The 144,179-nt window shown below is 38.4% G+C and overlaps 1 protein-coding gene across 2 annotated transcripts; it reads right to left on the minus strand.

Annotated features, from left to right (window-relative positions):
* Positions 1–12,751: 12,751 nt before the first annotated feature.
* On the minus strand, positions 12,752–118,441 carry LOC138400288 (cytosolic beta-glucosidase). 2 transcript variants are annotated; one of them, XM_069495328.1, is made up of 5 exons: positions 118,001–118,441; positions 82,096–82,323; positions 69,397–70,193; positions 68,527–68,650; positions 12,752–13,006 (listed from the first exon to the last, which is right to left on the minus strand). In XM_069495328.1, the coding sequence occupies exons 1-5, from the start codon at positions 118,056–118,058 to the stop codon at positions 12,804–12,806; spliced, it is 1,410 nt and encodes a 469-aa protein (XP_069351429.1). In that variant the 5' UTR covers positions 118,059–118,441; the 3' UTR covers positions 12,752–12,803. The 2 variants fall into 2 exon arrangements, with proteins under 2 accessions (XP_069351429.1, XP_069351427.1); XM_069495326.1 differs by lacking the exon at positions 118,001–118,441 and adding an exon at positions 98,080–98,141.
* Positions 118,442–144,179: the final 25,738 nt, after the last annotated feature.

The following is a 144,179-nucleotide window of genomic DNA, read 5'->3' on the forward strand; positions in this document are numbered from 1 at the left end:
AAATGGGATAGTTCTCTTGATTTCTTTTCCAGATAGGTATTTGTGAATAAAAATGCTACTGACTTTTGTATGTTGATTTTGTATCCTGTAACTTTGCAGAATTCATTTATTAGTTCCAACAGTTTTTTGTGGAATATTCAGGGTTTTCTTTTATCTATAGAATCATGTCATCTACAAACAGAGGTAATTTTACATCTTCCTTTCTGATTTGGATGCCTTTTATTTCTTTTTCTTGTCTGATTGATTTTTAACACAGTTGACCCTTGAACAACACAGGTTTAAAATGCACAGATCCACTCAAATGTGGATTTTCTTCTGCCTTTGCTACCCCTGAGAGAGCAAGACCTACCCCTCTTCCTCCTCCTCCTCCTCAGCTTACTCAATGTGAAGATGATGAGGATGAAGACCTTTATGATTATCCACTTCCACTTAAAAAATAGTAAATACATTTTCTTATAATTTTCTTAACAACATTTTCTGTTCTCTAGCTTACTTTATTATAAGAATACAGTATATAATACATATAACATATAAAAGATGTGTCAATTGACTATGTTATCTATAAGGCTTCTGGTCAACAGCAGGCCATTAGTAGTAGAGTTTTGGGAGGGAAAAAAGTTACATGCAGATTTACAACTGAGCAGAATCAGCAGCCCAACCCTGCCCTTGTTCAAGAGTCAACTGTACTCCCAGTACTATGTTGAATAGAAATGGTGGGAGTGGGCATCCTTGCCTTGTACCAGATCCTAGCGGGAAAACTTTTAGTTTTTCCCCATTGATTATAATGTTTGCTGTGGATTTTTCATACATGGCCTTTATTATGTTGAGGAACTTACCTTCTATAACTAAACAGTTGTGAATTTTTATCAAGAAAGGATGTTGGACTTTGTTAAGTGCTTTTTCCCATATTAATTGAGATAATCATGCGTTTCCTTAATCTTCAATTCTGTTAGTGTGATGCATCACATTGATTTATTTGCATATATTATTAAACCAGCCTTGCATGCCAGGAGTGAATCCCGTTTGGTCATGATGTATAATTTTTTGATGTGCTGTTACATTTGGTTTGCTAATATTTTATTGAGGATTTTTATACCAATGTTCATCAGAGAAATTGGCCTGTAGTTTTCTTGCCATGTCTTTTTCTGTCCTAGGTATCACCATGATTCTAGTCTTATAAAATGTGTTTGGAAGGCTTTTCTCTAGCTCTGTTTTTCAGCAGAGTTTAAGAAGTATTGGTATTAATTCTTCTTTAACTATTTGGTAGAATTCGGCTGAGCAACCATCTGGTCCTGGGACTTGAGGCATAGGTTCACTCTCTAAGACACAAGTAGATGCAGTTCTCCCACTAAGGTGGGGTCTGTTGCTCTAAGCACACTCCAGCTGCTTGTGCCCAGGGGGCTGGGATGTAGCTATGGTTCTGCCCCTGCGGGCAGGGCACAACACTGGCATGGCTCCTGGGAAAAAGGGGTGCATCAGAGTCTTGGGCCATTGGGAGCAGGGCACAGCTGAAATTCTAGTCCTAAAACCAACAGGGCACAGAAGAAGCTCAGCCTCCAGGGGACGAAGTACCCTGCAGTGGTGACTCTGGACCTTGGGATAATGGAATAAGGCAATAGCTCAGCTTCTGTAAGGCCAGGTGCAACAGCAGCAAGGATCCAGGAATAGCATGATGTCACTGTGGCTTAAGCCCTGGGGGCAGGGAGAGGCAGATGTCTCGGCAGCTCAGACTGCAGGGGGCTAATCTAGTTCTAGGTAGGCAGGGTACTGTGGCTGTTGGGCCTGGAGGGTACGATGGCACATCTGGCCAAGGCTCTGATTCCCTAGAACTTCAGGCACCACATCCACTCAGCCCCAAAAAGTGCTGTTCCATGGGTCAGTGGAGCCTCTGGGTCCCTGGACATGGAGTGTCACATCAGCTGTAGTGCTGGGAGATGCAACTGCTTTGATGTGCCAGGAATTCAGAACCCCTGGGGGACAGGGAGCTGCCTCAGCTCTGATGCAGGGGAGCACAACTGCCTCAGTGTGTAGGAGACCTGAAGTCCACAGGTGCAAAGTGCTAGTTTGGCTGTGGCACCAGGGGCACAATTGCTCAAATAGTTTGAGGTTCTGGATCTCCAGAGTCATGGCACCACTTTAGCTCAGATCTAAGGGGAAGGTGCCCCAGTGGCTGGGATGGGGGTGGTGGAGAGGCTCTGTGGTAGGAGCTTGGCCCCGTGGGGTGGAGTGTAGCAGCAGCTCTGCTCAGAAATGGTATGCTACAGGGGGTGTGGTATAGCAGCAGCTGAATGAGCCTCAGGGTTGGAGGGATGCAATGACTACTAGCCCCTGAGCAGGACATACTCTAGCAGTGGCTCCAGCTCCAAGATGGTGCAGCAAGTAGCAGCACTGGACTGGGGGTGGGACACAGCATTGGCTCCCTCTCTGGGGGTAGCACAGTGTGTGCACTCCAGGGAGCCTGTGAGGGCGCACTTGTCTTCAGTAGCAAAGGTTGCCCTTATCCATGGAGGAGATAGGGGGTGCTGGGGTCCTCTCCGTTACCTTTGTTCTTAGGGAGACATACCTCTTGGTTCCTGGCTGATCTTGACTGGGGACATAGTGGGGGTAGAGGTGAGGTTTTCCTCTTCTTTATGTAGTCATCCTGGGTTTCTGTGCTCTACATGATTCTTGCTGCTTCTTTGCAGTTCTTCAGTGCTCTCCTTTAATTATTTTGGTTGAAAAGTAGCTATTTATTCATTGTTTGGGGTTTTTTTTGGCAGGGTCAGTGCTAGGAGCTTTTAGTCATCCACCTTGCTGACGTCCTGAAACTTAAACTTTTAATAGTAGGAGGAGGGTGGCTCCTCCTTTGCTGGTACCCTAAGCATGGACTCGTCTTCCTGTTGGGTAATCAGTCCAGCACTGTCTCCACATGAACTGTAGTTCCATGAGGACCAAAGCTCTGCCTGTCTTGGTCACAGTGCAGTCCCAAGCAACAGCACAATGCCTGAGCTCAGGTGCATTCCTCATAAATGTCTGATGTAAGAGTAAGAAAGAGTGAGTGGGTGGATGGAGAGAGAGAGAAAGAAAATGAGGAAAAGAAGATAAAATAATAGGGAGGAAAGGAGGAGAGAAGAAAAAGAGGGGAGACAGGAAGGGCAGATGAAAATAAAACCAATTGATTGCGATCTTAGTGTTGCGATACGTTAGGAGAGAGCTGTACTGGTTCTAAACTCCCTGGTCCACTGCTAGAGCTTAAAGAATCATCTGTTTCATTGCTGATTAATTCTGGAATAAATATTGTCATCCTCCTTTTATAGAATTATGAACTGTGTCTTTATTTACTTACATGGCACAATTTTCAAATACATGACAGCCCATTGCTCATGTTGTCTTTGTCATGGAATTAGGGAAATGTAGCATAAGCTTTTAAACTTGCAGCTGCTGTCCCATGAATGAGGAGGGCCCTTCTTGCAAGTAGGGCTGTGATATGTGACATTAGCTATTCAACAGTTACAGTCCTTGGGACTTCTGAATTCTGTCACCCTAGAAAATGAACATCAGTTATGCTGACAGCTTTTTTTCCCTATTCACCCCTTTCTAATGAATCTATTCTAAACCAAGGTACACATTTAAATAAATCTTACACCCCATATCAAAACAGCAGTATTAACAAGACTTGTGGCCACAAAATCCCATGCAAATTACAGGGTACTTACACATTCAATATATTTAGTTACAATGGAGCTTTTAGATGACATTAATATTATGAAATGTCAATACCTGACAATGATGCAGACCTTATTTTCTACTTCTTTGATAAGAAACAATAGTATGCTTTGGCACAGCATTCAAATTCATCAAATAAGCAGCCAAGAACAGATTTATTGCACAGGCTAAAATAAAGAAAAGAGGGCCCATATGCTTTGAAAAAAGAAAAAAACCTCCTGTATCTTTAGGTCCCCAGATCCTAATGTGACAAGGATATTATTATCCACCAGAGTCATAAAGCCTTTTATAGAGATATTTTCCCCCTTAGCCCTGTTATTTTAATTTGTGCACAGATTTTAACACAGGCAATTTCCCCCTGCAAGGGCTTTTCACTAATAGAATTATACCGTCTTAGCTCAAAATGGCCTTTGGTTCTTAGTCCACTGGGCTCAAAAGATTATTTTCTTGTGGTGGAGAGCTCTCTACACCTCCCAGGAGCCCACCATTATCTGCACTGAGCACCCCGATCCTCTATATCCTTCAAGAGGCTACACAGCTGGGCCCAGCATGAAAATGACAAGCATCAGAAAGCTCCAAGAGTTTATTTTCCTCTGGCTGGGCAGCTTGTCTTCTGGATTCCTGTCAATGCCATCACAATGCATGCTTTTCAATAAGAAGTGATCCTAACAGGATTAAATGTAATTTAGAGTCAATAAAGAGAAGTTTGCCACCGGGCAGAATTATAATAGACAGTATGATCAGAAGGTAGAGAATCTGGAAGGTTTTCAGGGATGCATTCTACTGTAAAAAACGAAGCACACAGAGAGAAAAAAATGTTTATTCTCAGCCAAACCTTTCACTAGTTTCATCTTGCACGCAAATCCATTCACAGTTTATTAAAGTAATAAAAACCGTATATTGTAGTTACAGAGAGGCAGAGAGAGGGAGAGAGAGATACATATGCAGGAGAATGGAAAACACAGTGTGTTTTCTCCGCCAGTCTTCTTCATTGCTATCCAAGTGCTAAATAAAATGTTATTGGTTCTGCTTGAAATGGAACCTGAACCTACAAAAGGCACAAGGAGCTCACTATAGAGTCATACTTGATGCAGGACCACTCTTAAATCATCACTCAGCAGGCAGTAGCTTTGGGAGGTGGTCTCTCTTCTGGAAGGCAATCTTGCATCCCCCGGGGCAGTGTGGATCTGGAAAAGTAACAGAAGAATTGAGGAGCTCTAGTCCAGGGCAGAATAAGCCTCCACTGCAAGAAGAATGAACTGCTTTCTTGGAGTTACCAGTGGATGCCCTGGACCAAAATCAATTTCTTTAGTGCAGATGGAAGGAATAAGGGAGTAAGGGGAGCATGTAGCAAGAATTGATTGTCCAAAATTATCTCCTGAATTTTATAATCTTTACACTAAAGTTAATAGAAAATAATGATAGCCACTTTGATGACTATTATAGTTCCCACTTAGTGGACAATGTTCTAAGTTTCTAACATGCAGCATCTCATTTAATTCTCACTGCAGTCCTATAAAGTAAGTAGTTTTATTTTAATTTTCACCTTATAGGTGGGGAAAATAAAAACCAAAGATATGGGTAATTTGCTTGAGGTCACATGTTCTGTAAAATGTGGAGCTGTAATCAAACTCTGGGTTATGGACACCATCACATGCTTAACCAACACATCTGTTCAACTGGGGACTGGAAATGTAAAACTTTAATCATGGGAATAATTTTGGCTTGGTCAAAGTCATTGGTAGAAAGAGTAACAAGTTTATCAGAAGACAGGATTCAAAAACAAAATGGCCTAGGTGAGTGTAGAAGCAAAGAAAATAATATTTGGCATGAACAATTGTAGAGTGAGGAAAAAAAGAAACTACACATCTCCTACTCTATGAAATGACTTGCTGTGAGTTATGGAAAACAGGCTAAAGTTTTAGAGACACAGAGCATCTTATGCTGAAAGGCTGTGGTGTGGGTGAGTTGTGTGTCAGAGTATACCACTGACACTAACCAGTAGTCAGAAGCCCTGGTGCTGGGGCTGATTCTGCACAACCACGTGGGGAAAGAACATGAAGCAGCATATGGGTGTTTGCAAATAGACCATACGGGTGTCAATACTGGCTCCACCACTTACCTGCTCTATCTCCTCTCTGCCTCAATTTACTCATCTGTAAAATAGGAAAAATAATTGTAGAATTTACCTTACAGGGTTTTTGTGAGGATTCAATGAGTCAATCCACATCTTAAATTTTCATTGCAAATAAGAATTTGACTACTTAATATCTATTGCATCAATAATTGAATATGTATTTATAAATTACTTAGATATGCCTGATATCATGTTAGGTCCTAGAGATATAAGGATGAATACAACCTCAAGTTGTTCACCATTTGGAAGGGCAAAACAAAGCAGAAGACATTAAAAACGTTATATGTGTATAATCTTACACCTGTTAGAACAGCTATTATCAAAAAACAAAAGGTAACAAGCTCTGGTGAAGATGTGGAGAAAAGGGAACCCTTGCACACTGATGGTGGGAATGTATGTGAGCATGATTATTATGGAAAATGGTATGGAGGTTAGTCAAAAATTACAACTAGAACTATCATACAATCCAGCAATCCCACCACTGGCCATATACCCAAAGGATATGAAATCAGTCGGCCAAAGAGACATCCACACTCCCCTGGTCCTTGAAGCATTATTCACAGTAGCCAAGATATGGAATCAACCTAAGTGTCTATCACCAGATGAATGAATAACGAAAATGTGGTATGGACACACAGTGAAATATAATTCAGCAATTAAAAAAAAAAAATTCTGTCTTTTGGGACAACATGGATGAGCCTGGAGGACATTAGGTTAAATGAAATACGCCAGGCACAGAAAGACAAATATCACATGATTTCACTTATATGTAGAATCTAAACAAGTTGAATTTATAAAGTAGTGAGTAAAATTGTGGTTACCAGGGGCTGGAAGCTCGGGGTGGGAAGGGGTTGGGAACATGTTGGTCAAAACAAAACAAAAAAAAGTTATGTGTGACAGAGATATAAATTATTGACTGTAGGCTACAGGAAACAATTTTTAAATATCTTGAAACTGTAATAAGTACATAAAAAATATTTGCTCTCATTATACACACTTGGATGGAGCAATGTGTATACTGGCCAATTTCTACCATTGTACCACTGTTCCTTTACAGGCCATTCTATCTTCACTATCCCAACATCCAATGAATTACCTTGGTTGCCGAAGATTTCTTTAAAGGTATTTTTCTAATAATAAAAGAAAACAGAAACTAATGTGGAAAACATGGAACAAATTATAAAGAAGAAAAAAATTAGCTACAACACTACAACCCAGAGTTATCTCTTTCCTATCTTTTATGTTTGTGTGTGTGTGTATATATATCTATATATTATATATAATGTATTGTATGGCTATATTATTAACTCTTCCATGTATATTTTTTATCTTTTTATCTTAGAATAATTTTAAATTTACAGAAGAGGTGTAATAGAGTACACAGAGTTTCATATATTCTGCACTCAGCTTCCTCTAATAGTAATATGTTTATCAAAACTAAGTAGTTAACATTGATGAAGTACTATTAATCAAACTATAGGCTTTATTTGGTTTGCCCAGTTTCTCCGCTAATACTCTTTCTTCCGTTCCATACTCTGATCCAGAAGACCATGTTGTACTTAAGTTCCCATGTACTTTTGGTACATTAATTATAATTATAAATTAACTTACCATATACACACTTCCCACCCCAAATAAGACCCTTCACACACAAACTATATTCTGCTATATTCTTATCTTTCTATTTGGTTCCTAATACCCCACTTCCTTGGCTATATCTCAAAATGTTACTTTTACATCATCACCATTTTGCTCGGAAACCTTCAACCTTGCTCTAGGAGGAAACCAGAACTTTGAAGAACATCAGAGACTCTCCACATTCTAGTCCCAGCCTGCTCACTCACTTCTGTAAGGCGAACTGGCCTGGACACTGTCCCTTGCTGCCTACAGGCTTTATGCTTTCTACTTCGATATTTTTTTCTATACTATTTTAATTATATTATCACTTATATTAATATTATTTTTATATTGTATTATTTTTCCTTGCCCATAAAGCCATTCCCCACCCACCCCAGCTAGCACAGAACTCTCCCTCCTCTGCATTATGTACAGTCCTGTGGCCCTTAACAGCAGGAATACATTCCGAGAAATGCATCCTTAGGCAATTTCGTCACTGTGTGAACATCACAGAGTGTACTTACACAAACCTAGATGGTGTAGCCTACTACACACCTAGGCTGTATGGTACAGCCTATTGCTCCTAGGCTACAAACTTGTACAGCATGTCACTGTACTGAATACTACAGGCAATTGTAACACAGTGGCAAGTATTTGTATATATAAATGTATCTAAGTATAGACCAGGTACAGTAAAAATATGGTATAAAAAATAAAAAATGGTACACCTGTATAGGACACTTACCATGAATGGAGCTTGCAGGACTGAAGTTGCTCTGGGTGAGTCAGTGACCGAGTGGCAAGTGAACGTGAAGGTCCAAGACATTACTGTACACTACTGTAGACTTTATAAACACTGTACACTTCAGCTAGACCAAATTTATTTAAAAAATTCTTTCTCCAAGAAAGCTTATCTTACTTTCATATTTTTATTTCATAAACTTTTGACTTTTCTTAAACGTTTTGACTCTTGTAGTAACACTTAGTTTAAAACACAAACACATTGTACAGCTGTACAAATTTTTTTCTTTATGTCCTTATTCTGTAAGTTTTTTTCTATTTTTAATTTTTTTTTACTTTTTAACCATTTTTGTTAAAAACTACTACACAAACACACACACTAGCCTAGACCTACCCAGGATCAGGATCATCAGTATCACTGTCTTCCGCCTCCACATCTTGTCCCACTGGAAGGTCTTCAGGGCAATAACACTCATGGAGCTGTCATCTCCTGTGATAGCAATGCCTTCTTCTGGAACCCCTCCTGAAGGACCTGCTTGTGGCTGTCTCACAAGTAAGTCTTTTTATATAAGTAGAGAAAGCACACTCTAAAGCAATGGCAAAAAGTATAGTATAAGTACATGTACCAGTAAAATAACCATTTTATCATTACCAAGTACATTATGCACTGTACATCACTGTATGTGCTAGACTTCTAAACTACTGGTAGCACGGTAGGTCTAGTTACACCTGCATCATCACAAATGCGTAGGTAATGTGTTGTGCTACCATGTTATGACGGCTACAGTGTTTCTAGGCAATAGGTAATTTTAGCTCTATTATAATCTTACGGGACCACCATAAATTTGAGAGTTAAAAATAATGGCTCAGGTCAACTGTGCCTTTACCATGCTTCAGAAACTTCTCTTAACATGTTATATCTATCGGCTTATTTAGTTAACTCTCCCAACAGCCTGTGAGGAAGGCTATCCCATTTTACAGATGGGGAAACTGAGGCACAGAGAACTTCACTAAGTTACTTAATGTCACTTGGCTGGGAAACATCAGAGCCAGGATTTTAATCTAAGTGGAAGTGGCTCCAGAGCCCACACTCAATAATGATGACACTATACTTGCCTGATACGGGATACCAACAGCCACTCAGGTGCGATCACCTAAGCCAGTCATCAGTCAGGTAACACATTCAGACACTGGCAAAGCCTGGGACAACAGGCCCTGTCTATTCTCTTCCCCATGACCCTAACCTGGCACTACGACCCCAGCGCACTGCGACCCCGCCTCCCCATCTCACCTACTGCCTCAGTGAACAAGGTTTACTTTCCCTTCGCATCATCATAACCCATATTTTTAAAGGCCACTATAAAGTATCTATGTCAATTTTTTTTTTAAATGTCATTCTTTAAGGCTTATTGTGCATTGTGTTCTGTACTATATTCCTCCAGGACAACTAGAGCCTAAAATATTGTGATCAGTGATGAATATGCGCTCTCTAGGTGAGCTGTATTGCTGGTAATTAAACAGTATTATTTCCATCAGCTTTGATTATACTCTGCTCTCTCTCTCAGTAATAAAGTTCAGTATTCTATTTTCATTCTGCCTAGCATTGAGTAATAGAATTGGTGTTTAGGAATTATCATATAAATCTACTTTTTGGTCAGTCAGTGTTGGGGTATTTTTTAATATATTACAAATGTATTCATTATTCCCTAGTTCATAAAGATAATTAAAAGCTACAGGCCAAACACAAATTCCCAGAACGTGAAAACCTAACTAGCACTCTGCTGCCAAATACCAAGGTTGCCAGCTTCTTAGTTTACGGGTTTCTTAATGAGAATTGGTACCTTCTCATCCAATAAAGGGCGTAGTTGGACAATTCCTCCTGGAATTCCTAGTATAACTTCTAGTATGACTTCTGGTTATAAATCTAAATCCCTACACATTCAAAAAAGAAACAGGACTAGTGTTATTTTATGTATGTTTTTAGCAATTCAGAAATGACTTGCCCTAAAATAAAAACTATCAAAAAATAAAAAAAAAATACAATTCTTTTAAAAGTGATTCCCAGGGTATAAATAACATGTGTTCATACTCTCCTTACAAAAGAAAAAAAAAAAAAAAAAAGGAAGGACGTAATAGAGAAAGAAATACAAGTAGATCCAATCCATCATTGTGATATACCAGTTTCCCTTTAGATAACATAGACATAAAACATGTGCTTTACAATCCTCAGATGACCTTCAAGACATCTAAGTACAGTATCTATGGAGTTTTAAGTATAATTGACAACTCTTATTTTTCCATTTTAAGAATTCAAGTTCTGTTTCCTTGACATTCAAAAGCCAATCAATCTTGTTCTCAAATGCTAATACAAGCAATTAAAAATAACATTAATTGAAATACAGCAAGAGCTGTTAGGTTTTTGGTTGGCGAGGTTTTTTTTTTTTTTTTCCTTCACCTTAACCTCATGGCAATACTAATTTACAGGACTAATTAGGGAAGCACCCTTTGTATGATCCATCACTGGGACAAAGAGCTGGTCTTTAAAACCCAGCAAAAAAACTGCAAAAGTCCACAGCGCTGTGAGGAAGCACGGGTGCTTCCTGAGCTGGAATGTTTATTTCACCTGGTAGACCAAACGTGACAGATAGTTTTATTTACCACGTGAATATTAATTTTCTGGTTTTGGTAACGAAAATACAGTGCTCATTTGTATTGTTGTAAAACTTATAAATATGCCCTGTAGGATAAATAATATTCAAAGCAACATCCTAATTAAAAGGAAAACTCAGTTGTCTTGCAAGATAATATAAGAAGGCACATAAATTGTAAATAAGATACATGGTAAAAATGAAAAAGACAGGCTGGATAGGAGAGAAATGAAATAAGATTTGGAAATGTGCTTCTTAAATGAACACAAATTGTGAGATAATGTCTCATTGAACAATAAAAATAACAAACCAGTGGCAAAGATGTAATAGAATTTCCTCTGTATACCATTTTAATCTTAATATAATTTTCCCCAGTGTAGCCACGTTTATTGAACTACTACAACCATTTCTTTCTCACTCCGTCCAAAGTTACTGAGAGTGTGTTCTTTGCTGTAAATAATTCTCTGATTATGAACATGAAAACGATCCAGAAATTGACCACAGTTTATAAAAGAAAAAATGACATAGCGTCTGCTCAGGCCCAAAAGCCTTACAAGAATGCCAAAACTATGTGCAGTTTCCTCAGAGAAGCAGAGTGAGAATACAGAAAACCTCTTTCCCTGCTTCCTCCTGCACAAGGCAATTCCACATCTTTATTTCTTTTTTCCTCTCCGAAAAATGCCGAGAAGACTTCCATGGCACCTCGACCTGTGATATGCTACGGTGTGAGATTAAGACTAATGCAAGGAACTGCCAGATCCAGTTAATAAATCCTAATATGACTTGAAAAGATGCACATCAGTATGGACTCAGTTTCCCAGTCTGCAAAATGCAGATAATAATACTTACCTCTTAGCTTCAAGGCTGATACACAAATCACTGTTTAGGACATACTACGAAATATGGATGTGAGCAAACTCCACATGTGTTAAAGATTTGCCGGAGGGGAGACACAGAGTTCAGAGGGAGCCCTGAATCTGTTCCTGACCTCAACTGAGGAAGCTCAGTAACATTTCCAATGCCAGTCAACCCCACAACATATCTCAGACATTTCAACTACTAATGTAATGAAGGTACACCCCACCTTTGCTTACACTTAGGTTGTCATTCAATTCATGCATTTTTTTCCATGACATTCTTAGGGATTTAAAATTTAAAGAGCTACCCAAAGGTAGAGACCATGTCTTGCTTATAACTGGCTTTTAATTTGGTGTCACTCTGCAGGAAGAACTTGTCTTTTTTTTCCTGAATATCAACACATAAATGCTTTCTATGCCATACAAATCTAATTTATTCAATTATTTTATTATTTTTCAAAAGTTCATTATGTAAGAGAAAGATATACTTGTTCAAGCATACATAAAATATAAGCCAAATATATTAACAAATACATTATATCAAATAGGTTACCATTTATCTCTTTTATTGAAAAATGCTTAAGTATATAACATCACTAACTTTTAACTTTGATTTTTTTATGCTAGATTAGGTAGTAGAAAAATTATGGATCACACAACAGTGGATCTACTAAGCAAAAGTAGCTTATGTAACCAAAATAAGTACATTAACTAACAATTATGCTTATAACAAGTGATTTGTTACATTTGCAAATCGTGAGCATATTATCTTTATAAATTTTGCATTGTTTTTGTCGAGGAAAATTTCTAAGGATTTAAATTTGTTTCTAAGTCCAATTTTTTAATACAAAAATCAATTTTAGTGGTTTTTCTCTTCTACTTTTTTTAAAAGTTCATTGATCCAAATACAAATAAAGACCATTATTAAATACATCACCAGGCATTACATATTCAGACTTCATAATCACAGATCCATTGGTACAAGCTGTTGATTACAGAAGCAACTGCGTTTTCCTGGAGATCATTACCAAAGCAGATTTCCTCCCCCCCCCCAAAGCAGAGGCCTCTTCTCCAGATAGTATTTCTTTGCCATCTTTTCTATGGATGCCCTTCTAGGCCGTTGTTTTTGATGATCTTGGCATACTCCTTGGCTGACGTATAAGGGACTCGGGGTCTTGCTGGGTTTTCAAAATCAATGTGGAAGAGACCAAACCGGCTGCTGTATCCTTGGTTCCACTCAAAGTTATCCAGAAGAGACCATGCACAATACACTTGAAGATTGACTTTATCAAGTTGGATAGCTGAAATTTTAAAAACAGAAAAATTACCATTTCTCCAAAGGTTTTATGAGAACACAGACAAAATCACTGATGAGCAGTCTGGGTTTCTTTCTCCTGCTCTGCAGGGGAGCACAGTGGGAACAGACCAGGAAAAATGGTAAGTATGTGAGGCAATGCATACGTTAATTAGCTTGATTTAGCCATGCCACATGTGTGCATATATCAAAGCATCATATTACACATCATAAATACAATTTTTATTTATTTGCCCAATTTTTAAAAATTCCCTTTCCCAGTTTTCTGCTTGAACCAAGCAGGAACTTCATTTAATAAGCTAAGTTACATATTATTCCAATTATTTGGTCATTCATTCATTTTGACATTTGTTTTATTCATTCATTTACTCAATACACATTTTTTCAAAACCTACCACTTTTTAGGCACAAAGACACACATACACACACACACAACACACACACACACATACACATGAGTTCCTCTCTGGTACCTGGAAGTGTATTCAGTAAAGACACTGTCCAGCTTCTAGGCACAGCCTCTAGATATTCCAGAAAGTCCACTAGCAAGTTGGAAGAGACGACAATAGCATGCCTGAGGAAGCCCCAGAGCTTACCTGTGTCACCATGGCCAAACTGAGACATGTCTTATAATTCTGGAGACAGAACCTCCAAAATAAAAAGAGTCAGCACCCAGCTCTGACCATGCCTATGGCCTAGGCTGAGTGAGCACAAAAATGCTACAATATCCTTTCTTAGTTCGATCAGGTAGCTATAACAGCACATTACATACTGGGTGCCTTATAAACAGCAGAAATTTATTTCTGATAATTCTGGAGGCTGGGAAGCCCAAAATCAAGGTGACGGCAGATTTGATGTCTTGTGAGGAACTGCATCCTAATTCATAGCTGACTGTAACACAGCAGGACAGCATCCTGCTGTGTCTTTGTATGGCAGAAGGGGCAAGGGGGTTCTCTCATGTCTCTTCTTACAAGGGCACTAATCCCATTCATGAGAGCTTCACCCTCATGACCTAGTCACCTCCAAAGTCCCCACCTCCTGAAAACATCACATAAGGGGCTAGGATAGCAACATGAATTTGGGTGGGACACAACTTTCAGTCTGTAGCACATTCCCTTTGCCCCACCTCTGAATTCAGAGTGGTGCTAGAGCCCTTTAAGAGGCAAAGCAATGGATCACCTTCCCACAAAATGTACATATGCACAAATATTCTATGTAATTTTATTTGTGGATGCCCTTAAGCCCATCCATGAACCCTATGGTTAAGACATCAAAGTGTGAAAAATTCTCTAAATGGCTTTACACTGATTTCTATCACTTTAGTCATGGAATTAAGCTCACTTTTTATTAGTATTTTAAGTTTGTCAAAATTCTGAGGTCATGTGAGTCTTTGCATTGGGCATTTTCTTTTTTAACTCCAGAATAAATAAATCCAATATATGGAATGCACTAATATTCATTTCTCAGTGCAGAAATTAAATGAAAAAGCAGGTTTTCTTTACAAGATGAATATATTTCTGGGTGAAAATGAACGTTCATATAATAAATCATATTTTAATTGTGTTGGCGATTGCTTTCAACCAAAAAGACTCCTCTAGCTAAACATTCAGCAAAGCAAGATCTGCCTTTTAATGTTTTCTTTGGTGTCAATCCATATTTTTCAGGTCTCTTAAAAACACTACACTCATACTCTATTACACATGTGTTGGTCTTCAAATATTCTTGGAATTTTTCTGACTATGGATACTACATAGAGAAAAGCTCTCTGACAGGTTAATTGACACATGACCCCTCCACATTTGTGCATGGAGGCACGCAAGGCACTTTGCTTAGAGAGTGCCTTATAAATGGCCTTGAGGCGGGAATTAAGCCAAGCTGGTTTGGCTCTTTGTAAACACAGTATTGCTGGAAAATAAAAAATCTAGCATTCAAGCACATTAAGCTGTGCAGGAATAAAAACATTTACTAGATACTCCTTCTTCTCCTACCTGTCCACATTTGCCACAGGTCTCTCCTTCCCTCTCTGTCAGTTATAATCTGGAAAATATCAGGTTTTTAATAATTTATTTAAAAAATTAAGTACTGAATGGCATATCTCTAGGAGAGCAAAATGACCAAAGCCAAATACCAAGCCAAAAAAACATCAATCTCTTTTGCCTTGTAATTCCATCTGGGGACATGTAAGAATCTGCATATTTTCTTTCTCATTTGCAGAACTACTGCCCAACAAGAAAGCCTGCCAGGTATAAAGCTACACCTGGTCCCACTGATCACGTATAAAAGGATTGATTCATGTGCTAAACCAGGGGATAAAAATGATGCCTGCCTGCTTGGAAGGGAACAAAAAGGAAATTTTGACAATTTCATCGTTAACTGCCAGGAGTTCCGCAGCAGGCGCTAAACTGCCCGAGTGACACTGGTGGATATCTGTGCGTTTTCATTGCAGGGACATTCAAGTAGAGAATTACCTAGTTAGGGCTGAGGAACTAGCCTGCTGGAATCCTTCTCACTGTGCCACCACTGGGAAAAATTACAAAACCACACTGGAACCTGCACACCTCTACTCTTCCGATCTCCTCGAGAACGGAAAGAGACCATTATCCCATTTCTTGTCACCATGATTTATGAGGTCCCAAATCTTGGCAGGGAAAAAACACTTCTATGAGTTCACTTTCTTTCTTTAACCGGTGTTGGAGGAAAAGTAAACTCAGACAGACAGGAACTCTGGGTAGGTACAAAGCACACTAGGATAAAAATTATACCCATCAAAAAGCCAGTGTTTGTCTTGGAGTACGAGGCCAGTGGAAAGGATCTCCTCGTCAGCAGGTTGGAGGTCAAAATGCAAGAAGAAAAATACCCAAGCCTTGCTAACATGTTACAGCTTTGGTCAGCCTGTTCTGATTATAAGAACCCCATACTAGCATTGTGCTATATATGTACACACAAATATACACACACACTCACACACACACATGCACAGATATACAAACTGAAAAGGTTCAGGGCACAACCTCAACCATAAGACTTCCCTCACTTCTGACACCAACTGCAAGTTCCAGGGGCTCCCAAAACCATCCTCAGTTTTGGCAATTTGTTAGAAGGTCTCACAGGACTCACTGAAAGCTGTTATACTCAGTTATAATTTATTACAGAAAACAATAGAGATTAGCATCAGCTGAAGAAAGAGATACATAGGGCAGGATCTGAGGGATTCCAAACATGAAGTTTCCATTATCCTCTCCTGTAGGAATCAGGACACATTGCCCTCTTGGTACCAACGTAAACAATACATACAGATTATTGCCAACCAGGGAAGCACTCCTGAGCTTCAGTGTCCAGAGTTTTTATTGGGGGCTTTATTACAAAGGTGTGGTTGATTTATTGAATGCTTATGGGGCTGAACTCAGTTTCCTGGGCAACTAAAATCAGGTGACTCAAAACCCCCACCCAAAATCACATTGTTGGTCTTTCTGGCATGAACAGCCCCCACCCTAAACAAAAACTGTTTTATCAAGTATGGCATATATTACCTCCTAGAAGCTAATAACAAGTACCAAACACATGTGTGTAGTAAATAAAAATTAAATTCTTTACCACATACATGTGTGTACACTCACACACACACACACACGCTCATACACTTATTTTAGAAACTATTTTATGGTACTGGGTAGAACCTTCTCAAGTTACTGGTTTAAGAAACATCATAATTATGCCAGCATTTGTTACATTACAAGAGTCTAAAAATAGCTCAGGATTGATAGGATTTATTTTCCCACATTTATAAACAGAGATAGAGATAGCTTTTGTTTTCAGGATGGCCTAGTACTTATATAAGAGACCCATGGATGTCACAAAACTATCATACTATCAAACAAACAACTAATCCACAGATCCAAGAAGTTTCTGGACAGTGAAAAAGTCAGGAGCCTCACAGAAGAGAAAATGAGAGCAATAAAGCCCCAGGAATGAGTGGAAAGGAAAAACATAGCCCTCTAGAGTTCAAGTAATGGCAAGCTACATCATCCAAGTAAATTCTCCTAATGAAAACAAGTAAGAATTGCTAAATACAATTTTTACATAAATCTTCAAAACAATGGAAAACTGACAATTTAGTATTGAATTTCAAGGTGGAAATTGAGATTGTTAGACATGCCACCTACCTTTGCCTGGTATAATTTTCCAATCTTAGGATAGCTAAACCTTTTTCTGTCTTCTGGAAGGAGGGTAGATGTCAAAACCCAGAGTCACACCAGGTGGGAAATCTAGTATGAGAAAACTAAGAACCTCATTGAGAAAAGTAAGAACCCAAAAGACTACACCTTCAGGGCAATGGTAAGAGTGTGCCAGAAACAAACTGGTCATTGGGACATCTTGAGTCACCCAGCAGTTTAGCAAATGTCAAGTCTGGAGCTTGGATTGAGGTGATGCCAGCCTGGTAGTACCCCAGGTGCCTGGCAGATATACATTCAAATTCTTTTTCAAGGGAGTTACCTATATTCTAAACCTCCATTTTTAAGTATAATCATTAGCATATAATCAAATATAACCAGACATAGAAAAATGATGACATAAAAAACAGAAATCACCAGAATCCACAGATAATAGAAACAAACTCATAAAGCATTCAGTTATTAGAATTGTCATACAGACTATATAATACCATATTCACTATGTTTTAAAGCAAAGTGACAAACTTGAAATATCTTTAAGGTTTAGGAACTTATAAAAATGAATGCAGCATATTTGGAAAAGAAACCTCTATGGTCTTGGGTTTTAATCCTGCATGCATCTGTTCCTAGCTGAAAGGAGCCTCTCATTTCTCATGAGTACAATGAAGGCACTAATGTTTAATTCTGGTGATGTTGTAAAGATTAAATGGAATAACATGAACCCCAGCACAACAACCAGCCCATGGGTTTCTGTTGCTTTTCTTTCTGGCCACTTCTTGGGAGTGAAAATATTCTTAGAAGAAGAGAGAGGAAAGCACCAGGAAGGCTCATGGACAGAGGAAAGGCCATGTGAAGACACAGAGAGAAGGTGGCCATCTGCAAACCAAAGAGAGAGGCCGCTGGAGAAGCCAAACCAGCCACCACCTTGATCTTGGGCTTCCAGCTTCCAGAAATGTGAGAAAATAAATTTGTGTTGTTTAAGACACTCAGTCTATGGCATTTTGTTATGGCAGCTTTAGCAAACTAATACAGACAGGTTGGGACCTGAGAATGATCTTGATTCCTAATCAAGTTTGAGACTCATAAGCCTAGGATAATCTCTGACAGCCAACTGTGATTTTTTTAATATCACTTCTAACCCCAGAGGAATCTCTCTTGAGGCTTATAAATGTTGGAGAATCTCCATCGGCCCCTCTCCCTAACAGTCAGAGCCAGAGGAGCTCTGTGCTGAGAGATGCAGCCATGCCTGGCTGGGTTACAGCTCTTTTCAGAAACGGATGACCGCTGAGAGAAGACCAAAGATGCTGTGGACTCAGGAGTGACAAATGCCTCTTTGTCCCACTGCTTGGTTGAAATCTAGCATCATCCCCAGTGGATCAGGAGGAATTTTCTCAATTTGTCATGCATAGTGGGTTAAATGCTCTCCCCGCCAAAGGATATGTCCATCCAAACTGTGAGTGTGACCTCATTTGTAAAAGGGGTCTTTGTAATTGTAATTCAACTAAAGATCCCGAGATAAGATCATCCTGGATAATGGTGAGCCCTAAATCCAATGACGAGTGTCCTTAGAAGAGAAGAAAAAGGGAGAAGACACACAGGCACGACGGCCATGTGAAAACAGAGGCAGAGATTGGAGTGAGATGTCTACAAGCCAAGGAACATCAAGGATTGCCGGCAGCCACCAGAAGCCGGCAGAGAGGCATGGAATAAATTCTCCCTCAGAGCCTCCAGAAAGAACCAATCCTGCTGACACCTTAATTTCGGACTTCTGGCCTCCACAACTGTGGGAGAATAAATTTCTGTTGTTTTAAGCCACAAGGTTTGTGGTAATTTCTTACAGCAGCCCCAGGAAACTAATGTACCGTGCTCTTTTAGAGTGGTTGCCAACTGGGCTTTGAGTCCCAAACCACCCACCTGATCTTGCTGGGGGCTTATGGGAATATCTCTCAAGGCCTGTCAAAGCTGGAGAGAGAAAGCCTTCTGGGGACCCAGTTTGAAGCCAATTTTCTGGCAATTAGACCCTACACTAACTTTGAAAATGTGTTTGTCTGAGTTTGGTAGAACTGCACAAGAGCATTACAATTGGAGGATGCCTTTAGCTGGATAACAGTTTTTGCAAGAAAACTGGCACGCCAGCTCTTTCCCCCTTTCTTTGGAAAAATAAAATAAAACGAAATCAGGAAGATCTAAACATAGAAAATGCACAATAAGCCCCCCTAACTCCAGCTGAATATCAGTGGCTGGACAACATCTGTGAAAATGCCCAAATAATCCCAATGCAGGAGGCCCCACCTGCAGATGGGAACTGTTGGTAGCAAAAACTATGACTCTCTGAAAAGAGAGCCTTTGAAAACCAAAACCTAATTGTTAAATATTTTATAGGAAAATGCCAATTAACCAGAAATGAACTGCACAGATTTCTTAATTATCTATATTATTCCTGCTACTTACATTAGACTTTGGGAGAGAAAAGCTGCAAATAGCAAGCAGTTGAAAGGGATCACATAAAAATGCCTAAATAGTAAAGGTGATCTGAGGATAGGTACGCATTCGGTGTCATCTTCTGTAAGTTCTCCATCAATATTACTTTTATAGTTTCTTCCTCTCTAGTAGAGACGCTCCTTTTATGGGCACCAAAGTTCTCAGTAAGAGAAGCTCTCTTCCTCCAGAATAGCTGCCTTCCTTCCCCCTTTCCCTCACTTTCTCTCTAGCTTTCTTCCTTTCTTTCCTTTTCTCTGGGACTTATTTTCCCCTTCTGTAAAAGGGGAGTAATAGTATCTTCTTCGCAGGATTGTTTTGAGTATTAAACAAATTAATACATACAAAGTTCTATGAATAATGCCTAGCATAAACACTGGATACATACTACTTTGTTGTTGCTATTGTTGCATTTATTTTTCTCAGTGTCTGGGAGGGCAATGAATGAAATCTGTTTTATCTCTTCCTCCCATCTGGCTTCAAGCAGCTTTCAGAGGGTATAGAGTCAGCACAAAATGCTTGGTGCTGAGAACCAGAGAAATCAGAGCATCGAGGGAAAGCTGGACATCTGGGACAGGGTTTGTGCTCCAGGGTCAGTGGTGGGTCATGAAAAATAATCAGTACAAGCAAGGAGCTTAGGGGATGCTGCCAGGAATACTGGGTGCTGCTGAAGTTCCCCCGTGGCGGCGTGCTGGGAGGTGGGGATGGCTTCACTCAAGGTTTCTGGGATCCCACAGCAACACCCATCCTGCATCTTTTAAATAAATATAAGCCATGCTAGGAATTGGGAATATAATGATGAACACAATAAGCAGCCCCTTTTTAATAGAAATTACAGCCTATGTAGAAGGCATATCTTAATCAAATTATTGTCTTACAAGTATTTAATTATAGTCTATGAAAAGAAAAAAATGGGAAGGGTGAGAAAGAACAACATATTAGCTAACATTTATGGTGCATTTGGATACCACTTTTAGGATTTCATGTACGCATTTATCCATTTAGTCTTTACAATCGACCTATGAGTTAGTTGGTTATTACTATCATCCTCATTTTACAGGTAAGGGAATAGATGCGCAGAGAGGTTAGGTAACTTTTGCAAAATTCATACATCAAGTAAGTAGGTGAGTTGAGATAGGAACCCGAGGCAAGGTGACAACAGCCGGTGCAGGCCGAGCTACTATGTGATATTGAGTCTTGATAGCACATTACCACGGAACATCTGTCCTACGCAAGGGTTGGAGAACAGAGCTAAAGGAGCAGTTTCCTGTAATGAACTAGAGCTGAAAACCCAAAGATGAGTTGGAGTTCCCTAATGCCATCAGCCAGGGTTCTTTCCTAGTTGTAAGTAGCAGAAGCTGACCTTGGCTGATGAAGCAGAAAAGGGGTTAGACTGGAGAAATAGGCTCAGACGAAGTTTTCTGGAACAATGCTCAGAAGCACAACACAGAACCAGCTGGTTTAAGAAACTCCCTCAATTGCTAATGACCCAATGAGCAGGTGGTCCTGCACTTGTGATTGCCAAAATCCAACTTCCTCGCAAACTCAGCAGCCACCAGCATCTTGGCTACTTCTGCACCAGAAACTGGACCTTATAACCATAGTCATTCTCAAAAGCTGGATGTCTCTTCTGACATCCTCACCAGCACAGTAAGTTCTGCCTTCGTCAAGCTGTTCACTTTCAAATTAAATTTACACATGGATGGGTCTGATTGGTGAATCACATGTCTGTGCCCTTGCTCCACAGAAACCTAGGCAATCTCATCCACTACCTTGGCTAGACAAACTCGTAAGGCTGGACATCCCTCAAATGTAACAAGTGCATTCAGCAAGCACTGGGCAGCCTGAAAACATGACAGATGTCCACGGCACTAGATGAAGAAGGACCAGAGCAATCCAAGCAAAAAGAACAGGATAAGTGAAAGCTCAGATTATGGGAAGAGTTCACAGCATGTGTAAGGAACAGAAAGAAGATATTAATAGTTCAGCAGGATCATAAAGAATTATGGGGAGAAAGTCACAAGGTAGCACCTAAGAAGACATGCAGGTCCTTATAAATGTTTTACGAATTTTGATCTTTACTGCAACAGCAATAAAAAAAATCACAGAAAGATTTTAAGCAGGGGAGTATCGTTAGCAAATTTACATTTTTAAGAGATTACTGTGACTTCTGTGGAGAATAGATTTGAGTGTGGCAAGAATGGAATCAGAGAGAGCATTTAGGAGAGACTGCAGTAAATCACAAGGGAGATGATGGCAGTTTGGTCTAGGGTAGCCTCAGTGAAGATGGAGAGAACCAGATGGATTAAACAGATTAATGAAAGCCAACAAGATTTAAGAATTCACTAGCTATCAGTACAGGAAATAAAAAAAAGCAAAGTTAGCACAATTTAATGAATTACATTGTCAATCTCTGAGTTAGGGAATGCTGGACACAGATAAGTTTTGGAAGAGTGGCAGGGAAGATGATGAATCAAGCTTTGGTTATGATGACCCTAAGTTCAAGCTGGGGTGGGGAACCTGTGGCCTTATGGATCCTTGAGTGCAGTTTTTCGACTGATTCCATGTTTCACAGAACAAATCCTTTTATTTAATGATTTAAAAGATTTACTTAAAAGATTTAAAATATTTTATTGAAAGGATTTGTTCTGTGAAGTTTGGATTCAGTCAAATCCAATCATAATAGAGCTCCAGCAGAAAACATCAACATCATATGATTTTCTTTTTCATTTATGGGTCAGTTTTAATTGACTTTTTTCTCTTCATTATGGATTGTATGTTTCTTCTTATTTGCATGGCTGGTAATTTTTTTTTATGTCAGAGTATGATCTTATCCCTAGGCTTGAGCTATACAATTTGAAATAGCTATCACTTTAGTCCATAAGAATATTGATCTATTTGTATATAGAAATAGCTCATTTCTATCAACTACAGCCAACTAAGAATTGCCCTCAAAGACAGTAGTAGCTGAAACCCCAGACAGAAATATCAGAGTAACATTTTCTACACTCAGGCAAAAGTCTAAGTTCTGGGTTCTATGGCTCTAGAAATGGAAAACTAGGTATCATGAGTGAATAAAAAATGACAGCAATGAACGTGGGGGTAAAAGAAAAATATGTAGTTTTACTGTAGAACTGATTTTAGGCTTTCAAATTATAATTTGTCAAAGTGTATCCTGAATATATGGACTAATCTTAATGCTTCCTTCTTAGCTTCTTTCTTTCATTCCTCTCTTACCACCACAAATATTTTATTAAATATGGCTATGGTTTGAATGTGTCCTCCAAAAAGCATGTGTTGGAAACTTAATCCTCGATGCAACCATGTTGGGAGGGCTCCACCCTCATGAATGGATTAATGCTGGTTATAAAAGGGCTTGAATTCTCTCTTGTTCTGTCTTGCTCTCTCTCTCTCCCCCCAACCATTTGATGCCTTGAATCATGTTATGACACAGCAAGAAAGCCATGGCCGGATGCAGGCCCTTGATCTTGTACTTCCCATCCACTAGAACTATAAGAAATAAATATCTATTCTTTATACATTATCCAGCCTCAGGTATTCTGTTATAGCAGCAGAAAATGTGCTAAGATAACCATCTAGGACTATATACAAGTTATTGTTTTAGACAGAGTGATTCTTATACAAGGAAAAATAATCTGACACTGATCTTGCCCTTAAGCTTCAAATAGGTAAGTAGAAGTGCAAAACCACACATAGGTCTCCCTGGTATGTGCATTCACTCAATAGCCTTAACTTCCTTTTTGTAATATGTGTAAGACATGTAATTCATTGACTATTTGTTCAATGTCTGTTTTCTGCTCCAGACTCTAAGCTCCAGCAGGGTAAGAAGCATGTGGATCTTGCATTTCCAAGTCTTAGTAGTGGCTGGTAAAGGACAGGTGCTTAATAAATATTGCTTAAATGAATGAATGGCTACTGATAGATGTAATAAAATATTGAACATATTATCAGCTACGTAAGAATAAAGAAAATATAGTTGATAAGAAGGCAAGATTTTTTTGGGTCCAAGCTGCCAGAATTCAACTCCAAGCTCAACTTTTCCAAATAAAGAGCAAGAGATATGAGACATAATCTTCTTCCAATCTGATCAATTCATTGCCCATTTTGTATGCTAGGAATTGGAATATTTTCTTGTGATCACTTAACTCCAAAACCAAGTCTCTTGGCTAGTATGTCTATACATATACAATAAATGCTGAATAAATTCTATTAAATGCCCCTTAAAAAGCCATTCTCAGAGGAGTCAATGACACTTTCTGTTCATGACAAAGGGACAGCAAGCATTAGCATTATTCTCACCACAACACCACAAAAGCACTTCAAGGGCTTAGGTACAGCGGCCACTGTAATTGTCTAGAGTTGAGAGAAAGAGGAAAGTGAGGAACAAAGAGTTGAGAAGAAAGAACAATGACACCTCTTTAAAATGCTACCATGTAAGTTTTCATATTGCTGGCACCAAGTTCAAACCCAGGTGGGCACACCTCACCCAGACTGCCCGTCCTGACCTAATGTGCAAGTCTCGCTAGTCTACTTTTTAAGGACAAAGAAGGACACTGCTTGGTGATATGGCCACAAGCTGTTCGGGGAAGAGACTTTGCTCAGCACATTTCAGCTACTGAGCAAGGCTGGGCTCATTTCAGAGAGCCACATAAAATAAATAATCATGCAAAAGCAGATTCGTTCTGATAGGGCTCTGACAGCTGCTCCGAGAGGTGGGTCCTCGCAAGCCCATCTTTCAACAATGAACTGACCCAAAGATCCAGGAAAGCTCCAGACAGGACCATATGGCCTGGAATAAAAACGTATTTCAAACTCTGTTTATTATGCATATCTTTCAAAGGTTCACTACTCTGTGATGAAACATTGCACCTGCAAGGCTTTAATAAGCTTCCCAAGCAAGTACAATTATAAAATTGCAGGCACCTGAAGAATTTGTCTTTTCTTATACTTAGCCATGCACTGCCCACCAATGACTGGTCTCATTATTTTTAATTATATGGGTTTGCAGTATTTTGTAAGCCGCAATCAATACTTATTCAGAAAATAAAACTCCTTATAGACCTCAGAGTGGGGGCCATGAAATATCTCTCCTCCTAAACTTTGGGGACTCCATTGTTGCATGCAAACCCTCCAGTCTTCCTGAAAAGAACAGAATTAATGCAACCATGCAACTCTGCAAAGACAGAAGAGCATTTGACATGAAGTTAGGCTGGACATCAGTCATTGGCAATGTCAGGGAAGAGAGGGTATGAACAGCTTTCCTTCGCAGGTAAGCCCTGGGACTCCACATCTGGTCGAAATACTTGGAAAACACAGCTTGTTCATTATTCACTCAACAACCATCCATTGAGAAATTACTACGTGCTAGACTCCAGGCTTTTAAGTGTGGCGATTTAGAGATAAAGAGCACACAGTTTCTGCCCTCCGAAGTCAATGATCTCATGGGGAAGAAAGACCCAGAATGAACTGGCCTGGGAACCCAGAGGGACATGAGCTATACAGGACACTGGAGGAACAAAGGAGAGGATGACTTAACCCTCCTGGGAAGTTCAGGGTTAGCTTTCCAGAGGAAAACGTATTTGAATAGAAACCTTAAAGGTAAATAAGCTCACAAGCTAGTCATGAAAAGGGAAGATATAAGCCACACTGGGGTTGGGACTATGTTGATGTGTCATTTTCCCCACCTCTCCCAAGGCCCCGAGTTGTGCGATACACGTTGAGGCCCCAAGCCCCGTTTCCATCTCTGCCTCTAATTAGCGTAAGCAAGAACAAGGCACCTGTGTTGGAGATTGTTCATAAGCTCATTATAAGTCCATTGGCACTAGAATCTTGTAGGGTTCTTCTCAAACCAAGAGTCTCCATAAAATTTGAAACCCTTCTATTTATCTACCCCAAAACAATGCACAGTGGTACCCCTTAGGATTTTATGAATGGATTTCACATAAGATTGTTTAGCCTAAATAATCATTATGCAGAATGACAGAGTGGTTGGGTCTTGCCTGCTAAGACTCTTGTCTCATTCCCCTTGAAGCTCTGGTTCAACATCAAAAGAGCCTTTGAATTGTATCATAGAAGGATTACATCATACTTGACCTTCAAAATGAAGAACGTAGAACTAATACCAATAGATGAAAATGAAGATTTTTTAACTACAAAATTGTATGGTAGAACTGGAGACACATGAAAAAAGTAACTGTATCTTCCCAGAGCTACTGAGGATGCCATCAGTAATATGAAAGAAGATGAGCTTCTTTGTCTAGGGGCTATTACTTGGCAAGTTCTTTGAGGGCATGGAAGGAAGGAAAGAACACAGGGAGGGAGAGGGAAAAGGAAAAGAGAAACAGTCACTTGCAGAATTAACAGTATCTCTAAACTGTTTTTATCTCTCAGCTCTCAACAAATATAAGCCATGGCATTATCTTTCAAGCCTTTTCAGATTCAGGAACAGCAGAGAATTACCAAAAATGGTGCTTGATACTTTACTTGAACATAGAAAAAAGAACAGCTATTGTTTATTGCTACAAACCATATTGTTCACAGCAACCCTTAAAGACTGATGCTGTTATGTCCATTATATGGACACAGTAAATGCAGCTCAAAGAAAGTCAATGTGTTCAAAGTGATTAAGAAAAAAGGTGATAGAGAAAGGATTGAAATCCAGCTGTCTGCCCCCAGAGTCCAGGCTCTTTCTCAGACCCCATTGTGCCCTTTTGCTGATTAATCTTCATCAGAGTTCACACTCCTGCTTAAGAGGTAGAGAGTAACTATTATTTTCTCTATTTTACTTATGCTTTGAAAGACTGTTGATCACAGCACGGTAGGTGGCCACAGCAAATGAGGTGACATGGGAAGTCTGGACAGGTGCCTTGCACTGAACGTGTGACTGACAGTGGCATGCCAACCAGTGTCTCTCCTTATGTGACCTCACTGTCTTTCATATATCAGTTATTCTTTTCTGGCTTTGCATATTAAAAAGACAAAAAATGTTACAAAAATGCATCAGCAGAAAGGAAGAAAGATTCAAGAATGTGCACGGGAATTGAATACCTTCTATTTTACTGTGAACTGCAGGGCAGAGAAAACCAATAGACAAAAGGAGAAGGGAATGAACAGAATTTTGTTTTGCTCTGGCTCATACCAGGACCCTATAAGTCTTTGAACTCCATTGTTTTACCTTATAAATATTTTCTTTGTTTGAATTTTAATAAATTCATTTTATGAAGAGCTACTTTCTTGTAGTCATGGAAACCCACAGACCACCTCTTACCAACCTTTCCTTTATCAACTCCAATAGAAACTTTCTTAAATCAAAGATGGGATGAATCTACTCCCATTTTGGAGCTAATAAGATGTGCTAAATGTGATGTAGAAACTCACATTTACTGGATGATTACAGGATTCTAAGCACTGTTTTAAAAGTTGTATATGCATATTTTATTTGCTCTTTCCAACAATCCTATAAGGTAAATACTATTATTATTCCCATTTTACAAAATGAGAAAACTGAGGCCTCCAAATGAGGCCATTCATTTGGTAATAAATCTTAAGTATGGTCTCCTCTTGTAAAGAGGAGTGAATTACCAATTCGGAGATAGTTCTCAAAGGACAACTACATCATCTTATTTTCATTAAGGATAATATTTATTCTTCCATCCTATCAACATTTACTGTTTTTGTTCCAGGCTACTGAGAATACAGCAGTAAGTAGGACGAGATTCTAATCCTCAAGTTCTCCTGCATAAAGAAACAGATACAGAAAGAAGCAGCTATGACATGTGATCAGAGCAAATGCTAGATGTCACAGGAGTAAAGAGGAGGGATTTTTAACTCAGTGAGGGTTTTGGGAGGGGATGTCAGAGAAGGCTTCTTTAGGGCAGGTGCTAGATGTAAGATGCTAGTGTACTCCTGAAGGGTAGGTCGAAGAGAATGAGCAGGAAAAGGTCAGGAAGAACAAGAAAGATACAAGGATACTTATTAGCCAGGGTTCCCCAGAGAGATAGAACCAATAGAAGATGTATATAAAAGAGACAGCAAGCGAGAGATTGATTCTAAGGAATTGGCTCATGTGATTATAGAGGCTGAGAAATTCCACGATCTGTGGTTGGCAAGCTGCACACCCAGTGGAGCCAATGGTATCATTCCAATCCAAATCCAAAGGCAGGAGAAGATGGATGTTCCCACTGAAAGATAGGAAGAGGGAGCAAATTTTTCTTTACTCTGCCATTTTGTTCTGTTCATGCCTTCAACAGACTGGAAGATGCCCACCCCCACTGGAGAGGCCATCTGCTTTACTCAGGCCATCATCAAAGGTGAATCTCATTCAGAAACACCCTCACAGGCACACCCAGAATAACGTTTAGCCAATATCTGGACACCCCATGGCTTAGTCAAGTTGATACCTTAAATTAACCATCACAGATACATTCTGGAAAGCAAGGCTAATTTGGTGTGACACAAGGCATTGATAAAGGCAAAAGGATGAGAGTGACCCTAGGGAAGTGTGTAAAAGCCATGTCATGGAAGTCCTTGCTTGCATGCTAAGAAATTGGAATTTTATGCTGAAGGCAGTCAGAAGCCACTAGGGAATTTCAGGGAGGGAATGAGAACATTGAATTTGTCCTTTAGAACAATCACCCTGCTAGCAGACTGGAGGCTAGAGGCAGGAGGCCAATTAGGAGGCTGCTAAAGCCTTATATTAAGGAAGTTGTAATGAGATAGGAGGAAGGGGCCAGATGCTAGAGACATCAACAAATCTTAAGGGCCAACTCATTGGAAAGAAGAGCTTAAGACAACTCCTAGTTTTACTGCTGTGTCAATGGGTTAATGTGAACATGAAGGACCAGGTTTGGGGAATTAATGATGACAATGAACATGAGGCTTTAAGGCTTACAGATGAAAGCGGCAGATCTTAATTATTTTGTTATTTCTTTAAACAACCCTATGAGGTTGGTGTTTTCCTCATCTGGAACGAGAACACAGCCAAGAGAGTTAGTGACTTGCCCAAGCTCCCAGAAATAGCAGAGGGAAGAACCGGAACTTGAACTCTTTCCAAATCCCCTTGCTTTTGACTACGAATCACATACAAATAATACTAGCCACAAAATAATAATGTTGATGGCTAACATTTGTTGAATGCTGACTATGGCCTGGCCACTCTTCTAAGTACTTTATTTATATCAACTCATTTAATAGCCACAACAATCCTAGGAGGTAGGTGTTATTGTTAACCCCATTTTCTAGCTGGAACAAATGGGGCACAGAGAAGTGCCGACAGTAAGCTGTGTCCATTGGGGCAAATAATCTACATCTTGCAGTTTCCCCTGTGGGGAGGAGCTAGGGTCACGAGAAGCAGAACAAGAGAGTAGAAAGTCTCAGTAACTTGACCCATCTCCCAGGAGGCCATGCTTTTCTCAAAGCCTGTGGATTGAGGAAAAAAAACCAGACACTGACCCTTATCACTTTAACCCATTTGTAAAAGGTGAAAACTATCTTCCCCATGCCATCCCCAACTTAAATGCTTACATCCAACCACACCCAGAACCTCCTTGCTGGTCTCCTAGTATTGCTTTCTGAAAGCTAGAGCCGAGCTCTGTTCATCCAGTTTAGTTTTAAATAGGGAATCATTTTCCAGCAGCATTAATGTGCTGGACTATGTGAACCTAGAGCGGAATAAACAACCACAGGCTTGACTGCCCAATACGTCAGGCTGTGGAAACAGCTCTCCAGAGGACACTACTCACCCCAAGCCTATTAGCCAATTACTCAGAGCCCGTTTAGTAAATGAGCTCTCTCGGTGTACTAATTGGAGCCCTGTAAAAGTAAACTTGCAGAGAGAAGCTAGCTGGCTGTGGCCAGATTTCCCTTTCTGGCACACCCTGCAGGATCAGGCATACAGGACAGGCTGGATGGTGCAGTGGGTGCAGACCACAAATTCTAAGTCTGGGCTGCCCAGGTTCAAATCCCACTCTGCTACTTACCAGCTGCATTGCCTTCAGAAAGTCATTCTGGCCTCTGTTTCCTCATCTATGTAATAGGGATAATTTTATGGGATTTGGGGATCTCAAATGAGATAATAGATCTGTCTCCCACATATAGGAACCATCCAATAAATATTAGCTGGTAGTATTTACTGACCTTGCTTTATTATTAGTTTGTATTATTATGTAGCTAAGAAACATTTAACATATTTAAGCATTAGGTAAGTATTGTATATAATTATCTCTTCAATTTAATTTTATTTTCTTTGAAGACAAGTTCCATGTATACCTTCGTGACCTGGCCCCTGGTAACAGCCAAACATTCCATAGATATCTGGTTTTTGATTGATATTCTTGAGTAAATTTCTGTCACTCCTGATAAAATCAATTGGACTGAATATTGGTGAGTTAGCTTTACTAGCCATGAATACCTAACTCTTCAAGATTGAACAATTCCAACCATTTTAAGTTCTAGTGGCATTTTGGTGTCAAATTAGACATATGTACAGCTATACCCTGTCTTAGTCTCTTTGTTCTGATATTAAAAAATATCAGAGACTGGGTAATTTACAAAGAATAGAAATTCATTTCTTATAGTTCTGGATGGAGGTGCCAGCATTTGGGGTCTGGTGAGGGCCTTCTTTCTGTGTCCTCACATGGTAGAAGAATGGAAGGGCAAATAAAAGACCTAGTTAGTTCCCTCCAGCCCTTTTATAAGGTGTTAACCCCATTCATAAGGGTGGACCCTCATGAATTAATCACCTCCTAATGGCCTCACCTCTTAATACAATCACATTGGGTCTTAGATTCTAACAAACATTCGTTGGGGATGAATGGAGGGACACATACATTCAAATCATAACAGACTCAGAAAAAAATAGCAGTAAAATAAGCCAAGCCAAGAGCCTAAACTACTCCTGAGCCACTGGTAGTTTATTGTTTTATGAGAACGTCATAACAAAATTAAAGTATATAATTACTAAAGCCTTCATGGTCTTAACTCCACTGGAGTTGGGCAACAGTTAGCCTAAGAAGTAGAACAGACTCTAAAGAGTACTTGAAATTCTGCCTGAATTAACTGTAATTGTCATTGAAGCTGGGCAAACTTGATCAAATAATTTTATTATCTACAAAAATTTAAATCCATTTTACTATACACAAATACTACACATTTAGTATTACTGAAACAACATCACCCCTGTAACCATTTTATGGATTTGTATACTTGACCATCATTAATTAAAAATTATATTTGTCAAGTTAAATATTGAAAATAATAACTTTATAACGTGGTAAAAGCCAATTATTACTATTTAATCTCTTTTAGAAGACTAAAAATAGGTTGACTTATTTAAAGGAAAAATAAAAAATCATGTCACATCTTTTGTGTAACATATGTAGTAATTGAATAGAAAAGTCAGAACGAGATTCCTTCAGGCCTGTCATTCAAACAGACGTAGGGAGAAAGTTAAGTTACTACTCATTATCAAGTTTCTATGGAAATATTTTTGTACTTTAAAAAAGATAAGAAAACCTTGAAATAGCTTCTCTTCTTTAGTTTGGTCATTTTCCTGATTCCACAAGCAGAAGCAAATACAATATGACTAGCTAATTCCCAGTCGTGCAAAGATTGAAATCCATGTCTGAACACTGAACAATCAAATTATGTAGTAGCACAGTAGCCAGAAATAAACCCAATACATAAATGCAGTTTATTCAACATTATTAACACAAATAAAATTTACACTTATAGTCCTGTGTATTAGAAATAACTTCTCCCACAGCAACATTTTGTTCTGCCAATCAAATTAAACCACCAGAAAGATATGGAAAGAAATCAATTCTATAAAAAACTGTTGAAAAGTATGGTATTTATCATGTTCAAGACAGGTTAATTCTAATTCTAATTAAACTTTCTCCTTTCTTCCTAGTTAGGGCTTTTCTTTTTTCTTTTTTTTTTTTCTTTTTTTTTTATTGAGATGCTATTCACCCCACACATTCTGTCACTCTAGCCGTAAAATCCTTTTTCTCTCACCCTACATGAATTGAAAGAAAACCAAACAAAAACAAACCAAAACACACACACACACACACACACACACACACACACACTCCTAGTAGACCCAAACAAATTTAACTGTATAGATTTTAGGCAAAAATGGGACTAAAATCCTATTCCAGGAAGGAGAGTGTGAAAATTCTGGTGAGAAATATGTATAGAAAAAATCCTGCCCTCCTGTTTCCTATCAACAACTTCAGAGACTAATTGCAAAATCACCTCAGCAAATCTCCTTGACTAAAGGGAGAGAAACCATTTTTAATGGCCTTTGGAGCCCTAAACTCCACACAGCTCTACAGAGGAAAACTGATAGCCTCAAGTAGAGCCTTAGTCTGAACAATAAGTGCATCATCTGCACTACTTGAATCATATTCCTAAATTAGCAGCCTCTACAGCCACCATTAACTCACATTTGAAAGACATAGTCAAGATCAGTCTTCCAAATCATATCCCACAATAGCCTCATCTGCAAGTTATGAGCAGGTGAACAATACAGATGAGGCAAAAAGGAATAATGTCTGCACTAAAGGCACACATACTGGAATGGGAGAAAAAAGAAATGCAAAGGGTATATATTTTAGAGCAAAAAGAGACCTTACCAGTTACCTAGTCTGGTCTTGTAGCTTCCATCACATGAGAGTGTGGGAGTAAATCTGTGGAATGCAAAAACAGCCCCAGTGGCAAAAAAGAAATGAATGCATGATGCCAAATGCCCACAGGGCTTCTCAGCATTTGTGCAGATCCCTGGTAATTCCTTACAAAAATGGAAACAGTCAAAACTATTGTGTCAAAATTAAGAGAGGAGTTGACTTTTCTGCTGGGGATTTGAAATTTGCATTTAGTTAAAACCAGTCAACTGAAACTTGGAAATCAGTTTCTTTGTTTCGTCTCAATTTTACCATATCCATTCTTAATTCACTCATCTGTCATTCACTTATTAAGTCAATAAATGTTTACCAAGAGCTACCAAGTGTCAGGCACTGCCCTGGCTGCAGGGGCATAGCAATGAACCAAGCAGGGAAAGTCCCTGGGAGGGAACTGTCAATAAACAAGTACAGACACGTATATATCAAGTGGTGAGAGGTGAAGTAAAGAAAAAGAAATCAGGTTAGGGTTTAGATTGTCAGACAATGCTATTTTATATAGAATGGTCAAGGAAGGCCTCACTGATGAAGTATCATTTGAAATGAGAGTTATAAAAGAAAAGGAGAAAATAACATTCCAGGCAGAAGGAACAGCAAGTGCAAAGACTCTCAGCTGAAAGCATTTTTGACATGTACAGGAAACAACAAGAAAGCCAGGCTAGATTTTAATGAGCAGAGGAAGAATGGTGGAGCAGGTGGGAGAAAGGAAGTGGAGACTAGATCAGCCAAGGGTCTTGTAGACCACAGCAAGGACTTTGGATCTAATTCTGAGTGTGATGGAAAGCCATTAGAGGACAGGGCTGCCATGTGAAGACTGGACCGCCGGGGAGCATGTACAGCAGTCAGATTACTTAGGAGGCTATTAGAATAGTCCAAACAGAGATGATGGTGAAGTGGACTTAAGTGTAGTGGTAATGGAGATAGTAGGGAATCTGGATGTAATTCAGAGGAATTGATGTGAAAGTCTGATAGAAAGTAAAGAGTTAATGATCACTCCAAATTTCTTAGCCTGAGCAACTGGAAGTGTCACTTATTGGGGCTTTGAAGACTGTGAGACAATTCTTCAAATTCCTTGAGAACATATTAAAATTTTAGATGTCTATTGGAACTCCAAGTGGAGGTGTTGGATAGGCAGTTGAATGTACAATACTAGAGTTCAGGGAAGAGTTTTCAGTGGAGTGATACAAACGAGAATCACCAGCTTGTAGAGAGCTATCTAAAGCCATGGGACTGGATGAGATCACCTTGGGAGTAAGCACGGATAAAGAACAGTTATGGAGACTGAGTCCTGTATTTCAGTGTTCAGAGGTCAAGAAGATGATGAAGATACTTACAAAGAAGTTTAGAAGAATCTGCCAGTGAAGGAGGAAGAGAACTAAGAGAGAATGAATCATGCCTTGGAGTCCAAAAGAAGAAACTTTATCAAGGAAAAAGGGAGCAACTGTATCAATTGCTGCCTAAAGGTAAAGTAAGATGAGGCCTCAGGAATTACAATTTTATTGGGCAATTAGAGGTTATTGGTATGTTCTTGCAAGAGCTGCTTCATGGAAGTGGTGGAAGCAAAGGCCACATGGAATCTATTCAAGAGAGAATGGGGCAGGATTATGAATATCTTAGTGTCTTGAAGTAACTTCGCACACCACAACAATTACCCCAGAAGTGATAAACTCGTAGGCACACATTGCGTTGCTTGTTTCAAAAGAGGTCCAAAAGGACACACACACACACACACACACACACATGAAAACTAAGCAGAGAGAAGTGGTTGCAGCAACTGTGGTGGCCATATGGGAATTCTCAGGGTATGGGCTGGAATGCCCAGAACCTGAGTCCAAAATGCTAACAGTTAAGACCATAGAAATAAAGAGTCAGAATTCGAGCAGCAGAAGGAAAAAATGGCAGTAAGCCAGGCTAACCAATGGGGTTATCCTGAGACTGGAATCTTAAAGTTCCACAATGACCCTTGAAAAAGCAACAAGAAAAGGAAGTTGAGTCTGAGACTGCATTGTGAGAAAAAACTCTGGTTGTTTCAGGAACACGGGACCCCTCAACTGCAAGCAGAAGCATAGCCTTCTCTGTCCAGGTGCTGACACACCAGCCAAGTCCTTTATCACTGATCATGATCTTGCGTATGCTCCTACTTCAAGTCACTTCTGTTTTCACACCAAGTGAATGACGGAGTGCACCACTGAAGCTCTGCCAGTTGGAAGGATTGCCCCTTCTCCCCATTATATGTTCTAGGGCTACCCCTAATTGGGGCTGTAGGGAAGCAGCAGTCCATTTTCAGCTTGCATCTCCACACCCAGCCTATCCATCACATGTGCTCAATCCCTTTTTCAGATCCTGCATCTAGGACACCAAAGGGAGGATAAGCTCTCCTATTTGAGACCTTCTCTAGGAAACTACCCTTGGTAACTAACTGGCATCTCTTGGCCTTTCATTTCCTCTGTAAACCACTTCCATGATCACAATAGCACAGTTGGGCTTATGTCATTGCTGATTGGGTATTTGCTAATACATTCACTAGACAGTGAGCCCCTTGAAGGCAAGAGGTGTGTCTTTCTTTCTTTTTTTTAAGAAATGTTATAATAAATATAGTGGACACAGGTTCTGACTCCTAAATTTATTGGATGTAAAACTTTCAGGAAGTTATTAAACTTCTCTATGCTTCCATTTCCACATCATTAAAATGTAAAAATAATACCCATCTTGCAATAATTATTAGCAATAATATGCACATAACACTGGTACAGGCGTGGTTAAAAAAAAACAACAACAAAAAAAAAACAAACACACACTACACGACCCCTATGGCTGCTGTTTTTATTTGAATCCCCAGAACCTAGCCTAGCACGTAGCACACAAGTTATAGACACGATTTGATATTTACTGCATTAAATCAAAAGAAGAAGTGTCACTTAAAATACCACGTGTGGGGGAAGATTGACAAATGGGTGAGAATCTGAAGGCGAATCTTGGCAAGGAAGGGGGAAAAGTCTTCAGTTTATTTGACAAAACTGTCATGGCCTTAAGAGAGTTTATCCCTGCTACTTCATCCTGTGCAAAGCTTGTGTGGCTGGATGGGGCTTGGTGCAAGGTGGAATCCTATTTTTGCAGCGATCATAGTTAAGACCAAAAAGGAACTGACGACCCCACCAGCTAAGTTTGGAGAACTGTCAGTAGTGAAAAGCAGCCACTTGCCCACAGAGCTTGCTTCATTCAAGACTTTGGTTCATTGATCACCACCACAACCTCTACCCTACTCAGCAGATCCGACTAGAATCCAGAGGGAGGAGCAGCCCCCTTATCATAGTTCTGGGGAGCAGGAAGCATCCTTTCCTCTTAGACTTCACCACCCCCTTCTATAATATAGAGGAGACCCAAATGTTCCCTCTGCCCCTGCTAAGTCAGGAACTGCTGATCATCTTTTTTCTGAAGGGCTGAGCAATGAGATTTTCAGAGTTCTCTATGCTGCAGAGATGTGGGACAAGGGGCAGAAGCAAGGCAGGCGGTAGCATGGGGACAGCCAGCACTCCCACAATATATCACGGCAAGGATCTGGGGGTTGCCTACAGGTCGACTAGGTGTCGGTGGATAGATGGATTTAAGCCCTCACAAAAGGGCCACTCGGTAAGTGAGGGGACCCTACAGCAAAGGGCCACGGGGTGGTGGCTTGCCGGCTGTGGGCTGAAGTCGGAAGGCAGAGGTCAGGACTGAGCCAGGCGTCCTGGGCCAGCACGATATGCTGGGCAGGTGTGAAGAGGGCTGTGCCGTGAGCACCCACCACACAGAAGAGTGACAGCCAGCCGGTGAAGGGAAGCAGGCTACAGGGCTCTGAGGAAGCCTGCAAGAAGCCCCTGACCCTAAAACTATCCCTTTTTATGTGATAATAATGTAGTTCTAGTGAAAGCTCATTGAGGAATTTGCAAATATGGTTTTCCATACAGGCAGCCTGAATTGTGAAAACAACTTGGTGAAAATTTTCTACATTACAAACACCATCACGGGAGACTCTGAGTAAATAGAGGTAATATATATTCTCCTTTTATAGAATTAAATTCAAAACAATTCAACAGAAAATTTTCACAGACAGTTCTCATATACATATGTGTGTATGTAGGTGTATGTGTATTAATATATATACGTATATAAATATAAATATATATATATAAAGAGAGAGAAAGAATAAGAGTATTCACTTGCTCCTGGGTTTATTTCAAATTTTATGAACTTTTGAAATTAAGCAAAAATATGACTTTCAAAAACTGACAACTTATTTTTAAATCATATATGATTAACCTAAGAAATATCTTTGCCTGTTGGAAGAGAATTAGAATGGTATTAACCCATCTCTACTTTTTTAACTGTGATTCAATGGACATGTCACTTTTTTTTTTTCTGAGATTATATCCTTATGAAAGAGTTGGAATGTAGACAGTGCTTCTAATTTATAGATTTATAGTCCCTTGGGGATGGTCCCTCCTAATGTCTCCTCCTTCCCATTCTGTTACTGCCTCAAGGTATCCTGGAATCCACCTGTGAACTTCTCATGGACATCCCGATGGATGCCCAAGTTGTCTACGTGGCCTCTCTCTCCCACCAACCATTCCAATTTTTCTGGAAAAACCGTACTGCCCGCACATGGTGCACATGGTTTGGATGGAACTTGCTCCCTCCCCTGAGTCCAGCTGTAGATGCAAGACCCCTTTCTGGTCAGTCGTTATTTTCCAAAACTAAAGTCACAGTGATTGGTCCAAAGTTGGATGCCTGACTCAAGTTGTCTAATGAGAGCTGAGCCAAGCAGTGGCCAGAGAAGGGAGAGAAAGTTGTTCCATTTCCTCTTGTTTTGCACCTAGAGGATGCAAGCCTGGATCTGCTAGCGTCCAGAAGGACAGAGCCTGGGAGTGGAAGAAAAGTCTTAGAAAAGCACAGCCAAGAGATGGAAAATAACTAGAACCTTTGGAGCCTCTGAGGCCTTCTAATTTGAAGAACTATCCTTAGACCTTTCAGTAAATAAATTTCTTTGTTTCTTAAGCTATTTTCTGATAATTTTTTTGTAACTGAAAGAGGTTGAATAATTACTGAATAATAAAAGGTTGGATTATAGGCTGAATTATTGAATAAATAGGTTGAATAATTATTCAGTCTAATACAAAGTGTCCAAATAATTTGCTAATATATATAGATAATGTAGTAAATAAAATATAAATTGGAGTAAAATTTTTATAAGTGTTTTTACTGGGATTTTCTCAATCAACATAGAGTAAAAGTATAACTAGAAAATTTCATCAGTCCCTTCAAATTCTAAAGCTCTATGATGTTTAAGAGCTTTTTGCATCACATAAGTCAAGGTATAAACCTGTGCATAAAATGATGGTACAGAGGACATTTGTCCTTAGAGATTAATAAATCAGCAGCTGTGTTTCTTTGTCTGATATTGTGACATGTGATAACTTTGAGACAATGGTGTTACGTTTGGGGTTTTGCAGATTAGAGACATGGAAATCAGGTTGTGAATTCGGCATAAGACCAAAAAAATTAAAAATCCAAAGGATGTCTTTTTTTTTTTTTTTTGATCCTTCCTTTGGTACTAATGGAGATTTCACACTGGGTAATATAAATCACCAATGTGCTAATTAAGCTATCCTTTTCACTTTAAAGGCTTTTTGTGCTTCCCTCAAAGAGATAACAAATGGAACATCATCATTTTCCTGAGATCTGAGATCAAAACGTCCACAAGCAATATACAGTTGTAGTGATACAATAGCCAGCAATAAATAAATAAATAAATAAAGCTTTAAATATCACCTACCACAAAACTTGGAATATAAAATGTGAAATTTGTGGAGGCATGACTAATGGGGTGATTTCTATTTTTTCAGCAACTGAACGCCCAGTCCATGAACCAAGCACATATAATACTTAGAAAACAGTCTTAGAGAAAACTGACAGATATATAGGGTATTTTATCTTGCATTATGTGATTTGTAGAAGTAATCTCAACTGGAAGTACTTCAAAGGAAGGCATTAAACAAGTGTAAAATAACTAATCTGCAAGTATTTATTAAGCGTTTGCTATGTAGCCAGCCAAATCCAAGGTGATTGAGGAGGAAATAATAAAGTGAAACTGAAGGACCCTGTTGAGAGTAACCTGCTGACTGTGTCCCCTCTTTCAGCCTCTGCCCCTTCAAACCACCACACACGTGGCTCCCGGGATGATTGGTTGAAAGCACAGTCTGATTCCCTTCACTCTCCAGTTCCAGCATCTGCAGTGGCTCCTTGCTGCCCACTACACACATTCTGGATCTCTCTCCATCAGCGTAACATAGTCCCAGCCTAGCCTGCCAGCCTCCTCTCCCAGTACCCCCCTTGGAGTGACAATAGATGCAGGTTAGCATTTTTATTCTAGAATGGCTATGACAGTGATGACAACAGCAGCAGTGGAGAAGGGGGAACGAGAAGGAAGCAGAGGACACTAACATTCCTTGATTGGTTGCCACTTGCTAAGTATTAGCCACTTGCTGAGTATTTAACAACCAGAAGTCTCAATATAACCCTATGAGGTGAGTACTATTATCATTCTCATTTTTTTCCTATTGAAGTGAGATTCATCGAACATAAAACATAACCATTTGAAAGTGAACAAGCATTTAGTGTATTTACAATGTTGTACAGCCACCACCTCTATCTAGTTCCCAAATGATTTGTCACCCCAGAAGGAAATCCCATATCCATTAAGCAGTTCTTGCCCAATTTCTTCTTGACCCAGTCCCTAGCAACCACAAATCTACCAATCTGCATTCTGTTTCTACATCATCCCCATTTTTAAAATGAGGATACAAGCCTAAAAGGGGTTAAGCTACTTAGCCAAAGTCTCACTGCTAGGAATAGTGGATCCTGGGTTCTGTCTTCCTCCTCAAAACAACTAAGCAATGAGGCTTTGAAAACACAGTTACCTGAAGAATGAGATTACCATGAATACAGGGGTTACAGAGAGGTTGAATGATACATTTTGGGGACCTACTAACTATAAAATAGGTCAGATCCTCTACCTACCCCAAAGAGAAAGGCTGCAATGGGCTACAGAGGCTTCAGTGACAGCTGTCATTACCCTGAGGGTCCCTAGAGCTTCCTTTCTAACCAGCCTTGGTTCTCACCAGATACGTATTTATGAAATATGCATGGAACACCTACTATGAGCCCAGTGTGTGGTTCCAGTCAGCTAAAATCATAGACGGCTGAATATTTTGTGCCTTTAAAACTTCAAAGAAGGGACCAAGCTCAAGACAAAATATAAGCCTATACATGCTACACTCAGAAAAATAGGCCATTTTGTTTCTCTCATGGGGGTTCTCAGTTCTTTTAAAGAATACAGTATGAATATTACAAAATATCTTTTATAGCAGATGTAAATAACTGAAACTATAATATAGTATGCATACTGCAGTATTATCATTACATAATATAGCATTACATTTTATAGTCATTTAATAAAAATCTAGATATAATGTCATTATACACAAGTGGTCATACAAATTAACTATGAGAGTGTGATGTTCTGAGACATCTCACCTGACCTTGGTCTCAATGAACCACTACAATAGCTGTCCAACTTACGCCCCAACTCCCACCATTGCTACCCCTATTAGTCAGGGCTCTCCAGAGAAACAGAACCTGTAGGGTGTAGGAGAAAGCTGAGAATGAGAATGAGGAAGAGAGAGTCCGAGGGAGAGAGAGAGGAGTTGATTTATTTTAAGGAATTAGCTCATGTGATTGCAGGGACTAAGAAGTCCAAAACATTCAGGGAAGATTGATGATGGAGCTCACGTCCAGCGCCAGTCTGGAGGCACAATTCCTTCTCCCTTCTGAGATCACAGTATTTTTCTCTTAAGATGTTCAACTGATTGGAAGAGTCCCATCCACATTATGGAGAGTAATCTGTTTTACTCAAAGTTTACTCATTTAAATGTCAGTCACATCTGAAAAATACCTTCACAGCAACATCTAGACTGGTATTTGCTCAAACATCTGGACATCATAGCCAAGTTGACAAATAAAATTAAATGTTGTGCTACCTCTTATGGACCATATTGTGTGTGCCCAAAATTGATATGTTGAAGCCCTAACCTGCAATGTGACTGTATCTGGGGCCTTTAAAGAGACAATTAAGGTTAGATGAGATCATAAGAGTGGGCTCTAATCCAATAGGACTGCTGTCCTTACAAGAAAAGAAAGGGACACCAGGATGCTTATGCACAGAGGAAAGGCCATGTGAGGACACAGTGAGAAGGTGCCGTTCCCAAGCCAAGGAGAGAGCTCTAACCAGAAGCCAATCCTATTGGCTCCTTGATCTTGGATGTCCAGCTTCCGGAACTATGAGAAAATAAATTGCTGTTGTTTAAGCCACCCAGACTCTGGTGTTTTGTAACAGCATGCCTAGAAAACGAACACACTCCCCAAATCTCTTCCCAGTGGGACATCTGGAGATCCGCTTAGAACATTCATCTGATTCTGTCCTTCCCTGGGGTGCTCACCTCACTGCTCTCACCTGCACTGTTCCCCTCGCCCGTGCCACTCCAGCCACAGTGGCCACTTTGCTGTCCCTGAGCCTTGCCAGGGCAGACCCCAAATCAAAGATTTTGTTCTGATGCTACCCTCTGCCTGGAAGCTTTCCCCCAGATGTCTGCGCTGTTTCCACGCTCAGCCCCTCCAAGTCCTCAAAAGACCCTACTAGATGAGACAGGGGAGGAACCAGCCCTTTACCTTCACCCCTTCTCTCTCTGTTCCCAGCATCGCTGGTCCCCTGTCCCTGCTCTTCCTCATTAATCCCCTTGAGTAAGTGCCATTATTATCCCCATTTTACAAATGAGGAAACAGAGGGACAGGTGGTTTAATTACCTTGCCCTTGCTCACTAAGGCCAAAAGTGGAAGGACCATGAGTTGAACCCAGGCTGCCTTACTCTAAGACCACCCCTTACACTTAACTGCCCCTTAGACTGTCTCCATGTGTTTTGGGGGAGAGAAGGAAATGCCACTTTCTGAGTAAACGCAATGCATCAGGCATAGCCCATGCCCTGCACCTTTTGTACACTGTTCTTTTTATTTAAATTAACAAATGAAACATTGGTCTATGTATGGCATACAGCATGATATTTTGTTGTATGTATACATTATGGAATGGCTACATCAAGCTAATTAACATATGTATTTTCTCACATACTTAGAACGCTTAAAATCTACCCCCTTAGTGATTTTCAAGAGTACAATGCATTGTACTCTGGAACTTACCCCTCCTATCTAACTGAAGTTTTGTATCCTTTCACCAACATTTCCCCACCCCAACCCCCAGCCTCTAATAACCACAATTCTACTCTTTTAATATTGTATCAAGAGATTGGTCTATTCACTGATTGCCAATCGTGGCACCTGGGAAGTGTACAGGGAATGTTAGTCTGAGCAGCGGTATTGCAGGGGGTGGGGCGGGGGGCACATTTTGCCTCCTGCAGTGGGTAGTTGGTGGAGCTGGCAAATGCAACGGCCAAGTGCCCGAGGTCACCCGTGAGCATCAGAAGTTACGAGATACAGCAAGGGGAGGAAGGCAGAAAACTGTAGTAAAGAGAAAGAGATTTTGCCTATTTGACAATTTTGCCTTGTCTATGAGGCATGAGCCATAGGACGGGCAGGCTAAAAAATGAGAAGAGACAGACTCTGCAAAAACAAGCATGCATTACAGCAATCCTCAGATGGGATGAGCCTCCTGAGAATTTTGTTATGTTCTAGTTAATTAGCTAAACAGATAATTCATTTTACTCTTGAGAATCCAGTTTTCCCTGAGGGGGAAAAATATTCAAGGTCTGCAAAAAGAGAGTCCCAGACTACTGCAAGTGTTAACTAAACACCAGACTTCTATCCTTCAGGGCTTGAGCCCAGCAAGGACAAAGCAAAGATAAATTATCTGGCCTTGGGAGTAGCCACTCCCCTCAGACTTCCCTTCAAGCCCTTCCATCTAATTTCCCTGTCCCCTCCCCCAGCATTTAGGCCCGGGGGTAACTCATGCTGCCAGAATGCAGATCCTGCAGAGAATTCCTTTTGTGGCTGCCAAAATATACAGTAGGGAGAATCAGGCAGTATGATGTGGGCGGAACAGGGGGAGAACAAAAGGCATGCCCAGAAACCAGCGAACTAGAAAAGCATCACCCGTGTAAAAATGGGTGAGGGCAGACCACTGCAGAAATCCTCTTGAACAGTACTTTTGCCAGTACAGGTCTTGACTGACCAGAGCCCAGATGAAGGTGTGGCCACACCCACAGACAGAATGTAGTAAGAAAGAGGAGACATTCAGCCAGGAAAACAGGAAATTGGGCAATTTGCCAATGTGTATCCAGCACATCCAGGGACTGATGCCCTGGGCATTTAGAACAATATTTTGTCCTCCCAAGTAGAGATAACCACATATTAGAGATGAGTGCGTCAGGCTACGAGATTTCAGTGCTGTTAGTCCTAGCCCTGCCATGACTATCTGGCCACTTTTTAAGCTTTACTTTTGTTTCCTGTGTAGACTTCTTCCCGAAAGAGACTATATGTTGCCTAATTGACATAAATATCCTATGTCCTGGATAGTTTTATTTTAAATCATAAACTAATAAGTTGACTTTTTTAATGATAATGACTTACATGTTGCTAGATATGAGTTCATTTCATGAGAAACTGATATACCCTAAGAATGCTGACAGCACCTTAGTTTCCGAACAAGGCTGAGAAGCATGGCCTCAGCCACGGAACTGTTCTCCAAGGGGCACTGCCTGGCTGGACTCTCTAGGGATCATCCCTCTTGTTCATGCCTTTCAACCTATAATAGCAGTGCAAGTCAGGGAGTCCATTTCATTGCAAAGGATCAGCCTCCATTCTTGTCAGAAGCATAGGCGAGTCTTTTGTATTTGAAATATTATGACTTCTTCATTCAAAGTAGCCAAAAGTCAAAACACCATACAGAATCTAAGAGCTCTAGTGATCCCACATTTCACAAGTGATGACAAATTGTCCAAAATGACTTGTTTATGGCTATGTCTTTTTGTCAAAAGCGGAACCCAGGATTCTTGATTTAAGTCTAAGCTTTTTTTTTTTTTTTCTGAATGACAATGGTCCCCTAAAACCATTAAAATTATCATCATATCCACAAAAAGCCATGTCTCTAATATTTCTCGAATGCAATTATTCTTTGTTTGTAGAGATAGGGTCTCACTATGCTGCCCAGGCCAGACTCAAACTCCTGGCCTCGAGCAATCCTCCCACTTCTGCCTCCCAAAGCTCTGATATCACAGGAGTGAGTCACTGCACCCAGCCCACACATTCAGTTACTCTAAGTGCATTAAATTTCCAAACAAAATCAATCCCCATCCATATCCTCCCTCTGCCAAATATTGAACAAATTTTTAGTGCATTTCAAAGATAAAATGCTCAGACTAGTTTCTAACCAAACTACAATTGCCCTTATGGGTTCTCCATTTCCTTACAATAGTAATCATAAGATTTATATAAACATTTCAATGTAGATCAAGTGAAATCTTAATAAGTTGCAAACTCAGTGTGAGTTCTCATTTTTACATGACACACAGTAAGTTACTGAAAATGCCATGGACAGTCAAGTGCTATTTTTATTTATTTTTTTGGTATCAGGAAATTATACTGTTATTCCCATTGAAGAACTGGCATACATTCTCCTATTGGTTGAAGAAAGTTAGGCAGCCCATAGTATTTTTCTGTTTATTGTGGCTGATGGGTGACTCGGAAGTAAAGACAAAGCTCAGTCACAGAAATCGTGCTTGACTAGGGTTGAGGTACATTCACACATTCTCTCTGGGCCAGACACGCTGGGCTCAAGCCAGGTTCAGACAGACCTGCCTGAGAAGACACATGCAGGGGTCAGGTGGAGTGGGGAGTCTGGTAACGGGTCAACCCTGCCACATCTGGAATGAGATAACTAACTAGAATCTTAGTAAGATGGAAAGTCAGGAGATTAAAATAAATAGTGTGTCAGACTGGAGAGAGAAGGTACCAACAATACAATAGCAGTGAAAAACATGTAGGCTAGCAACAGTAAAATCTAGAGAAGAAGAAAGGAGTTAGTCAGGACAGCAATCCTGTGACCTCAACACAAGCACTTTGCCATCTTGCTTGTTAGTATATTGATCGATTTCCCAGACCGGCTGAGATTCCTCAACAATTATGTTCCCTTAGTTTTGCATGTTTGTTACTAATCTCCCTGGTTTTATATATTAGTTTTAAGTCCCATCCACTGCCATATGAAAGCAAGTAGGACAGAGTATAAAATACCCATTCAAAAACACATAATGATTTGCAGGAGGTAACATGTTTAAACTATATGTGGATGGGCTAACCTAGATTTCTTTTCTTTTTTTTTTTTTTTTTTTTTTGCGACAGAGTCTCGCTCTGTTGCCTGGGCTAGAGTGAGTGCCGTGGCGTCAGCCTAGCTCACAGCAACCTCAAACTCCTGGGCTTAAGCGATCCTCCTGTCTCAGCCTCCCGAGTAGCTGGGACTACAGGTACGCGCCACCATGCCCGGCTAATTTTTTTTCTATATATAGTTTTTAGTTGGCCAGATACTTTCTTTCTATTTTTAGTAGAGACGGGGTCTCGCTCTTGCTCAGGCTGGTCTGGAACTCCTGACCTCGAGCTATCCACCTGCCTTGGCCTCCCAGAGTGCTAGGATTACAGGCGTGAGCCACCACGCCCAGCCCAGATTTCTTTAAAAACCTGACTCTACTCCTCACTCAGGGCAGTCATATGCCTGAAGTGTTGAGGAAGAACATCAAGAAGGAAAGCGTGGCTGGAGTGGAGTGAGGGAGACAGCAACAGGAGATGAAGTGCAAGAGTTTGAATAAGAAGGAGTCTATGTAGGGCCATGTTAGTGAGTTAAGAGTTTTGACTGTTACTCTAAGTGAGATGGATAGCCTTTGAAGAGTTCTAAGCAGAACATTTATAAGGTATGACACGTTTAATAGGATAACTCTGGCTGCTGTAAAATGGATAAATAGGTGACCAGTTAAGAGCCTATTCCGTGAATCCAGGAAAAGATGCTGCTGGCTTGAACCTAGGTGTTTTGCAAATTAATTGTCTGACAGTGTACAAAATAAAAACAAGAGACAAGAATGACTCTGAGATTTTGAGATCGAGTAATTGGAAACTTGGAGCTGCCATTGGATGAGATGCTGTGCCACGGCACTGGGAATCCAGAGACCAACAAGACACGTGGCACCGAGAACTCACAGTCTAGAAAGGGAGATGACCAAGTAAAAGAATGTCAGTAAAAGCAATGGCAATTTCTTGGACACTTATTTTGTGCCAGGAACTGAACTAAGTAGTCTACAAACATGACATAATTCAATTTTCATAATGATTTAATGCGGTGGATATGATCAGCCCTATTTTACTGAGGAGAAAACTGAAGCTTGGCAGCATGAAATGCCTTCTCCAAGATCTAAGTGCTGAAAGATAGAGGATTAGATTGGTTTGCAGACATATCTGTCTAACTTCAAACTTGTGCTCTTAACTATTATGCTTTAGTCCAACTCTGGCTAAACTTAATCTGAGGAAATAAGGTAGGCAGGATATATGAAGCAGGCCCATATAACTGAGTACAAGGAGCAGTTTACCTGTGACAGAATGATTGCATGATCACTTTTAACCCATAAAACAAGAAGGATGGACTCAATGATTTCCATGGCTCCTTTCAGCTCTAAAAGCCTATCATTTTAAAACATGGTGCTGCTTCTCTTCACTAAAGTGAAAATCATTTTTATCCCTTAAGATTGAACGGTATACAACACAATTCTCTTATTTATACAAAGCTATTCCTAGCCAGGTTGAATGGTGCATTACAGGTAAAAGTACAACAGTGAACACAGAAGGGTCAATGAGGAAAATGAGAGGGCACATCGAGGAAATGAAGGCATGATCATAAAGTAAGCAAATGGAAATAAAAATGAGGTTCAAAATGCTATCGTTTTCCGGAGAACTAAAGAATTTTTACATCTTTTATACTGAAATACCTTGATTGTTGACTAAAATGTTCAGTGACAACTGAAAACATAACTTGCCTATTAACATAAACTTTAATTTTCATAGTTTTTCTTGCTCCAGATCCTAGTGTAGAATATCACACCTTCAATTTATAATTGCAAAATCATATGAACATATTTTCCCCCAGAGAGATCATAAATCATGTTCCTCGAGAAAAAGATAATACAATGTATTCATGTTTGCCATATCTCTTTGGGATATGTCTGTAAGATTAAAGTAAAATTTGTCTTAAATCTAAGGAATCATAAAAACAACTTTGATTTTAATTAGGATGCAACAAGCAGTGTGTTTCTCGTCATTGTCATCACTAAATTTACAATGGCTGTCCATATATATAAGTCTCTGTAGCAGGAGGCAGCTATGGGGATATGCCACTTGATTTGCTAATGCTGAAGGCAAATGAAGTTACGGTGAAAAGATACCAAAGTGTTTGATTAGCATGAACAGAAAAGGAAAGTTCTAAACTCCCCTTCTTAAATTGTACCTCATGAAACTCTGAGTGTCACAGTCCAGAGGGCAGAACTGAGAGCTCCTTTCTTTCACTTTACCCTCCTTTGGATGCCTTCATATACTGTCATTTATATAATGACATTGCAAAATCATGTTTTAAACTTTAAAAAGTATGTGAAACTGAGGCCAAGATCATACTGAATGGATTCAACATTTTAAATAAAAATAAAATGGAAGATTTGATCTATCTAATAATACCATCATTGCCTCCAAATAATGTCCTAGTGATTGCTAGGAGAAATGGTGTTTATTTATTATAATGGCTATTGTTTTCTTAAAATACATATCAAACACAAAACCACAATAGAAGGTGCAAAGGGCATGAACAGACACCACACAGAAGAAATTCAAGTAACTAATGAATAAATGAAAGATTTAGCTTTCTCTGTAATTAAATGTAAATGAAAATAACAAAAATATACATGCAAATATATGCATCATATCAAATTATCAAAGTGTATGTTGTGTGCATGTGTGTATTTTAAAGAGAACACTCAGTGTTGATGAAGATGTGGCAAAATGAGTATCTTAACAAATGTTAAAAAATTAATTTCTAGAAATCAACTTGAAAATATAAGTATCTAAATGCTTTTGAAAGTGCATACTCTGACGCAGCAATTTTCCATCTAGGACTATATCCTAAGAATATAAATAGAAGCTGGGTCAAAAAAAATATTCTCCTAAGATTTATCATGATTTCAGATAATCTGTTAGTGTGAGCACAAACATCTAATTCTCCCCATTTCCATATTCTTGTGGAACGTTTCAAAAAATATACAATAAGTAAAACCTACATTAACTCTGGAAACCATAAAGGATTTGCTCCATTTGCCAAAAAATGTAAAGTTTCTGGTTTGCCTGCTTGAGAGAGAGGGCAGATGGCACCAGGTTGAAGGAAGAACAGAGGACGGATGGTGAGGACAGGAAGTAGAGAACACCCACGTGGAAGGTGGAAACCAACAGCAGGAAGACCACAGCCTGGACTCCTTCCCGTGAAGAGAAAAACAATTAGGCCCTTGAAAAGATACTGTCTCTCATAAGAAGAGAACTACTGCTAAAAATTATAGAAAATGCTTCACTCTAAAAGAGACTTATTGCAAGAAAAGCATACATATTTAGAAAATTTTTGGCTTTTTGTCTCAAAAATATGTGAACACTCACTGTATTCATGAAACTAAAGTAAGTAGTCATAAAATTAGGAAAGAACACATGGAGAAAATAAATTGCCGAATTAAAAATCACCATGGTGGTAGAGATCAGAAAACTGGCCATAGCTGAAAATCAGATTAGTAAAGTGGACAAAACTGTTGGAAATCTGTCCAGATCTCACAGAATGGTAAAAGGATTTAAATATAAGAGAAAAATAAAAGATTCAGAAAAATCCAATAATCTATATGTAAAATTAGCTCTCAGTTTCAGGTCATGGTACAAATGAGGCAGATCTAATTATTAAAGATATAATAGCATGTGTTTTTCCTGAGATTACAAAAAACCTGAAACTATTTTTGCAAAATGGCTTACTGACAGGCTACATTAATGAAAAGACACCAATCATCTGTGTGTATTCCAAGGATAAACAAATATTCTTATGAGCATTTATATAGATGCTTGATCATCAACAAAGAAACAAAAATCAGTCTGTCTACAGACTTCTCTTCCACAACACTAATGTTCAGAATAAAATGGAGCAAACTCTTAATTAGAAAAAGAAAGAGGAGGATGAGGGGGAGTAGAAGAAGAATTTCAGACACACACAAGTTCCTATTTACGTGCAAAGGCAACAGAACTGTATTCTCAAACAATACATTTCAGGCATGTTCTGAAAACATTACCCCTGTAAAAAACTCTTCCTGAAGTCTTTTTCAAAAAGGTTATCTACGACTTCACGGCCCAACATAAATGAAAACACCAGGGGCATGTTCTGAAAACATTACCCCTGTAAAAAACTTTTCCTGAAGTCTTTTTCAGAAAGGTTATCTACGACTTCACGGCCCAACATAAATGAAAACACCAGGTTGAAGAACCTCTCACAAACTGAGTCTTTTTCACCTCTCAGACCCACAGGCAGTCTAAGTGCCATGAAAACAATGCTCCACAGATAATAACACAGAAATTTTTAGATTTCTCTTTATTATGAGAAGACCAAAGCCCTCAAATGAGTGATTCTCAGTGTTATGTGCACATTAGAATTTCCTGAGGAACTTTTAAAATCCCCAATGCCCAGGTTATACCCCTAGACATTTAAGACATTTAAATTATTAACAGAATAGCTGGGGATAGAACCCAGGTTTCAATATTTTTTAAATTTCCCTGGGTGATTCCAATGTGTAGCCAAGACTGAGAAGTGGCTCTTTGCTCTACAAAGAGTAGAAAATAAATTATAAAAATGGAGCAATGTATGGGGTAATATTTTCTCCCTAGTCAGAAGCTGAAATTTTTCATTTTAATATTTTTAATTTGTCAAATTTATTGCTTTTCCAGCTAAGATCCTTTTTAAATACTTGCATGCCATACTAAATGGACACTGAGCTTGACTGGCTGATCACCCTTTGCGACTCCAAAGCAATGGTTTGGGAAAGTTGTTTCCATCAAAGACCTCCTCTGCACTATATTTCTTCCCCGGAACAGAATAATCTGAACGATATTTGAAGAGCATAATTTTAAACTGGATTAATTTCTGGGTCAACAAATGAAAAGTCGACATACACAAAGAAACTTCAGCCAATAGAGGAAATAGCTAAATCCCCAGACTACATAGCAAAGGAATATTTTTAAAGACTGTGAAAGTAGTTTATATGTTTATTAATACAATAATGAAAGAAAACATTAGTTATCTGGGGTTGTAGTCTACTCCAGGTCAAAGTGGCTTCCAGTGTTATGTTAAGTAGACTAGGAAGGAACCTCAGTCCTTCAGCTAACTGTGGTAGCATCTGGGTCAGTGAGCTGAAGGAGGCATTACCTGTATTAGTGGGATTCTAACATGCTTGTCTCTGAAGTATGTGAAAGAAAGACAGAGAGGCCATATCCATAAAGCAGCCAATGTCATGTCTTTATCAATGTTCTCTACCATACTGAAGGAGATTTTCAAGTCAAACACTCTGTGATTGATTGGAGTAGACTTGACTTTAAAGAATTAAGTGTGTTTACCTATAATTCCATGAAGTCTCCATTTCATAATTCATGCTTTTGTCATCAATGGTAATTACAGAGATTCAATTCTAGTGCAAAAATATTTGTCTCGACAGTTTAACCAAATAAAACCAACACATGTCATCTTGAACTCAGAAGTTATATTAACTTTCAACACCAGAAGAGAAGTGAACCAAAGATAAGCAACTAACTTTTTATATGCTGTAATCTTTCATGTCACAAAAGCCAAGTCAGAACTTAAATCTGGAGACAAAAGTAGTATGTAGATAGAAGTGGTGTTCTGCACCATATTCTTCCTGCTGGGCATAAAGTTAAGTATTATCAGTAGGTTGGCAGCATTGTGACTTCAGACTTCTCTAATGTGGAATTTCTGAGAATTTCATCTGGGCTTTGGCTAAAACTCTCAGAATTTGGGATTGGAAGGTGATCACATCCAGACAGCAGCTGTGCCTTCTATATTTCTGTATCCTTCCCCCACCCCGCCCCAACCAAAGCAAGTGCACCATGAGTACTCAATAAATAGTGGATGATTTCACACACTTGTGGAATGACCCTCCCACCTGCGGCAGACATCCTCCTAGCAGCGTCCTTGACAGATGGGAGTCTAGCATCTGCTTCTCTGCCATCTAGTGACAAGTCTCTAATGATCTCCTGAGGACACTCATTCCTTTCCCGAGCCCCTCTAATTGTTAGAAAGTTCTGTCTTATGTTCCACTAAAAACTGCTTTCATGTAATGGGCCCCCACTGGCCTCTACAACACAAACTGAATCTTTTTAGTCTTTTACCTAATAGTTCTGAAAAAATTTAACAAAAACTAATAGGCTTCTCCATATATGAGATCATCTTAGACCCTGTCTTCTGGGTATGATTTAGACTGTGAATATTAATGTTAATGTTCAGTAATGCCCAGGATGGAAGATAATATTTCAGATATAAACTAAGAGTGATATTATCACATCTTAATGTAGGCAAATTTTTAACAACTATAACACAAATGATTGCTTCCATGAAGCATATTCAAAAATTTCTACCAGGCGTCTAGTCTTGAATACTCCTAAACTTCATTTCTAAACCAAGAATCTGATTATGTCACCTCTTTGCCCAATATTCTTCAGTAATTCCCACAACTTTCATTAAACCAACAAAAACGGTGTTCCAGGAACTATTCTATGTCCTGGGGTACTAAGAAGGGGAGCAAGATCCTGATCCCTTTTGTCACAGAGTTTATCATTTATGGAGGTACATCGGGGAACCAGTAAACACGTAAGGTATACAATTTCAAATAAAGAAAAAAGTTTTAGACATTCATTGGAAATGGAGGCCATAGGTAGATTCCTGGAAAGGCCTCTGTGAGAAGATGAAATTCAAGCTAAATCTCTTTGATGAAAATGAACAAACCACAGTCAAAGCAGCAGCAAGCATGTTTTAGCTTTCTCCTAATAAGCTTTTTGACATCTGCAAATTTCATCACCTGCAAACTTGAAATTCATCCCCTCAACTCTTCACCCGAATCATTGATTAAAACGTTGCGTGGGACAGAGTCAAGAAGAAAGAAACTTGAAGCACCTAGAGAGTTCTTACTAGACTGTCTTATGCAACATCTAATTACAAGGACTTTGCAGAGCAAATAATATTCTTTCAAGATTTCCAAAGCAGAACAGAATTTTTCCCCTACTAAGCTTCCGCAAAGAATCCAGAAGACATTGCACTGCCTGCTATGGGATTGTTTCCCTCCCAGGCAAAGCCACCTAGTGAGGAACAAAGGAAGTTGGGTGGACCTGAAGACATTTCAATGTATTAGGACTTGTGGCACCAGTCTTTGTGGAAGGCGTACAGCTTGCTCTCTCAGCTGGATACAATTTAAACTTCCGTCCCAGAGCAAGAGCATTTTCATCTTCCCCCAGGCAACTTACCTACCTCGAAAGCATAGTGTTGTGTTAACATGTGAAGTCTGGTAGAAGCTTGCCCGGTATACTTGTCTACATAGAAGGGGCTTGAGGGCTATATTCTGGAAAGGGCAAAACTGATGGATAAGGCCCCCCTACAGCATCACTCAGCCCTTCCACTGGTCCTGTAACTTGGGAAAAATCAAAAGTCTTATGCCCCCTCCTTGTGCTCTCCATTTGCAACACATGATCTCTGAAGAAGATAAAATTTCCCAGCCCCTTCCTTTGGTTAGAAAAACCTCATGTAAAGACTAAACAAAAATCTTTTATTTAGATTAGTCTCTAACCTAGAAAGCACACTAATTGACCCAAACTCCTTATATCCTACAGTTTTTTACACTATAGCATCCCCTACCTACAGGACTACTATTTCTGATTATATAGAAATCTGAGTGCACAACTCTAGATATAAAGCCATTGTAGATTTGTGTAGTCTTTGCAACCATTTTCTAGAAAATGTAGTGTTTTGAGGAAGGGTACAAAGACATCATGTGGGCCAGCAACAGTGCTGCTTCATAAACTCCCACATAGGAAATGCCTTTTAAACGTGGAGCTACCTAAGGATATTCAGTGCAACACTGTTTGTAAAAATGAAAAAAAAAAAAAAAAAGGAAAGACCCCAAATATCCACCAGTAGGAGAATGGATAAATGTGGTCTATTCACACATCAGAATACTATAGATCCACTAAAAAGAATGAATTAGAGCTTAAAGTATCAATATGGATAAATCTCACTGAACGTAATGTTGAAAGCAGATGTGTGTAATGTGACAATTTATTCATTTACATAAATAGAACAATGCAGAAAACATATGAATAGGCCATGGGCATTTATATTTGAACCAAATGTGTAGGTAGTGCACAGGTAGATACACTTCAACTTCAAGATTAGAGTTACCCCAAGTGAGGGAGGAAAGAAAGGAGAAATTCAGGAAAAATACAAAGGAGCTTCACCTGGGTCAATAATACCATTTCTTTTTGTAATGTAAAATATATGTGGCAAAATATTAACATTGTTAAATCTGGGCCATAGTTATATGGCTACCTGTATTTTTCTTGTGTTTGAAATAACTCATTTCCTTTTAAAGTTAAAGAGAAAGGAAGTTAAGCTTTATTTCCCCAAAGGAGCTACGATGTATCTTCCCCACCCGCCCATAATGAGATCCCTATTATTCCGTGGTTTTCCAATTTTTCCTTTTTTAGCACCAGAGTCTTTCTTTCAAATGAAAATTTTTATGGATGCCTAATATATACAACCAATAAAAGCTGAGGTGCCCTGAAGCTCTGCTTTTTCACACTCCCTCCATGCAACCTGACAGAGTCCCCAAAGATGCCTCCATGGAACTTAAGGCTCCCGAGAGCACAATTTGAAAATTAATGGTGAATCCCTTTTGACTTGTATGCCAGGTAGCTATGAGCCAGTTTTCAGTCCACTCCTATGGTTAGGACGCTTGCATTCTCCCTTTTCCTTCCCTGCTCCTGGTTTACTAGCTGGTATTTCTTTTTATCAAAAACTTGAATGTAATAAAATGGTCCATCTTCAATAATTGACAAAAATTAATACCTCTCAACAAATTGAAACTGGCATTTCTTAACTGTCCTCCCTTCCATTATTCTGAGTAACAAAGATTTTACAGGAGAGTGGTCTCCTCTTATCTGAGGAAGATACGTGCCAAGACCCCCAGTGAATGCCTAAAACCGTGGAAAGTACCAAACCCTATGTATACTATGCATTATTTTCTTTTTCCTTCTTCACAATTTCACAGATAGAAGATTCATTCTTATCGTAAATCTTAGCACATCGGCATATAGATTTTTTCTTTCCTTATTTATTTGAGAATTTTTGCCTTCTTACGTAAAGGAAACACTTTATGGCTTCTCTTTGGCATATCCAAATTGCTAGCATCACTACTCTTGCACTTTGAGGCCATTATCAAGTAAAATAAGGATTCCTCAAACAGAAGCACTGTGATACTGCGACAGTATCTGATAACCCAGATGGCTGCCTTGTGACTCACAAGCAGGTAGCATCAGCAGCGTGGATACTCTGGACAAAGGGATGATTCACATCCCGGGTAGGATGGAGCCAGAAGGTGCAAAATGTAATTATGCTACTCAAAATGGCAAACAATTTAAAACTTATGAATTGTTTATTTTTGGAATTTTTTCATTTATTAACTTTGCACTGCTGTTGACCTCAGGTAACTGAAATCATAGAAAATGAAACCGCTGATAAAAAGGGGATTACTGTATTTATGTTAACCAAAAAATATTTTTAGGATAGGAACACAAAAAGAACATTTTTTAAAAAGAAAATATACTTTAAATAAAAAGAAAGCACTAAATTACTTAGAGTGAATATAGTTACACATATTTATGAGAGAATCCAGTGTTAGAAATGTCTAAAGTTAAACAATAAGATATATAAATGGCTTTCAACAATTGTCCAACACATGTATTTAATATGGCGTTTCCATGACTAACAATGTATCTGTACAGAAAGCTAGTGTAGATATTTTAACTTCAATTTCGTGACTGTTCTTAAAGTTTCACATTTTATATTAACATATTATAAATGCATTTGTTCTGCCAGGTGATCTTATGCTATACTTACAAAAATTTCACATTTTGTTAAAGAAATCTATTCAATAAAGCATTGCAATTGACCATTCAAACATACCAAGGTTCAAAATCATAGTTCCCAAAGATTCAAAATATCCCAACAATGTAAATATGGCCTGTCGAATATGAAACATGCTTGCAGTAGTCAAATGGATAGAGGTGTGCTGTAGCTAGACTAACAGTGATAGCTATACTGTTGAGTTGCTGAATTTTCATATGTGCCTAAACAATGAAAAAAACCACTTTGGGGAGAAATTACACATAGTAGCAGTAACAGCAACTTACCTGGACAACTAAACTAGAGCTTCCCTGTGAGTTTGGTCTTAGAGAAATCAGGTTTCGAGTAGAATTCTAAACGTTGCTTCCTGGTGAGGCACTCAGGCTTTCTACCCTCACCAGGCACCCACTCAGAGGTTGCCAAAGAAGCTTCTGCATTTTGACAAGAGCACCCTAACCAATCCTGCCCTTCACACGAAATTCAAGAGTTGCCTGGACTTCGGGTGCAAAATTAACTCTTCATCCTCTGTTTTGTCCCTTGGCCTCACTCTCCCTTTAAAGGAAACAATCAGCCTCTTCCTGACTTCACAATATGGGGGATGTCAGCTGCGATGTGAAGGGCATTACGGAAGAGAAGACTGTCAGGTTGCAAAGAGGAATTTCAGGGTAGGGCAGAGATTTAAAGGAAGGCAGAATGAGGGAGACAAAAGGGGACTGACAATTACTATGTCGTATGCTGATCAATTGAACCACGAAAATCAATCTGCTTGCTTGAAAAGTTGCCATAATAATTGAGATGACAAAGGAACAATAATATCGATACATTTTTTAAGGAGACTATTTTGAACACAAATCAGGTGTTAAGCCACGTTTTAAGGCAGCATATGACATCAGTATGTGTGCGGAAGGAGGAGACGAATGGAAAGAAATGTTGAAAGTTCAAAGAACCACAAAAATGATAAAATGCACAGTGAAGTTTTCATGAGGAAGGTTATACAACCTAAAAAGCCTAGTGAAAATAAGTCTAAAACATGATTGGATGAGAGTAAAGGTAGATGAAACACCAAGATGGATTGATTACTAATGTCTGCTGAGATGTCCATCTCTAGAAATCCATAGGAAAAGAACAGACAACCTCAGGGCTGGAAGATGGAGTTACTCATCTGTACCAAATCAAAAAGGGTCACCAGGACTAAGGCCTGTGATCAAAATTATATGCAAAAAGAGTCATGTGTAGACTCTAAGACAGTTGTCCGAGTATACTTAAAGATTAATTCTAAAATTTCCACCAGTCAACACATTGGGTCTGAGATTGGCTATAAGACCAGTATGAGGTGAATCCACCCAGCAAATGCCCAGTTTGTCCATAGGGCAGAGTTTAGATTCCAACAATATACAATAAACTCTTTATTAGTCAGATAGTCAGGAAATGTCGTGCTCCAGCTAATCAAATGGTTTCTGTTAATTGTTACCACATGCAGAAAGATTACAAATTTTTAAAGAATGAGAATAAATTAAAATACACTTAACACTGAAACTAAACTGATTAGAATTTAATCTTTCTCTAATTATTCAGAATGCATTTCGGGGTCATCAAGAGAAGCATAAATTATCAGTGCTTGATGACTATGCAGGAAGTCACAGTTTTTCTAAAATCCTGGTTAACAGATGCTGGGTAACAAAGAATTCACTGCAGTTGTTATTATTTGGAGGATTTATGTGTTAAGCATTTCTCTAACATACAAAGTATATTATTAGTCCTCACCGAATATAAATTTTCAGAGATGAAGAACTGATATTCATAGAGGTATTAATAGAATAACTTGCCTAAGATTAACAACATGAAAGGGTGTCAGAGCCAGGTTTTGAACACAGATCTCTCTTTAAAGAATATGCTCTTTCACTATGTGAAGTGAGCAAATCTGTGTTGCATAAAAGTATTCATAAAATTTTCTGCCTTTCTGTACAAAACGGGTACACAATCAATGGGTCATGCTGTTTGTTTTTCTAGGAGTCTTAAAGAATTTTTCTGAGCCATGTATTCATCAGAGCAGTAAATTTTGACCATAAAATATTTTGTAGGATTTTTTTTTTCTTTTTTTTTAAGTGTGGCTGCTCAAAGTATCAAGAACACATCCCAAACATCTTTGGAAGAAAAATGTTTTAAGAGGCTAAACCAGCATAACCTCAGCCACATAAAAATGATCTACTAATAAATGTATATACTTAAAATAGACTCATTTACTCACATTTTATGTGAAGATCTAATTTTTTTATGATTCTACTCATTTTTAGCTATAAAACATATTTGACTTGACTATTACTCATAAAAGAACATGGTCGTTTATAATTATTTAAGACTTTGGATTAGGTTTAAATCTATTAAAGAAATGAATTCCCCGTGATGTCAGGAGAGAAAAAAGGTTATTTCGCCGGTATATGTAATACATTCCTCCTCTCGTCCTACTCCCATTATCTACTTTTTAGTCCTCAACTCATTAATGTTTTCACCTTAAACATTCATGGCTTCTTGTTCACCTTCACTCACCAGCACCAATTAAAATTCTTCAAGGTTCAAATGCCTTTTCTTCCTCCACCCAAAATGGCTTTACTTATCTTTAAAGCAGGCAGGGATTCCTCTAATGGACTTTCACAAACAAGGGGGGGAAATGTGGCTGAACTTTAGAACGGCACAAAATAATCTCAGGCCATGATACTGTTTCATTAGCTAATCTCATTCACACACAGGAGACTTTGTTGTTGATGAAATGACCCTATTCACACAGACAGGCCTCCTTCCCCTACCTCTGCACATAGCCTTTCCTGATAAGTCTTGAGAATTACTTTCTAGTCCAAAAGAAAGTATTTTCATTTCTAGCACAAGCCTGACATTTTCATTGTATTGAAGAAAATGCTACCTAAACAGTAACTGGGGGTAAAAGCAGCCCTGATTGGAATAGAGTCTATGCTCAGGAGTCAGAATAGAAAAACAGATTTCCCCTCTGTGAAGTCTCTACACAGAATTATGGTGGAACTATAATTCTGAAAATGCTGCAACTTGATTCCTCCTTCTAATTTGGGATCTCACCCAGAGACAAAGGTTTCATGCTCAAGCTAAGTTTAAGGAAAATTGAAATTACTGCATTGCTTAACACAATTAAATTATGCATTTATGGCAAAGTTTGAAAAAATCATAATTAACTGTCTTAAAACTTAATAAATTAGGTGCTGCTTGCCACTATTGTGTTTTGAAAGGTGATTTCACTACTGGTGTGTGTAACTGCTGTGCAGTTGTTCAGCTGGGGATTTTATATTAATGCTTTGAACTGATTTGTTCGTCTGGTTTTCTCTCTGATATTTTATGCTCATTCTAATAACTCTGTTAAACTTAAATATGAGGTGCCCTTCTGACTCTACGAACACCAAGGGATAACTTTCTCAGGGAAAAAGTGAGGTTCATTTTCAATGTGAGTGAACAGAAGAGGAAACAGTCAGATTGAAGGTCAAGGAAATGTTACCTAGAACCTGAATCAATATCAATAGAAACAGTGCATTGAACAGCAAGGTCTAATTTTATGTCCATATAAGAAGGGTGTTAAATTTCAAATTAGGTATCTGGATAAAAAGCATGAAGAGAGTTTTAAAAAATGCCATTAATTATAATTTCTTAGACTTAATTTTATAGCCTAAGAAATTAACAAGAGTTCTAATAAAATGTGATCCGTGACATACTTCTTCAGAAAGAATCTGTAGAAGGTCACAAAATTCTTAAGTTGGCAAGATCCCAAAAGATCAGCTAATTCAACTCTTATTTTTTAAATGAAGAAACTGAGGCACAGAGAGGTTAAAAGCATTTATGTAAAAAGAACTTAAAAACTCTAGCATATATTTAAATTATCACCTCAAACCCAAGTTTAATATCAAAAAGGTATAATTAACATCCATATTTAACACCAATGCATAAAAATTATTCATAATAGTTTAAGCAATCTGCCACTTCTATAAAAATAATAAAAAAAAAAGCATAATGGTGGTATAAATGGAATATTTCATTGAAATTCCCAGAAGTAATTCAGTTTTCCTGCTAATGTAGACTCAATCTCCTTGTCACTCATTAAACATTTACTGAGCATTTACTGAATGCTAAGTATATTGCTCAAAACTACAGAATTTTATTCTGGTCAGAATTTTGTCTTTAAAAAATGGTGAGTAAAATCTTTAGGTACACTGCTCTTGCCTATGACTGCTTATACCTTTTAATAACTTTCATTTTCTTCTGAAAATGGTTTTCTTCTTTTTTTTCAAGGGTTGTAGTGGATATTGTCTTCAGGAATCAAAGTGTCTCTTAAATTCCATCTATTCCATTGTCTTATTCAACAAGTATTTAATTGTGACATGGCCTTAGTTAAGCAGGGAGCCCATGAAGAAGTTATGGCAACAATTTTTTATATTTTTATTCATAATATAGCTGACTTTTTTCTACACAATGCTAGGCTTACTATTGAAAAAATAAGATAGGATGGAGTTAACCAATGATCCACACAATTACAACTCTGAAAGCTGGCAGAAACAACATTTTCAGTAACTGTAGAGCTACTGTCCAGCATGAGCAATGTCAAAGTTATGAAAAGGTAAGACAAGAAGACCACAGACAGGATGCTATAGAACTGATAAGCTCAATACTGCCTAAGGTCTAATAATCATCACTGCAAATTTATAAGTTCTTTTATTTACTGCCCCCAGAGCTAATCCCCACTGATGAAGCTGCAAGATCTTCATTTACAAAACTTAATGCCAGTGTATTCATTTATAATGGTGAATATACCTTTCCAAGCTTTGGAAAACTCGTGTTAAGTTTCCTTAACATGAGCCAGCTAACGCCTGGCCATCCACTTCTCTTCATTCTTTCCATGAGCCCACAGCTATCCAACAGAATCCTTCTTAACACAGGTATCCAGGCAACCCCGTCAATCACACTAAGATGAACTCCATTGGCCACATTCCAAAGCAGTGTTTTTCCACTCCAAGGATGACTAAGAGGCAGGTACTAACCAGGTTATTTTGGAGATCGGAAAATAAGAGCTAATGGAAACAGAGACTTGAGGACCAATTCATCTATACCCTGGGGACAACCTGAGAAATTCACCTTCCCTCGATTCCAGTAGCCCCCTAATCACTTGAACGTTCCCACGGGACTCTCTCCTGGAATGATTCTTAAAAACCAGTGTTGAATCCTTCCTCTTTTCCCCTCTTTTTCCAGTTTTCATTCAGTCAACTTTTCATATTGGAAAGGTAGATCTTCTTCAGATAATTTATACTTTAATTGTTTTAGTGATAGGTCTCTTTCACAGTTATAAAAATAAAACTGCTTGCTCACAAACACTACTGGGCAGATTCTCATAAAAAAATAGAGGATCAGTTTGGAATCATTTGAACTTTTTTTGTACAGCTTTGTAGTACTCTTAAAATTTGCTAGGCCTGTGGTGGTGGGAGAGTTTAAGTATTAATAATTATTGCCTCAGAGCAGTTAAAACTGAGTTAAAAGGAAGCCCAAATGATGTTCATCAGTTGTGGCACAGCATAGCTATTAGGATGCTACAGACAAAGAAAATAAAGAATGGCTTCCAGTCGGAAAGCTCAAGGGCAGATTTTCTGACATGTGCTGAGCTGCTTCTCACATGGGCAAGTACGTTTCTACGAGGATGTGCCTGCTCAATGGTGTATGTCTCTGGTCATATCAGTGTGCACCTCACCTGGAAGTCTGGTGAAGCAGCTCATCAGAAAAATATACATATATCTGTGTGTGTGTGTGGGTGTGTGTGTGTGTGCGCAGGTCTTACTCTGAGCTTTACTGAGCACTACACGAATTGCTTGCTCATAGTACATGTTCTCTACAAACCCTTAAACAGATCACACTGTCACAGCAGTCACCCAAAGACACCACTAGAACACAGGACTCAGTCCCACTCTTTCCTCTCCAGACCCTGTAGACTTTCACTGCCACACTTTCTACTCTGCCACACTTCACAACAGGGAGAGAGAGCAGCAGGTATGTCACGGCATGGGAGTAGGAGGAAGAAGGAGAGGAAGGCCATGTGGCATATCTCTGCTGAAGGTTAACCCTGTAATCTCTGGCTGTCTGAGTTTAAGTGTGGTCTAAGTTTGTAGGTTGGTGGGACACAAACATTGGAGATTGTCTTTTTCATGACTTTTCAAATTCCACAAATAGAATTACCATATGATCCAGCAATCCCACTATAGATATTGGGTCTATATCCAAAGGAATGAAATCAGTTATGTCAAAGACATATCCACACACACTCCCATGATCATTTCAGCATTATTCACAATACCCAGGATACGGAATCAACCTAAGTGTCCATCAGTGACTGAATGTATAGGGGGAATGTGGTCGACATACACAATGGAAGACTATCGATCCTTGGAAAAGCAGAAAATACTGCCATTTGCAGCAACATTGTTAAGTGAAATAAGCCAGGCACAAAAAGATGATCTCAAATTGTATGTGAAACCTAAAAACATGAACTTCGTAGAAGCAGAGAGTTGAATGGTGGTTACCAGCGGCTGGAGGTGGGAGGATTCAGGAGATGTTGTTTCAAAGGATACACTATTTCAGTTAGATAGGAGGAATAAATTCAAGGGACTTATTGTACAACATAGTGATTATAATTAATAACAATGTGTTGTATTTTTGAAAATTGCCAAAAGAGTAGATTTTTAAGTGTTCTCACCACGAAAAAAAAATGGTAAGTATGTGAGGGAAAACATATATTAATTAGCTCAATTTAGCCATTCTACAGTGTACACATATTTCAAAACAGTACATTGTACACAAAAAATAGATATAATTTTTGTCAATTAAAAAATAAAAAAAACAAAAATTGTACAAGTCTGTATACTAGCACCCACTAACAAGGCTCGTGCCCAGCCTTTGAACCTCATTCTCCCTGCTGTGTTCCGACATGGCCCCTCGTTGCACTGCTAGCAGCCAGGCAACGCAGCTGAGAATGGCCCTGCTAGCAGTGCCCAGTCCATCCAAATTCCACCCCACACGGACCCAAAGCCAAACATGCATATTTCACATGGGCCCTTCGGGAGCTATGAGATGAACTGCTTTATAGGGGCCACATTGACAAAGGTGTCCTTTGAGAAGCAGTGAAACAATAGATACAGGGTGGGAATCTATTTTAATACATTCAGGTTTTTGGGTCTCCATTCTGAGCTTGCAATTGATTTTTAATTGGTTAGTGTTTCTGAAAGGTCAGTGTATTAACCTTTGAGCTCTTTCCTTAATTCTCAGTATTTTTTATGCACATTTAGAAAAACACAGGTGCTTAACACATTTTGTCCAGTTAAATGGGCCTCTGCGATCCGAAATTGGCATAGGCAGGTGGCTGCCAGGTCTGCACTACTTTGGGAAATGGATGTATTTCTCCTTTGCAGGCTCTCGGTGGGAAGGGGGAAAGGTGGGGGAGGAAGAATGCTGACAGACAGCAGCAGGGTGATTCTGTGCTCAGCATCTTGTCTTGGTGGTATACCCAAGCTGCAAGATTTATAACCTTCTTGTTACAATGTATCAGCTTCAACACTTTCAGTGAAGTCTTCAATAACTTCGATGACATCTTGCTGAGGGGTTTTGTCATTAAAAGCCTAAAGCTGGTCATTAACAAACCTTCTCTGCAATCATCTACTGCTGTGCTAACTCAGGCATGGATCTGACTGGAAAGTTGAGCTGGCTCAGAAACTTTCCAGAAGGCTGCATTTTTTTTTTTTTTTTTCCTGTGTGGGGTATATTTCTTTAGGGAAAGAAAATATAGTTCCCAATCATTTAATCATTTATTTCTCATTATCTATGAACTAACCCTTCCCTGGTAGACACAACCAAGTTCACCAGACATGTGTAAAACACTACTATATAGCAGGCATGGTGCTCAGGGCTGAAGACAGAATTATAAAAAAGACACAGCTCAGAGGATTTATAGGAATCTTCCCCCCCAAAAAAAATGTAGCCATCATTTATAGAATCCTGGGTGATGTGCCAGACTTAGTTTAGGCATTATAAGCATTATCTGATTCATTTTTTCACCAGGCTTTAGAAGATGGATGCTCTTATTATCCCCATTTTATAGATGAGATGACTGAAGTGTTGCCTGCTTTCAGAATTTTCCCAAAGTTATTGGGCTCATAAGTGGCAGAACCAGGTTTCAAGCCCGTGTCTTCCCAGACTTCAGTCAGGAATGGGCCAAGAAGAAGGCAGAGAGCAAAGAGCAAGGCATCTAGGCAGGGGGAGAGAACCCGAGCAAGGCTAAAAGTAGACACAGTCTGGGTACACATGAGGAACAGGCTGGACACAGCTCCAGTCCCCTTTTAGGGGAATTTAGTGGGTGGAGTTTTGCCCATTGCTCCAACCTCCCCTGGCTCCACCCACTTCCTCCCCTCCCATAATAACATTTAGATTATAGAAGTACCCATCTGTGTGCATTTAGGTATGAACTCAAAATTGTCCACTGGCTCTGGAGTATTAAGGACCGGTATAAATTTTATGAATATAATAAAGATTTCTATGATGTGAGAAAAGGTGAACTATTTGAAGATCATTTAATCCCAAATTTATACAAAGATTCATGCGGCAGAGAAATTCCCAGTTGTTTGACAACTGTTTCTGCTGTCAATGATTTGACTTCTCACCTAATCTGGTCACCTCTCAGGGGGAAATAATGAATCGGGTTGTTCATTTCTCCTCCACACAATTCGGACCGGAAATGGCCAGAGGACCAGTGCTACAAAACACAGCCCGTGATGCCTCGAAAAGAATGACAGAGAAACATGTAGATGTGGGGAGATATTTTGCTATACCTTAGAGGGAGTGGTGGATGAATAGAAAGATAACTCTTGGAATGGCATTTTTCCAAAGTAACAAGGAAAATATCTTGGAGGTAATAGGTATATTTTTAAGAGTAATCATTGGTTAAGGACCTACTATATGCCAGACAGTTACTAGGGGTTTTTTACTCAATAGCTCATTAAATAGAATCTTTATAACAACCTACCAAGAAAAGAATTATTCCCACTTTTATAGAAACAACCAAGGTTTAGATAGGTTGAGAATTTACCAAAGCCCCCTCATTAACTAATTTGCACAGCTAGAATGCAAGTCTAGTTATACATTATTTCAAGTTTTGGGTGTTGTTTTACAATTGTCTATATCTACATTAATTAAAATATAACCTATTTAAAGGTATTTATATATAATTAAACAATGCAATGATTAAAAAGGGACTAGCTGATTTCTCTCTTTTTTTTTATCAAAATGACATTTGTCCTCTCTTTTATTTCTCCTTTCCCAAAAGGAAACAGAAACATTAGCTTACTTTTTACTGTTCAATTAATTGCTGTGGGATTTTACCTGAAGGGATCAGTAAGACTTCCAAGCGGACACCATTGATCCAACTATAGTGTCATTATGTGCCTGTCCATATGCGTGATGTTGGAGGCAACGCTTTGTTCATGGGAATCACAAAGCCATCATCCATCTGACTCCCTCAGTTTTGGTGAGCTCTCACCTGCAGCACTTCCCATGAATGTCTTTGTTGGTCTGTTATTATTTTTAATTGCTCACAGGGTGCTTGTTAGTAGTAAAGTTCTTGCCAACCAAGATCATCAGTGCTAACTCAGAGGAGTCTCAAAAAATCAATTAGTAAATTCAGCTCTGCTCTTCTAATGAGAGGTAGGATATGGCATGGCTGAGCTTTGTCCAAGGTCACAGAACCTGTTGGCTCTTTCAGAGACAGCATGACACACTTTCAAAGAATATATACAAGTACAGAACACCAAATCTAAGAAAAAAGTTCTGGGTGGTGAGACAAACAAGCACTTTGACTCAGGAAGTCTTGAATTGGCAGATCATATCTAACACCAAAATAATTAATAATAATAATAATACACACTTATTCTACCTTGTTTCAGGGAATACTGTTTATTCACTTTGTGATCATGAGTAAATAACTTAGCCTCTTTAAAACTCAGTTTCCTCATCTGTAAAGTAAGAGTAATGACCTCATACATCATTTTGAGAAGGAAATGAGATGATGATATCAATTAAAACTCTTTTTGCTCCAAGAGATAGAAGTTCAATTACAATAAGGTTAAGCAGAAAGAGCTCTTTATTATACATAAAAGTAATGGCTGTCAAGGACAGGAATACAGTTGGATCTCAGGAAAACCTGAAACCAGAGGCTCAAGTGCCATGAGAAAGTTCTCCCTGCTTTTTGTCTCTAATCCCCTTAACATGTGGGTATCTCCCCTTCTCACTGCTCCTACATTTATAAGGTAGAACAAAGCCACCAATGAACTATAAAGGTACATCCCCCAACCCAGACTAAGAAACTAACAAACTGATTTGTCCAAGTTCTAAATCCGAGGGAAGAACTGGGATTGGCCCAGCTCATGTCATGTGCCTACATCTGGACCAATCAATTATCTGTTGACAAGGAGCAGGATTTTATTCTACTTGCATGGCTCTACCTGTGGGAAGCATGTAGGTAGGTGGAGGTGGATATTTCATAGAAGAGAGGGGATTGGTTAGTAGAAAAAAGAGTTTTACCACAGAAAAAATAATTGTGTCCACTAGGAGAACATATGAAAAATAGTTATCACTATCCTCAGATCAAAATAAATATACTTACTAGGTTTTTTGTCAATATATAGATTTCTACATATTTTTAAAGTTGGCATTTTTAAAAAAGGCAAAACAAAAATCATAATTATGTGTCAATTTCAATGAATCTAGCTAGTCTATTATTAAAATTCAGAAGAGAACATAGATGTGAACAATTGGTGTTTTATGTTGAATCATCCTTGCATCCCCTGAAGCCCACTTGGTCATGGTGGCTTATTTTTTTGATGTGCTGTTGAATTCAGTTTGCTAGTATTTTATTGAGGACTTTTACATCTATATTCATAAGGGATATTGGCCTATAGTTTTCTTTTTTCTTGTGTCCTTTCCTGGCTTTAGTATCAAGGTGATACTGGCTTCATAGAATGAGTTGGGGAGGATGGCTTCCTTCTCAATGCTATGGAATAATATCTGCAGTATGGGTACAGCTCTTCTTTGTAGGTCTAGTAAAATGGCTTCCTTCTCAATGCTATGGAATAATATCCGCAGTATGGGTACAGCTCTTCTTTGTAGGTCTAGTAAAAAGGTCTAGGTCTGTGAATCCATCTGGTGTGGGACTTTTTGTTGTTTTTGATAGAAGCTTTTTTAGTACTGCTTCAATCTTGTTGCTCATTATTGGTCTGTTCAGGAATTCTACTTCTTCCTGATTGAGTCTTGAGAGGTTGTGTGTTTCCAGGAATTTGTCCATTTCCTCTATGTTTCCAAGTTTATGTGCATAGAGATTTTCATAGTATTCACTCATGATATTTTGTATTTCTGTGGTATCAGTTGTAATATCTCCTTTTTCATTTCTAATTGAGCTTATTTGGGTCCTTTCTCTTCAGGTAAATGCAAATTAAAACCACAATGAGATATCACCTTGCCCCCGTTAGAATGGCTTTTATTAAGAAGTCCAAAAACAATAGATGCTGGCGTGGATGCAGAGAGAAAGGAACACTTACACACTGTTGATGGGACTGCAAATTAGTACAACCTCTATGGAAAATAGTATAGAGATTCCTTAAAGAACTAAAAGTGGACCTACTGTTTGATACAGCAATCCTACTACTGGTATTTCCCAAAGGAAAAGATGTCATTTCAACAAAAAGACACCTGTACTCGAATGTTTATTGCAGCACAGTTCAAAATTGCAAAGATGTGTAATCAACCCAAGTGCCCATCAGTTCATGAGTGGATTAACAAAATGTGGTATATGCATACTATGGAATACCACTCAGCCATGAAGATGGATGAATTAAGGCCTTTTGCAACAATTTGGATGGAACTGGAGACCATTCTCCTAAGTGAAGTATCACAAGAATGGAAAAAGAAACACCAGATGTGCTCACTATTAAACTGGAACTAACTGATGAGCACATGTGCACAGAGGGAAGTAAATCTCAGTGGAAATGAAGTAGGGGGGAGGGGAAAGGAGGGGATGGGTGAAAATCTACTTAATAGGTACAATGAACACTATCTGTGTGATGGACACACTTAGCCCTGACTCAAGCATTACAAAAGCGATCCATGTAACTAAAAACATTTGTACTCCCATAATATTTTGCAATAATAAAAAAATCAATATTTTCAATATATAAAACTTTTTACATTGAGTAATTTAAAGACACAATACAAATTCAACAGGTTGAAATGACAGAATTTTGTGTCTTAACCCTATTCTCCTCTCCTGTTCCAAATATTCTCACATTTTTCATTCTTACCTCTGTTACTTTTCTGTCTTCAAATCATCTTAGTTTGTGGCTCTACCACTGAGATTTTAGCATTAAAGATGATATAAAGTGCTTAAAAATAAAAATATTTCAGGAAGCAAGGAAATGACATTATATGATTAGTACTAAACAGAGCACACAAGCTGGGAATTTAAAAAAGCCAATTTCTATTTATCCCTCTTTTCCCAAAAATGCACAGAACAATTTTAGACATGTCTTCTGTGCTCCCTGTATCCATCCATAAATCTGCCTGATACTAACTAGCCTACCTGCTCTTCAGGATGAAGCATAGGAATATCAACAGATTAACTGATAATAGGACCCATTTATAGGAAAAAGTGGGGAGGAATCTTAGAAAACTAGCAATTTTCCTCTTTTATCAGAAGGTTAATTCCCAGCGAGAAGAAGAATTCTTTCACTTGGGTCAAATTGTAGGAATCCAATTGCCCTGTGCCAATAAACTCCAGGCCGAGTAAAGGATCCAGACAACATATTTCAGGTTTTGAAAAGAGATCAGTTTGCATAACTTTCCAGAATTCCTTCTGTCTGCTTCCAGTATAATACTGAATAATTTTGGAAAGAATAATTCCAGAATCTTTCAAATGGGATGATAAGAGCTAAGTGTGGCTATCATGGTAAAATAAGGAAATTGAAAGCTTCATGTTGCATCGGATTCTGTTGCTATGACATAATTCCTTTTTAGGAAGAAGGAATTAAATTTAGGAAGTAACAGACAACATTCCGAGAGTTAGCTAACAGGTAGTGGATGGGGTGGGGCTAACTGGTCTAAAAATTTGTATTACCGGTTAAAGATTATTGCTCCAAATTTGCTTTCAAACACGAACAGAATTTCATGGAGGGAAAAGAAGTACCAGAATAATAATATTGTCTTGAAACACAACTCACATATTCTGTATGACAAAAGGCTGTTTCTAACTGGCTGCTTGGTTACAGCTTAAATGTGACATATGTTGATGGAAGACTCATACCATTTTGAAGTGTATTGCACAAATGCTTAATTCAGGTTCTTTAACAATTCTATCATTTCATTTCTTGGTAGGTAGGATATTAAAATATGCAAATAAGCATGCTATAGTTGATCAGTGCTAATTTTTTTTGTAATAATTAATATTCTTTCCCAACAGCCACCACTCTTTCTATTCTTGTCACCTTCACCCGGAAGTCACAAAGTGCTGAAGATAGTCACTTTTTACTTGATTCAATTTCAGGAGGTTGAAGGTAGGCCAAAATCCTCCCCCTTCTTTCCTAAATAGTTTTTCTCTCCTTTCCTAATTACATGGCTTTACATTGATTTACATGAATTTCAGCTTTCAAAAATCATTGGTCTTTGCTGAATGCAAATAAGCACATGGGAAAATTATATTAAGTTTGCACAATTGATCTTTCATCATTTCAAATGGTACCTTTGAATAGTTCCTGAAATGTCTGTCTGAAATGCTCCCATCGGTGAGTGTCATCAAGAGACGCGGGGTCACTTTGGGGAAACCCATGCTCAGTGATGTAAATTATAGGGTTATTATACGTATCCTAGAAAAAAAGAACAGAAGTTTTATTCTGAACAGATGTCTAAAAAAAAAAAAAAAGCTCATATAATCAGGTGCATTACCCTCTATCTTCTCCAAGTTACAACCCCAAAACTAGTTTTCATCAAATTGTACTGACCCTATTAACTTAATTTTCCATGCACTGACCTTTTATGACTAACAATGAAAAAGCAAAACTGTGCAAATGTCCATGAAGACAGTCAAATGACTCTAATTATAACGAGAAGACAGAAATGTCTTTCTTCTATCAACATCTGCTGATTGTCACTTCTCCTTAACCCCTCGGACCCGCCAGCAGCTACATTCTGTATCCTCCACAGGAGAGGTCCTGAAAACCTGTACTTGAAATTTTAATTTCAGCTACCTGGATGCCATCCAGCATAGCTGAGACCAAAAAAATAAATAAATAAAATCCACCTATCTCAAGCTTTAAAATGCCTTTTAATAATCATAGTCATGACACTAGCCTGAGAAATATGTTGAAGCTACTCCTTTAGCCACAGCTGACTTTAACAACAAATCTTAACTTTGACCACTGCTTTTGAATGCTTTTACTGGCAACTTACCCCCTCACCAACTAAAATTCTAGTGTGCTCTTCCCAGGCCAGCAAAGGTACATGCTATTACCTAAAATAATTATTTTTCAAGTCCATATGCACACATCCATATGCCTGTCTTGCCACTTTCACATATTTTTTGTATATGAACACAGACAAATTATGCATTTACCTTAATATATTTTAGCACTTTACGTATTCCCCATGGTACCACATAGATCCAATCTACATTTTCCCAAGACGGATCTGGAAAAAATTCAATCTCCGCATCTTGGAGAAAACCCAGTTCTCCTTTCTTGTTCTCCTGGTACTTGGCTAAGCGAGAAGTGTAATAGTGCACAGCAAAGAAATCAGCAGTGCCTTTGATCATTTTCTTCTCTTCTTCTGTAAATTCTGGAAGCCTTGATGATGGATATCCTTGCTTTTTACTCATAGAGGCAATCTGGGACTTGACAACTTCCGGATAATCACCATCAATAAATATGGGTTTAGCAAAGAAATCAAAGTGGAAAGTGATGGCTCTTTTAGCAGCTTCTTGGTCAGACACTGAGTTGGGATCTGCTGGTTCCAACCAGCTAGCAAAAATTGTTAGGGTCACCATCCCCTTCTGCTGTTTTCGGAATAAAGAATCATAGCTGTGCCAGGATCTGGCATGAGCCTTAATCATATTATGAGCTGCCTGATAACCTCCAGTCCCAATGTGAGGTACACCAGGAGGAAATTTACCTAGCTCATATGCCATCAGGGAAAGGATATTAGGCTCATTTATGGTGATCCACTGCTTGACTCGATCCCCAAAGGTCTTGAAGCAAAACTGAGCATATTTGTCAAATCGTTCAATGATTGCCTCTGACAACCAACCTCCTTGGTCTTCTAAAGCCTGAGGCAAATCAAAGTGGTAGAGCGTCACTATGGGTGTAACCCCATTTCTTAACAAATCATCAATGATCTTGTTGTAATAGTCAATTCCTAGGAGAAAAAAAATACAGAAAGTATGAGAAGAAAAGTTATTCTTACTACGTGGGAAATAAATTTTAAAAGGGAGAGGATCAGGAATAATTTTCTAAATAACTTTTATTTAAAATAAGGTTTATTGCATCCTAGATATAATCAATGAAAGGCTAAGAGAAAACATGAAAAATTCCAAAGAAGACTGGTTGATCAAGGAATAAGACTGTGATGGATTGACATGATTGGAAGATACGTGTTCTGACATGGATGTTTGGGCAGTTCATTATTATCTGAAGTTGTATTATTTTCACACCTTTGAAATTTATTTATTTGTATGCTCATTTTTGTTTCTTAACTCCACTGGAAACCAAGCCCCATGATAGCAGAAGTCTTGTCTATCTAGTTCACACCTGGACCCCCAAATCGTGAAACAATAAAAGAAATTTAGTACATAAATATTTGTTGAATGAATGAATAGATTTCCATGATATCTTTAAATATAAAGCAAAGGAATTGATCCTGATGACTGCCTGAATGCTTTTCCAGACCTATTAGTCTCACAGGCCTAGGAAAAGAGACCCACTGGACATGAACAAGGGCTCAGCCTCTATTCCAGAATGTGGGTTACAAGAAAAGCTAGACAGAGGCTTGGGACATTCAGATTACCCAGCTAGGTGTCTGGTTTAAAATTCTGACTTAGTCCATGATAAAACATACCCACTCCTGGCTCTCGGCCAATTCTGCCAAGACTGCATGTGTGTGAGAGAGAGTTTTTACCATTATTACAGAGTTCAAAAGAATGTTATTAAGTTGAAGATGCTCTGCCTCAGAAACCAAAGCCAATAAGATATAGATTCTAGCCTAATCATGACTCTTAACTTGGAAGAGACTTTCTGAGGAGAGGCTGATGTTAGTAAGTCACATGATTTTATATTTAAATTGAGTATTTTGGGACTTAATTAAATTAAAATGTTTCTGCACACAAAAGAACATAACCAACAGAGTAAATAGACAATGGTAGACAATATTCACAAACTATACATCCAACAAAAGACTAAAATCCAGAATCTAAAAAGAACTCAAACAAATCAACAACAAAAAAAACCAACAAATAACCCCATGAAAAAGTGGGCAATAGACATGAACAGATCTTTTTTAAAAGAAGCTAGACAAATGGCCAAAAAACATCCAAAGGAAAAAAAAAAAAAAAAAAGGCTCCACATCGCTAATCATCAGGAAAATGCAAATTAAAACCACAATGAGATACCACCTTACGCCTATCAGAATGGCCATTATTAAAAAATAAAAAGACAATAGATATTAGTGTGGATGAGGTAAAAAACAAATGCTTATACATTGTTGGTGGGGCTGTAAATTAGTACAACTTCTATGGAAAAACAGTATGGAGACTCCTCAAAGAACTAAAAGTAGATCTACCATTCAATCCAGCAATATCACTTCTGGGTACCTACCCAAAGGAAAAGGAGTCATTATATGGGAAAGACACCTGCACCCAAATGTTTATTGCAGCACAAGTCACAATTGCAAAAATATGGAATCAACCATAGATCCATCAACTGATGAGTGGATGAAGAAAATGTGGTATGTGTATACACACACACACACACACACACATACACACACCATGGATTACTACTCAGCCATGAAAAGAAATGAAATAATACCACATGTTTTCACTAATAAGTAGAAGCTAAACAATGGGTATACACTGTCATAAAGTGATGTAAAGGACACTGGAAACTAAGAAGGGGGAAAGATAGGAGAGGCGTGAGGGATAAAAACTTACCCCCTGGGGGGGGATGGGGTTGGGGGAGAGGAGGGGTGCACACCTACATGATGAGTGTGATGTGCACTGTCTAGGGAATGGACACAATTGAAGCTCAGACTCAGGGGGATGGGCAGGCATGGGCAATGTATATAGCCTGATCTTTTGTACCCCTATAATGAGCTGAAAAACAAACAAAAAAAAAAAAAAGAAAGAAAAAGAAATTAGGAAAAAAAAAAAAAAACTTACCTATCAGGTACAATGTACACTATTCTGGTGACAGGCACACTAAAAACCCTGACTTCAACATTACACAATTCATACATGGGAAAAAACACTTGTATCCCCTTAATATTTTGAAATCAATCAATCAATCAAACGAGTATGCTGAAAACCTAAGCATAGCAAAGAGAAGCTGTCCTGTTAAAAATACCCACTTATACAGCCAGACAACACACAATTGTGCATAATTTGGCTTCTACTTGCCAGAGGCTGTTTTCTTTTTTTCTTTTTCTTTTCTTTTTTTTTTTTTTTTTTTTTTTTGAGGCAGAGTCTCACTCTGTTGCCCAGGCTAGCGTGAGTGCCGTGGCGTCAGCCTAGCTCACAGCAACCTCAAACTCCCAGGCTCGAGTGATCCTCCTGCCTCAGCCTCCCGAGTAGCTGGGACTACAGCCATGCAACACCATGCCCGGCTAATATTTCCTGTATATATTTTTAGTTGTCCAGATAATTTCTTTCTATTTTTAGTAGAGACGGGGTCTCGCTCTTGCTGAAGCTGGTCTTGAACTCCTGTCCTTGAGCGATCCACCCGCCTCGGCCTTCCAGAGTGCTAGGATTACAGGCGTGAGCCACCACGCCTGGCCCAGAGGCTGTTTTCTGAATAAAGTTTGTAAAGTCCTATGTAGAATTGTGCTACACTAAAAGTTTGCCTATTGGAAAGGTCTTTTTCTTTTCTTTTTTTTTAAACTTAGTATTATTTGATTTAAAAAAAATAATTCAGACTTTTACTTGTGTTTCATTCATTCAATCAATCATTTCTTCATTCCTTAAATACACAGTGATAGAGAAACTTTGCCAGACATATAAACATAAGCAGGATAAACACCATCCTTGTAGTCAAGGAGCTTATTAGGAGGTAGTACAGATAGATTTATAAACAATCGCAACACAATACTACTAGTAAAGAGAAAGTACAGAGTCCTATTTAAACATATGATAAGAAATACCCACCCCAAACTCAGGGCATTTGAAAACATATTCTGAAAGCAATGTAGCATAATGGTTTCATGAGTGAACTATGGTGCCAGGTCACCTAAATTGTATCCCAACCCCTTCACCTAGCAGCTCCTTGACCTTGGGCAAGTTCCTTGATATTTCTGAATTATCTTTCCCCATCTGTGAAATGTGGATAATAATAGAAACCTTCTTCAATTAATAGTTGTGAGAGTTTAATGAGTTGATAAATTGAACATGCTTAGAACAGTTTTTGGCATATGGTAAGGGCTCAGTATCAGTTAGCTATCATTGTAATAAATAATTATTGTTGTTATTATGGTTATTAGTGATGTCTAAGTTGATACTTAAAAGATGAATATAAATTATCCACCTAAGGCAAAGAGAAAAGATTCAGGAAGAGAAAGGGGAGAAATAAATGTACAAAAGACTAAGGGAGACGTGGAAATAAAGACCACCCAAATTAGAAAACAGTCCGTTTATCCGGAGTTTGCTATAGCAAGGGAGTCAGCCACCATCACCTGTGCTCAAAGCCAGTCAGGGAAAAGGAAAAGCTATATAGTAAAAGAGAAGGCTTCAGGGGTGCTCTGATTGGAGGTTGCTGGCACAGGGAAGCTGGAGGTGGGCTAACTATTAATAGAAGCAGAGCATCCTGTGCAATCGATTTGGCTTTCTCTGGTTGTTCCTAAGTTGGAAGCAGAGAGCAAGGAGGACAAAAAATAGAGAAGGTGACAGTTGTTGACCAAGTCCTGACTATTCTGGGCTGATTGCTGCAGAGGTTATGGTTTGGCTTCCTGGGCTTCTTATGTGTGTCAGAGTTTTATATATGGCCTGGCCATTGCTTGTGTATTCATTCTCTTTCTGGAAACTAGAAGTTCATTAAAAGGTTATAGATCATCAGAAGTGGAACAAAAATGGTGAGAGGCAAGCGGGGCAAGTGGAAGTCAAATTAGGCACAATCATGTGTTGACTATCTGTCTGTATAAGTGAGTATTTTTAACACCAGCGCATTTGTTTTGCCAAGTGGAACATAATGTGAATCATGCATAACAGCTCCATATTTGGAAGACACATTTGTATGCTATTTCTCACTTGGTGAGCAGAATAACTCCTCCTCTCCTAGAGACGTCCATGCCCTAATCCATAGAATGGATGAATATGTTACTCTACGTGGCAAAAGGGACATTGCAGATGTGATTAAGGTATGGATCTTAAATGGGAAGATTTCTCTCTATTGTTTGGGTGGATCCAATACAATGGCATGAGTTTTTAGAAGTGGAAGAGGAGGACAGAAGAGTGCTCAGAAAGATGCAACAGAAGAAGAAGAGGTGGAGGAGTGGGGACTTGAGAGGAACTCAACCTGTCATTGCTTGCTTTAAAGATGGAGAAAGGGGTCCATGAGCCAGGGAATGCAGGTTGCCCCTAGAAGCTGCATATGGTCCTCAGCTGATAGCCAGCTAGGAAATGAGGACCTCAATTCTACAACCACAAGGAACTGAATTCTGCCGACAATCTGAATGAGCCAAGAAACAGACTCTCCCATAGATCCTTCAGATAGTAATGCAGCCCTGCAGCTACCATGATTTCAGCCTCAGAGAGAACGATGTCAGACTTGTAATCTACAGAACTCTAAGGTAACAGATTTGTGTTGTTTTAAACAGCTAAGTTTGTGATAATTTGTTGCAGTAGCAAGAGAAAACTAATACACTCATCAAAAGTTATGTACTCTTCTTTTCTGTCTCAAAGAAAGAGTATTACACCCTTCCATCTCGGGGGCCCTGTAAGCCCACCCACCTTTCCTTGTTTGTAAATGGGATACGCAAAGATGGTATGATGGAATAATCTTGGTGTTGTTACATGCAAAGGTTTTCATAGCCAACTCTGTCCATGGGCTTTGAACTTAAAAATAAGTAATATTAGCTTTCATTTATTAAACTCATGCTATATGTACCAGATGTCACACATTTTGCTTAATCCTAGCACTAAGTCCAAGAGATGGGCATTTTTATTCCTATGAAACATATGAGAAAACTGAGATTCAGACAGTCGCAATGTTGTCAAATGGCACAGCTGACATGTAAGCCCAGTCTGTCTCACTACAAAGACTGAGCTGTTCGCACTATGACACACCACTTCTCACGTTTACTGATGTTCCCAATCCAAAAACAGAAAAACATGTGACTCTGGTTTACTAGCCTTTAACAATCACCTAATTCACACCTGATCACAATAGCAGATCTTTTTTTTTTTCTTTTTGCTTTGTGGAGGAGTCATTTGTGATGGCCAATCAATGTAATTCAAATTCAAATAACATGAGAACCGCCAGTAGAAAGGAAGATAAATAAATTTTAAGTAAAAATTTTTATCACTCATCAGCATGGCAGAACAGAGCATTGCATAATTAATGTTTAATATCCCAGAATTGAGCACTTTACTTCTCATGTCTACAGTTTATTTGATGCTGTAATGCAACTTTTCCATGAGGCAGTGGAGTGGGATTTTTGACAATAGAGCACCAGATCCCGACAACTCTGTCAAAGGATCACGCACAAATCACTTGGCCTCTTTATACCTAAGTTTCCTCATCTACAAAAAGGGAATGTTCACAATGCCACCTTATGAATGTGTGAGTATCAAATGAGAACAGATTGTCAAAGGGTAATTGAGCTTTGTTTATCAGACTGATACAATTCAATGATAACTAATTATCTGAATAAATGTGTTTCTTTGAATGATCATCTGTTACCAATCTGAGGATCTTGAAACCTTGAGAGGTCATTTGAATCCTGTTATGCTTCTAGATATTTAGGACAGAACTGATTATTTAAGGATTGAAACTTCTACAGCCTTCTTTCATAGTCAATACCTTCTTCTCAGTTCTAACTAAGCCCATTTCTGCTTATTCGATCTTTGAAAATATGAAGTATGTTTGAGTTAAAGGTCTTCTGGATATAGGGAAAATAAACCAACCCAGATGAAGTCCAATATAAAGGTGAAATTGGGGGCAGCTGGGTGATAGGTAGGGTGTAGTGGGCATTATTTAAAATGACAGGGAGATATCAGACACCCAATGACAGAAAATGACTGCAGGTAGGACTCAAGGGAATTGAAGTTGGGAGCTGAGAAAATCCTTGCTTCTCAGGAAAAACTGGTCTCTCCCAGCCCAGCTTCTCTGAATGCACCTGTTCCATTTCTCTCCTTCTTTACCAGTTTTCGTTACACACCCAATTTGTCATGGTCTCAAAATGGCCACTCCATCAGCCAAAGCTACTTCAAAGCTCCCCTGCCAACCACCAACAAACTCAGCCTCTACGTGCCTCAATTCCAAACATCCCTGAGGGAGGAAAACAACTGGGCAAGCTCATTTTTTTCAAAGAGGCCCAAGCTGGTTATATATCACAGGGAAAGAAATCTTTCCTTCCTCCTGTCAACTGTGGCCAGGGGTGGAATGGATTTGTGTAGAACAAAGAAATGGGGGAATTCTCTTAGAAGAGGATGAGGCTAGAACTTGCAAAAATGATATCTCCAGTAAAAAAATAATAATAATAACTGAACTAGAATCTTCCTCCAGAAAACTATAAACATTGTTAACATAGAATTCATTCTGATCTCATGCCTACCATGTGTCAAGTATGTAACTCTAGCTGGTTCGCTTCTCTCTAGATTCATACCACCAATTTCTTTACTTGTCCTAGTTTCTCTTGCCACACTGCCTGTATTATTTCCTATTGCTCCTGTACCAAATTACCACAAATTTAATGGCAGAACCAACACAAATTTATTATCACACAGTTCTGGGGGCCAAATATCCAAAATAGTTCTTGCTGGGCTAAAATCAAGATGTCAACAGGGCTATGTTTCTTCTGGAGGTTCTCAAGTAAGGTTTATTTCCTTACCTTTTCCAGGTTGCAAAGGCATTCCTGAATTCCTTCCCTCATGACTTCTTTTCCCATATTCATCTTCAGCTCTTTTCTCTGACCTCTACTTTAGTCCTTCCATCCCCTTTCTCTGACTTCGATCCTACAAACTTCCTGACCCTAACCCTAACCCTGATCCTAACCCTAACCTGATTACATTGGGACCACACAGATAATCCCAGATAATCTCCTATTCTCAATATTTTTAACTTAATTACATCTGTAAAGTTTCTTTGACCACGTAAGCTAATATATTCATGATTTCTGAGAATTAGGACATGCACATTTTTAGGGGGGCATTATTCAGCCTACCATAGCACCCAATATAGAATACAAAATTAACATTTGTTTAGTTAATTTATTTAAACTATTCCTGCTAAATGCACTCATATTTTAAATCCTAAAGAGAACAAGAAATTCTGTGTAAATATTCTTTTTAAAAAAAAATTTTCAATACTTGGTTCTCCTACTAATCACCTAAAATTTACATTTGTAGCAGATACGAAAATGCATTTGAACAACTGAGGAAGACAGAAATATGTGATTCCAGTTGCCAACTAAATCTCTTCTTGTTAAACCTTGAAAAATTGACACTTGAAAGGGAAAAGCTATGTAACAATTCCACTTTGTAAAATATCCTTCCAATTTGGGGGACATAGAATTTCACAAATTTCCAAATGCCCTATAAAGCAAGCTTTAAAATGGTTAGTCAAACACACACAAAAAGGGGTTCCTTGGAAAGGACAGTGATAGGGGTTTTCTAATTCTTTACATGTTCTTCGAGAAAATGTTTAAACAGAAGAAAAAACAAATGATGGCCTTTCTGAGTTAAAACCGTTTCAACTGCTTCAACAGATCATTGCACAAGAGTGAGCAACTGCTTATTGAAATTCCACCTCCTGGAAGCACCTCCGGTGCCCTCTCGCTCAGGGAGAAGTCTGTAATATTAATCAGCTCTGGCTTTAAAAAAGCCAGGGCCGAACACAAAAAGCTCAGTGCTGTGGGCACATGATCCCTGCACGAGGGTTGTGTGAGTGATTTTTCCACGTTGTTCAGGTGGATCCAACCACCGCAGTACCACCACCTCCACCCTCCAGTTTTTTCTCCTTCTCCTCCCCTAGATTGCTGATCTACAGTGTGTCTCCATGAGCTTCTGTCCATCTGAAGCTGGTTTTCTAAAGCTTGATATGTTGACATATAGGTACAGGCTGATAATCTTTTATCTGAAAATGCTGGGGCAAATATGGTCAGAATTTTGGGGTTTTAGAAAGGAAGCACAGAACTTATACCATATATTAACACTCCCAGGGGGTCTGGGTCAGTATCTCTTAATATTTCTTCAGTAAAATAGATAAATATTCTCACCAAGCAGAATAAACCAAGATTATATTTAAAAAAATCACAATAATTCAGGTGGGCTTTTGCTGCCAACTTTATTTTAGAAAGATTCAGTAGTCAGAACCCTTTGGATTTTAGAATTTCAGATAAGGGATTGTGTACCTACATTACAAGTTGGTGGAGGTTTTTTTTTTTCCCCCTGTTGTTTATCGTCCAAATGGAAGCTCAGTGAAAACTCCAAATTCCTAGAATCAGTAGAAATAGTTGTAGTGACTTGTATGAGACCTCCCTTCATTTAACCAACAGGGAAATTGTAGCACAGAGAGTTCAAGTGGTCTGGTGAAGTTGTGAATGACCTCTAGACTAGATACTGGATTTCTGACATCAGACAGGCCTAGGTTGAACTCAGCCCTAACTAAATTTGTCATCTTGGCAAATTTATGCTCAGCCTTATTTCCCAGTTTATCATTATTCCTTCTGTTTGGAGAAGCTCCTCACTCACAGGACTGTTATGAGCATTAAATCAGCAAAAGCAACTGCAATGTGTGGCACAGTGAGCTGCATATACTACATGCTCAATAAAAGGCAACCAATACCATCCTGTGGATGCGTGGACTAGCAATGACTAATATTGAGGCTAGCGATGACTAGTTTTTTTAATCTCCTTTTTTTTGTCCACAAGAGATGATCCAAACCAATATAATTTGGGCCAAGTTTTAGGAAAATTGCTATGGTGGCATTTTATAGGAAGAATTCAAGGACAGAATTAGGTAGATCTGTCAAGGATATGTCAAAAAGTCCTTGGTGAAAATGATAAATACCTAAACTATGGAAGAGGCAGAGAAGATGGTTAGGAGGGGAGACGATAAAAATACATAAATAGAATGGATCCTATTTGGCAACCAATTAGATGTAGAAAGCAAAAAAAAGAGAGGATCCAAAGATTACTTTTGGTTTTTAAAACTTAGGGTATGGTGGCACCAGAGAGAAGGAAGAATATAGATGTTGGATTAGGTAGGTGGAAACCTGTGAGTTCACTTTTAAACTGAACAATAAATTACCCCCTATTTAATGCAAAAAATAAAACTAGCCAGTGATATCAACAGTGGCAATTAGTCATGGACTAATGTCTTTAGGATCAAACATTGAGCCCCCTAATCTTGCATTGTCCCTACTTGGGGAAAGCTACTTGAAGGCCAATGCTACATGTGATTCCATCAGTTATAATTTTTTTTTCTTTTTAATTTCAGAATATTATGGGGTACAAATGCTTTGGTTACATAAATTGACTTTGCACTGCCTGAGTCAGAGCTACAAGAGTTCCCATCACCCAGACAGTGTGCACCACACCCCTTAGGTTTGAATTTACCCATCCTCTCCTGCCCCCTCCCACCTGCCCAACACCCGATGAATGTTACTTCCATATGTGCACATAAGTTTTTATCTATTAGTACCAATTTAATGGTGAGTACATGTGGTGCTTGTTTTTCCATTCTTGTGATACTTCACTTAGAAGAATGGGGTTCAGCTCCATCCAGGATAATACATCTTTTATGGCTGAGTAGTACTCCATGGTATACATATACCACATTTTATTAATCCACTCATGTATTGATGGGCACCTGGGTTGTTTCTACACCTTTGCAATTGTGAATTGTGCTGCTATAAACATTCAAGTGCAGGTGGCTTTTTATAGAATGTCTTTTTTTCCTTTGGGTAAATACCCAGTATTGGGATTGCCGGATCAAATGGTAGTTCTACTTTTAGTTCTTTGGGATATCTCCATACTACTTTACATAGAGGTTGCACTACTTTGCAGTCCCACCAGCAGTGTATGAGTGTTCCTATCTCTCCCCATCCACGCCAACATTTGTTGTTTGGGGACTTTTTGATAAAAGCCATTCTCACTGGAGTTAAGTGATATCTCATCGTGGTTTTGATTTGCATTTCCTGATGATTAGAGATGTGGGTCATTCTTGCATATGTTTGTTGGCCATTAGTCTATCTTCTTTTGAAAAGTTTCTGTTCTTGTCCTTTGCCCACTTTTTAATGGGGTTGTTTGATTTTTTCTTGCTGATTTTCCTGAGTTCTATATAGATTCTAGTTAGCAGCCTTTTATCAAGCATATAGCATACAAATATTTTCTCCCATTCTGTAGGTTGTCTATTCATTCTAATGCATGAGTGGTAATTCTATTTCACAATGTGAGGATTGTCCCACCTTACATAAAATGAGCATTGCAGTGCACAAGCCCATGTGGGAATTGTTGTCATGGGTTATTGTATGTAAGGAATCATATAACACTCAGAAAGAGCCTCTTGTATTAATGGGGGTTCTTGCGGTGGGAAGTGTGGTGAGGCAAGCAGGTGTGCTCATTCTCGGGTCACATGAGTGCTAATCCTACATTTCAGACCCTCCTTACATATTTTACCCTGGGCACCTCACTTGCCTGCCTTATTCCCAGCCCTATGAGTAGTGTGAAATCTTTTCCAGGACAAAGTAAACAAAAAAATCTTTATTAAGAAACAATATGTTGTAGTGCAGGGGTTGGCAAATTTTTCTGATAAAGGATCAGATAATAAATATTTGAGGCTTTGTAGGCCATGTGATATCTGCCCCAAGTACTTAATTCTGCCATCATAGTGGGAAAAAAACACAGGCAATGTGCAATGAGTGGGCATGGATGTGTTCCAATAAAACTTTATTTACAAAATTAGGCAGCAGGCCAGATTTGACCTTCAGGTCATAGTTTAACCAACTCTGTTATGTGGAAGCAGCTAGTCAGACCTTGGGTTTAAATTCCAGATCTACCACTTACCAAATATGTGTATTTGGACATGCACTTCTGAAAGATAAGATCATTGTATCTTTCTTACTGATTGTGAGGATTAGAGAAAATGGGTGTAAAATACCTCATGAATAACATGCATTCAACAAGGCAGTGAGTAGTCTTTTTAATTACAAGGCATAATAAGAAGAACTAACACTTATTGAATGCTTATGATATGTTAGCTACTGTGACAAGCACTTTATAAAGATTATTTCATTTAACCTTCCAAAACTTTGTGAAGTAGTAACTATTACAGCATTCCTTTCTACTCATGGGGAAACTGAGGCACCCAGAGATGCCCAAGAGGTGCTTATACAGATATTAATAGTAACCGATATAGCTGGCGCTTAATCTCAAGTAAGTGAACTCCAGGGGCCTGGTGCTAACTCCTATGCTAGTTAATTAGCTCCACTAATTCAACTCTAATTGAAATGCTCAGAATCATCTCAAGTTCTTCAGGGCTTTTCATAACTCATCACAGGGTTACACAACTGAAAATAGTTTAATACAACAACTTTTAAAAATTCATCTTCAGGTTAACACTGAGATAACATCTGACATAAATAAAACACATATTCTAACCTCCCTCTGCCCGTCTACCCTCCCCCCACAACAAAGATCTCACCAGTCAAGAAAAACCAAAATATTATTGTGAAAGCTAATGCCAACTCATTTCGAAAAATTTATCCTATAATCACTGTAAAAACTTGCAATTTCTCAGCTACAACACAGAATAGCACACTGGATTAATTATGCCAGACTGCAGCAATAACCTTGAATTAAAGCTGCAACCTTCTATTTTTAAGAAACACTTGCCTTTCTGGTTGATGAAACCTGTCGTCCCATCAGGTAACAGACGTGACCAGGAAAGAGAGAAGCGGTAATGAGTCAATCCAAGCTGTTTGATACATTTCAAATCTTCCTCCCACAGAGTGTAGCTGCCACAAGCTACATCGCCAGTCTGGTTCTTGAAAACTCTCTCTCCTCCCTGATGGGTAAATGTGTCCCAGACACAAGGGCCTTTTCCATCTGCATCCCAGCCTCCTGAGAAAAAGAAGAAAATGAAACGGTTACACTCTTGACATCAAGAGGCATATGTGGAATGTAAATATTTGTCACCAAAAGAACATACCTCATTAACTCAATGTACCATATTTATAACTTTAAAATATGCCTTTAAAATAACATGCATGAGCGGGTTATGTGTTTAGCTGTCCTTGATCCCTGAAGCTGACTGGTGGCAAATGAAAAATTATTGCATAGTGCTGTTGCATAGCAGACTTTCATGGCTCATTATCTGAAGATCTCCCAGCTGGTAAACAGAGGCAGGCCCCAGCTTATGGATGTCTGAGTTGAGAACATATCCTCCTTGTGAACATTCCCCCTGGCCATGACTGACACGCCTTGTCCTTGTGCACGACAGAGTCTTGGGACCTTATGAAGGGCCCTCAACACATAAACCCTATTCTCCTGTTACCTGTCAATGGAGCCTGTGATGGTGCAGTCCATTATTTGGGGGAGAGGAGGCGCTAGTTTCCACCATTGTTGATATGATATTGGTATCTGAAATTCATTCATTCATACCTCCCTTAATTCAATAAATATATGTGTCAGGCTCTGTGCTAAGCCCAGGGGATACCAGAGTGAACTATGTTGTGTGTCATGTTCTTGGGGAACTTAGCTAAATAGGCAATTGCAAAACAGCCAATGTAAATGCCCTTTCCTTTACAGAAACCAGAGAGGGGCATTTATCAAAACGTGAGCTAAAGTCAGAGGAGGTCTCTTTCTGATCAATTTTTCTGCAAGTTTAAAACTGGTCTAAAATATAAAGTTTATCAATTTAATAAAAGAGCATAAAGAACAGTATGTTTATAATGTTTTGTATATTTAAATATATGTAAAATAATCCATATATTTTCAAAATATATACATATGAGATAAAAGTATAACAACATCTGGAAATGATAAATTCAAATTGGTGGTTACTGTTGGGGAGAAAGAGAAGGAAATGGAACTAGGGAGGAGTGTAAGGGGCCTTCAATTGCACATCTTTGTTTTGTTCCTTAAACCAGATAGAAGGTATATCTACATTTGTACATTTTGTACATTTTGAAAATAGTCCATCTAACATGACTAAAACAAGTTTTGACAATTTCAAGAGGTAAATGTTACCTAGGAACATGTACCCATGTGGAGTAGCTCATTCTCCATATATATTAGCTAAACAAAGCATATCTAAACAACATTGTTTCTATGAGAAACCAAGCTGTGAGTTGAAAATTAAAGCTGAAATGTGACCAAAAAAACATATAGAGGCCAATACTTGCTAGTACTTTAACGTAAATCTTACTAAGTGAATAATATTAATAACTCATTTGTTCATTAGAAATTTTCTCCAGTTGCAATTATGCCTACATTCTAAAGGTATTCTGTCCTTTACAATGAATATGACTACCATTTCCAGATGGACTACTGACTGAGCCATCCTCCAAACGACTATGATTGCTAGATGAAATACAGGAAATATATTTTTAAATGCATTGCTAATCCGGCAGGAAGTTAGATAACCCAAAACAAAGTGAGAGGGGCAATCCAGAGGCATGAGTGAGTAGTGATGCAGGCTTTTGTTCTGAGAGCATCTGCCAACTCTGCCTGGATCTGAGCTTCCGTGTTAATAATGGCCTGTGGGGCAAGTGAGAAAGAAGACAAAGTCTAAGGCTCACTGAAGATGGGAATCGTAAATGGATATGCTCACGTAAAGCTGACAGTGCAAGGACTCCATACCCTGTGCAAGAATAAACAAGAGACAACCCCCACCTGCAGAAAAACAGAACAAAGAAATTAGCTTAAACTAAAACTTGAGTGGAAGGGAGAAATTGCTTCTCAATGTTTGTAACCACAATTCAGCCATCAAACCATTAAGTGTGAAAAATGGAAAAAAGATATTTTCAGATATATGAGCACTCACAGATTTTCCCCTCTTTGCATGTTACTCGAAGATAAATTTCACCAAAACAATGATGTAAACCAAGAAAGATAAAGATCTAAGATCCAGGAAACAAGGAATTCAGCAGAAGAAATTAAAAAAGGCAATCTTGGGTGCTATGGACTGAATTGTGTCCCCTCCAAATTTATAGGTTGAAGCTCTAACCCCTAATGGGACTGTATTTGGAGATAGGACCTTTAAGGAGGTGATTATGGTTAAATGAGGTTATAACAGTGGGTTATAAACCAGTATGACTGGTGTCCTTATAAAAAGAGACAGAGAGAGACAGCAGGATTGTGTGTGCACAGAGAAAAGGCCATGTACGTATACAGCAAGAAGGCGACCATCTGTAAGCCCAGGAGAAAGGCCTCAGGAGAAACTGACCCTACTGACACCTTGATTGTAGATTTTCAGCCTCCAGAACTGTGAGAAAATCAATTTCTGTTTTTTAAGCCACTCGGTCTGTGGTATTTTTGTTACGGCAGCCCTAGCAAACTCATACCGCGGTACAATGGCAAGAGCAGCAGACACAGGGAGCAACCAGTCCACCTGAGCGTGTGCAGGCTGTGAGAAATACTTCTTCAGGAAGATTCTATGAATAGAATGTCTAGTATGCTGTACTAGTTAGGGCTCTCTGGAGAAACAAAACCAATAAAATACAGACATACCATACAGTTTGTCTCGAAAGTATCTAGCTATTCTTAATAGTAACATGACGAGAATGGTTTGTGTAACCTGGCAGCCAAGGAGACTGCACTGCAATGCGCATGCGTGAACAATGACAACTTCCCCGTACTAGTCAGTGGGGCGCTAGACGCTGTTGAGTGAGCCATTGCATTCAAAATGACTGAGTGAGTAGAGCAATGAATCTGCATCAAATTTTGTGTTAAGCTCCAACAATCCTCCATGGAAATTATTCAGATGATGTAGAAGGCTTTCAGGGATGATGCAATGAGTGCAGTGCAAATAAAAGTGTGGCACAAATGCTTCAAAGATGGTCGGGAATCTGCTGAATGTGATCCACATTCTGGAAGGCCTGCAACAAGCAGAACACCTGAGAATGTTGAACGTGTATGGGGTAGGTTAAGATACGCTGGGGAAACTGTGTGAGATTCCCAAGGTGCCTACTTTGAAGGCGAGGCGACCGGGGTGTCCTTGTCCTATGTACGATGTTTCTTGTATTTTGTATCTTCTTCAATAAATGTCTCCGTTTTTCATATGACATGGTTGGATACTTTCTGGACAGACCTCATATATACTTATTATAGGAATTGGCTCACAGAATTAAGGAGGTCAAGAAGTCCCACAAGCTGCCATCTGCAAACAGGAAAGCAGTAAGCTGGTGGCATAATTCAGTCCGAGTCAAAAAAGCAGAAGAATCAGGTGCACCAATATCTGAGGGCAGGAGATGTATGTCCTAATGCAAAGAGAGTGAATTTGTCTTTCCTGGCCTTTTTGTTCTATTCAAATCCTCAACAGATTTAGATGATGCCCACCCACATCAGGGAGGGTGATCTTTACCTAGTCCACCAATTCAAATGTGAATCTCTTTCAGAAACACCCTCACAGACACACCCAGGACTAGTGTTTTACCAGCTATCTGGGCATCCATAGCCCAGTAAAGTTGACACGTAAAATTAACCATTACATATATTTTCACTAAAAAAAATTATCATGGAACATTCAACAGGCACGGCCCCATGCACGCATCACTCAGCTTCAGCAGTTTTCAACATTTTGCCAATCTTGTTTTGCCTGTACCCCACCCAAGCTCATCATTCAATCTATAAATATGTCAGTGTGCATCTTAACTGATAAGAATATTTTTCTAATTGTGGTAAAATATACAACATGAAATTTACCATCTTAACCACTTCTAAGTGTATGGTTCTATGAGATTAAGTACAATTGTATTATTTTGAAACCGTCAATACTATCCATCTCCAGAGCTCTTTTTATGTTAAAAGCTGAAACTTTTTAACAATGAAATAAGGACTTCACATTCCTCCCTCCCCCTACCCTGGTAAGCACTAATTCTACTCTCTGTCCTTATAAACTTGGCTACTCTAGCCACCTCATATAAGTGGAATCATACAGTATTTGTCTCTAGTCTAGTATACTACACGGTTCAGGCATAAATAAGTTTCTAATAGTTACGATAAGGTAAACATTGACTACTAATCTAAATACAATTACGATATAATTATTGGGGAGGATTATGGTATTGGGATCTCACATGGGGCCGGTGAAAGTAGGAAGGCAGAAGGAAAGAAAGCTAACAAAGGGATAAATTCTCTTCCTTCAGCGTGAGAAGACAGCAGATTGTGCCTACTGTGGAAACCATCAAGAACTAGTAATATAAGCATGGTATTTAAAATAAAGGAGTCAATGCCAAAAAGATGAACTGAAAGAGTTAAAAAGATTTTTCTTTAGAGAGAGAGACATGAAAGGGGCAAGGGATTGATATTTTCAGAAATAGTCTTGTTTTAATTATTTAAATTATTTTGTTAAATGAAATTTAACATAAAAATGAATTAAAGAAAAAATATTAGGTTAAATATTAGAAAAGATGGAATAGTCAGAAAAATAAGTAAATGTGTGGATAATCTAAACAAACTATTAACATATAAAACAATAATAAAATTTCCATTTTGTGAGAATTAAAAGAATAACACTTAGAACTAAAATGCTAGACCAATAAAACATACAAGCCATGAGGTGAAAAATCAGACTTTAAAATGTTCTCCGGTCCTTATATTGTTTAGAAGGGGGATAAAGAAGGAATAATTAATAGCGCTTACCAGAAAATATTACAAACTAAATAACAAGCAAATTAAAACATTTTGTCATCTAGTTTAAGTGATACTTAGAAAGATTTATTTCATATATTAGAAAAGAATCAAGCCTCAAAGTTAATGAGCTAATCACTTAAAGAAGGAGGAGGAAGAGAAAGAAGAGGAGGAAAAGAAAAAGAAGAAAGAAAACAGAAGGAGAAACTAAAAACCAGAAAGGGAAAAATAAAGGTAAGATCAGAAGTAATAAGATAGAAAAAAACAGAATAGAAATTAACAGAAACAAAAAATGGTTTTACAAAAGTCTAATAAAACAGAAAAAGCTCTGTGGCATGAATTTTTTAAAATGAGAGAAAACAAAAATAAATATCAGAAATGCAAAGGAGAACATAGTTACAGAAGCTGCAGAGATTAAACTGATGACATATATTATTTTTAAAACTTTATAAAAAAAATTTGAAAAGTTAGATGGAAAAGACAAATTCTAGAAAATTGTAACTTATCAAGGCTGGCTCAAAGAGAAGTGAAAACCTTGAAATTTTTTTAATACATGAAATCAGTAGTTATTAATTATCAGTAGTAAAATCTTCCACAAAGAAAATGCCATGCCAGTTGGTTTTACAACTGAGTTCTATCAAACATTTAAAAAAAATGATACAAATAAAAAATTCTATTCTCACACAAAGTCTTCCAGAAAATAGAAGAGGAAGAATTTCTCTACTTATTTTATGTGGCTGGAATGACCTTGATACCAAAACCAGAAAATGGAACCACAAAAAAGGAAAAATTATAAGCCAATCTCCTTCATTAACATAGCTGGAAAAGTACTAACTAAAATAATGGGTAGCCAAATTGCACAAGTATATAAAAGAATATATTTTTATAAATCTGAGCTCTAGTCAAGGTATGCAAGACTGGTTTATCACTAGAAAATGAACTAATGTAATTCAACACTGAAAAGGATAAAAACCATTTGGCCATCTTAACACAGGAAAATGTTAAAATTATATATATTCATTCATGAATAACAGTATTAGCAAATTAGAAATAGAAAGTAATGTTCTTATCATAGTAACCAACATCTACAAAAAGACCTACATGCTAAAAAGCATTCTTTTTAATATCAAGAAAAAGTCAAGGATGTCTGTTATATCAATTCTATTCAACATAACATGAGATTTGCTAGTTAGGATATAGTAAAAACAATATCTAAATAAATAAATAATATAAGACCTAGAGAGGAAAAAACAAAACTATCACTTACTAACAGCATGGTTACCTATGTAAAAACTTCAAAAATATAAGGATAAATTATAAGAATAAGAGTTTAGCTCTTATTTGACACAAAATTAATATAGGAAAAAACCCAATGTATCCTATACAAGTAACAGTTATAAAATATAACATTTATGACAGCAAAAGATAAAACCTAAAAGTATATACAATAAATGAAGTATAAAAACTTTGTATAGAAAATTATAAAATTTTATTGAAAGATAAGGAAAGAGATAAAAATTTCCTTTCAAGAATATCTAAATAGATGAAGGAATGCCATGCTTATGAATAGAAAGATTCAATGTTATCATGATGCCAAATCTTCTGAAATTGGTCTATAAATTCTATGCAATTCCAAATGCATAAAATCCTAACGGTTTTTTTAAGGAACTTAATAAGTTAATTCTAAAATTTGTGCGAAATAGAAAAGGACCAAAATTTCTGAAAAAATAATATTATATGGAACTTATCTCAACACATACTAATAATAAATTTATAATAAATAGGGTAGCATGGCACTGGCACAAGACTGTATAAATAGATCAATGAACTTAATAGACAGCCCAGAATAATACCGTGCATATATGGAAATTCAATATACAAAAGTAGTGGTGTTCCAGTCAGTGGAGAAAAGAGGCATTTTTCAGTAAATAGTGCAGGGACAATTGGTTCATATTTTTAAAAATGAAATTGGGCTGGGCACAGTGGTTCACATCTGTAATACTAGCACTTTGGGATGCCAAGGCAGGAGGATTGCCTGAGGCCAGGAGTTTGAGACCAGCCTGAGCAGCATAGTGAGACCCCATCTCTACATAAAATTAAAAAATTAGCCAGGTGTTGTGGTGCATACTTGTAGTACCAGCTACTTGGGAGTCTGAGGCAGGAAGATCCCTTGAGCCCAGGAGTTTGAGGTTGCAGTGAGCTATGATGGTGCCACTGCACTCTAGCCCAAGCAACAAAGTGAGACCTTGTCTCAAAAAAAATACATAAATAAATGCCCACCTCACTGCAAAGAAAAAACATGTGGCTTAAGGACCTGAATAAAAATAGGAAAACTATAAAACTTTCAGGAGACAACATGGATTATTTTTATGATCTCAATTTAGAGAATAAGATCTTTAAAAGATACAAAAAGCTTAGGCCTAAAAAGGGAGAACACAGAAATTTAACTACATTAAGAAATTCTATTAAGGAAAAGAAATCATTAAGGAAATTAAAATACAAGCCACACAGTAAAAGAATATATTTGCAACATTTATGACTAAAAATAACTTTACTCAGAACATATTAAAAAACTTCTAAAAAATCAATGCAAAAGACCAGAATTTTTTCTCCCAGCCAAGATAGAGTAACAGGGTCTAGATTTACCCTCTCATCTAAAACAACTAAAAGACCAAACAAAATATAAGACACAATGAGATTTAAGATACTGGGCATCAGACAACACAAGACAGTGATCAATGAGAGCCAGGAAACAAAGGAGTCCTACAACTGTCCCATCTTATCACCTTGTAGAGTTTCTAGGGCACAGCACAAAAACGAAAAACCCAAACACAACCTGGCAACTTCTTAAGCTGAGAAGACAAACCTGAGAATCCAGGGAGATCAAGATGTCTAGAAATCTCAGGGCAGAACATCAGAGAAGAAAGAGCTCCAGAGAGAACTTTAGAAATTGTACAAGGTTGCACTTGAGCATGCAGCAGAACATGGACCTAGGCACACGTATAAAGAAACTACCTAGGTTTCAGAAATGAATCACCCAAAGGATTAGAGGTAATGATACTCAGAATTCACATAGCAATAGTGCCCGAACAATCCAAAATGTTTATGCACCTAATAGCAGAGTTTCAAAATACATGAAGCAAAAACTTGTAGAACTGCAAGAAATTGACAAATCCACAATTATATCTGAATATTTCAATTAAAAAGGCAAACAAAACTATAGAAAAATGGACAAAATATGTGAATTGTTCCTTCACAAAAGGGAAAACACATGGCTAGTGAACATTTTTTTTGAAATGGTAAGCAATCATTAAAACTCTGGGAAATGCAAATGAAAACCACAATGAGATACCATTCTACACCCACACAGTTGGCACAAGTTTAAAAGTTGGACAATATCAAGCACTGGAGAAATTGTTGCTCAACAGAAATGAGTACACAGTGCTGGTGGGAGAGCAATATGGCAACATCTAGTAAAACTGAAGAAGTACATGTACCAACACCCAGTAATTCACATACCACCATATACCCTGTTTCTACAAATATGGACCAGGAGACATATCTAGCTAAGATCGCAACAGCCAATAAAAAAGAAGAAGAAAAAAAACACTGAAAAGAACTCAAATTTCCTTTGTCAGGACAACAAATAAACAAACTATAGCATATCCATGTAGCAAAAGACTATACAGGAGTAAGAATGAATGAACTGCATCTATTCAGATGAATGTGCATAAATTTCCCAAATACAGTATTGAGAGGGAAAAAGCAAGTTGCCAAAAATATAGATGATATATTTCCCTTTATATAATGTCCCCAAACATGTAAAACTAAATAGTAAATTGTCTAGCTATACTTTCTCATATGGTAAAACTCACAAAGAAAAGCAAAGAATTGATAAATGCAAAATTCATTTCAGTGGATACCTCTGGGAAGAGGGCTATGGAAGTGGAGTCTGGAAATATGGTGTGTATGTGAATAACATTTTTTATACTATACATATAAATTAAAAATATTATTTTATATGTTGTGTATTTGGAAAAATCAATTTTATAACATATTTCATTGTTCATTGTAAAGGTCATTTATTGAGCATTAGATCTCTGTCAACCCTTTACCAACATTTCAGTTCAACCATCCCATTTTTCCTTCATAATAACCCTTAGAAGATGTACTGTTACTGTTCCAAGTAAGTATAAAAAGAAACTAAGGCACATAAATTCTGAGTTCCTTTCCCAAGATCACATAGCTGACAACTGTGAATAGCAAAACAGTCCTACTCTTATCAACACCAACAGTTTAACCTCCTTGAAGCCTATTACTTATAACTTAGGTAAGTCTTGAACAAAATATAATCTTTCTCTGTGAATTAATGTTTCATTCAACATTTATTCATTTCACAAATAATTATTGCATATCCACTGTCATTTGAGGATTTCACAATAGTTGATATCATACAAATTCTTAGACTACATTAAGAGTTATATTAAGATCATGTAAAAAGGAAGCTTAAAATTATAAAAAATTCTAATATGAGGTAGTCATGATAAAAGTGCTACTAGATACAGATAAAGAGATAGAAATAGAAATGCCAATATTTTAAATAAATTAGACATAGTAAGCATGTGTGTTTATATATGTGATTTGTGATGTTATTTAGATAAAACAATTTTATATTACTCCTGTAATCCCAGTACTCTGGGAGGCCGAGGCGGGAGGATTGCTCGAGGTCAGGAGTTCGAGACTAGCCTGAGCAAGAGCAAGACCCGTCTCTACTAAAAATAGAAAGAAATTATACGAAAAACTAAAAATATATACAGAAAAAATTAGCTGGCATGGTGGCGCGTGACTGTAGTTCCAGCTACTCGAGAGGCTGAGGCAGGAGGATCGCCTGAGCCCAGGAGTTTGAGGTTGCTGTGAGCTAGGCTGATGCCATGGCACTCTAGCCAGGGCAACAGAGTGAGACTCTGTCTCAAAAATAAATAAATAAATAAATAATTTTATATATTTGTGTACATACATGTATGCATGTATGACTATATGTTCATGTACCTATCACTTTGTAAAAAGAATATGGAATAAAGTGTTGGCTGTAGTAATGTTTAAAGAATGCCCCAAGTAGGAGTCCACTTGCTCAAGGCTTCTTGGGCGTGGCTCTGGGTAAAAAGTATTTTTTAAAAAATTTTAAAAAAATAAAAGAAGAATGAAGTAGTTAAGAGTGGATAAGTGAAAGGGAAGTCACAATGTTTATTCTTTGCTTTTAATTCTGTACAAATCTGTATAATCTTTTACAACATGCTTTTTTGTATTGTTTGGTTTTAGTCATGTTTACATGTGACCGTTACATTCTAATTTCTTAAAAATATTTTAACAAGTAGGAATTTCTGTATTAAACTAATTGCCCAATTCGTTTACAAGGTGAAATTTTAAATTATTAACAAGTTTCTTCAAATAATAAATTAAGCAAATGGTCAGTTTTTCAAATTAAAAAAAAAAACATGAGCAAATTAACAAGCAAGCACTTAAGAGTTAATTCTGTCGCTCGGAGTCAGGTAGACTTGCCCAAGAGAAAGCATCTGACGGCAAGTGTTTACAGAGGAGCAAGAGCTCTCACAGTGGACCCGATAAGGGGAAAAGCAAACACATAATCCAGCAGCAGTGCTGAGAGTGACTGGAAAAACAAGGCAATGAGGGGCTCGAATACCAGCTGGCAATATTGCAAAATTTCTGGCAAAAAATGATAAGATCCTGTATTTTATTTTTTAGTAATTTGGAAGAAAATAAAATAATCTCTGAAATTCCCATCTCATTAGGACCTAGAGGGGATTCTCACAAAAAAAAGGAAAATATTGATATTTCATAGAATATCAAAGACTTCCAAGGCTGCGAAGGATGATGGAAGAGCAAAGGCACTGGAGCTGGGCGCGAATGAGTTTATGTCCTGTCTCTACCTCTTGCCATGTACATGACTTCTCCGTATGTAAAGTGGGAGGATAATGTCTACACACACGGTTCTAGTAAAAATCAAATGGGCCAAAGAAAAATGCTTCACAGTATACATGGCAGATACTAAGTGCTCAACAAATATTCTTTAATAGTTCTTCTTTCCTCTTTTAGGCTCAATACAATGATCACTAACTATAGTTACACAAAATATGACCAGTTGTGTGGTTTATTTCTTTTCCCTGTGGCCTGCTCTTTATACCAAAGATTATGCATAGGAAACACTCTAAATAGATGAGAACATTTGCATACTTGATTAAGGATCAGTGTCCTTGGCTTGTATGACTCGGTCTGTAAGGCCGATTTAGAAAACTTCATTACAAATGATATATCACTATTTCACTCTTTCGCTATTGTTATGACAATTTCCTTTGAGAGGTCATAGACCCACATAGACCTAAGTCCTCTGCACAAAGGAAATCATGTCGAGTAAAAAATAAATAAACTAAGGAGTTGGGGTATGTGTACATGTGCGTCTATATAGTCTCCCTTTAAAACTCAAAAAAGACATCACCCATCACCTCTTTGGGGAGCATTTTGACTCCCCACCACAATCACATAATCTTTGGCCTTCTTTACTTTCAGCTTTGTCAAGGCAGGGTCCATGTGTTACTGACTTATCTGTGTCTCTCTAGTAGCAAGAATGATATATGGAAATAGTATGTGCCAAGTAAAATGTTTTTTGTATGGTGTGTCTCACATAAAATAGGAATATTAATATTTACTGTTCCATTGCTTCACAGAGATATGCATAAGTTATCTTCATGCTTCTAAGTTATTGCAGATTCTTTATTTGAAAAATAAAATGTGATTAAAAATTCAAGTAATTGCCAGCATAAGTTGTGATCTGGTGTTCTTTCAGAAGAAAATATTTATTTTTACAACAAACATTCATTAAATGTATTAGGTATAAATACTTCATGTGAAACTTTGAGGTTGTGGTGAGCAGAGACTCCTTGATCTAGAAGCAGCTCTCTGTGCTTGAAACTAATCTGGAAATGACAAGAGCCCCTAAAGTAACAAGGGAAACTAAACCACATGGAAACTCATTTTGCTGTCATGTCTCAGGAGGATGGGAGGTTCCAGAAAGGATGCCTCCAAGAAAGAAAGAAAAAAAGAAAAAAAGAAAAGAAACTGCGAAGATATCTGATGTGTTTGAACACATCAAGAAGCAATTTGCATCTCCGGCAGATAGTCTGGGGCTGAATTAGTGAAAGGATAACAAAAAAAAAGCCAACAACAACAGCAAAGACAACTATTAACTCTCAGGCAAAACAAAAACTGTACAAAAATAGAAATGTAATCATAGGATGTTTGTGGCTCAGTTGCACACCATATTTACATTAAAAATGATGCAAAAGCTGAGTAACAATTTAAACAAAATTTGTGAAATAACCAAATTAGAACCATGGAGAAGAGAAAGTTTAGTTTGTATCATGTTATAATCATGCCAAAAAATTTTTATTTTACACAATAGGAAGTCACTGTTATGTTTTCAATTTAACCTGGATAGAACTGGAGGCCATTCTTCTAAGTGAAGTATGGCAAGAATGGGAAAACAAACACCACATGTACTCACCATTAAATTGGAACTAATCTATCAACACTTATGTACACATATGGAAATAACATTCATTGGAAATCAAGGTGGTGGGGGGGAAAGGAGGGGATGGGTAAATTCACACCTAACGGGTACAGTGCACACCATCAGGGGGATGGGCACACTATAACTTTGCTTTAAATAGTACAAAAGCAATTTATGTAACCAAAACATTTGTACCATCATAATATTCTGAAATTTAAAAAAAAAGAAGGAAAAGGACAAAAAAGAAAATTCAAATAATAACTGTATAGGCAGGCTATCTAGAAACATAGAAGTAAACACGAATGAAAAGTGTTGGCCTTGAAGAATATACAGCTGATCTTAGCCAAAAGGCCAAGAAGCAATACCTTGAAGAATATAAATAAGAAGTAGAGTGATATAAAAAACTTTTCTTTGCTGTGGGTGGTATAACTCTCATAGTACTACTTCAGTTTTTAAGCTATGCACATATATTACAAAGATAAAACTAAAAATTAAATCAAAAAAATAAAGATAACTACAAGAGAAGAGAAATCATAGACTTAGGTACCTAACTAGTGAGTACTGATTTGCAGTTGAGTGTGGTATAACACCCTGGAAGGCATGTGGAAGTGTGTAGTTGTCCTGTGCTTGTCCCAATGACTGGGATGCTACTGATGTTTGGTGGCATGGCCAATAATGAGGCCCACCAACCACAGAGTAGCCAACACAAACAAGAAATGGCCAGGTCGAATGCTACTAGCAAATCCCCTGGGAAACACTACACTAGATGAGAAAAAGAGTAAAGGAAAACATAAAAAGGGGAAAAAAAGAAGAGAGGAAGGAAAAAAGAAAAGGAAACTATAGCATTACAAAATAATATGGCAGAAAAAAGTTGAAACATATTAGTAATTATAAAAACTGTAAGTTCATTAAATATTCCTATCTGAACAAAGATAAAGAGGAAAAAAATATGTACTGTACAAATATTAGCAAAAATAGATTTAGCAGTATTAGTATTATTTTGAAATGAATACAAAGAGAAAGTATTCAATGAAACAAATATCAATATTTTCATATTAATAAAAGTTACAATCCACAAAAACTATATAGTAATAATAAACTTTAATGCATCTAACAATAGAGTTTTGAAATGTATAAGAAACAAGCTACCATAAATGCAGAGGTATATCAAAAACCCCACTAAGACATTAAAAGACTCTCTCAGAAATTGATGAAGAAAAAGAGGATATGATTGACGTAGTTTGTAAGCTTATTCTCTATAGAACACACACACAATCTCTCTATATGTCTATATACATAAATGTATATGTGCATGTATGTGTATATATACACACGCACAAACAGAAATGATACACACAAAAAAGTAAAAGAGATGGAAATTGATATTCAACAACAATGAAAAATTACTTTCAAACACCCTGGAAGTATTCACAGATATTGGTATTCCTACAGGCTCCATTCTCTGACAAGCAAAAATGAGGAAAGAAAGGAGTGAGTAACTTGAGCCCACTTAAGTAGGGCTCTGATCAAATATGACTGATGTCCTTATAAGAAAAGGAAGAAACACCAGGGATGTAGGTGTACAGAAAAATCCACGTGAGGACAGTGAGAAGGCGGCCGTCTGCAAGTCACAGAGAGAGGCCTCAGGAGAAAGCAAACCTACCAACACCTTGATCTGGACTTCCAGCCTCCAGGACTGTGAGAAAATAAATTTCTGTTGCTAAGCCTCCCAGTGTGTGGTATCTTGCAATAGCAGCCCAAGCAGACTTGTACAGCACTCAAACGAACCGCTCAGAAGCATGGTATGTGATCCCTTCGGTTAAAGGGATATGATGAATTGGAGTCTTAACTTTTTAAGTAAATCTAGAAACCAAGAAAGAAAGAAATCTAGAAGAAGAAAGAAGCAAAGTAAAGCTGCAGCTGGGATCCCCTGCCTGCCCAGAGACTGAGAAGAAGATGCACTTATGTTTTCCATGGACAAGATGTGGGCACAGGTGAGGAAACAAACATGGTGATGTCTGAGCACCTGTCCAAGGCTTTATTTGCCTAAAAGAGCAAATAAATTTTGTATTAGTTTCCTAGGCTGCTGTAACAAATTACAAGACACTTGGTTGCTTAAAACAACAGAAATTTATCCTCTCACGATGCTAGAACCCAAACTCTGAAATCAAGATATCATCAGGGTTGGTTCCTTCTGGAGTCACTGAAGTGAGAAGTTACTCCATGCCACTCTCCTAGTTTCTGCCTGCAATTCTTGGCTTTCCTTGGCTCGTGTCACTCTAATCTCAGCCTCCGTCTGCATATGTCCTTACCCTTTGTGTGTCTCTGTGTCTTCCTTCTATTTCTTATAAGGACATCTGTCATTGGATTTAGGGTCCAGCCTAAATCCAGGATGACTTCATCCCAAGATCCTTATCTTAATTATATCTGCAAAAATCCTATTTCCAAAGAAGGTTGCTTTCATGGGTACCAGGGGTTAGAACCTGGATGAATCTTTTGATCTCTTCAACCCACTACAGACCTGAACAGATGGAAGCTGAGATAAGTGGCTGGATGCCTATAGCACAGAAAGAATGATGAACTGGAGGCCCCAGCCTCACCTACATCTAAAATACTAGCATATCCTTAGCAGTGAGCCACAAACATGTCCCTAAGAAAAAGAATCAGCTCTAAGTATCTACCAAAATCAGAGAGTGTGAAGCTACCTTAAGAATTTTCTTTTTTGTTAACTCGTTTTCAACTAGGTCAGAAAGCATGATAAACAGGCAGAAATAAGAGATGCAGGGAAAGAAGGATGACCTCACCCCCTCCTCCAACAGGGCTAAGAAAGATTTAACCCTAAATCTGATTTGAAGTTTTAACTATTTCATAGCTTGATTGTTCTAAATAGCAAAATGAGACTGTGTTTTGCAACTTAAAGTGGCCATATGTATCAGCCAGGGTCCCAGCAGGAAACAGATGGCACTCAGACCGGGTAATGGAGGAGAGTTTAATAAAAAGACTGTTTACAATAGTGTGAGCAGGGTTGGGGGAAAGCAACAAGGGATGGTGCAGTACCTCAGGGCTTGCAACAGCAGGAAGTCCTTATTGCCCATGAAGGGACTCGGGGCAGAACTGGTTTCCAAAGCCTGCAGAGAGTAGCAGTTTGCCAAGGGCTGCCTGGCAGGGGAGCGAGAGGGACACAGCCAACACTGCAATCCAGCAGGGAGAAAACCAGGAGAATAAATACTTTGGCTTCTCTTTCCTCCCACCCTACCCTCCCGTTTCTTGCTAAGGCTTCCCTTTGATCAACTCCAAATGGAAGATAAAGGACTATGGAACCCAGCAGTGTGGTCCACACTGGTTGGTTTCCCAGGACCAAGAGCAGGGAAAGGTGAAGAGTGGATTTGGACAGGCAAACAGAAAACAGGACTCAAGGTGACCAGAGAAATAGAGCTCACCTGTGTTTTCTTCTAAAGGGAAGGAAAGCTCTATCTCCACTAAGCAAGTGTAAAGGGACATTGGGAAACAAAAACAAGGTTACTTTCATGAGTGTTTCTTGAGAGTCCTAGTTGTTGACTGTGCCAGTACAATATACAACAAAATGTGCTTTTAATTTAACTACTCACTTGGTAATTCAGAAAAGTGACCAATTCTTCTAAAAATAACTAATGAGAGGAATTATTTCAATCCTGGTTCTGGGACTTGATCTTCTGGACTCCAACCTTGTACTTATGTTATTTTCTGATGATCATAATGTCTTTAGCTACAAAGACTTCTCAAACTCCCTCTTCGTTTTCTTTAGTCCTGTTTAATATATGTGGCTTTTTATCTTAACTGCTTTGCCTCTGCTAGTCTAGTGCAATTATTCTTTTATCTTTCAATTAAGTCTCTCTGCGTTCAGCCATTTATGCATCGAATCACGCTATTTAGTAAAAGACACTCTTCCTGTCTTTGCAAGGAAACTTCTAGTTTTCTTTCCATCCATCAGAGCAATATTCTATGCTGGCTTCAGGTTCCAATTGCCACTATGCTAATCTGAGACCCATTTGGAAGGATGGAAAAAACATTATGATAAAAATAGTAGCTATCATTTACTGAGCCCTTATAATGGGGTAAGCACTTGGCTAAGCACTTTACATGCTTTATCACTACTGATATGACACCACCATTTAAACATGAGGACTCTGAGGTTTCCTCGAGTTCAAGGATTTGGAGAAGGTTGGGGAATTAACAATTGGGAGAACTAAAATTGTAAGTCAGATGTGACTGAACAAAGCCTGTGTTCTTGACTACCATTCTACAGCCTTGCAATCAATAGTTCCTATATATTAATTTGTCTCTATACCTTACTATTACTGTGACCTTAGGAAAATCACTCAACCTCTCCGTGCCTCAGTTTCTTCATCTGCAAAATGAAAATGATAACAAATAGGAATGGTATTCCTATTTGGCAGAGTTGTTAAGAAAATTTATTGGATGCTTTACAGTAGCCGAAGCATTTAAAACTGACTTGCTTGGAAGCTGGATATAATTGTCCTTGATAATGAATGGTTTTAGTACCTACCACTCTAGGCTATACTTTCTTGTGGGCTGCCTTCCCTAAGAATAGATTTCAGAGTCACCAGTCCTTGTCTGTCTGGTCTCCTGACGACTGCAGGCCTGGTCTTTTTTTCTAGACTGGCCGATGGCCTGGTTTGCATTGCCTCTCCAGGCCAGTGATCTTCCAAACCTGTTGGATGTGCCCACTGAATCCTGCCCACGCATCTCTGTGGTTCTTCTGACGCTTGTAGTCAGCAGTCCTTACTCTGGCCTCTAAGCACCTTGAGAAGGACATTCATCCTGTTTCAGAGCTTTCAGACAGGAGAAAATGGTTCCTGTACAAAATGCACTGTAAAACCTGTCCCCAAGAGCAGCAAGTATTTTTCTCAGTGGATATTTTTTTCTGTTTTTCTTAAAAAAAAAAAAAAAAAGCAAGAAAAGTTCCCTTATTACATAACCATGGGACAAGGGTTCAAACACTAGTGCTTAAAATGCAAAATGTGCCCTACATTCAATCTTCTCTTGCCCAGAAGCAGCACTCTTGGCAACACTTAAATCCTTTAACTCTTTCCTCCCTCTGCTACATGAAGATTGCAAAGTGTTACTGATCTGTAACTTTTTGGTGATATCATGTGAAACATAAAATGACCCAAGAATCCTCAACTTGTGGGAATTTGCCTGGCTTGATTCCAAAAGCAAAACCACCCAAGAATTTTATAAGCACTAACTCAATTTTCACTATTTTCTTATCAATCACAAATCACAGGTTTTCATTGTGTGAAACACAATTATGAGCAAAAATTGACTCCCTAAATCTATTCTAGGAATTGGGCAGGGTAGATTGTGTGTCAGTTAATTACAGACATCTTGTTTTAAATAATTCCACTTTGATATGTTTTTTATAGTACCAATATGAATTTGACATTCTTGAAAATAAGCTAATACCATCTTTTTTTTTTACTAATGGAAACCACAGTTTTCAGAGGTAGCTGGGTCTTTCTTTTATCATTTCAACAAATATTTATGGAGCACTACAATACTCCGGATACTGAGGCATAACTTTGAGGCTTAAATCCTAATCTCCTTTTGCCAAGAGAAGGGAGAAGGGCTGGGGCAGATAAACTTGAAGGCCTTGGCATGAAGAGAGATGGCCCATATCCAGATATTAGCACCTGAAAGAATTCTGAACCCACTGACTAATGAGGCGAGAATTCCTGACTTGCCTAAGATGGAATGTGGTTTTTTTCTGTAATTGGAAAAAAAAATTCTACAACTCCCACATACTAATTCACACTGGACAACTTAACTTCTCTGAATCTGTGGCTTCCTCTGTAAAAAGGCAATAATTATCTCTACCTTGCAAGGTTTTTGTAAAGATGTGCGTAAAATGTCTAACATAGTGACTGGCAAATAATAGTTGTTTAAAAAAAAGAGGCAGCTATTAATGTTATTGTTATTATTCCTGTCATTATCATGATAGCAAGCTTTTTCTATATGTGATTTTTATGTTTTCAAATACCTCATTAGACTTGCAGTATATTTAGATCCGTGCAATATATCCAAATGCGTTTAATGATGGGCTCTGTCATAACGCAACTCTGGTATAGTTCTTGTCTTTTAGAAAAATGCTGTTCAGAATCAATGTATCATAGAAATTAAAAGCCCAACTTGAGGTATTATTGCATCATAGTCCATTGCTTGAGGAGAACAGAACCATCCATCCCCCAGAGGCAGGTCTGCAGTTGGTGAGAATGGGTCTCATCCGTTCTGTGTGTGCTGGATGTTTTGTTATACTTGAAATGGTTAATTAGAAGAGGTAGGGGAATCTGAAATGTCACTGCAAGTTCCTCTTGGCCCACTGTCACGTTTCATGAATTCTTTTGCTGAACCCATTTGGATTAAGCAGTGACCCAGTCCAAACAAATTGCTTCTGTGCCTCTTATTTCCTATCACCTATTTATGTTCCAATACATCTGCATTGCGTGGCTCAGTGAGATCCATTAAGTCCTTGGGCAGTGTTTACAGCTAATTTTTTTTTATTATTATTATTTCTTTGAGGCTCAGATTTCTCACAATAAAGTGATAGAAAATTACTGTGCAAAGAGTAACTAAAACACTTTTTTTAAAGAAAGGGAAGAAAGAACTATAAGATATGCAATTTCAGCCTGGGAATTCTCAGAGCAACCCTGTGGATGAGAGACAATCATTTCTTGTAGGTTTTAGGTAAAGATATAATTTACCTTTATTTGCAGACACAAAACTCTAAGAAAACATCACTTGCCATCAATGCCTCTGGCTCTAAAAATATTTATGAGATTGAAATAGTTACCTGGAGACAGACATTTCATTTCAATGTCATAGGTCAGGCACATTGGCTAACACCCCAGATAATATTGATGTACCTTCAACATTTAAAATAATGTTTATACCATTTAGTTATTCATTCATACATAGAGCACCCATCCTGAAGTATCTGGGACACTGAACAAGGTTTACATAAATCTGGCTGTTTTTTCCTCTGGGCCATTTGGCTCAGTCTGGTAGACCATAAATATTCAATAATACTTTACAAAGACAAAGCATCTTTTATGCAAACATCTCTAAGCACATTATTCACCAATATTACAATCTCCTTTTCAACCTACTGGTAAAGTCACAGAAACTAATTGACTTTCTTCAAGGTGCCACCACAAATTATTTGTTTTATAGATTCGAGTCCAGGTGTCCTGATCCCAGTTATAACTAAAGGGAGGAACACACACAACACACACCCACACACACACACACACACACACACATTTAGGTGCTTATGCTGATGACCTACACTAAATTTTTCTAAATTGACTCTATTAGGCAAAATGTCTTCCTTAAAGATGTTAAATGTTGTGATGCATCCAACTGAATTTTATAACTTTTGTTCCAATTTGCCCAAGGCCAGTAACCATTTTCAGAGCCCCAAGAATGACCTATTTTAATTGAATCCCGTTACAAACACTTAAACTTTCACACTCTAATCAAGTCAGGTTTCTAAACAGAAAATAAAGTTGGAACAAAAATAAAAAACTTTTCATGGAAAGGTCCCGTTGAAGTAATAGCATAGCTATACCAGGATATTCAAGCAAAGTGAAAAGCTTAGCAATGCTGCAAGATTTGGCCCAGTCTCAAACAGTTCATGTTACCCAAGCAAATGGAAATATTTTCAGTTATTTATTTTGCCTCTTCCCCAAAATGTTAAATAATGCAGGTTAAATATAGAAAATTAATAAAATACCAAAAACAGAGAAGATTTTTAAAATCACCCACAATTTTTTCTGTGACAGCCATAAGAACATACTTCACAAACCTCCATCCTCAGGCAGTATAACAGACCGAGGGCTCAGGTGCTGAACCCTGAAACCCATCACAGTGCTGAGGCTGATCTCAGCCAATGCTGAGCATGACATGTCTTCTAAGATAGGCCTGTTCCTGGAAGATGTGCGGCTCTTCAGACAGGTGACTTTGGATCAAGGCCTTCCCAGCGACCTTGCTGAACTTCCTTTTGAACTGTACTGCAGTCTAAATGGTTCACTCAAACTTTCTTTCTTCCCTCCTTCACTTGTCAGACATGCATGCCATCCTCTTCAGGGTCTCTCCCCAATATTTCCTGGGCATTTTGCTTAAAAAACTTCTTGCATGTTCAATACCATCTTGGTATCTGTGGTTAAGAGGACCCAGACTAACACACCACTTGATGGCAATAATGATGATGATGGTGATAATGGTGATGGTAATGATGATAATAATGATGATAATGATGATTATGATGATGGTAATGATGATGTTGGTCATGGCAGTCATAAAAATTATGATGATAAGGGTTAACATTTATTCAGTTAAAATTTTTAAAATCCCAAGCCCATATCATTTCTTGGCCTTTTGGCCAAGATCAAGTGTAAAAATTGTGCTAAGAGATTGCCTAAATTATTTCGTGTTATATTCCCAATAAAATCCAAAAGGTAAATGTTACCTGGGAAAAGTAAGTCATAAAGAGATTAAGTAAAAACAGACCACATTGTTTATGAATATAGGAAGGCAGATTTGAATTTTTGTTTTTCCTCTGGCAGGAGGGCGTAGAAGCACTAGTGCCAGTAACCAATGTTTTCTGTTACCTCTGTATTAATATTTTGCAGTAGAATCTTCCATTCCTATTTCTGGATAGTAATAATTTAGCTACAGTTAATTCAAAATAATAAATGTAATAAGCCTTTTTGTGCAAGAAATCAGATTTCTACTAGAACTTTTTGATTCCTCTGAAATTTGCAATTGTGTACTCTTTGTTGTGTGGACCTGATCCAATTATTCAATTACTGTTAGTAAACTTATAACATATTTTCCAGATTTGTATCACATATATCAAGAGCCACTATGTCAACTCTGTGGAGTTTGGAGGAATTTTTCCAGGCTATTAAAACCAGCAAAGGTCAAGCAAATGAGCCACTACCATGTAACTTAGCCAATTGGGATCATTAAAACATCTAACATAACAATGCTCAGTCTCCAAGTTTAGATTTTATTGACACTATTACATAGACCAGTTAATAACAAACCAGTGAGCTTTTTCTAAATGAAACAGTTGGTACAATGAAATGTACTTTAAAAGATTCGCATCTCCTAAGCATCTTTCTAAAAATGAAGGTTGGCTTTGAACTCGTAGCAGTTTACTAAATTAAGTATAGAACTTTCTAATAGCAGCAATGCCATTTAGAATAATTTGAGGTTTCTTTGACTCAGAAACTAATTGATTTTCCTCAAGGTCCTCCAGGAATCACTGGATCAATCTTCAGTCTTGGCAAATTTCTCAAAACGGCTCCCTAAATGCAGAGTTTTCTGGACTTTTCATGTTAAACACTGGTTGTGATAGCTACGAAGGGTTTCTACTATATATCAATTGGTAGCATAAAGGAATGTTCTATCAACAATCTTCAATAGAGACTTCTTAAATAAATATGTTTTAATAAAAAGAGTGTGCTTCTTTTACAAAGATGACTTGAAGGTACATCACCCAGGCACCACCTCCTAAACAAGTTGCCTTCCCAAAGCCCCTCCTGCATGGAAAAGAAAGCTACCACTCTGCTTCACTCTGACTCATCAGCATATTCTGCCATTAAATTTGTACTGCTACTGGAATTTGGATGGGGTTTGAGCAGTAATTATGACACATTCTATATGACTACTGCCTCAATTTTGTAGATGTTGGAAAGATCCATTTTCTAACTTTCTCCAACCAGTACAAACCTTTGGCTCTGACTTTTAAAATGGCAAGAACCTGAATCCCTAGATGTTTTCTTAGCCTCTGAAAATCTACCACCTCTGCAACTCCTTTCCCCGATGTTACAACTCAGAATGTTAACTCTGTCCCTCAAAACCACATGTTGTCTATACCACTCGTTTTGGCTATATGAGTTACACATTGCCTTTTGTTGCTTTGTTTCTTGTGGAGCTTATCACAGCAACATGTTCTCTGTCACTCATGAGTTGTGTGACATGGATTATGTCAATCAATCTCTTCAGCCTCTACAAAATAAGGAAAGTATATTGATGTTTTGAAAACCATGTTCCCTGGAGAGGAGTCAAGAGTTGCCACATGGGGAGGAGCAATGAAGAAAGGCATGCTGAGTGGACAGGCTCAAGTTCTCCCCCCCCCTCCTTCAACCAAAGAAGCTCCATCTGTATCTTTTATTTATTAGAGATTTAAGTTAGAGTCTCTCAAAAATTGGTTTTGCTGCATTAAAATACATTCAAAAGTCATTGGACTAGAAGTTTTTTATGTTATTTGTAGTCATTCGAAGATTCTGTAAGAATATCAGTTCTATGTGGGCTTCCTCTGAGTCTTTTGAATTGTTTGACAGAACTTAATCTAGACACTGCAACCTTGCTCTTCTTTGCTACTCTTCTTTTCCCTCCATAACCCTATTTCAAGCATCCTCTTCCATTATGACTTCAACCATCAGCTGTGGTCAATCACCAGCAAACTCAACCTGAAATGGAGATGTACATTTTCAATTGCCTCCCAGACATCTCTGGTTAATACTCCAAGGAAATCTCAAACCCGAATTGAACCTATTTTATTTCTAACACATAACCTCTTAATCTGCTCCTTCTTTAGTGTGTTTTACTGCTATTTCTTAGCATCATCAGCCAGCCAGTTGCCTAAACCATAATCACAAGAGTCACCTTAGTCTTTCCCCTGTTTCCTTCATGCCCTACATTATGTTCATGAACATATCCTTTTGGTTCTCTTTCAGTGATGTCTCTTTACTCTTTTTCTCTCCCTTCCATCCCTGACACCCACATTCAGGTCTTCATCATTATCTGCTTCACCCTCTGCAACAGCCTGACAACTGTTCCTAAGTCTCCATATCTCCTTCCTCCGATTCATCCTCTACACTGCAGTCAAAACTCATTCAAATATACAGACCATTGTGTAGCTCCGTTTGATTAAGAATATATTATGGCTACCAAATACCTAATGTACATGATCCTAACACCAACTCCTTAGCCTCGTATAATATTCTATGTGCATCACAGCATGGACCTGTTCTACCTTTCTAGCTTCAGGTCCCACCATTCACCCTGTCAATCAGAAAACACAGCCTATGGCAGGCTTTATCAAAGCATGCACCATCTACAAAACAATCATACAGGACATCTGCAAAAAAATGGAAATGCATGGACCCCATCTGCAAATACTGTTATTACACAGTCTCGTATTAGGCTCCCAAATCTACATTTTAACAAGAACTCCAAGTGATTCTAATACATTCTAAAGTATTAGAATTCTAAGCCATTTACCTACTTAACTGGACATGACTACACCATTCTCCAAATACAACGTTAAATATTTATACTTTTGTGCCTTGGCTCAAAATGTTTCTTCTGCTGATATGCCCTTCCTTTGTCTTTCTCTGACAACAAAAACAAAATAAAATTCTCTTCAAAACCCAGCTTAGATACCCCATACAATCTCCCACACACACTTCACTCCTGTATCCCCACTCTGCCCACCTTCTCCCCACAGCTTCATGTCATCATCATGTACATGACTCTTTCCCCGTTAGCATGCTGGATTCAAGGGATCACTTTATTCACTTTTACACCCTCAGGTTCTAGTGCCCACAGTAGATAATTATCTATTTGGGATTAATTAATAACTACACTGCAGTAATTCAAATAAATATCCATTCAATTTAATGTAATTCTTCATTTCATGCCAGGGAACCCAGGTCTCCAAGTACAATATGAGGATATAACTTTTCTGGATATTCTCACATAATTTCTCTCCAACCAAGAGAAACGTCATCATCCAACAACAAGCCAAGCATGTCACAGCTTTATTATGGTTGTGTCTAGTCTTTATTTGAGCAACGGAGAGGATACTAGGATGACCCTAAGAGGATATTTGGCCTTAGCTGTATAGTACCTATGCTGAGAACAGCTCAGTTCTCCCTTCAAACCAGTTGGACAACAAGAACTTACATGCGCCTGCATTTGCCAAGTTATCAGCACTGTGGGGAAGCAAAGGATATACTATAATCTCCATTACATCCATCACTGTATCCTGTTTTCCACATAAACAATAGGCAATGAGCAAAGCTCCTTTGTAATATCTCACCCTGTGAAAGAGACTTAGTCTCCCACACTGTGTTACCGAGTGTCTGATGTGCATCCCCAACCTGTGTCTGCAATCGAGTCCTGGGTAATAATTTATAAGATAGATGAAGTAATGGGCCATCAAGAGAAAATGTTGCTTTTTCAAAGATCCCCAAGTATGCATCCGTATGATGGACTACAATGACGCCAAGGAAGATTATTGTCTTTAGAGTAAATAATACACTTTTTCCCCAAGTCTCAAAGCCTGTATTTAAATGATTATTCATAGGTGTTGTGGGAGACGTTAAGCCTTAGCTTGGCAATTCCCAATGTAAAAATGGGTAATGTTTCAAAAACCTTGTTTATGAGTCACCTACCCAGAAACTCACCATTGCCTCTTACATTATGTTCCAAATTCCCAGGACAACCCCCAAATCTATTTATCTCATTACACACCTGAAGAGTATTTAGTGACACATACCCCCATTTACAACATTGTTCCGTTGGGGAGATAGTCTCTAAATTCCCAGTCAGGTGGCATGCAAATCCATTTCTACCTCCCTTCAGAGGTGCATGGGGAAAGATTAGAGAATGAGAACGAAAAGTGAATGAGATCAGATAGTCCCAGGAATCAGAATCCAGTTAATCCTATACATACCTTCAAAAAATGCCCTTCTCTAAATGATTATTGCTCATTAGGACCAAAGAATTGCAACCTCCACTATCAAGAGAGAGATTTTCAGAATTTGACGTGGCTCCTACCCTCTCTTTGTTACATAGTTGAAACAAAAACATCGTTTTAAGGGGATTTGACATTGAATCTGAAACTATACAACCTCTTGTCTATATTTTCAGTTTTCCCCTAACTCCATTAACTGCATATTGTAATTAGTATACATTCTGAATATGTCTTAAGTCGATCCATCATAGGAAATAGCTTCCTATTTTGATGCAATTTTAAACCAAATAAATTTACAGTTTCAAAAATATAAAATAAGCCCTTTCAGGTTAAAAAAAAAAACTAACTTTTTTTCTATTATTAAAATGTAAAGGATTTTTAAATCTCATTTATTTTGTCAATTGGTTCTGCTTAACATTCTTCAGCCCAGTCCACTCTCAATTATCCACGCTAAGGAAGGGGGATCAGTGGCCTGGATAATCTAAACAGCAGACAATTTTAAAAGCCCTTGTATTTGGCCCGGGCATATTTTACAATCAAATTCTGATTATCCACACTAATGAAAGGAAGAAGAGACACCTTGAGAAAGATCCAAAGCCAATATAGATCTGCTCAGCTGGCTTAGGGCACCCCAAGGCAGAAGGCCATATTGAGTAGTAGAAGGAAAACAGCAGGGTCCCAGCTGATGGGATGGTGACTACCCACACCATACAAAACATACACACATAGTGACAATATTCAATTCAACACTTCTCATTATATTAGTCATCTTTAGAGATACAGAGTTATGTTCAAACAGCCTCAGGTAAAAAGGCATATTATTCATGTTGTTCCAAGTAGTTTATATATTATAATAATAGTTTGTATGTACTAAAAACCTCTTTGAGGGGTTGCTTTTGCCCCATCAGACACTGAGCCTCTTTCTACCACTACCAGGCTCACAGTAATACTCTTGAAAGAGTAGCATAAAGGGTAAAGATAAAAGAGGCAGTATGCTGCAGTAGAACAAGCTCCAGCCTGGAAGTTAGGAAGCCTGGATCTTCATCCCCTTTTGGTCTCTGTTCATGCTGATAGTCAGATGTGCATTCAAGCAGCACGTGCAAAGGTTCAGAGGCATGAAGGTCATGGCACATTTAAAGAATTGCATGCACTTCATTTTGGTCAAAGAATATGATACAAATGGGGAAGAAGCAAGAAATGAAACTGGGGGTGTAGTCAGAGATAAAATTACAAAGAGTTTTTTCTTCCATGCAAGAAGTTCAGAAATTAATAGACCATCTATGGCTATACCACCCTGAATGGGCCCCATCTTGTCTAATCTCGGAAGCTAAGCAGGTTTGGGCCTGCTTTGTACTTGGATAGGAGGAGATATTGTCCTGTGGAAGGTAAAAAGACATTAAAAATTTTAAAATAGTTTTTGAAATTTATTTATCACCGTTTGCATAGGACTGTTCTAAGCATTTGATATTCATAAACATACTTGATATTTACAACCACCCCAAGATAGGCACTATTACTGTTCCCATTTTACAAATATGGAAACCAAAACCTGCAAAGCTCAGATATCTTCCAAGATCAGATAACTGGTAAGTGATGGAGTCAGTCTGTTTGATTTCAGAGCTTATGCTCTCACTCAAGAAATGGAATAATGTGGTCAGAATTGTAAAAGACCATGCCACGAGCAATACGCAGGAGAGATCTGAGGACAGTGAGAGGAGGGGAGGAGACTTTTAGAAAACAAGAGATGGTAAGTTCCAGAACTAAAGAAATGGTCACAGTAATGAAGAAGAGGGGTGCAATCAAGAGATTTAGAGGAGATAGAATAAAAAATGATTGGTTAAATGAAGGAAGGAGTAAGAGGGAGGGTCTAACATGAGTCTCATATTTCCAGCTTGGGCACTCGAGTGATGCCCTAATAATGTTTAAGGAATCACGTAACCTTGTGCATCAGTGAACTCAGCTGGAGTGCAATCCCTCCCAGATGGGCAAGCCCAAGAAGGAACAGCACAATTGCTACCGTTTATTTCTAGTACGATGCTGGCATGTAGTCATGGAAATAAACAAATGTCCTGTCTTGGCTGATTAATTTAGTGGTGACAAAAAAGTTCATGCACATATATGTGGGCCACTATCTAGGGCCCATACTCCAAACAAATTGTTGAGATACAGCTATTTTTATCTTGTTTCTTAAGTTTAAATATATTGACTCACATTTAGCTTTCTGTGTAACATCCATGTGTATTGTAGAAAGATAGGTAAGAAAGAGAGGGCACAGGAAGAGGAGAAAAGAGGCAGAGGCATGTTATAGCTTATCAAGATATTTTTAAGTATCTTAAGAATAACAAAACCATTTACAGAATGCTCCTATCAGGGTAAAAGAAAAAAACAATGTATGTGTCCATGTTAAGTCTGTACACAAAATTTTAAAGTACCTCTTTGGGTGATTTTTTATTTTATTTTTCACTTGTTTGCATTTTTTAAATGTTCTACAATTATCTTGTACTATTTTCATAATAAAAATTTTTTTCTAAATATATGTGGTAACCATATATTCTATTCAGAAGTTTGCTGGTACAAAAGAATACACAGATAAGCAGTCAGAACCTTACCAATAAATAACCCACATATACGAATAGCAATGGAAGCAAATATCTTTCATCACTGCCCATGAAGCCAACTGAGGTACTGGAAAACTTGGTACATGGAGAATCTGCATGTTCAGAAATAGAGGGAGGTAACAAATTATGAAAAAGTCAAATGGTTTAGATCAGCTGACCCCAGAAGCAGATGACATGTACCCTTTCTTGGCAGAGTACCCACCTCCACCACGGCTTTTCTCATATTGTCTGAATATTTCACTCTCTCTTGTTATTAATACATTGTCTTAAATTCCGTTCATTCTGTATTACCTCATTTTCTTAGTCTGTTTGGGCTGCTACAACAGAATACCGTAGACTGGGTGGCTTATAAACAACAGAAGTTTATTCCTCACAGTTCTAGAGGCTGAAAGTCCAAGATCAGGGTGGCAGCAGGATAAAGTTGTAGTGAATATTCCTTCCTGGTTCACAGAGGGCTGTCTTCCCTGTGTGTTCTCACAGGGGAAAGCGGGTCTCTGGTGTGTCTTTTATAAGGCAGGAATCCCATTTACCAGGGCTCTGCCTTCATGATCTAATCGCCTCCCAAAGCCCCAACTCCAAATACCATCGCATTGGAAATTGGGGCTTCAACATATGAATTTAAAAGAGACACAAACATTCAGTCTATAGCACTCATCCTCTTGATAAAAAGTATACGATTAGAAAATTTCCGTAAGTTAGGTGTATTAATAATGACAAAAAGGATGATAATAGTAAGAAGGGGAGAATTTGTTCTTAACTTTGAATAATACCTCACAGTTGATGAGGCAAGTCCATACATTAATGCATGCTGATAAAGACTTACATGTCAGTTTATATTATATTAAAGTCTTTGTTTCTAATTCAAGATGAAGAGCAGTGTATACATATTTAATTCCTTTCTCTCTCACAAACCCGTTGAAATGACAGTAAATAAAAGAAGGAAACCACAACCGAACTGAAAATTTAAAAAGAGCCCCAGTGGAGTAACACAGTTACTAAAGTGCTTCTCTAGGTCAACCAGTACAGAGAAAAGACCAGGCCTCAAAGCAATCACCACGGAAATTAGTTAAAGAATTATCTGTCTTACTGCTGGCCTGACCAGTTTCTCTCCTCCACACACAGGGCAGTTGTGCTGCCATTAGCCTGTGTTGAAGTCCCAGGATGTGACGGAAGAGGACTCCCATCATGGGTGTTGAGGCAGGCGAAAAACATAGACCAAACTTGAGTGTTAAACATGAACTTGAAGGGGAGTGGAGAGAGGAAACACAAAAGTACAAATCAAGCACACTCTTGCTTAAGGTCCTTGTTACCTGGCAGTTATCAAGGTCTAAATCTGGGCCGTCTCCCTCACACACCTTTTATTTATTTATTTTTTTTTTTATTTTATCTTGTTATGGGGGATACAGAATTGCAGGTTACATACGTTGCTCCTGTACCGCCTTTCCCCCCAAGTCAGAGCTCCAGGCGCTCACACACCTTTTATGAGAAGACTGAAGTCAACAGATCCCACCCACTCACAGAGAATTCTATTTCCTATAGAGTCATCCCTGTCTCAGCTAATAGAAGTATCTCACTTCAAAGGAAGCCTAAATCCTTTACTGATATTAATCAACATATTCTTTCATTCATAATCATGAACCAGCACATCAGGCATTTGACAAAAACACGTAGCACAGTCTTCAAAGATTCAACAAAGATAAGGACCACAAAAAAAAAAATAAAGTAGCCTGAAGATCTTAAAGATGATATTTTTTTTAAAAGAAAGAACTAAATTTCTTAAAAAATTTTATTGTAAATTGATAATTTATAATTATGTATATTTATAGGGTCCAAAGTGATGTTATGATTTAGGAGCACAATTTGGAATAATTAAAGCAAGCTAGTCAACATATTCCTCACCTCTAACACTCACCATTTTTTGTGGTGAGAGCGTTTGAAATTTACTCTCTCAGCAATTTTGAAATGTACAATATTCTATGATTAACTCTGTTCACCACACTATCCAATAGACTGCAAAAAAAAAAAAAAAAAAAAGATATTCCTTCTAAGATTTTGTACCCTTTGGTGTCATCTTCCCATTACCCCCATCCCCCAGCCTATATGACCACCATTCTACTCTCTGCTTCTGTGAGTTCAATTGTTTTAGATTCCACATTTAAGTGAGGATCTGCGATATTTTTCTCTTTGTGCCTGGCCAATTTCACTTAGCATAATGTTCTCCAGTTTCATCTATGTTATTGCAACTGACAGAATTTTATTCTTTTGTAAGACTGAATAGTATTCCACTGTGTATATATTTCACATTTTCTTTATCTAGTCATCTGTTTATGGACAATTATGGACAATTCTGTATCTTGGCTATTGTTATTAGTGCTACAATGAACAGGGGAGTACAGACATCTCTTTGACAGATTGATTTCAAATCTGTTGAGTAAATACTCAGAAGTGGGATTGCTAGATGGAAAACTTAATTTTTTAAATTAGCATTCTTAAGGAGAATTGAGGAGTGATGGCATACAGGAAAAAAAAAAAACCACATGGCTTCCTGCAAAATAAACAATAGAAGAATTCATTTCTAAAAGGTAGAAATATGATTGTCATAATGACAATATTCAATATTAAATAAAGGAGTTGAAAAAATGCAGCTAAAGTCCAAACACAAAGTACAGTCACTTGGAATAAAAACTTAAGAAATCAACCCAGATCCAAAGAGGCACAAAATGTAAGAAAAAAGTTTCCAATATTGATCCTATGAAATTTCGAAAACAAAGAGAGAGAGAGAGAGAGAGAGAGAGACAGAGATCAGGAGAGTCAAAAAAAAAAAAAAAAAAAAAAAGACAGAGAGAATTCTGAGGCTTAGAGAAGTTAAGTGATTCAATTCTCCAGTAGGCCATAGAGTCTGATATATTCCAGATGTGTCCCATTCCTAAGCCCAAGGCTGAAGTTCAATCAATACATATAAATGTGGCCCCAACAGTTGTTTATGGCTGGTGTCCACTCTGATGGTCAATGCAAGTGCCAGTCTAGACTATGCCTACTGTTTACAGTTGGCATCTGATTGGTTAGTGTGGGTGGCATACTAGTGGATTAATATTTGCATACCTTCCCTGCCTAAACCTATGCTCCCTTCGTGGTGCCTGCATCATTAATTGCCTGGTACAATAAAAAAGGAGGGTTTTTTGAGATTTTTGTTGATATCAAATTTGAAACTGGGGGAAAGAAATAAAGGTGATTTCTGTCATACCAACTTTTAAGCCATGATAAATTTCATGATAAATGTTTGCTTCTCATCTTCCTCTTTCTCTACACACCAAGAAATAAAGATCCATGCTTTAAGTCTGTTCTCCCTCCTTCCTTCTTTGGTGGTCAGATAAGGAGTAGCTCTGTCTTTCTTTCCCTCTTCTAGAAAAGTACCAAGGGCAGTCAGGAGATCAATCCAAGGAGTTTAGTAGAAAATAGAAACCAAGACACACAGCCGAAAGTGGTTGAGTGGAGAAAGCAAACAGGACGTGGTCTAGAGAAGTATGAAGGGTGTGCTGATGTCTATGTCAGGTAGGTGAGATGTGTCTCTAACTCAGGTTTGTATGCACCAGTTGAGTTTTTAAAAAGGACCAGAGAAGAAACAGCCTGTATAGAATCACCATAAACCCTACCTAAAACCACCAAATATAGCTGCCCTGTTCATTTTCCCACTGTTTTCATGGAAAAAAATAACCTCTTATTTCTTAACTATAGGATTCCACCTTTAACACACCAAGACAAACAGATGGCCAAAGTCTGAGGCAAGGCCCAGTTTCTGCCAACATAAAACCAAAGTCAAAGTTAAATCCAAATCAAGCATTGGATTAGCATCCAGTACAGTATCAAAGGTTCATAACGGCTTCATAAAACTGAGGCTGTTGACTCCTAAGAACCACAGATACAGATCCTGCTAGGAAACATTAACAAAGTCGTTTAGACTTTGCTTAGAATTTATGGGATTTTGCAGAGCATGTTCACCCCTTAAGAGCCTTCCTGAAATCACTGGGAATTATAAGCTCATAGGAACTATAGAATTGGGTCCTAAATGTCATTTTCATAGCTCCGCCGGGGACTACCAAGAAAGTAAACAAAATGCCAGTCAGCTATCTGCTGTTTTTTTCCCTCCAGCCAAAAACAGAGGACAGAGTCAGCTTCACAAAGGGTTAAAAATCATGGGAATTTTTTTCTGTACTTAAAAATATTACATGAGACTCACATCTATATGTGCCATGATTTTCTGCATTTTCTTCCCTGCCTCTTAGTCTAACAAACACATTTTATAGGTTTTACTAGGTTCTTTACAACTCACCTAAAACACATAATTTTCCTCCTGCTTATACCCCTTATTTATTATTTATTTATTAGATTTATATTGTGCTTTCCTCCAAAAGGCTCAAGGCACCACACAGCCAACTCTTATATAATAAACATTAAACTCTTCTTTAAAACCATAAACAGTGAAGTAGCCAGAGGAGAGGCAGAAGGGATACGAACAAGGACAGGAGCAGGAAAGGCTGTGAACCTTGGGAAATATGCGGCCAAGTAGTCAACATGTCGGGAGGCCTAGTGACCAGAAGGCCCTGCCCCTCTCGGAGGGCCCCGCCTGCAAAGACCCTGACAGTGCCTTCCAGTCCAGTGACAGAGCCAAAGTGTCTCCATTTCTATGCAAGAGTGAGGGAGGGTGTGCCAATTATCCCTCACGGCTTTCAAGAGAGTTTTTGAAAACAAATATACCTACACAGACAACTGTGCTTTGAAAATCAGTGGAAAGAGATACATGGCAATGTTTTATAACAAATCACCAAAATGTTAGATTTTTTTACAAATACAATTCATGATCAGTCCTCAGTTCTGCTGAGTGTCTGCAACTTCCAAAGGCTCTGTTGACTTTCAGAGGCCAGGGCAGCACAGAAGTCCAAAGATTATCAAAATTGGAAAGTGACAGGCTGTGCCCAGCTTTTAAATCCAGGCCACATTGATCTGTCAAAGCCACATGTTGACCTCTTATACCATAATTCAGGCAATGGTGGAAGAGTTGGTTAAGCAATAACTTTCCTGGCAGCTACTGGCAGAACTAGTTAAAAATGAGCACAGAGACAGTATATCCTCATCAGCAATCAAAACAAAAAATGACCACACCCACTAAATGGAGTAGACAATGTACAGAGTGGTGGAGAATGCAGCCAGCAGAGAGAAGAATAATAATAGTATTGATATCAGTATTAGCATTTGGTGAGCACCGTGTGCCAGGCACTCTTGTGCTCCAGTTATGTATGCTAAACTTTTTAACACCCATAACCAATCTACAAAGAGGGCATGACCATTTTTCAAATTTTACAAATAAGGAAACTGAGTCTCAAATAAATTATTTTCCCAAAATCACTCTGCTATTAAGTGCTTGAGCTAGGATTCAAACACAGCACAAAGGATAGGTAAGAGCTCCTAGTGTGGAAAACAAGCAAACAGAAAAATTGCTCAGCGAGCTGACAATGATAGCAGGCTGATGGCTCTTGGCACGGCATGTTGGATCAAGTTCCCTACCCTGAAAGCTGTTGATAAAGTTAATAGCAACTTAAAGGTCACCAAAAAAGACCTTAAAATAAGGCAGAAGCAATCCCAGTGCAGAAGACCACGGGACAAACTGCCTCTAGACAGACAGAAAAGGTGCAGCAACATTGAGATCCTGTGCAAATGGGAGAGCAGAATGGACCGGCCAAGGCTACCTCCAGCTCCTAAGTTAGCAGCAACTGGAAGTTGGTAATTGAAACCCTCTGCATTGTCTTGTATGACTAAGTGCATATGTATGCCAAGTTAACTGTAGGGCTCTACAGGAATCATTCTCAGTAATCCTTTTGTAACCCTGCCCCAAATATGAATACCACACATTGAGCACCTACTAAATGCAAAGCACTTAACATACACTATCTTAATTAAACCTCATAGCTATGCTATACAGTAGATACCATAATAATCCCCACAGAGAAGTTGAGTAACCTGCCCAAAGTCACAAAGCTAGTAACAAATAGAGACAAACCTCAAGTCATAACTGCCATGCTCTGCTACTTCTAGAACCTGATCCTACTCACTCCATCCCAGTGCTCTGCCATCCCCTCTCTGATTTGCTGGACCTCTTCCTCTGAGGAAGAAACTAATAGAGAGCATCGCTTCTGTTTTTACTCCTAGACAGCCAGCCTATTTCAGTCAACCTCTATGAGCAAGTAGAAATTGTCTGGGAGAGGATGAAGGAAGATACCATGTCATGAGAAAGGTGGTATGGAATCCCTGCTACTCAGGACATGCTCAGACACTCCTTTAGAAGAGCCTTGTATCACAGAGCATACGTGTGTGATAATAGACACAGCCCCCCTGGGAGATGTCGTCTACGTGGCAGATAGCAACTGTGTAACAGAGATTCCTCATTCCCCTGCCGGAGGTCGCAGAAATGGTAATTGAAGTTTGGAATCGTAAGCAGCATGAATTGTGCCAGGATCAACCTGTACTCTGTTTCTCTGTCTGGAAAAAAAAATCTCCCGATAGTCACATGGCTCTCTCCTTCTTGTCCCTGAAGTTTTAGATGAAATGACGCTAGTTCACAGAAACTTCACATAACCCTTTATTGCAACCTCCCATTATCAAGGTAGCACTTACCGTAGCAGTAGTTATTTCATTGATTGATTTACTTGTTTTTCTCGGTATATTAGTTTTCTAGGGGTTTTGTAACAATGTGCCACAAAATGGATGACTTAAACAACAGTAATTTATTCTAGAGGCTTGAAGTTCAAAATCCAGGTGTCAGGAGGGCCATGTGTTGTTCTCTGAGACTCTGGGTAGAACCCTTCCTTGCCTCTTCCTAAATTCTGGCAGTGGCCATTTGTCCCTGGTGTCCCTTAGCTTACTGCATCATTCCAATCCCTGTCTGTTGGTCATGTGGTTTTCTCCTTACATGTCTCTGTGTCCAGATCTCCTTCTTCATAAGAAGGACACGTTATATTGGATTAAGGGTCTGCCCTACTCCAGTATGATCTCATCTTAACTTAGTTAACTTCATCCTCAAATTTCTAGTTCTGACCTCCAGAACCAAAAGAGAATAGATTTCTGTTGTTTAAGCCTCACCATTTACTGTAATTGGTTGCAGCAACCCTGGGAAGCTACCACCATAAGCTCATGTAGCTTTGTTTAATCCAGGGCTTTACACACTTATTTGATCCTATCAATATTGTTTCCATGGTAGCTATTCACAATCCCAAATTCCTTAGGGGGAAAAATGCGTAGTTTAGAAAAGTAAAGCTAATCTTCCTATTTTACAGATGGAGAAACTGAGACTCAGGGAGGACAATGGATTCACATAACTGGTGTGTGGAAGGAGGGAGACCAGAACTCAGGCTTCACGGCCATTCTGGGTTCTCTTTGCCATTAGATAGTTGCTCCCCTTTAGTTCTCAGCTGCCCCAGGAAATGGGGTGGTGTACAAGATCAGGCTCTGTGCTCACTAGGAATAGTATAGGGCACTTTTCCCAACTAATGAGGGGTTCTTTGAAGGAATTCACCCAGTATTTTTACAGCCAATACAAGAAATTGTTCCCATTTTTAAGGGGGGTTGGCGCAACGTGTTCAAGAAACCAAGAACAAAAGCAGCTGGTCCAATGTAAACTGATATCTCAGATAAGCTTGGATGGAGTGAAAATACAGCTGTATCTTGGTCTTCACCCCCTCACCCCATGTGTCTACAGAAAGAGACAGGAGAATGTGAGCTTCCCATATTCAACAAGGGAAATCCGTTTCATTTATAGCATACGGACTTTCCAATCCTTTTCCTTCTTTCTTGCCTCCTTACCCCGCCATCTTCCCAGGCATACAGAACACACCAGAAGTAATCCACTCCAGCGTCTCCTACCTTCTACTTGATAAGCTGCCGTGGCTGCCCCCCATCCAAATCCTGCAGGAAAAGCCATGGTTTCAGAAGAAGCCGACTGGAACCCTCAGCTACCAGGGCCTCAGCACCCTTTTTAGCCAGAGGAGCAGGGCAATTGAACAGATGGTCCTCTCACCCCAGACTGGAGTCTCCAAATGCAAATATATAGCATACAAGAAGGCAACGGGATTAAAGGATCCCGCTTGATTAGCCACAGCCTTGATAAGAAATCAGCTACTCTGTACAAGGTGAGCAATTGTACTTTCTCCTCCCAGCACTCCCTGATTCTTAACAGAGTTGGATCAGGCTGGGTGCTGCTAGGCAGGGCACCTTTTCACCTGATCTTTCCCTTTTTAAATAACACAAGGAAATTGTTTTGAAAAGTCATACGATCCTACTTTCCCCTTAGCCAATTAATGTTAATGCTTGATCCCTACTCCTTAGAGATAACCGTTTTTAACTGTTTCTTTTGGTATTTATTGCTATGTTGTTTAAATATTAAATAATAATCTGATAGTGTTGCTTATTTTCTTCAGTTTTAGATAATCATTGACTTCTAGATATAGGTGGGGAGGATCTAGTACATTCTCTCTCTTTCTCTCTCTTCCTCCCTCACCTTCTCCTCTCCATCCAACATGATAAGATTGCCTTTTCTGTTTAAATAAATGTGATATTTACGTTACTATGCCTATGTATAGTTCACAGCTGAGTCATGTAGTATACCATTCTTACGTGCAAAGTCTTATTTTCTCTGGGGTTAATCCACTGTCTGCTCTTTATATTTATTTAATTTGCTCTATGCCTATCACTAATTCATCCCCAAACACTCTGACAGAAGTATAAATCTCTGAGTTGTTCAAACAACTCTGTTTTCCTGCTCCATTCTGCACTGTTTATTTTTCAGGTCATCACGGAGTCCACGATCTCCTTCATATCATTCAGAGAGACTCTTTCACCTCTTCCACGGTCTTTCTCGCTCTTTGTTTCTTCTCCCCTTTTATGGGCACATTTTCAAATAACTTTCTGATGAAAGGGGCATGGGGAGATAAATATTTTGAAGCCCTATGGCTATAGAATTATCTTTTGTCTAACAAGGCATTTAATATGCAGTTTGCTTAGCACAGGATTTTATGATGGAAATAATTTTCACTCAGAATTTTGAAAGCATTGGTTCCCAGTTTTCTAGTCTCTAGTGTGGCTATTGAGAAGTTTGATGGCAATCCAAGTCCCAATATCTTATTATAACCTGTTTTTGTTCCCCCAGCCCACCCTCTCTGATTCCCAAGCGTCTATTTCTGAAATTTCACAGTCGTGTGCCTTGATGTGGGACTTTTCTTCCACTGTGCCGGGTACCCCGTGGGTGTACCACTGGAATGTAGAATGTGGAAATCAGGGTAAACTGGGAGAGGGGTCCATGGGAACTCTGCACTATTTTTGCAACGTTTTTTGTAAATCTAAAATTAATCCAAAATAAAACGTCGTTAAAATAAAATGCCAGTGGAGAGAGGAGTTGGGAATAATCAAAGAGAAGAGGGTTGTTTATTCAGTTTCATCAAGACCACAGCAAATCATCCTACATTGTCTAATGACAGGAACACAAGGTTTGTGTATAACTAGGTTGAAATCCTACCCTCTTCAGTTGTCTTAACTCTAAGAAGAAAGAAGTGATTACATATAAAGGGAAATGTGGGAAGGCATCTAAGATATTTAGAGGTACATGTTTGGTGAAAGAAACCTTAAAAATGCAGGGCAATTTTAAATTTAGTCCCATAGTCATTCAGTTCTGAAGCAATCTTTATAAATTGAGTGAAAACAATAAATATTAAAATATTTACACGATCGAACACTAGATGGCGGTATTGCAATTTTTTTAGATTTATGAGTTGCATGAAATGGTATTAAAATTCAGTTATCCCACCAATGGCTGTGTAGCCCAGTAGCCCCTGGCTTAATTAGTGCTACTCTTCTGAGGATTCTTCTCCAGAAAGAACAATCTACCATCTCAGTGCTCCACATTCTCTGAAGTTATTTTTCCACAAATGGCAAAATTTACTTTTTCTCAACTCTGATTGGTTCCCCTAGTGTACCATTCCCAAGCTTTTTGGTGTTAGGACCTCTTTACACTCTTAAAAGTAATTGAAGCTCTTAAAGAACATTCTTTTTTCTTTAACGTGGGTTATAGCGATCAATATGTACTGTATTAGAAACTAAACCTGAGATTTAAAAAAATATATTTGTTGTTGATTACATTTAAAATAGCAATGAAAACTAGAAAAATAGAAAAACAACCATATAACCCCAAACAAAAAATGTTTAGTGAGAAGAGTGGCATTGCTTTACATTTTTGCAATCTCTTTCGTACCTGGTTTAATAGAAGACAGCTGGATGCTCATATCTGCCTCTTCCTCAATTTGGTGCCTCTGGAAAACTCCACTGTACACTTATAGAATTTAAAGATATGGGTGAAAAAGGCAAATCATGTCTTAGTATAATTGTAAAAGTAATTTTGACTTTGCGGAACCCCAAAAAGGGTCTTGAAGACCCCAAGGAGTCCTCAGACCACCCTCTAAAAACCATAGCTCTCCTAGCACTATCTCCCCACCCCTCTTCTAGTACCTTCTATTGTATCCTTCTCACCTGTCACAGAGCTCATTGCACTCTTATGGCTCTAAGACATGAATTTGTAGCCACAATCTCAGGTGAGAAAGAATTACCGTATTTCTTTGTTTTCTTTATACAAAAAGATTTCTGACTTTCATGGCCCCATCCAGAAACAATGGCTGGTAATTTGAAGTGTCATTGCTGTATTTGGGTCCCCTCACTCCATTTTAGGGCCATACAAGAAAATTTGATCTTATAAAGACCAAATAAAAAATGGACCTGGTGTCCTGATTCCCCACCTCCGAGCTTTGGTCCATACTAAGTGATGCCGAGATGTCCACTTTCTGAACCAACCTCGGTCCCTTCAAGTCCACTGATTCTCTGCTCTTTAGGCACAAGACTGAAAACCTGAGGTCTTATGTCCAACTGCCCTCATCACAACCACACAGTAATCTCTTTGAGGTCCTGCCCTCTTCCGAGGATGCTACCCCAGGACAGCAGGACAAACTCTGTTATTCATGAGACCCACCAACCTCTGTCTACTCCCCAAGCTGGAGGCAAATATAAGTTACTTGCATTATGGTTTTGTCTGCAGGTGTGTTCTTTCTCCAAGTCCTGGGAGTGCTAAGAGGTTGTAAACTTAGGGCCCTCTACGGAAAAAAAAAAAAAAAAAAAATCTTGTGGAAAATTATTTCTTTGTTAACTGCAAAACAAACTGTTCTTTAATAAGAATTCAGCTCCATTAGTCATGACTTTTGACGCTCCCAATTTGAATTATTGAGATTCAAAAACTCGGATGTTCAAAATGTTCCTGGATATCTGTGTTAGGGAAAGAGGAAGGTTCTAAATGAGCATGTGCCTCTCTGTAGCATAGACGCCTGTCATATAGCTGATCCGGTTCCTTTCCCACATGGGCACGCTGTTAGACTCCATTTGTCAGCTCCCTTGCAAATAGGTGTGGCCACATGACTATGTCCTGGCCACTAGAATGTGGGCAGAAGTAACGTGTGCCTCTTCCTGGCTGGGCCACTAAAATCTGCCTACACAATCATTCGTGTTTCCCCGATGTATCATCATTCTTCTTTTATCCACTAGCTGCATACACAGGCCCCACTGGAAAACCCCACGGCCCTGGGAACTCCTAGATGAAAGGAGCCTGCTTCCCTGTATCGCTGTATGGAGCAGAACCCAGTACTGGCCCAGCACACTTTGGACTGTGGTGTGAATATGAAATAAACTTTTACTTTGCTAAACCACTGAGACTGGGGACTTGTGCTAAATACACTCTCTGAATAATAATAATTATTTATTTTTTTTTTTTTTTAAAAGTCCTAGAGAAGCAGTTTAATAATTTCAATGCTCTTTTTTCCAGCAGGGGAGCCTCCTCAGTGATATCACGTCACTGGAGAAGAAAGGGAGTGAAAGAGAAAGTGAAGGAGGGCCGGATGGGGTGAGGCACACCCAAGAGCAAATCTGCCCGCAGTTGTTTGTGCAATGGATTATTCACCTTGATTTTCTGCATTTGCCAAGAAAGTTCTAGTCAAATTTTGACCTAAGAAGGCACATTTTACAAAAGCACGTCCCAGACAAAGCCCCTGACTCCTACAAGTAATTTGGTATTTTTAAGATTTCAACAATTCTAATTGCAATTGTTTGTTTGCTTGTATTTGTCTCCCAGGCTATCTAAAACATCGATTTTATGGCTTTAGACTTTATCATTGTAGTAATACCAGTCTCTCATGCATGAAAATGCAAAAATGAATTAGTTATAACAATACTCTCAGTTTCTTAGTAGACAGACTCTGTCAAAACATGAAATGCAGAAAGTAAATCAGTAATAAAGGGAATCTTTGTGAAAATCCTACAACTGTGATGATGTGGGTGAACACGTGTGGGAGCCAGGGGGTAGGGACAGGTATTCATCTGGGCCACCCAGGATTCAGTCAACCTACCTCCTAACAACAAAATCTGATTTTCCTTTGAGTATCTATCTCTGCCCTACACAGCCTAAATGCTTCTGGAAAATCTGACACTGGGCCCCACCCAATAACCTACAAACTCCAGGGATTAATTTAAGGCCATCTTCATATCTCATCTCATTGGTTATAGTGATTGGATTAGAGGTAGGTTTGAAGCCCAATTCAGACAATGAAAAGTAAGAAAAAGTCTGGTAACGTTTCTGAGAGAGAAGCTTTCTCACTTTTCCAAAGAAGCTATTTAAAAAGACATATTCTTTCTGCTATGCCTCAATGTGAAAGTTTGGGGTAGCCTTTTCATAAACATAAAGACTGGCCTTGAGATATAGAGGAAAGATAGAAGAAAATAATCTTTGGGAACCTATAAATTCTCTATTTGAGGTAGGTTTGCATTTATTTGCAAACAATTCAAATACAGTATAAATATATATGCATAAGTGTGTCTTTAGATAATATATGTGTGAGACATATTTATATGAACATGTGTCATGTCTATTCTTGCATGTGGATTTATGTAGATATACATGTGTATAAATGAGTACAGATATGAAAACAGATGTGTGCATATATGCATGTATGTGTGTGTGGTCCATATGTGTGTCCATGTATCATTAATTCCTCCAAAAAAGAACTTAAAACATTTATTGGGTATTTCTTCTAGCTGTCTTGAATTCTGGCCCATATCCCCAGCCTGGAAATGAAGATATATGTGAGATAATTAATGGCAGGCTCAAGTGGGATTCAATTACATTATTTGCATTTATTTACTGAAGGCTATATACCCCATAAGATTTAGCATGAAAGAAATATAAAACAACAGCAGTGCATCACTCAACCCTTCAAAAAGCCATACTGCTACATAATTAAGGATTTACTATTGAGTAATTTTCAAAACAAACAAAAAATGCTCTGCCCTTCCAGGTGTTGACAGGCTGATACTAACAATGGCGTACAAGTAATCACAAAACCCACTCAATACCACTCAAAGCTCAACTGTCGAGCTTAGCGCTCTAAGAATAAAAGACTGTCAGTGGAGGCAGAGCCCTTGGAATTCCTTCTGGGAGCCTTCCAACAAATACCCACAGCTGTGTATCAAGTTCTAGCAGCAGCTTTCAGAACACTATTCATAGCGCCGCTGCCAGGGACTCTGTCTACCTCATCGGTGTGATTCAGATTCACGAGATATGTTATTCCCACAAACTTGGGGTTAGCCGTTCAAGTCATCCTCCTAAAAAAAACAAAAAAAAACCTCTCCCAAAACAATCTAGTTGCACTTGCATTTCTACGGAGTATTTGGAACAGTGTTACACAGCTGAGACCAGGGGGAAGCAAGTAAGGGGCCTCAGGGGCAAAATTTAAGGAGGCTCTCGCTCTCCGTCCCAGCCCTGGTGTTAAATACCAGAAAGAGAATACGCACGTTCAAAGGCCTTGCTACAGATGATGAACCGGTTTTATTTCCGAACTGTTTGTGGCAATGCACAGGTGTGTCATATGCCTCAGGACTAGACTATAGCTAATCCACCTAAGTCTCACAAGGGCTTTCACGTTGGAAAGCATCTTTGATTATTAATCTTGCTTCAGGGATTGGGTTTGGAACTTCAAAAGCACTTTCTTCCCACAGTGAATCAAGCGATGCGTTGGAGGCCCACAGTCTGGAAAGGAAGCATAAAAGAGTGAAATCGAGCCAAATAAAATGTAAAACCAGAGTGAAAAAGAACAATTTTAGTGATAATAAAATTATTTTAGATCAACGAGATTGGAAAGCAGGCACAGCTTTATAGCATGTGAAGATCGAGGAGAACCTGCCCAGACCTTTCTCTCTAGGATCCGTAATCAAAGACCGCTGTGCAGCCTGGGTACCAGCTGAGCCCTTCTCTGGTCCTCCTACTTCCTGCCACATACAGCCCGGTTCCTAACACTGTGGACTCTGATTCCTTAATATGTCTTATGTATCTCAGTTTACCTTCATCCTTGCTGCCTCTTCTCTATTCAAAGTCTATAGAGATCCTCTCAGGCCTGGAGAGTTCCAAATGGGCTCCCAAGTTCCAACATACTCTACTGCAGCCCTAGCCATCATTCTAAAACATGGTCCAACCCCCGGGCCATGGACCAGTACCAGTCAGTGGCCTGTTAGGAAAACAGACTGCACAGCAGGAGGTGAACAGGGAAGCTTCATCTGTATTTACAGCCGGTTCCCATCAATAACATCACCGTCTGAGCTCCACCTCCTGTCAGATCAGCAGTGGCATTAGAGTCTCATAGGAGTACCAACCCTGTTGTGAACTGTGCATGCAAAAGATCTAGGGTGCGCTCCTTATGAGAGTCTAATGCCTGATGATTGGAGCTGAAGCCGAGGTGGTGATGTTCATGCCTGGGAGTAATGTAATAAAAATGTAATAAAAAGCAAATGTAATAAATGTAATGTGCTTGACTCATTCCAAAACCATCCCCCCTGCCAGTCTGTGGAAAAATTGTCTTCCATGAAACCAATCTATGGTGCCAAAAAAGTCGGGGACCGCTGTTCTAAAACACAGATTGTTCAGTCATTGCCCCGCCCCTGAAGTCCAAACTTCTTGATACCTACAAAGTCTATATGATCTGGTCCCTGTCTCTCTCAGTTGACATTCACACCATTGTCCTCTCATAAACTCATTCTAACTTTTCTAAGCTTTCCAAATCTACCATGCTCCATGCTCTTTCTTAGCACTGGTTCTTCATAAATGATGTTTCTTCTGCCTAGAACTTTTCCCCCCTATCTTGGCTTACTCTCAACTTATCTTCCATTGACCAGCTTAAGGTTATTTTTCAGGAACACATCCCCTAGGGCTAGTTAGGTCCCCCCGCCCTGTGTTCTCATTGTCCCTTGTATGCTCATTAGCGTAGCACTCATAGCATTTTCTTTTAAATCTGTTTAGTTGCCTGTCTTCCCTGTCAATTTATAATTTCTCTAAGAGTAGGGATTGCCTTAATTAGGAAGCTAAGAATTAAAGGCTCATCTGATTTTTTTTTTCATTTTAATTCATCAATTCATTCACCAAATACATATGGAACATTTACTAAAAGTCAGGTACCAGATTAAAGACTGGGAAGAAGATGGTGAACTGGGTAGATCCAGTCAGGCCCTGAACATAGGGTCCAGGTTTAAATACTCTTACAATCTGCTAATGAAAGTTCCCCAGCTTTGTTTTAATAGTATCTCATTTTTACCCCAGGTGACTCAAGGAAGAAACTAAGAATAAGGGGAGAGAGTTGCCTTCCTATGTGTTTTGTTGCCATTCTTTCTCCCAACACCGTATAGATTCAGAGGAAAGAAACAGAGAGGGAGAGGGGAAGAGTGTACTGAAAACTGTGGATGCTGCCTTCCTCTGTTGTGCCCATGAGGTCATCCATGGGAAAAGGAATCCTCTGAGAGTACGACTGAAATGAATTTGGGATTGAGGCTCAGGGAGCCGACAACAAGGATGCTTCTTAGAGGATTCCATCAGAAAAGTTGAAACTTCTCATTCTTAGTGTAGAGGGTGTAAAGATCCACCCACCCAATTTGGTGTACTCTTGGTGTGGGGCACCTCTCAGTCTCTGCACTCAGCAAGAATGCCTTTCCTCCCCATCGTCCATAAGACAGCACTCTACCGTACTCACATTCCCTTTATTTGGGGACCCCTGCCTTGAACAACAGCATATGGCCCACCACCACCCTAGAACTTTACATGCCTATCTATGATGTTTAGAGCTACAATATGATCTTTCCATTTTAAGTGATTATAAAAGATTCTTATATTCTCATTTCATGTCTGAGTTTTGTATGCTTGCATTCTGATTAATGTTTTTTTGCAGTTTAATCTTCATATACAATAATCAAAAGTCATATAGGATGAGCAATATATTAGTATTCTTCCTGAAATCAAGGTGAGGTCATAAAATATGCAGTGGCAGTCAGAATCAGTGGGAGGGAGGTTGTGACAAATGTAGAACATTTGATCATTTGATCTGAAAACTTTGTTTTACAACAGTCACTTCATGTGATTAGAGTTTCATTAAAAAGAGAGACATTATATACCCTAACAACAACAACAACAACAAAAAAAAACAAAAAATATAATCACAACCGGGGTAAAAACAGAAGTTTGAGCTTCTGATAATGGCAGAGTAGCTTGGTAATGGCAGATTTACCCTTTTGCCAATGTCAGTTGCAAACTCTAAACATAACACCAACTACTTTTTGAAGGACCTGAAGATCATGCCAAAGTGGATAGAAACTAAAGAAGTTTCAAACCAAGAAAGAAGGGTTGGTCATTTTTATTGGGAAAGTGATTAGAATATTGAGTATTTTCAAATTACAGGTGAGACCTCTTTTCTGGAATATTGACAAGGAGGGTCATGGGGTTGGGGACCAACCAACAGGACAGACATGAAGCATATTTTGGTTGTTTTCTAGATATTGCTATTTATTTAAAATAGCTTGATTTTCAGAGGACTCTAAAGGCAGTATGACTTGGGTTGGACAGAGATTCTTTTCCTTGGAATATAATATCATCTAAAATAAGCTAGTTGACAATAGTTTGTGATGGAACGGAAATAAACTAGGGGAAACTTAACAAGTCCTGTTTGTTCAGATTTTTCTTCATGTTCCTGTGACTTCAGAAATAAGGAGTTTCCTTTCCTCTGAGTATAGAAAAATCATCTCTGACACGAGAGCCTTATGACCTACTTCAGGAGAGAAGGGCAGGAGGTCAGAGAACGACCATCCTAGATTTTACGACCTGCTTCAGAGGAGAAGAGTGAACGGAAGGTGAGAATGGCCTTCCTGCATCTGCTGTTTTCTGAAATGCTAAGATGCCATATTTTGGAATAGTATGTCCTAAATTCCATCATAACCTAAAAAAAAAAAAATTGAACTCTTGAGGTCACTCATTTCCATATTCCAACCAATATTTGCTACTGATGGATGGCAGAATATGCCACCACGAAGTATGCCACTTTGGCATAAGGATTATTTTGAGTTAAAGTCATGGAGAAAACAGCAGAAATAAAAACCAGAAACAGTCTGCCTTTCCTGCACCAGGAAAAAAGAAACATCATGTCCCCAGAGATGAGAGAAAACTCCCATGTGAAAGATGCCCTCCCCATACAAGAGAAATGAAACATTTTTGTCACAAGAGACCGGGAGTCAAGGCTGAGAAAAAATCTGTACAAACAGACCTCATTATAATAACTTCACCTTCCCATATGTTTTAATTGCTTTTCCACAATTGCCATTCTCTGTTCAACCTCCTATGTAAGCATTTAGGTTTTGCTACTTTTTGTGGTCTTCATTTTTCTACAGGGGTTCCTTTGTCCATGTGAAAATCTGCCTGCTTTTCTCCTGTTAATCTGTCTTATGTCAATTTAATTCTCAGGCCCAGCAGGAACTCTGAGTAGAGGTGAAGTTTTGCCTCCCCTATGCTATACTTCCTGCAATCAAATTTCAGTCCTATGGTGTAGTTTGAGAAGCCTTTTATGTGGTTTTGTCATGGAGTTCTCCATATATTCTTTAGGGAGGCAGTCAGAAACTATAAAAATGAGAGAAGAGACAGGGAATATTAAGGATGAGGTCTGGCCTCTTCTATTTTAGTGCATCAGATACTACTTTTGGAAAGACAAAATACCAGCCTGTGTTGCTACAACCATTTCTGGATCACTTTCCCCAGCTTGCATGCAGTTTTTGCTTTATTTCTGCATCTGTTGTTTAGAAACATCAAAGCTTCAACTAAAAATAAAAACTTTATTTTATGGCATAATGGCTAATGCATGAGGCTAATATTTAGTTTGAAGTGTTTTTTTTTCCTCAAACCAATTGACTCCAAAATCAATAATTTTTTTTAATAATTGCATTGTCAATGATTAAATGGAAAACATTGTTAAACTCTCCAAAATTGTCTTTATTTCCCTACCATGTTAGTTTATTCCATTTTACCTCTGGTCTATTGAACTATGCCTACGCTAATTTTTTTTCTAGCTCTCTTATGTGGTACTCTTTTCTCTTCCTCTCATATATATAGATCAAGGCTTCCAAAAACTTTAGTGACTGGAATTTTGTGGCAGTAGATAGTAGGAAAATTACCAAAGATCTTTTTCCTTCATGGCAATCACCCATATACATCTCCACTAGGAATAAAAAGCTTCACACATCAAAAAGAACTATGATTATTTTACCTATTTTTTTTATGCCTTAAGCAGAACTGTCAATTTTGTCAGGCTAAGAAATAAAAACATTTTTATTTGAAATATTCTCCACAAATACGCTATGTATGGCTTTTATAGTTAAAAATGCATCATGTCCTCCAAGTGTAAATATTTTCTTGGGATGAGAAATACAATAAAACCACAGGTCCCTAGCCTTTGTGGTCGGTATAAACAAGCCCTGCTTTTTGAGGTTTCAGTCTCCAAATGTGAAAGCCATGGATTTTGTTTTAAAGGTTACACTTTGCATTTTTTAAAAATGTGTTTGCAAAATTTATTCACATGTGGTTAAATGTTTCCACATCTCTGCAGTCACCTGCTAGGATTGGCCCCACTTTACATACGGGAAATCACTTATGGGAAGTGAACAATATTTCCTTTGTATCTTTAACCACAAGCTGGCTCAGCTTCACCTTCACAATTAACTGAGTTTCCAAAATTATTTTCCTGGTGTGTACTGTGTTTTCTTCTCTCAGAAACAGAGAACAAAATTGCCTTATCCCAATCCATACTGTAGCTTTTGAATGTCAACAATGCTTTCACTCTTCTGAAATGTTTCAGCTGAGCCCCTGAGGAAGTGCGGTGTAGTATAAAGAATCTGTAGATGCAGCAAAGGTTACTTCTCCAGGTCTCAATTTCCATATGTATGAATTTCCTACCACCCTTTCCCCTTTGGCTTCTTATAAGATATCTTTCCAAAATGTCGTTATGTTTTAGTGTTGAGTTTATGATGATATTTATCTTCATTTCCACTTGTGTTTTTACAAATGCTCTATTATACATTAAGTATACATTATATATCAGAAAGGTGAACGCATTTTTTAAAAATGAGACCACATGAGGAGTGGTTAAATTCTACAGATGATCAACAGGCCCTGATTCTAATCACTCATATTCTCCAAAGCCGATGATATGTGCATGTATGTCTCCCCACTCAGCTAGAAGAGAGAGGAAAAACAGAGCCACACAGGCCTACTGTTCTTTCTTGAGCACTTGCAACAACTATTTGGCTTGGCAACATAGATGCATTGAGTAATAATGTCACAACTGGCTGCCAATCATTTGGGGCTAAATAAAGCCAACATTCCAGAGGCTCTTGCCCTTCTCCTGCTTGGTTTTTCTTTGTCCACTTCAGTACATATTATTATTATTATTATTATTTTTTTTTTTTTAAGAAGCAGAAATGTTTACGGAACAGCTGTTCTTTGTGCCATATGGCATAGCACTTAACTACCCACGGTCCCTTTCCAAAACTCTTTTTTACAATGGTCAAATGGAAGGAAGACCTTCATTCAGAATCATAAAACATAGAACTAAAAAGGCCCTATTCATGGAGATTGAAGAGGAATCCACAGCAAGGGTCACAGAGTCTTTGGAGATGGAAATGATATCAGGGTCATTTAGTAACGCGAGACATTTATAAAGCACGAAGACAGCTCGAGAACTGCCTGGAGAAGCACTGTTACAAGTCAGCAAGCCAGAACTCAAGTCCAAGTTTTTCCATTCCAAGAAACAATCTTTCTTTCCAGCATTTTCATTCCATTTGAAGGTACAGTCTATTATTACTCTGGAAGGCAGGACACATTTCTACTTAGAGTTCATGTTTCAGAAGAGCTGTCCTCAAATTTTCTTTGATATCTTAGCTTGCTAGGACATCAGAGAACTCTATTTTCCTTTTTAGAGGCACATACGTATCTTCACTTGGTAGTTCTACTTTCCAGTAGTTGTGTATCCAATAGTAAAGCCAAAAGGATCACAAAAATCCTACTCCTGGCCAAAGTCTCTTTATTCCATTCTTTTTTAAAAAAAAAAAAAAAATCACCCCTATAGCCTTTTCCTCTCTCTCTCTCTGATATAAAAGTAAAAATGACAAAGGAAGAAACAAATCTGGAAGTATGTGTTGATATATGCTTGGCACTGAGCTTAACAGCCATTCCAGTGAAGGAAAGCCACGATATTGTGGCAAACCTAAAAAGAATTGGTAACACATTCACTAGAAAACAGTAAACCAGGGCTCCAAACCAAGAGAGAGATTTCTAGTGATCAGCATGTTTTGGACAAATATCTCTTGCCAGGGTCAACATATTACAAGAATTCTGGCATTCCATTTTGTTGGATCAGCATTATACTTTAAAGAAAAAATATTACCAAAATGCTTTTTGCTTTAAGTTTCCCATGATTTAAATGATCCTATAAAAAGAAGACAGAGAATCTACTTTAGTTAATTTAAATAGCTTAGAATAATACTTTCTGAAGATAGCTTGCTTTTGACAGTGTAGGGGCAGGAGGGTGTGATACCTTTCCTCACCCGTCCTAAGGGTCACGACTGACACACCTTCAATAGGTAGAAGGATATTGAATGTTTTTAATACAAAGAAATGATAAATGTTGAGATGATGGATATGCTGATTACCCTGATCTGATCCCTATATACTGTATCTATCAAAATATCGCTATCTACTCTATAAATATATACAAATATTATGCGTCAATCAAACAAATTTTTTTAAAAGACTTGTTAACAAGAGAAAAGCACAACAAATTTATTTAATCGAAGTTTTACATGACATGGGAACCTTCAGAAATGAAGACCTGAAGACTCAAAGACTCAGGAAAAACTGTTTATTTTTATCCTTGGTTTCACTGAAGAAAGGATAGACATGTAGAAATGTAGTTGGACAAAAGGGTATGATCTAATGGTGATAAACTGAGGGGGGAAACCCAGCAAGGCCTGTCCATTCTGATTCTTCTTGGCCTCTTTATGTAGCATTTCTTCCTCCTGAGTATGGGAGAAGACCCCTCTGAAATGATGGTCTTCAGGGGAGAATGGAGAAGGGAAAGAGTGACTTTTCTAGGTTTTATGGCTTGATTGGGGGAAGAGGAGTTCTAGCTTGTATGACCTGTCTTGAGAGAGAGGAATTTTGGTTTCTGTGAATTAATTGAGGGGAGAAAAGTAGGGCAGGAGATAGGAGGGTGGGAGAAGGTCAGAAAGACATTGCTTCTGAGGCTGCCTAATCTTCAGTGCAAAGTATTCAGCACTCCAAGGTGCCATACTTTGGAGTATCATGTTCTTCTGAGTTCCAAGAACAGGTAGGAAAAAAAGTCATATTTCTCTTAGATCAAATCAGCTCTAGCAGTTGAGTTTCCCACTTCAGCTTGGACCTCACATTCCAGAACACAGCCTGATTCTAGAGACCTGTACTACAAGGTCAGATCCGCCCAAGACCGTGGGGTAGGTTTTCCAAGCCAAGACTTGACCATTTACATCTCTTCTCCTTTCTCTCTTCATAAGCACCTAATTCATAAACTATAGATGATTTGGGGGACAGGAAGACATCAGAAAAACAGACATGCAGACATGTCATTCCCATGTATGGGACTTCGGTTCACAATCCCCAGTCCTAGGGACAGGTTCAGCCACTTCGGTTTGTGTTGAAGCACTTGCCATCTTTCAGAGTGAAACTATGTATTTATGAGGGAGGAGGATGGGAGTCCAGGGTAACCAGGCATTATTCTATCCATTTTGCCAGGCTGACTTAGCTCTTCTTCACAATAATCCTAAAGGCCAAGAAGTCTTATTTTCTTTTCAAAGATTTAGATACGGAAGGTCATCGGGGTTAATCAACTTTCTCAATTCCAAACTAGAAAAGAGTGGAATGGGGATTTATTTGACAATAAAAGCTATTGGCTTTGCCTCAAATCATGACTCTTCCTTAAATTTCTAAACACTCAAAGCTAATCTCCAATGTGTGAAGAGGGTGTGAAGTTTTTGGCTCTTTAATTCTCTGCAAACCTTGAAGCCCCACCCATTCTGCCTTTTTGTGAAGCTATATTTCAAACAAAACAAAACAAAACATTATCATTTTCCATTTAGGCAAAATCCAGATGTTTTTAAACAAATTGTGGGTGAGAAGGAAGTTTACCATATGGATTAAGATTATGTATTCACGTCAACAGGTGAAAGGAAAGTCATTTGGAATGTGGGAACTGTGGTTTTCCTGTGTTGGAGTCACTGGAGATAAAAACCCAGGAGTATCACCCTGCCTTTCTTTTGGACACCCACTGAAGCAGAAATTATCTTTTCTGGGGGTTCTGCCTTCTAGCTTCCTAGACTATAACCTTCATTCAGAAAGCTGTGCTTCTTACAGACTGCTTCCTATGTATAACAGAGGATTGCAGTTTCCTTCCATGAGAAGATTTTAAGTTCCTTGAGAACTTGGGTCCTGTTTTAACTATCTTGACATCTACAAAGAACTTGACCTTGCATTTCTGTGATTCTCATTGAATATGGCAGTCAAAGAGGGGAGGAACTATTAGAGGGAAACAGATAAGGCTTGGCTAATGCAGAGAGAGAAAGGAAGGAAGGAAGGGAGGAAGGAAGGAGGGATGGAGGGAGGGAGGAAAAGAGAAAAGGTAGCTACTACTTTTCTCGGGTTTCTCCAGCTCTGCCACATCTTTGCAAATCCATTTTCCATGAATCATCTTGGTCATTCTCTTTCTCATCTTGATGCCTCCCTTAATCTTTTTAAAACCCATAAATTAGATAGACAATCACTTACCTGTGGCTCAAATATATTCCATCAGCAAAATTTAATTTTCTGTTGATGGACAAGCCAAGACCCCAAACCTCGCGATTTGCGACGCATTCGTGATTTATAAGTCACTGCAAAGAAATGGTTCAACATGCTGAATCTGGCGTATATCACACATCATGCCAGTGTCTGGCAAGTCAATGGGTGGATGTGCCTTTTGATGTAATGATAGAAAGCAAAGAAAAGAACACTGGTTGTTCTTATTTAAGTCAGAAAGTTTCTTAGAGATTATTTCTGCTTGCCTTCGTTTATAAATGAGGAATTTAAGACACTTGCTGACAGTTGTAAGAACCATGGGAGTCAGTCCTAGAATTGATTACCTTCTAGTTGCTGTAAACATGAACAACTCTAGGTCAGCTGGAGGGTGCTCATAAAGGGATTAGAATGCTACAAAGATCATCTTGACAGCCATTGGGAAGCCTGTAAATTTGAATTATTACTTTCACATAAATCACTGTATAGATTTGCATTGTGATTGCTATTACAAAGCATTGTTATGGATATCCAGTCAAGCCCAGAAATAATTCCGTTGTCTTAAAAATGCCACTTATTTTGCATTTATATTAACTGTTAAAATAATTAATTGGCAGCCTATTAGCTTAAGACTTCAGTGTCTTGGGTTTCTATGTAAACAAACCAAAACCCAATTTAATGTAGACAGTAAATGAAACTTAAGCTTAACAAATCAAAAACAGATAACTAACCCCTAACTAGTGACATTCCACAGAATCATACCCAAATGAGGCACCCACCTACCTATAGCCAGTCAGGTAATTTCTTTACTTTGCTTCCCTGGTCCTATAAACCCATGGCTCATGCTGCTAAATCAGAGTTCAGGGTCCTTAACCTTTTCCAGTTGTGAGTGTTAACATATCAATGAAGCCTTTAATGAACAAATAAACTGTTAGATTTATTTTGTCTAAAGTTTTTCTTTTAACATAACCAAGTTCATCAAAGGCTCTTACTCTTGACAAAAACAGTAGGGTGTTGTGGTTACAGGTTACAAACATAGTCCCTTCTCCCTGAGTTCAAATCCAGGTTCTGTCACTCAATAGCTGCAAGTACTTGGTGGCAAACTATGTCTCAATTTCTTTATCTATAAATTAAGATGTTATCTACTTCAGAGATTTGTTACCATTAAGTCATTTCATTCACAGGGATCATTTAGAACTATGCCGGATGTATAAGCATCATAATGTTAGCCATTATTATGCACGTTAAAACAGATATCTCAGACTTTCATCAGTTTCCTTGTGGGAAAAAGAATAAGATGATATAAAGAAAAAAACAAGAAAATGTAATACCCCAGGGCTTACCCCTGGGGTAAGGATACTCAGAAAATTGCAAGTCTGGAGTCAAATATGAATAACCGTGGATGAATAGAGTACGCTTGGGAACATCTAACATTTATGATTTCTCAAGGTTCCTCATCTGCCTGCCTCCATAATTGTTTAAGGATCAAATAAATCTTGACCTGCTATGTGTTGTAAAATGAAAAACATAATAGAAAATTAAATTTGGCTATTTGTCTTTGTGTTGATTTTGACCAAATTAATCCAACAATAGTTTTTATTAAAGTCTGTTATAAAGTAATTCTATATCAACTTCCAACTTCTTAAAGCACAGTTTTGTTCATGGTTCTCTGTCAGTAGTTCTGACAGGTAAAATAAAATTCCTTAGCCTGGAAGTCAAGGCTTTCCTGGATCTAGCAGAGCATTCTTTCTTAGGCTTATTTCCCCAAGTCTGGTCAAACTGAACAATTATTCATGATTCCTGTTCACAGACTGAATATTTATTTATTCCTTTTCTAATGTTATTCCTGCCATGTGTAATGCTTTTTCCTTTCCATCTCCATCTGTCCAATTCTTACTCATCCTTCAAGGTTCAAATATCACTCCTATGAGATCCCATCTAATTTCCCTAGAGTTAACATTATTTTTTCCTTCTCTGAACTAGGGCCTTATTTATAATATCATGGGAAATCAAAGCTCATCTGACATGCCACTACATGTCAGCAACCATAGCAAATGACTCTCTCTTCCGCAAATCGACTCTGCTTTTCTCTCCCAGGCGTGTTTGCAGATTCTGTCTCTACAACTTAAGATGCCCTCCATCCTTTAATTCACTTAGCAAACTTCCCATCCTACAAAACTTCAGTCCAAGTGCTACCTTGTCAGCCAGAACTCTCCCAGGCAGGTGAGGTAAATTCTTCCCACCATCTTGTAGCACCTAACAGATGTTGAGCACTTCAAGAAGCAGTAGAAGAAGGTATAGCTTTTCATATGTGACAACCTTGTATTCTAATGCTAGTTCGCTCACTTACCAATATGGATCATTTTTATGAAGTCACTTAAACCTACTCTAAATTCCAGTTTCCTCCATCAAAAACTAAGAAAGAGCTACAGAAAGACAGAGAAAGGGAGAGAGCGAAACAATGTTGGGGAGAAATTACAGTAGCTTGCAAAACCATAGGAATTTGCAGTGTTGTGAATAGAACATGTGGCACATTTATAGAATAAATATTCCACATGACTCTATATTCACTCCTATCATCATACAGCACAATTACTTTTATATTGATGTTCCCTCTAGACCATGAGCCCTGGAAGACAGCTATCCTGGGAGCGCAGAGTCTGAGAGCTTGATAAACACCTGGGTTTGAATCAGCTCTGTTGCTTACCAACTGTGGGACATTATGCCTCAACTGTACTACCTGTAATATGCAGATAATAGTAACTAATGGGAAGGTTGTTGCAATAATTTGATGAGTATAAATAATCTCAGAAGAAAACTCTAGGACATAGAAACTTCTCTAAATATGACAGTTATTATTTATTTATAATGCTAGTAACTAATTATAGAACATAGAGAATGCTAAATAAACGTTTCTTTAATGAAGAAATGAGTAGACTATAAAGCACTAAGCAAACATGAATAATTATTTTGACTATCAACTTGATGTAATAATTTCAGCTCTAAGATCTAATTTCCAGCTAATCAGGTAATTTCTTTATTTTGCTTCCATGTTCAGCCTATAAAATCCTGCTCCTCATGCTGCTAAAGTGGATGGAGCTTTCTGAACCACTTCCAGTTCTGAGTGTTGCCCAATTCATGAGTCCTTTAATATACAAGTAAATACCCTTAAACTTATTTTGTCTTAAATTTTTTTAAAACATAACCAGCCCCCAAAAGACTCTTGCTCTTGATAAAAAACAGTAACGTGTAGTTGTTACAAGGTTACAAGCATGTGCCCTACTCCAGGAGTTCAAATTCAGGCTCTGACACTCAATAGCTGTGAGTACTTAGAAAACTGTGTCTCAATTTCCTTATCTATAAAATGGAGATGGTACCTACTTTGGAGTGTTATTATAATTAAATCATTTCAGTTATGGGGAACATTTAGAACTATATAATTTCATTATTCATATAATGGTGAAATGTGATATACCTAAACAAACAATGTTATTTTTTCTGCCATGAGATAATCTACCTAAGAGACCAAATCATCTAACAGCAGACTTCTGTGGGTCAAAACAAAGAACATCAGATCTTATCTCCTAGATATTCTTTTTCCTAAATACCCTTCTCAATCCCTGTAGTCAGCAAACATACATTAATTGAAAGTCTAATATTTGGCATTTGTAAAACAAGAAATTTGGGCCAACTGTATTCTAAGAGTTCTTCAAGATCAGCACCATTCCATGAAGAGATGATGAAGTATGAGGCATGTTCCTTTCCTTCCAAAAGCATAGAGTGTATAGAACAAATATTTTTAAATTAAATAAAGAAGAAAGACAGTGACTGAGTAGAATCAGAGCCTGTTGGTTTAAGGCTGAAAACACAGCATATTTTTCCTCTGGGCCACCGTTTTTCATTGTGATCCTGAATCTTCTGACTCCCAGTGTTTCAGGCATCATAATATAATGCATTTCATTGGATGCAATTTCAACACTCAATTTTACACGAAGGGCATTTTCCATAGGCCATTTTATGGCTGCTTTTTGCTTATCTCATGTATGCTACCGACAGTGTAACAGCATCCCCTTTCTGAGATGCTTCACTCTCTGCAGGTTCTAATGCCTTTCTCAGCATCCGCTTTATCTCAGACACATGTCTGTTTACCCACTTCGAATACGTCAGCATTAAAAGTGACAGTGAGTTTTGGTGTCAAAAATAAGAAAATGAAGCATCATATTATTTTTGATTCTCATTAGAAGAGCTTTTAGGACACTTAATTTAGTTTTGAATTTTATGAGCTCTAAGAGTTACCCATTTTATAGAATTTATGCTACCGTGTGCCTTCTTTAAAATTTTCTTAAATAACTGATTCTTTGCAATCATTTCATTTACATCATTTGTACTGATATGATAATTTTATACAAACTATTTAAATGATTTGTATCTTGATCCTATCTCCCCTGTAAACAACCAACCATTTTAAGTGTTTTATATGTATTGGATATTATTGTATGTCATTTAACAACCATGTAAGAAAGGTATTATTATTATTAACCCCATCTTACAAATGAGAAAATAGAGGTTTAATAATGGCATATAATTTGCCCAAACACTTACAGCCAAGAAATAGAAAAGCAGGATTGGAACTCAGTTTTTCTGACTTCAAATCCTGAATCTTTAATTTCCATGTCTTAACAGCTCCTCCAGCAGTTTGGGTATTATTTTAGAACAGAAGTAGTGTATTGCTCCAATTTGTATATCTCCTTCTAACACTTAACACAGAGCCTTTTGCCTAGTAGCTTCTTACTAAATATTTGAGGAGGAGAAAGAGGAGCAGGAGGATGATGAGGAAGATGAGAAGGAAAGAAGAGGAGGGGAGGTGGATTCCAAGAGTGATATAATGACTGTAATTAGGCTTCTTCCTTGTGGAAGGCATACCCTGCTTCACAAAACCTCGAGCTCCAGCCAATAGTACCCACTCACCATTCCCAGCTTCCTGTGTGGGGAACGGGCAATGCGTTTCTAATTTTCTGCATGGATGCCTTAGTTACTGTTAAGATATTGTCAAAGGGAAGTAATTTCAAAGAAGAGAAGCTAGTTTGATTAAGAAGCTCGATTAAGATTGACTTTTGAGAAAATATTCAAGGCTCAGAGAAAAAGGAAAAGATTAAGATTGGGATCCATTAAAGGTACCCCTCAGATATCAAAATAGCAGTAGACAGCTGCTCATTGGCACAACACAAAGCCTTGATATTTACAACATCTTTTATAATAGCAATCACAGCGCAGGTGGGCACTGTCAGCCTGTTCAAAGCCAAGCACACACATGTTAGCTGTGACTCTAATAAGCTTCATGTGTCAGTTCAGACCCTGGAGGTCCCCCGTTTAATCATGCAAGTCTCCCTGCCTTCTCTTGCTGGGCCACTAAGGGCTTCGATCCTAATCTCAGCATGTGCAATTTAGCCTAGTCCTGCCCCCAGAGACCCCATGAATTATTTTTTTTTTCTCTCCTTAGAAATGTGCTGAGACCAAAATAACCATCCCAACCACCTCTTACTTAAACAAGAGATTTATTACTTTCAACCAAGAATATTATCATGTGTCAAGATCCTTGCTTTTGAAGTTCTTAGCAAATTGTCCAAGTTCTTCTAAACACTCTTCTCTTCCTGCCAGTGCTACCCAGTGCCAGTTGATGGTCTGAGCACTTGGCCTCAGGATTATAGCCAAGAAAGAATGTCATCAACTTGTCCTCTGGAGATGGGGTATCAGAGATGGGTCCTCTCGAAACAGCTGGCACGTAGATCCATATTCCTTGATCTCTACAAATCCTACCTGTTTCTATGTCTGGGTTTCATATCTTCAGCAGAATTGCGAGGAGGGGATGGGTATATACCTACATGACAAGTGCAACTCGCACTGTCTGGAGAATGGACACGCCTGGAGCTCTGACTTGGGGGGATAGGTGGTACATGGGCAACGTATGTAACCTGAACTTTTGTACCCCCCATAATAAGCTGAAATAAAAAAAAAAAAAAGAATGTGAAGACAGTCAAATTCACTCAAAATGTACTCTGGAACTCATTCCCCGGTCAGCCCAAATGTACTCTAATTTGGTGCTCCCAACACTAACAAGTAAGCAGAAAGCTGTCAGGGACAGCCACTGGCTGAACGGTAGCCAGCAGGGAATGCTCAACAAGTCTACTCCAACTAAAACACTGGGCATTCCTGGGAGAGACGAGCACTAAGAAACTGAAATTAACATGAAATTAGAGGGTCCTTTTAATTTTTTCCCCTAATTTTCCTTCAGGATAAGAAGCAAGGCCCTGAATTTCAAAAGTCCTCACTTTTACAAATAAGAAAAGATAGTGGTATTGCCACCCTAGGAGGATGTAATCATAAATGAATGTTTTTGTCTTCTTGTACATGTGTGTGCTCATCGTTTATAGAATATCTCACTTGGTGAGGCAGAGCAATGTCTTCCTCAATTTACACAGAGAAACGTGAAACTGAAAGTGATAGCAGTTCACAACTTGCCACTTCTCAACACAATCCATGTACTAAAATTCTACTTTTAGAAACACCAAATAGTACATATGTTTGCGGAATGATATATCAGAAATACACAACATGCCTTGGAATTAGACATTAGAATTAGGTTATGTGCTGTTGTTACACCTGCCTTTCTCAACCCAGTAAATTAAAGAATTCAGAAATCATTTTATCTGAATACTTTCAAGTTTCTTTTGTCTGTGAGTTTTACTCAATTTAACATAAATTTTGCTTTTTTTTATTTCAGCATGTTATGGGGGCACAAATGTTTAGGTTACGTGTATTGCCCTCCATCCCCGAGTCAGAGCTTCAAGCGTGTCCATCCCCCAGGCGGTGCTCATTGCACTCATTATGTATGTATACATCCGTCCCCTCCTCCCCCCTCCCATCTGCCCGACACCCGATGAATGTTATTCCTATATGTGCACTCAGGTGTTGATCAGTTAAAACCACTTTGATGGTGAGTACATGTGGTGCTTATTTTTCCATTCTTGAGATACTTCACTTAGTAGAATGGGTTCCAGTTCTATCCAGGAAAATACAAGAGATGCTACACCACCATTGTTTCTTATAGCTGAGTAGTGCTCCATGGTATACACATACCACATTCTATTAATCCACTCATGTATTGATGGGCACTTGCGTTGTTTCCACATCTTTGCAATTGTGAATTGTGCTGCTATAGAATAACTGTAGATATACTGAAAAGACTAGAGAAGCAAAAATAAGAAAATAGGAGCCCCACTCCCAGAGGTAATTAACATTTAACATGTTGGAGCACATCCTGTTAGTTAGCATGTTATGTTTTATTCTTTTAAACATGAGAAACCCATTTTATTACATCATTCTTCAAAATGTTCATCAGTAAGACACAAATGGCTATTTTGACACCCATTTTTAATATATATAAAGTAGAGCTGAAGGAGCAAAAAGATGGGACAGAGCATTTGTGTGTATTTTCATATGCACAGAGAGTCCAAGAGAACTTTTTAAAACTAAAGGGTACTTAAAATTAAACATGGTGAAATGAATACTCATTTACTTTGTGTTCAATGCACACTTCTTTCTAATACTCCATTAAAACAACAATGTAAGAATTAATTGACAAGGTCAAAGAGAATGGGAAGAGCAACAGATAGATTTTAAGAAGATGAAAAGCTATTGGACAAGTAGTAACAGATTTAGCAAAACAGAGAAAAACAAAACCAAAGCTGCCATTGGGAAATAGCCCAGAAGCAAGCTGGCAAGCTAACTGATCCCTTAGAATTCTAAAATCTAAAGATGAGATTGCAGGTAGGGCTGAAAACTGAAGGATTTATTGAAAATGTATCTCATAAGCAGCAAAATCCAACACGGTGCTGGTAACCAGCTTCCCATTCCCCTCCCCAATAAAAAGCCCTGTTTGCCAATTTCTGTGGTATAAATATTCCCACCACAGCCAATTTCAAGCTACCAACATGTTACTGAACACAGAACTGGTAAGACACGAACCCATCATGTCTTCTAGAGAACTGGTTCAAACTGGCTCCAGCACACCTCTTTTGACTCTATGAAGCAGTAGAGGAATTATCCTTTTTCTTCTATAACCAAAGAATGGCTGTTTATTCTATGAAGAAATTTCAGAGAGAGACATATGACTCAGGGACATGCGGTTAATTAAGAAGGAGGTACAGCATGACAAGGTGACAAGGAAGACTACATGGAAATGTATATATGATGCAGGCTCTTTCTTCCCTTGGCTTCCAGAACTGTGTTCTGGCTAAAGATTGCAGACTCCTTTTATGGGGAAACTGGAAACAGAAGAAGAAAGATCATAGATAATGGCATTTGGGGTTCCTCGCCGAAACAGCCCAGCCACATGACACCACAACGAAACCCCTGCCTGAGAAGTGCCACTATTACCCAGAGCTTCCAGTCAGCTTTTCAGGGCATCACTTTCAAAAGTGAACGGTAATGGGGTACAGGAAATACTACTCCCAAATATGGCACCTTGGCATACTGAATATTTTAAGCTGAAAGAAATTTATAAAACTACAGAAGAAAATAGGTCTCTGTGATCTTCTCTTTCTCTTTCTCTGACCTCTCCTAACTTTCTCCCCTGAGACCATAAAAAAAATTCTCTAAACTCTCTCTCCTGAAAATATATCACAAGACCGTTATCCCAGATGGGTCCTGCGTTATGCTCAGAGGCCAAGAAGAATCTGAACAAATAGGTCTTGCTAAGTTCCCCCAGTCATTACCACTAGATTGTACCTTTTTGTCTTCCAATCATACTTCTGCACAGCTATCCGTTAAAATATTCAGTTTTCCTGGGGTCTTTAGGTCTTTATTTCTGAAGCCTCTCATGTAAGGTAAAACTTTGGTTAAATAAATTTTTATGTTTTTCTCTTGTTAATCTGTCTTTTGTTAGAGGGGTGTCAGCCATGAACCTTCTGATGGGTGAGGGAAAAATATTACTTTTTCTCCCCTACAATAGAAAAATTGTATTGGTACTGGTAATATTAGTCTTGTGATTCTGAAATCACTGTGTACATGTGGGATAAGCACATGTGTAATTATGGGATATTCTGCCATTGCTTGTGTTTTTGAGGCCAGAATTCTTGATATAGAAGAAAGGAGAGTAAATATAATATAGGAAGAATAAAACCCTCACATTTATTGTCAATTGATTTTTGGCAAAGATGTCAATGTCTCGTCATCTTTGGGTAAAGGAAAGCACCAAGACAATTGGATTGTCATGTCAAAAATATAAACTTTGTTTCATACCTTATATCACCCATTAAAATTAACTCAAAATGGGTAGCAGACTTAAATATCAAAGCTAAAGCTATTAAACTAAAGGAAAACAGAAGGTAATCCTTGTGATCTTGGATTAAGCAAATATTTCTTAGATATGACACTAAAAGCAGGATTCATAAAATGAAAAACAGATAAATTGGATATTTTTGATAAATTTCATCAAAATTAAAATCTTTGCTCTTCAAAATATGCAATTTAATAATGAAAAGGTAAGACACTAAGATAAATTATTTACAACACAGACTTGTATTCAAGGTAAAACAAAAAAAAAAACCCTGTAACTCAGTGAGATACCAAACAACCCAATTTTTAAAAAAGGGCAAAAGATTTGGATAGACATAAAGAAAGATATAAATATGGCTGATAAGCACATGAAAAGATGTTCAACATCAATAATCATTCAGGGAAAAGCAAATTAAAATCACAATGACATACTAATACACAGCAACTAGAATGGCTATAATTCAAAGACTGACAATACCATATATTGGCCAGGATATGGAAAAACTGGATCTCCTGCCTTTGCTGTTGGGAAACAGCTTGAAACTTTGGAAAACAATATGGCAATTTCTTAGCAACTTAAACATAAACTTACCCTACAAACTAGCAACTCCATTCCTAGATATTTACTTGAGAGATGAAAACTTATGTCCACTCAAAGATATGAATGATCATGGTAGCATTATTCGTAATACTCTCAAACTAGAAACAACCCAAACATCCAACACGTGGTGAAAAGATAAACAAAATGTGACCATGGGATACCAGTCAGTAATAGAAAGGAATAGATTATTTTTACATACCACAACATGGATGAGCCTCCAAAACATTATGTTTTGTGAAAGAAGCCAGACACAAGGGACTGCACATATTGTATTATTTACATGGAGTTTTCAAAAAAGCAAAGTCGTAGAGACAGAAAACAGATCAACGGTTGCTTGGGGCTGGAGTTCAGGAAGGTACAAATAGACACAAGGGAACTATTTAGGTTGATGAAAAGTTTCAAAAGCTGGATTGTGGTCTGGCTACACAACTGTATAAATTTACTAAAAATCACTGAGTTGGACAGATATAATGGGGGAATTTTATGACATGTAAATTATACCTCAATAAAGCTATTAAAGAGTAGATTCACAAGGCATACAAAAAAGCAAGCAAGACTGAACTGTGGTATCTCTCATGCACACTTTGGTGATGAACCTATAGACAAATAAAAGGAAGCTATTTATTATCTCATTTTTTCCTTTTATATTTATCTCAAATTACCTTAGTGATCACCATCCCATGGGCAAAAAATGATACTAACAGATGACCCAAATTTCCTAATTTTAAAACTATCCACTCCTGTGGGATTTCCTGCTTCCTGCAAAGTTTTCCATAGTTAATTCTAGAAGTCCATGTGGGTGTCTCACTGGGCTCATAAACTGAACTTTCAACCCAAACTATGTCATGGGATCAACTCTGTTC

Source organism: Eulemur rufifrons, chromosome 19 (assembly GCF_041146395.1).
Source record: "Eulemur rufifrons isolate Redbay chromosome 19, OSU_ERuf_1, whole genome shotgun sequence".
Classification (NCBI taxonomy): Eukaryota; Metazoa; Chordata; class Mammalia; order Primates; family Lemuridae; genus Eulemur; species Eulemur rufifrons.

Bases quoted from the DNA above. Each gene is read 5' to 3' on its own strand.
- LOC138400288 (XM_069495326.1), bottom strand. From the start codon at position 98,140: ATGTCCCTTTACACTTGCTTAGTGGAGATAGAGCTTTCCTTCCCTTTA. The intron at 68,651-69,396 runs GTAAATGCATAA...CTTTTTTTCTAG, and splicing joins AAGTGCTAAAATATATTAAG to GATACGTATAATAACCCTAT. The intron at 13,007-68,526 runs GTACCATTTGAA...TTAAAATTTCAG, and splicing joins ATTTCAGGAACTATTCAAAG to CTATCCAACTTGATAAAGTC.